We start from the raw sequence: 143,497 nt of genomic DNA, 5'->3' as shown, positions 1-143,497 counted from the left end.
TAGTTCGAATTAACTAATTCAAACTAAGTTAGTTCGAATTAGCGCTGTAGTGTAGACGTACCCTGATATATTTCATATCCCGGTATGATTGTGTCCCACAGATTTTCCACCAGGTTTCAGTGATGCCTATTATGTCAATCTCCTCCTTTAATACGAGGTACTCTAGTTCACCCATCTTATTAGTCAGACTCCTAGCATTTGTGTACAAGCACTTTAAAAATTTGCCACTGCTTATTTGTCTGCCCTTCCCTGATGCATTGGATTCATTTATATGTGGTGGTTTGTCTGCTCTGGCCCATGGTTTGCCCTCTCCCCTCTTTTCTTTCTGACTACAGCTTAGAGAATCTCTATCGATGGATTCTCCTCTAAGAGAATTCTCCCTCCGATTTATGTGCTTCTCCACACCAATCGGCTTTCCCCCATCTCTTAGTTTAAAAACTGCTCTACGGTCTTTTTAATGTTTCGTGCCAGCAGTCTGGTTCCATCCTGGTTTAGGTGGAGCCCGTCCTTCCTGTATAGGCTCCCCCTCTCCCAAAAGTGTCCCCAGTGCCTAATAAATCCAAACCCCTCTTCCCTACACCATCGTCTCATCCACGCATTGAGACTCTGAAGCTCTGCCTGCCTACCTGGCCCTGCGCGTGGAACTGGAAGCATTTCCAAGAACGCCACCATAGAGGTCCTGGATTTCAGTCTCTTTCCTAACAACCTAAATGTGGCCTCCAGGACATCTCGCCTACCCTTCCCTATGTCATTGGTACCGACATGTACCACGACCACCGGCTCCTCCCCAGCACTACACATAAGTCTATCTAGATGCCTCGAGAGATCCGCAACCTTCGCACCAGGCAGGCAAGTGACCATACAGTTCTCCCGGTCATCACAAACCCAACTATCTATGTTTCTAACGATCGAATCACCCACTACTAACACCTGCCTCTTCTTAACTGGCGTTCCCTCCCCCTCAGAGGTATCCTCAATGCGAGAGGATACCGCAACATCCTCTGGGAGGAGGGTCCCAACTACAGGATGGTTTCCCTCTGCTCCCATTGAATGCTCTGTTCCCTTGAAACTTTCATCCTCCTTAAGAGCACTGGGGCTCTCAGACTGGAGGTGGGACAGTACTACAGTGTCCCAGAAAGTCTCATCAACATAGCTCTCTGCCTCCCTTAGCTCCTCCAGTTCAGCCACCCTGGCCTCCAAAGCCCGAACTCGGTCTCTGAGGGTCAGGAGCTCCTTGCAACGGGTGCACACATACACCACCCGCCCACAGGGCAGGTAATCATACATGTTACACTAGACGCAATAAACAGGATAGCCCCCACTCTGCTGCTGGGCTTCTGTCTCCATTTTTCTAATGAATAAGTTTAAGTATAAACTGGGATTCTTATTAAATGTCTGGAATATAGATTATTATAAAAGTTATGTTTAAAGAACGTCAGAAGAAACTAGTGCCCTCTAACCTCCCTCTCAAAACTCCGTTTGCAAAGCTCCCTGGTCACTGACTCACAGCTTTATAAAGCCCTGGTAGCCCCTCCCCCTGACTAAGGCTCAGCCAATTAACAGAGGCTTCTAGATTTCAAACCTTTAGAAGCTCACAGCTTCTAAATGGATGCAGCTCAAATGGAAGGTGTTTCCAGCAGGAACCTGAGGCGTACTGATTTCTGTGTGCAGGTGAAGTGGAGCACCCAATGATAGTTCTTTCAGCAACAAAACACTTGCTTAGATAACACCAAGTCTTTTGTAACAATATAAGGCTTTGCCTACACTTGACAGCTGTGTTGCTGAAAGCTATGTCGGTAAAAGTCATGCAGTGTAAATGCTTTGTCTGCAATGTGTGCCAACAAAATACTTTCACCCCCTATGAGCAGGGTTTGCGTTTTGGACAGGACAGCACTCCTGCTGACTAAGGATGATAAAATTAAGTTATCAGGCTAATCGTATAGTCAAGGGCTACTCAACTTTGCAAGCCCCAGGGGCCACAATGATATTCACAGCACATGCCGAGGGCCGCAACTGAAGTGTGGTTGCATATATATGCAAATAGCTTCTTTCAGTGACGGGCATGAATATAAAGCACTTCCCACAATGCCCCAGCACTCCCGGCACCTCCTCCCTGGGGGCTAGAAACGCAGACACCCTGTACCAGTCTGTTCCAGCCAGCCTGTCTGCTTGCATCTTTCAGTGCTCACCCCACCTGGGAGATGCCTCGCCATTGTGGAGCGTGTTCCCAGTGGAGACCATGTTCAAAGGATCTCACCCACGGATCATGTGCTGAGCCCCACATAAACTCAAACCGCACCACGGGCCACAAACAAATGGGCCACGTGCCGCATGCAGCCCGCGGGTAGAGTAGCCCTGGTACAGTCAATACAATTTGTATCAACTATCCGATTAGTTGATAGGACCACTCTGCAGAGCCACAGTGGGGGTAGCTCCAGGAGCCACCCGCGCTGCGGTTCTGCATTTTAAATGTAGTAAGAGCCACCAGGCTCTTACTTCATTTAAAATTCAGAGGTGCAGCAATCAGCATGATTGCAGTCCCGGCTCATGCTGAGTCCAGGAGCCCCTGTTCATGGCCGACAGCCCTGTCCGCCACAAACAGGGGCTTCTGCCGGAGCAGCCTCTGTTCACAGTGGCCAGGGCTGGTCACAGGCTGGCCCCAAGTTTTCACTGCAGCGCTTCTGCTTTTGAACAGTTAACGCTTAGACATACATTGATTAGGGATGCCTAAGTGACTCTTTTTTTTTTTTGTGGATACAGATACAAATTTTGTATCCACACAGGGCTCTAATTATTCCCCCACTACCACTTTTTATATTGAACCTTTGCTGTTTCCAAAATTTTTCTTTGTGCAGAACCTAGTAACCTAAGACCTGGTTTGCATTTTGTTTTAAATGCTCTGATGAACATGCAGAGTTCAAACACAAACCACAGTTGATGACTCACTTGCTAACAATTCCTTTTAAAATTCAGTCAACATATGTGAAGCAGATTAATTCCTCCCAGCATAATGTCCACACCTGTGTTATTTTATCTAAGCACTAAAAGTTACAGCAAGCTTTAGTGAGCAACAAGGTTATTTCAAGCTTTCGTGACCTATGAGGTTATTTCAAGACTATGAAACTAACATTTAAGGCAATAAGGGTATGTCTACACATCAAAGTTAATTAGAAATAACAGCTGTTATTTTGCATTAACTTTACTAGCGTCTACACAGCCAAACCGCTATTTCGAAATAAATTCAAAATAGCAGAGTGCTTATTTCGAATTTGGTGAACCTCATTCTGGCTACGTCTAGATTGCAAGCCTCTTTCGAAAGAGGCTTTTTCAAAAGATACTTTCGAAAAAGCTTCTTTCGAAAAAGAGCATCTAGACCGCAACCTCTTCTTTCGAAAAAGTGAGCCGCTTTTTCAAAAGAAAGCACCCAGGCAGTCTGGATGCTCTTTCGAAAAAGCCCTGTTTGCATTCAAGAATGCCTTTTTTCGAAAGACCACTTTCAAAAAAAGGCATTCTTCCTCATGAAATGAGGAGTACCGCCGTCAAAAGAAAAGTCTCTCTCTATCTCTCTCTCTCGTGTCCAGGCCCCGCCCCCTGGCTGTTCCCTCTGGGTGGCGCTGTTGCCTCCTGCAGTGGCGCTTGGATCACTGATGTGGCCCCAACTGAGACTCTTCACTCCTCTGGTGCCCCAGCCTCACGGGGTGAGGGAAAAGGAAAGGGGAAACTGGGGTTCAGGGCTTCCCATAGACCAGATTTACTTTTCTGGGGTTCTGGAGTTAGTGGATTTTGTGGACCTCCTTAGGCTCTGGGGTAGTGACAAAAATGAAGGGTACAGTGCACAAGACAGGGCTGCCATCAAGTAGGATAGGGATGGGGTGCAGGATCTGGGAGGGAGCTGCAGTGCAGAAGCAGGTTGGGAGTAGGGTGTCTGGCCAGGTGGAGGGAGCAGGAACAAGGGAGGGTGACGGGATTGGCAGGGAGGGAAGTGACAGGATTGGAGGGGGAGGTCTGGGCATGAGGGGGAACCTTATCTTGCTTCGTGCCCCCTTGCAACAACAGCTGCAGCCACGCAGTCCCAGCTGCCCTGGAGGGAGGCCCCGCTGCTATGGCCACACAGTCCTGGAGGCTGGAGGCACCGTGGCTGGCCCCGGAGGCGCCTGGCCACAGTAGTGCCACCTCCGGGGCTGGCCCTTTTGAGGGGCTGTGACAGACCGGGCCATGTCTGGGCACAGCTAAGGGCGTCCGCTCAGGGCAAATTGCTCAAACCCGGGGTTCCTTACAGCCCCCGACTGGCGACCTCTCCACACAGGCCACGAACCAGTCTCACAGAGCGCTTCAGCTGCCTGCCTGAAGCCTCCCGAGCAAAACCCCTCCGACATCCCAGCAATATACGTGCCCCAGATGGCCCCGGGCCTATACACAGGTGGGGGGTCCTAGCACCCAATCCCACCTACCCCGAACAAGTCCTGTCCGGTTCCAAGAAACCAGCCACAGATCCCTGGTCAATTTACCCTCTGGATCTTACCCACAAATCACGCTGGGCCAATCCTTTAGAATCTAAAACGAAAGGTTTATCAACACAAGAAAGAAAAGCATGAGAGTAAGGTTATTAAAGTACAGTACGTTACATGCACCGAATCTCCCAGTCCTCGATGCAGGCTCTAGCAGAGATGTTGCAGCTGCTGGTTTAAAAGTTCTTATTGCACATCCTGAGATCAGGATGGGTTCACAGGTCTTCCGGGCTCTTCAATCCCTGCAGTGCTGCCTCTGGGATGAAGTGCTGAGCTGAGAACAAAATGGCATCGACCACATGGCCTCTTTATACTCCTTCCTGGCCTCTTCTTGTATGCAGCCAGTCACCTGGTCAGAGGCCAATCTCTATGTTTCCTGCTGGCTGCCCTCAGGTGACAAATCCCATTCTTTGGGTGTGTCCATAGCCTATTGAGAGTCATTGTTCCACAGGGCTTTGCTACTCAGCCTGTCCATAGCCATGCTTAACCACATTCAGAGAAATATTCAGCTTCCACACAGATTACAGATTCCTACCTACACACACAGACATTATACACTCACATAAATAGCGTACATAAGATTAACAAACAATAAGCTCCCATTCAATACCCCACATGGCTCCCCCCATATCAATTTCTGGGGCCAACACCCCCACCTAGGGGTGCAGCAGCGATCTGGCTGCTTCCCTCCAATTTGGTAATGTGACAGGGGCCTCAGCCCCAGTGCTGCCTCCTCTCCAAAGGCTGAGCTCTTTCCCTTGGGGCACACACCAGTTAGAGGGCGGGGCCAGGACATGCCTCATGGGCCGGATCAAAGCCCAAGACGGGCCAGATCTAGCCTGCTGAGAGGCTTTTGCCCTCCCCTGTTTTCAGTGCTTTTGTGTAAAGGGCTGGCGCCTTCCCTGTGCCTGTCAGGCAACCCGCTGCCTAGCAGCCGGGGAACACGAGCCCTTTGAATAGACACAGCTGAGAGGGCTCGCAGCTCTCCATGCCTCTCTCTACTGCAGTGCGGGACTGCGATCCCCTTCAGCTGTTTCTATTTAAAGGGCTTGCACCTTCCCCGCAGCTGCTAGGCAACATGCAGGGAAGACATGAGCCCTTTAAATAGAAGCAGTTTGAAGGTCTTAGGCCCCTCTCCTGCTCCAAGGCAACGAGCTAGGGGGTGGGGCCTGAAACTGCCTGGTGGGCCAAATCTAAGCCCTAGGCAGGCTGGATCTGGCCCACTAAGGCTTTTGCCCATCCCTGACCCAAACCCTCGGTAACCCCTCTCTCCAGGTTACAACTCCCTCCCAGACCCTGCACTCCCTCCTACACACCTCCCCCAGGCCAGAATCCTCTCCTGCACCCATACCCCCTCTCACAACCTGTACCCCCAAGCCCCTGCTCCAGATAATGAAAAATTTACATCCCTAGTTGTTATCTGGCTAATCAAGTAGTCAATAAGGGTGCCTTCACCTTTGAAGTGTAGCAAGAGCCCCACGGCTGTTGCTACATGTCAGGGGGTGCGCCCCTGACGGGGGTCACGGCCCCCTTCTACTGGTCCGTGCCTCGGTCCAGGCCCTCCTCTCCAACGGGTCCCAGCCCAGGGCCCTTTAGGCAGGGCCTATGGCTCCTACCCACTCAGCAGGGAATCCGGCCAATACACACCGAGCCAAACTTTGAGTCCTTTGCCCTGGGCTGCTTCCTACCACGCCCCGGTTCCCCTGGGGCCCATTCGCCTCTGAGGCTGTACCTGCTGGGGTTGTGGGTGCGCTCCTGCCGCCCTGGGTCAGCGGCTGCTTTCTCTGTGTCAGGGTCAGACACGGTCAGCGACTCCGGTCTCAGCAGCTGCAGAAACACAGGCCCAGCCTGGTCTACCCCCTCACCCTGCGGTCTCCCTGACTGCAGAGCTCCCTCTGCTTTTATACCCGGCTTCTGCTGGGAGCATGCCCATCAGGGCTGGAGGGGCAGGGCCTTCTCAGCCATCTGGGCCTGGGCTACCCCCTGTCCGTCAGTGTGGGGCCTGTTCGCCCCGTCACACTACACTTCTAAGGCAAAAGTGCTGTGAGGAGCATGGGGCCAGCGGGGGACTCAAGCAGTCCCCCGCTGGCCCCATGCTCCTCACAGTGTTTCAAAGCAGCAGCGCTGCATGGAGCCCAGGGTCTGGCCCCAGGCTCCACACGGGCTTGCCACTTTGTAGCAACCTCTCCTCTTTCCCTCCACTTGCTGCCTCTGATAGTCGACTAGCATGTCAACTATCTGATAAGCAAATGCTCAGGGCTCGACAAATAGTGTAATCTACTCGCCCGTGGTGAGTAGATTACACCCCGGAAGAGACGGCACGGAGAGATCTGCACATACGCAGAGCACAGAACCATGCGGCTGGCGAGTGGGGCTCGCTGCCGCTCGGCGAGCCCTGCCAATCCTTGTCAGATAGTTGAGTGGTTCACATCCCTAATCACAACCCCCTCCTTCACCCAAACTCATTCTCAGACCCCACACCTTCTCCTGCACTCCAGTCCTCTATCCCAAGCTCCCTTCTGCACCCAACCTCCGTCCCAGACCCCACAGCCCCTCCATAGAAGTGTAGCCTTTGACCACTTACCAAAATCTTGGAGTGCCCCCCCTTAAAATTATGATCCACCCCTGTCCTAAAATCTTTTCCTAGCTATAAATATCTGCCAGAGCACCACAACCAGCACAGGTGTTGGAAGTACATCTGGACCTTGTGGGTGTTGAAGATGCCCATTACAAGGCAGTACAAACTTCCTGGAGAGGGGCAGCAACTTCAGCGCCTCTTCTGAATTAAGAGATTTGGGCAGTATCTGGGGGAAACAATTGCTACCTCACCCTACTGATCAGGGAGCTCACCCCTTCAAGGGGGCCACACAATAGCAGAGTGGGAGAGATAGGAGTATGGAGCTACTACTAGGGCTACCTCTCCCCTGCTCCTAGGGCTTGTATAGTAGGGGAGAGCTTGTCTCAGAGCCCCCCACCCCCACGGATAAATCCTCCTGCTCATAATCTCACACTTCCTGTAGCCTCTCTCTACCAGGTCAAGACCCACGCAGCACCTCTTCACCCCCACACCCTCATCCACGTGGGCACAAATGATACTGTGAGGTGTGACACTGAGCGGAACAAGAGTGACTACAGGGCTCTGGGAGTACGGGTGAAGGGGTTTGGAGCGCAGGTGGTATTCTCTTCGATCCTTCCTGTCGAAGGTAGGGGCCCGGGCAGAGACAGGTGCATCCTGGAGGTGAATGTCTGGCTGCGAAGATGGTGTCACCAGGAGGGCTTTAGCTTCCTCGACCACGGGATGCTATTCCAGGAAGGACTGCTAAACAGGGATGGCGTCCACCTTTCGAGGAGGGGGAGGACCCTATTTGGACACAGACTGGCTAACCTAGCAAGGAGAGCTTTAAACTAGGTTCGACGGGGACAGGTGAGCAAAGCTGACGGGTAAGTGGAGAACATGGAGACCTGGGAGATGGGTCAGAAATGGGAGGGAGCGTGGGCTACAATGGCAGAGAGAAAGGAGGGTCAGGGCAAAACTGAGAGGCAAGGTCAAATCAGGATCTTAGATGCCTATATACAAATGCGAGAAGTATGGGAAATAAGCAAGAAGAACTGGAAGTGCTAATAAATAAATACAACTACGACATTGTTGGTATCACAGAAACTTGGTGGGATAATACACGATTGGAATGTTTGTATAGAAGGGTACAGCTTGCTCAGGAAGGATAGACAGGGAAAAGAGGGAGGAGGTTTTGCCTTATATATTAAAAATGAGCACACTTGGAGGGAGGTAGAGATGGACATAGGAGACGGAAGTGTTGAGAGTCTCTGGGTTAGGTTAAAAACAAAGGTGATGTCATGCTAGGAGTCTACTACAGGCCACCTACCCAGGTGGAAGAAGTGGATGAGGCTTTTTTTAAACAACTAACAAAATCATCCAAAGTGCAGGATTTGGTGGTGATGGGGGACTTCAACTATCCAGATATATGTTGGGAAAATAACACAGCAGGGCACAGACTATCCAATAAGTTCTTGGACTGCACTGGAGACAACTTTTTATTTCAGAAGGTTGAAAAAGCTACCGGGGGGGAAGCTGTTCTGGATTTGATCCTAACAAACAGGGAGGAACTGGATGAGAATTTGAAAGTGGAAGGCAGCTTGGGTGAAAGTGATCATGAAATCATAGAGTTCACAATTCTAAGGAAGGGTAGAAGGGAGAAAAGCAAAATAGAGACAATGGATTTCAGGAAGGCGGATTTTGCTAAGCTCAGAGAGCTGATAGGTAAGGTCCCATGGGAATCAAGACTGAGGGGAAAAACAACTGAGGAGAGTTGGCAGTTTTTCAAAGGGACATTCTTAAGGGCGCAAAAGGAAGCTATTCCGCTGCGTCGGAAAGATAGAAAATATGGCACAAGACCGCCTTGGCTTAACCACGAGATCTTGCATGATCTAAAAATAAAAAGGAGTCCTATAAAAAATGGAAAGTAGGACAAATTACAAAGGATGAATATAGGCAAACAGCAGAGGAATGCAGGGGCAAGAGTAGAAAGGCAAAGGCACAAAATGAGCTCAAACTAGCTACGGGAATAAAGGGAAACAAGAAGACTTTTTATAAATACATTAGAAGCAAGAGGAAGACCAAGGACAGGGTAGGCCCACTGCTCAGTGAGGAGAGAGAAACAGTAACAGGAAACTTGGAAATGGCAGAGATGCTCAATGACTTCTTTGTTTCGGTCTTCACCAAGAAGTCTGTAGGAATGCCTAACATAGTGAATGCTAGTGGGAAGGGGGTAGGTTTAGAAGATAAAATAAAAAAAGAACAAGTTAAAAATCACCTAGAAAAGTTAGATGCCTGCAAGTCACGAGGGCCTGATGAAATGCATCCTAGAATACTCAAGGAGCTGATAGAGGAGGTATCTGAGCCTCTAGCTATCATCTTTGAAAAATCATGGGAGACAGGAGAGATTCCAGAAGACTGGAAAAGGGCAAATCTAGTGCCCATCTATAAAAAGGGAAATAAGAACAACCCAGGAAACTACAGACCAGTTAGTTTAACTTCTGTCCCAGGGAAGATAATGGAGCAAGTAATTAAGGAAATCATCTGCAAACACTTGGAAGGTGGCAAGGTGATAGGGAACATCCAGCATGGATTTGTAAAGAACAAATCATGTCAAACCAATCTGATAGCTTTCTTTGATAGGATAATGAGTCTTGTGGATAAGGGAGAAGCGGTGGATGTGGTATACCTAGACTTTAGTAAGGTGTTTGATACGGTCTCACATGATATTCTTATCAATAAACTAGGGAAATACAACTTAGATGGGGCTACTATAAGGTGGGTGCATAACTGGCTGGATAACCGTACTCAGAGAGTAGTTATACCTTTCCAGCAGGATTGTGAACCATTGTGACAGGGCGCCTGCCCTGCACTGGGCCTTTAAGACCAGGGCTCATGCCCTGAGCCTTAGGGTGGCTTGAAGAACCCAGCTGAGGCTGTTAGGCTAATGAGAGCCCAGCTGCCAGATATTCAGAGAAGCCCGGGGGGGGGCTAGATGAGGACAGTCAGGGGGCACTGAGGCACGGGGGGGGGCTTGCTCCCTGACAGATGGTGGAGAATGTGGGTACTGTAACCCCACCCTGAGGTGAAAAGGGGGTTATTGTGAGCAAATGGTGGTCGGTAGGCCACAGGACTAGAACGGGGAGTTGGGGAAAGGAAAATGATAATAATAATAATAATGAATAAGTATTGGAGGGCCTGGGAGGCCCTACAGGCTCGGCCCCGGAAAAGGGGGAGCCAACCACTACAAAGGTGGGACCCGGGACTCCCTAGTAAACCAGGCTCCAAGAGTTGGGGGCAAGGGCTGAAACTGAAAACTTGTTTTGCCTGTGGGCATAGGGGACACCTGAGAAGGGAGTGCCCCTACGGGGCGGGAGCCAGGAGGCCCCACCCAGCGAATAGGGACAGAGGGAGAGCAACCCCTGTGAAGGCAACAGGGGAGGCACGGACATGTTGGGCCTGCGGGGAGCCGGGCCACATCCGGAGGCTGTGCCCTAAGAGGACCCAGGGAGCCCCGGCTAGCACGGGGGGAAGGTGGAAGCGACAAACCGCCAGGGAAAAGACTCAGGACCACCGACCCAGGATGGTAAGGGAAACCAGAGGGCGGACGGAAGGTGGTTTGGAACTGGGTGAAACCAACGCGCAAGGGAGCCCAGACTGGAGTCCTGCCCCGAAGTGTGATGGGCCGGGACAAGCAGGAGGCCAGCGAGTGGGTGACACCCATACAGAGGGTGCATATAGCCAGGTGATGGCTGCTCACCTACGGGCAAGACCGCGGGACAGGACAAAGATTACCCTGCAGGTATGGCTAGAGGGAAGGCCAGTGACCGCCCTGGTGGATTCTGGGTGCAGCCAGACAATGGTACGAACAGAGCTGGTCCCAGAGTGGGAGGCGGCCGGGGGAACCATCTCGATGCAATGCATCCATGGAGATGTTAGCGCCTACCCCACGGGGTGGGTCCGTCTGTCGGATGGGGTAGATGAGGTGATCTGCAGGGTAGTGTTAGCCCCAAAGCTTGTGTATCCAGTACTACTGGGCCGGGACTGGCCGGGTTTCAGACGCATCCTGCGTGACTGGGAGGAGCAGGGGCAACCGCCACCAGCAGGGATGGAGGACTGGAAAAGAGGAACATCCCAAGGCCCGGAGGAGGAACCGGACCCTGAGAAAACCCTCACTTTGGAGGAAATAGGAGGGGATGAGGACTTCACAAGAGACCAACGGGAAGATCCCTCCTTAACCCATGCCTGGGAACAAGGGGCAGGAGAGACTGGGGACCCCGGTGCGGGGGCAGCTGTTCGACCAACACCGCGATTCGAGGTAAGAGCCGATCGATTATATCGGATTGCACGGTCGGCCGACGGGCAGACAGAGGTTAGCCAGTTGTTGGTCCCCGCACGGTATCGTAGGCAGGTATTAGACCTGGCACATGCGAATCCCTGGGCCGGACATTTGGGGCGAGAGAAGACCCTACAGCGCATAACGCAGAGGTTCTTTTGGCCTGGGATTTATAAGGAGGTCAGAGACTTCTGTGAGTCCTGCCCTGAATGCCAGAGAACAGGTCAGGGAGGAGTGCCGAAAGCCCCTCTAGTCCCTCTCCCCGTGGTAGAGGTGCCATTCGACTGGGTGGCTTTAGATCTGGTAGGACCCCTGGAGAGGTCCCGAAGAGGACACCAGTATATAATGGTCATAATTGACTATGCCACCCGATATCCCGAGGCCATCCCACTTAAGAACACGATGGCGGCAACGCTGGCACGTGAATTGGTGCAAGTATTCTCCCGGGTGGGAATCCCGAGGGAGATACTAACTGACCAAGGGACCAATGTGACTTCTAAACTGATGGTGGAACTTTGCCGCCTCTTAAACATTAAGACCATGCGTACCTCAGTTTACCACCCGCAAACAGATGGACTTGTTGAACGCTTCAATAAGACATTAAAAGGCATGTTGCGGCAGTTTGTTGAGCTCGACCCAAAGGACTGGGACCTATTACTACCGGCACTGTTGTTTGCGGTGCGAGAGGTGCCCCAAGCCTCAACGGGATTTTCCCCATTTGAATTACTTTACGGCCGACAACCCCGGGGGATACTGGACTTATTGCGGGAGACATGGGAGGAGCAGGACTCCAGGGTGAAGGGTACAGTACTGTATATCTTGGACTTGCAACTGCGACTCCGGACAGTAGGGGAGCTGGCTAAAGAGAACCTCCTCCAGGCCCAGAATAAGCAGGCCCAATATTATAAGAGAGGGGCCAAGTCCAGGACATTCCAACCTGGAGACAGGGTACTCCTGCTATTACCGGCGCCAGACTCAAAATTATTGGCCAAATGGCAAGGGCCCTTCGAGGTCATACGACAGGTAGGACTAGTTGATTACGAGATCAAATTATCAGGAAAACGGAAAGACAAGCAGATCTATCATGTCAATTTACTAAAGAAGTGGAACGCACGGGTTTAGGAAAGCCCAGCTGTCAGCTATAAAGGGAGGAGCACAGTTTGCTTGAGGGAGATCCAGTGGAGGGCTGGATGCTGAAGAAGCTGGAGCTCCTAGGAGGGAGAGACGGGGGGGATAGCCAACAAGGGCTGGAGAGGGCCAGCCAAGACTTCCCCTGGAGCGGGGCCGGAGACAAGACCCCGGATTTGTAGCCAGATCATGATGCCGGCTCGGTAAACAAGGTCGTTGAGACAGACAATGCTGATGATGAGAAACCCATACAGACTGTAACTTGCCCTGAGAGGGGCTAGATGAGGACAGTCAGGGGGCACTGAGGCACGGGGGGGGGGGGCTTGCTCCCTGACAACCATTAATAACAAGGGGTATGTCTACACTACCACCCTAGTTCGAACTAGGGTGGTAGTGTAGACATACCCAAATAGGGTTCCGCAGGGGTCTGTTTTGGGACCGGCTCTGTTCAGTATCTTCATCAACGAGTTAGATATTGACATAGAAAGTACACTTATTAAGTTTGCAGATGATACTAAGCTGGGAGGGGTTGCGACTGCTCTGGAGAATAGGGTCATAATTCAAAATGATCTGGACAAATTGGAGAAATGGTCTGAGGTAAACAGGATGAAGTTTAATAAAGACAAATGCAAAGTGCTCCACTTAGGAAGGAATAATCCGTTTCGCACATACAAAATGGGAAGCGACTGTCTAGGAAGGAGTATGGCAGAAAGGGATCTAGGGGTTATAGTGGACCACAAGTTGAATAGGAGTCAGCAGTGTGATGCTGTGGCAAAAAAAGCAACCATGATTGTGGGATGTATTAACAGCTGTGTTGTGAGCAAGACACGTGAAGTCATTCTTCCGCTCTACTCTGCGCTGGTTAGACCTCAGTTGGAGTACTGTGTCCAGTTCTGGGCACCGCATTTCAAGGAAGATGTGGAGAAATTGGGCAGGGTCCAGAGAAGAGCAACAAGAATGATTAAAGGTCTAGAGAACATGAGCTGTGAGGGAAGGCTGAAGGAATTGGGTTTCTTTAGTTTAGAAAAGAGAAGATTGTGGGGGGACATGAGAGCCGTTTTCAGGTATCTAAAAGGGTGTCATAAGGAGGAGGGAGAAAACTTGTTCATCTTGGCCTCTGGGGATAGAACAAGAAGCAATGGGCTTAAACTGCAGCAAGGGAGGTTTAGGTTGGACATTAGGAAAAAGTTCCTAACTGTCAGGGTGGTTAAACACTGGAATAAATTGCCCACGGAGGTTGTGGAATCCCCATCTCTGGAGATATTTAAGAGTAGGTTGGATAAATGTCTATCAGGGATGGTCTAGACAGTACTGGGTCCTGCCATGAGGGCAGGGGACTGGACTCGATGACCTCTCGAGGTCCCTTCCAGTCCTAGTATTCTATGAGTCTATGATTAAACACAATGCAGACAAAGCATGGCCAGAGAAACCGAAGGGAAGTGACTTGCCCAAGGTCACACAACCGTTCAGTGATAAAACAAGGAGCAGTGCCCAGATCTTCCAAGACCCAGTCCTGCCTCTTAACTACCAGATCTGGCCATGTCTACACAAGGAAACTATTTCAAAATTAGTAAATTCGACTTAAGAACTCCCAATTTAACAATTTTGAACTAGCGTGTCCTCACTATGGGGAAGCCTTGAAATTAGTTTGGATTAGTCCGAAATAGTGTGTCCACATTGAATGGAGCCTGCCTCAGACTTAGAGCCCCCAGACACACTCTGAGGAGGGCACCAGGAGGGCAGACACTTCGTGTGGCTGCTTGGTCCAGCAAGCTGCAAGGTATGCTTTTTGCTAATTTGAACTAGCGCGTCCACACCGATTGGACACTGGGTTGCATTTAAGGGCAGCTGAAACCAGTTCCAGCAGGGCATCAGGTCAGTAGTTGCTTTGTGTGGCTGCTGTCTGAGGCTATCTGAGGCTCGTGCTTAAAGGGACCCCCCTGGACAGCCGGTTCTCAGCTTTTCCTGCTTCCTTGCCAACCTCGCCGAGGGACAGCAAAGCATTTTCCTCTCCGCCCGTCTGTGTCAGTGGTTCCCTTCGGGGGGGGGCCGCCGCAGTTGGCAACATGGAGCCAGAGCTCGCCCTGGGCTTTCTGGTGCAATTTGTGGACTTGCTGCTGCAAGCCTGCCAGCAATGGCTCGAGGCTGCCTGGCTCCACCTGGTGCACGTCAGCCCCCTGCCTCTCCCCTTGGCCTCCCTGGGGGCCGTGGAGGAGCCGCAGCAGCGCCCGGACGCCAGCGTGCCCCGCCGCATCTGGCGTCTGGACACCAGCAGCGCCTGGTGGGACCGCATCGACCTGGAGCGCTGGGGAGACAGACAGTGGACCCAGAACTTCAGGATGAGGTGGGACACCTTCCTGGAGCTCTGCGAGTGGCTCGCCCCTGCTCTGCGGCGACGGGATACTTGCATGAGGCCCGCCATCCCCCTCCAGAAGCGGGTGGCCATCGCCCGGTGGAAGCTCTCCACGCCGGACAGCTACCGATCCGTCGGGAACCAGTTCGACGTGGGGAGATCCACCGTCGGAGCGGTGCTCATGCAGGTACGGCACTCACCGGCCACTGGGCCGGGGGGGAGGGCGGCTGCAAGGAGGGGATGGGCCGCCCCAGGGAGAACGTGGGGGGAGGAGGCGAAAGTGCCCCACACCGGAGGGTTTGGTCTGTCCTGGCCGTACTACATGCCGCCCGGGGGGGGGGGGGGGGGTTGCTTCCGGGAGTGGGGCGCGGGGCAGTGCCAGGGAACAAACACTCCCAGCCACCCGGGCGCCCCACTGATTGGCGCTTTGCTGTGTTCCTCTGCAGGTGGTCAAGGCCATCAACCAGGTGCTGCTCCACAGGGTGGTCCGCCTCGCCGACCCGGACGCTGTTATCCGGGGGTTCAGCGCCCTCGGCTTCCCCAACTGCGGGGGGGCCATCGATGGGACGTACATCCCCATCCGTGCCCCGGAACACCAGGCCTCCCAGTACGTCAACCACAAGGGGTACTTCTCCGTCCTCCTGCAGGCTGTGTGTGACCACCGGGGCCAGTTCACGGACATTAATGTGGGCTGGTCCGGCAAGGCACACGACGCACAGGTGTACCGCAACTCCTCCGTGTGCCAGAGGCTGCAGGCCGGGACCTTCTTCCCTGACCGCCACATCAGGGTCGGGGACGTGGACATGCCCGTGTGCCTGGTTGGGGTTGCGGCCTACCCCCTACAGCCCTGGCTCATGAAGCCCTACACGGGGCACCTCAATGGGAAGCGGGAGGGGGAGCAGGGGTGGGAGGAGGAGCGGGAGCTGGGACGGCCGCAGGGGTCGGTGCAGGAGGAGGCAGGAACCGGTCCACCAGGGTCTGGAGCTGGCCTCTGAGGGCACGGCCCTGCTCCTCCAGCACCTCCAAAGTCCGCTGCTGCAGCCGCAGGTCCTCCCAGACCCAGTGGTCCTGGATGTAGAGCTGATGCTCCAGGAGCCACAGGTGCCACCGCTGGTACTCCTCCTGGTTCCTGGCGCGCCTGCTGGCCCAGGTGCGGGTGGCTGTTGCAGGCGGGGTGGTGCGCCCTGCAGTCCCAGGTGCTGCGGCTGTGGTGAAACAAGAGCAGCGGTCAGTTCTCCCTGGAGACACGGTGGGTGAAACCCAGCCTCCCTCTGCAATGCCAGGGCCCCTGCATGACACCCAGCTGCTGCTCCATGGTGGGCAAGGCCCAGGCGCACGGTCCCTGGGCTCCCTCTCCCCCCACCCCCCCGTACACATAAAGGGAGCATGATGGTACTCACATTTGGAGCCCTCCTCGGCCTTGGACGACACAGCCGACGTGCTCTGTGGGATGCCTCGGGGGTCCTGGGTCCTGGGCAGGCTCCCTGCAGGCTCCTGGCTCTCGGCATCCTCCTCCTCCTCGGTGTCAGGGACGGGGCCCTCTGCCCCAGGGTTGATGACCAACCAGGGGGCATGGACGGCGTGAGCCCCCAGGATGTGGTCCAGGGCCTGAAAGTGGGGGCAGGTCTCCGGGTCAGCCCCTGGCTGGGAGGCCCTGGAGTAGGCCTGCCGCAGGTCCTTGATTTTGCAGCAGACCTGCTCCCGGGTCCTCATGTGGCCAGGCTGTCAGCCATGCGACTGTAGATGGCTGCATTCCTGTGGCTAGTGCGGAGATCGTGGATGTTGGGGGCCTCCCCCCAAACCTCGATGAGGTCCACGATCTCCGCACTAGACCAGGCGGGCGCCCGTCTCTTGCGGCCCCGGGCAGGCTCCTGGGAGCCGCCAGCCTGCTCCCGGGAAGAGGCAGAGGGCTGGGTGGCAGCGGGTGGCTGGCTCATCCCGTGCCAGGTGCAGGGTCTGCTGGCTGGGTGCTGGCAGGCTTGCACCTGGCACGGGCACCGTAGCCAGCCCGTGCCCCTTTAAGGGCTCCAGGGCCGGGAGGGGGGCAGAAGAGTTTTCCTGGTTTGGCCAGAGTGGCCACCAGGGCAAGCTGGGAAGGGCTAGCCTCCCACTAGTTCGAATTAAGTGGCTACACAGCCCTTAATTCGAACTACTTAATTCGAACTAGGCATTAGCCCTCGTACAATGAGGTTTACCTAGTTCGAATTAAGCGCGCCGCTAGTTAGAATTAAGTTCCAACTAGCAGTTTGTATGTGTAGCGCCTATGGTATGTCTACACTACAAAGTTAATTCAAACTAACAGCCATTAGTTGATAGGCTCGAGCCAGCCACCCGCTGCCACCCAGCCCTCCGCCTCTTCCCGGGACCAGGCTGGCGGCTCCCAGGATCCTGCCCAGGTCTGCAAGAGGCGGGCGCCCGCCTGGTCTAATGCGGAGATCGTGGACCTCATCCACAACCTCTGCACTAGGCACAGGAAAGTGGCCGTCTAGGGCAGGAGAGCTGCCAGCCTGGCCACCCAGGAGCAGGTTTGCATGAAAATCAAGGTGGTCCACTGAGACCCCCGACCCTCAGCCCTGAGCTTAGAATGGCCGTACTGGGTCAGACCAAAGGTCCATCTTCCAACAGCGGCCAACACTAGATACCCTGGAGGGGATGGACCGAAGACAATGACCAAGCCAACACTAGGTACCCTGGAGGGGATGGACCGAAGACAATGACCAATAAACCAGAGGGAGGGCGTGGTGGCTCTCCCCATCCCCCCCCCCGCCCCCGCTCACATCCCTGCCCCTCCCTCTAGTGCCCTCCTCCTCTGCTGCAGTCTTGCAGGGAGGAGCGGTTACTAATTTCCCCCTTCCTCAGTTTCCCCATCCATGCCCTTCCTCCGTTAGCACCCTCCCTCCTTAACGAAAAACTTAGTGGTAGGGAGTGGTTGCTTCTCCTTCCCCCCCAATTGTAACCCCCCCCCCATTCCCCCACCCTTGCACCCCTGCCCCTCTCTCTCGTGCCCTCCTCCTCCACCTTCAGCCGTTGGGGAGGAGTGGCTGCCACTCCCTTCCCTCAGTCGCCCCCTTCCCCCAAGTTCGGAGCCCTCCTCCCCAGCCTCTAATTTAGTGGGGAGGAGTGGCTGACACCCCTGCCTTGACACCCCTCGCAATTGAGCACCCTCCTCCCCCACCTCTGCCTTAGCTGGGAGGAGTGGTTGGCTCACCCCCTGCCCCCACTGGTCCCTACCCCTCCTCTGCCTGCTGATTGGCGGGGAGGAGAAGTTGATTCCCAGTCCCTTCCTTACAATCCGTGCCTTCTCTAACCCCTCCCCCACAATGGAGAACGTCTCCACCCCCTCTACTGTCCCTGTATACCCCAAGGTTCCCCTGGTGCCACCGACCCCGCAGGCCACTGCGGCCAATCTTCCAACCCCCGGTCTAGGCTCCACCACTGCCATAGCCAATGCTCCCTCCCCAACTTGGGAGGGCCCACCACTTCGGCTGGCAAGAAGGGCCAGGGGCAGAAAAAGGGCAAAGGCTCAGCCCAGAAAGCCAAACCTCCCGCGACGGAGGCCACCCTGCCCGCTGCAGCCCCGCCATCCGCCGCATCCCCTCCTTCCCCTGCCATTCCCCCCACTGGATCCACCTGCAGCCCCCCCGAGCGTACGCCCAGGTGGCCGCTGCCGCATTGTCTGCCCTGACTGCTGCCTCCAGCTCCATCCCTGGTGGCCGGGGCCCCTTCCCCTCCCTGACCAGGAAGCACGGCGTCTGCTGCCTCCTGGTCCCCGACTTGCCCCATGTCGAAAGCTACGTGCGGGCGTCGGTGAGGGTGGTGGGGGCCTCGGCCGTGGTGGCGGCCTCCAAAACGTACGGGAAGGCGGTGTTCTTCCTTGCCTCGGAGGCCGCCGCCCAGGAGGCGGTGGAGAGGGGCCTGGCGGTGGGGGGCGTGCACGTGCCCCTCGAACCGCTGGAGGACCTGGACGTACGGGTGGTGCTCACCTCCGTCCCGCCCTTCCTCCCCAATGCTACCCTGCTGCCTTCCCGCTCCACTCTGGGGGGGCCCATTTACACCAACAGCCCTCTCCCACTGGGCTGTAAGGACCCCGCCCTCCGCCACGTTCTAGCCTTCCGCCGGCAGGTACAACTGCAGATGCCGCCGGCGGCGCGTGGCGCTGGAGGGGTCCTTCCTGGTGCCCTACCAGGGGGCCCTTTACTGGGTCCACTACTCCACAGGGGAGACCCGGTGTTTCCTCTGCCGGGCGATCGGGCACGTCGGGAGGGACTGCCCTCCAGCCCGGTCAGAGGAGACGTCCGGATGCCCCTGGGCCCTGGGAGGGCACTGGCCCCAACATCGCCGGCCCCCCTGGTAGTCCAGCCTCCGCAGCTACCCCTCCTCCAATCGACAGCTCTGCTCAGGCGCCAGAGGTGCCCCCCGGTACACCCGAGCGAGCAGGCGGGCCTCACCCCCATAAACTCCAACTCGGTGGGGCCCAAGGCGGAGAGGGTGGTGCAGTCACTGCCAGGTAAGGGAGAGGGCTCCCCCCAGGGGTAGGTTTACCTACCCCCCTCTCTCCCTCCCCTGCCTCCCCGACCCCCCTGAAAAACATCTGCACCTCCTGGCCTTGCCCCGCTGACCAGCCCTCCACCTTCACCTCAGAGGGGTGGACACTCGTCCAGGGGAAGCGCAGAGCCACAGCCCGTGGGCTCGATCTCCCCCCTCCGACGAGGAGGGTGGGAAGGTCGTCCTCCATAAAATACTGAGGGGGGCCAGCGCTGCCAGGAATGCCCCCAACGACCACCAGCGGGAGGCGCCAGCTGAGGAAGCCATAGCAGCAAGGAAGGACAGTGCCGTCCCCCTGTGGAGCGCACCCCCAAGGAGGCCTCAGGTGGAGCTCCCCCAGCCCCTGTACCATCCGTGCCCCCCATTGTTACCACCGAGGTAATTGTTGCCTCAGCGGCCGTGGGGATGGATTTTGAATACATCTTCACGGAGATTGAGGCCCTGGGTCTGACCCCACTCGCTCAGGGGGAGGACGACTCCCTGCCAACGGGCCTCGGTATGGGCGATGACTCTGTTGCGCCGCCCCCTCTTCCACCCTCCCCCATGCGGCCGCCTCCATCCTCGCCCTTGGGGCGCCCCTGGTGTCGCCTGTCGGCCTGGCTGTCTCTGCGCCACGTCTGAGGCCGCCGAGCCCTCAGGGGCAACGGCCAGCGCCAAGCGGCCAAATCCTGGGCTTGTGGGTGCCCCCTCCTCCACCCCTGAGGCAGGATGGTTGCCTTCCCTCCCTGTTGGGGGCCCGACAGGTAACATCCCTCCAACCGATGCCGTGGCTACAGACATATGCTCTGCCCAGCCATCGGAGCCCGGTGTTGAAGCAGGCCCTCTCCCCACCTCCGTCCCTCCGGTCCCCAACCCCATTCAGGAGGCACTGCAGTCCAGTGGCCCCCTGGGGGATTATCTCCTTGACCCCATTCAACCTCCGGTCCCCCTCAGTCCTGATCCCTTTCCTGTTCTTGCCCTCGTCCCTGATCCCATCTCCTTCGAGAACCCCATCCCCAGCCCTGCTTCTGTTCCCACCACGCCCCTTATCCCCACCTCTGCTCATGACCTATCATCCGGCCCCGACCCTACCCCCCTCCTGTCCCCACTGCGATGCCCGCTCCCCCTCAACCATCCCCCGATCCCATTGTTATTGCCACCCCCACGGTGGCCCTCAGGGTGTGGTATTTGTGTTCCCAATTTCCTAGGGGCTAGCTTGTTCCCTCTGCCGTCCCCTCCCTCACCGGGGATGGGGACGGGCAGTGCAGCGACATTGCTTCTGGCGCTGCTCCGGGGATCGGATCCCTGCTTTCCCGTCTCCGTGGCCCGCGAGGCCCATATAGGGGCCCGGGCACAGAAAAACCCAGCTGCCCCGACCCCCTTGATGCTGAGGGCCGAGCTGCGCCAGTTCCTCGCGGACACCTGCGGGGCCAAGGGTAAGGCGCAGCTCACCCTTCAGCGTTGGGGGGGACTTCTACCACATCCTTGGGGTCACAAGGGCCCTGTTGCAGGAGGGAAAAGAGACCAAGAGGCAGGACATCGCAGCCTAGGGCCGGGCCCGCAAGTTCCGTGATGCTTTCCTGGTCTTCGGGTCGGGGAGTGGCCTGTTGCGGGGCCGACGATTACCCTGCCTGCAAGGATCCGCCCAAGCCCTCATCATGATTGGTCCTGCCTTGGGCAAGGGGCTGGACTTGATGACCTCCTGAGGTCTCTTCCACTTGTATGATTCTATGAGATATATCACTATCGCCACCTTAAATGCCCGGGGCTGTAGGACGGGTCTCCGTAGGATCTGGGTGCTCTCCTTCCTCCGGGAGCCGGGGTACTCAGTGGTATTCTTTCAGGAGACCCACATGACTCCAGCCATTGAGGCTGGCTGGCAGCTGGAGTGGAGGGACGGAGTGTACTTCAGCCATCTCAGCACTCAAGCGGCTGGGGTGGTCACCCTGTTTTCCCCTGCCCTGTGGCCTGCTGCACGTCCGGGCCCGTGTAGAGGGGCTGATGCCGAACCTTCCGGGAGTTCTGGCTTGCCTGGCGAGGGGAGCGGCCCGCCTTTATCTCGGCACAGCGATGGTGGGACTTGGGGAAGGTGCGCGCCTGGCTCTTCTGCCGCAACTACTCCCGGGGCGCCAGCTGAGGAGGGATGCGGCGATAGAGCAGTTGGAGCGTGAGGTTTTGAAGCTTGAGGCGCGCCTAGTATCTGACCTTGAGAATCCACCCCTCTGCGAGATGTACCGGGAGAAGCGGGAGGAACTGCGGGCCCTCGAGGACCACCAGGTCCATGGTGCCTTTGTTTGAACCTGCATCCATCTCCTTTGGGAGATGTATAATGGTTCCTGCTTCCTCTATGCCCTGGAGAAAAGGAGGGGGGCCAAAAAGCACGTCACCTGCCTTTTGGCAGACAACGGCACCCCCTTCACGGCTCCAGAAGCGATGTGAGGAAGGGCCAGGGCCTTCTACGCCAGTTTGTTCTTCCCGGATCCGACCAAAGGCGACTCCTGCCGGGTGCTCTGGACCGAGCTCCCGACGGTCAGCGCAGGGGACCAAGACTGGCTAGAGCTGCCTCTCACTCTGGCCGAGTTCTCGGAAGCCCTCTGGCTCATGCCCACCAACAAAACCCCGAGCATGGACGGGCTGACCGTGGAGTTCTACCGCGTGTTCTGGGACATCCTCGGCCCAGACCTCATCACCGTCTGGGCTGAGTCCTTGGGGAGCAGGGTTCTCCCTCTGTTGTGCAGGCAAGCCGTGCTTGCCTTGCTACCGAAGAAGGGGGACCTCTGCAACCTTCGGAACTGGCGTCCCGTCTTGCTATTCAGCATGGACTACAAGGTTGTAGCAAAAGCCATCTTGCTGCAACTGCGGTCCGTGCTGGCGGACGTGATGCACCCCAACCAGACCTACACCATCCCGGGCCGTAGCATCTCTGTACTTGGTCTGGGATATCTTGGAGTTTGGGTGTAGGGACAGTCTGTCGTTCACCCTCCTGTCCCTGGACCAGGAGAAGGCGTTTGACAGGGTGAACCACGGGCATCTCCTGGGCACCCTGCAGGCCTTCGGCTTTGGGCCCCAGTTTGTGGGTTTTCTCTGGGTGCTGTACGCCCTCGCGGAGTGTCTGGTCAGGCTCAACTGGACCTTGACCGAGCCGGTCAGCTTCGGGCGGGGGGTACGTCAGGGGTGTCCGCTGTCGGGCCAGCTGTACGCTCTGGCGATCGAGCCCTTCCTCTGTCGCCTCTGTTGGGAGTTGACGGGGTTGGTGCTCCGAGAGCTGGAGCTGTGGCTGGTTGTCAGTGTACGCCGATGATGTGCTCCTCGTGGTCCAGGACCCGGACGACCTGGCGCAGGTGGAGGCCTACCAAGCAGTCTACTCGGTGGCCTCCTCCGTCCAGGTTAACTGGGTCAAGAGCTATAGCCTGGTGGTCGGGGACAGGTGGCAGGCAGGCTCCCTCCCACCCGCATTTCAAGCCATCAGGTGGAGCGCGGGTCCGCTGCTGTATCTGGGCGTTTTTCTATCTGCCGCACATCCCTCTCTGCCGGAGAACTGGCAGGGTTTGGAGACCAGGGTAGGTGAGCGGCCGCGGAGATGTACAGGACTGCTCTAGTGTCTCTCCCTGCGTGGGAGGGTGCTGGTGCTGAACCAACTAGTCCTGTCCATGCTCTGGCACTGGCTCAACACCCTGAGCCCGGCCCCAGAGCTCCTGGCCAGGCTGCAGAGAAAAGTCCTGGAGCTCTTCTGGCCAGGACTGCACTGGGTCTCTGCAGGGGTCTTGTGTCTCCCCCTGGGGGGCAGGAGCAGGGCCTGGTCTGCATGTGCAGCCAAGTCCAGACCTTCCACCTCCAGGCCCTGCAGAGACTCCTCTATAGTGCAGGTAGTCCGGGGTGGAGCCTTTTGGCGCACGACTTCCTCTGCTGCCTCCGATACGACCGGCAGCTCTTTTTCATCCACCCGAGGGGTCTTCCGCGAGACCTCTCAGAGCTGCCGGAATTCTACCAGGACCTCCTCCGGACCTGGAAGCTGTTCTCAGCAACCAGGACAGTTGTGGCCACCGAGGCAACAGACCTCCTCGCGGAGCCCCTGCTCCACAATCCAGCCTTGTGCGTGCAGGTGGCGGAGTCTCCCTCGGTGCGCCGGAGGCTGATCCTGGCAGAAACCACCAAGGTCGGAGACCTCCTGGACTATGACAGGGGGGACTGGGTGGATCCCCGAGCGCTCGCTCGGCGCATGGGGCTCTCCACCCCTCGAACCCCCCGTGCGTACTCTGGGAGGTGAAGGCAGCTTTGTCACAGCCCACTCTCGATTTCCTGCAGCAAGCCCTGTGAGAGGGTACACCTTGCCCCCCCTCACTGCAAGCCCTCCTCAAAGCTGTCGATGGAGCCAGTGGACGCCGCCCAGAGGAACTCTGCCCGGATTCGTGACACGAGGGAGGAGCGGAAATAGTCCCCACAGTCGCAGAGCGCCCCCTCGTCTAGCATCTTCCTCCTGCTATTGTCATAGTCCAGGAGGTCTCCGACCTTGGTGGTTTCTGCCAGGATCAGCCTCCGGCGCACCGAGGGAGACTCCGCCACCTGCACGCACATGCTCGGTCCAGAGCACCCGGCAGGAGTCGCCTTTGGTCGGATCCGGGAAGAACAAACTGGCGTAGAAGGCCCTGGCCCTTCCTCACATCGCTTCTGGAGCTGTGAAGGGGGTGCCGTTGTCTGCCAAAAGGCAGGTGACGTGCTTTTTGGCCCCCCTCCTTTTCTCCAGGGCATAGAGGAAGCAGGAACCATTATACATCTCCCAAAGGAGATGGATGCAGGTTCAAACAAAGGCACCATGGACCTGGTGGTCCTCGAGGGCCCGCAGTTCCTCCCGCTTCTCCCGGTACATCTCGCAGAGGGGTGGATTCTCAAGGTCAGATACTAGGCGCGCCTCAAGCTTCAAAACCTCACGCTCCAACTGCTCTATCGCCGCATCCCTCCTCAGCTGGCGCCCCGGGAGTAGTTGCGGCAGAAGAGCCAGGCGCGCACCTTCCCCAAGTCCCACCATCGCTGTGCCGAGATAAAGGCGGGCCGCTCCCCTCGCCAGGCAAGCCAGAACTCCCGGAAGGTTCGGCATCAGCCCCTCTACACGGGCCCGGACGTGCAGCAGGCCACAGGGCAGGGGAAAACAGGGTGACCACCCCAGCCGCTTGAGTGCTGAGATGGCTGAAGTACACTCCGTCCCTCCACTCCAGCTGCCAGCCAGCCTCAATGGCTGGAGTCATGTGGGTCTCCTGAAAGAATACCACTGAGTACCCCGGCTCCCGGAGGAAGGAGAGCACCCAGATCCTACGGAGACCCGTCCTACAGCCCCGGGCATTTAAGGTGGCGATAGTGATATATCTCATAGAATCATACAAGTGGAAGAGACCTCAGGAGGTCATCAAGTCCAGCCCCTTGCCCAAGGCAGGACCAATCATGATGAGGGCTTGGGCGGATCCTTGCAGGCAGGGTAATCGTCGGCCCCGCAACAGGCCACTCCCCGACCCGAAGACCAGGAAAGCATCACGGAACTTGCGGGCCCGGCCCTAGGCTGCGATGTCCTGCCTCTTGGTCTCTTTTCCCTCCTGCAACAGGGCCCTTGTGACCCCAAGGATGTGGTAGAAGTCCCCCCCAACGCTGAAGGGTGAGCTGCGCCTTACCCTTGGCCCCGCAGGTGTCCGCGAGGAACTGGCGCAGCTCGGCCCTCAGCATCAAGGGGGTCGGGGCAGCTGGGTTTTTCTGTGCCCGGGCCCCTATATGGGCCTCGCGGGCCACGGAGACGGGAAAGCAGGGATCCGATCCCCGGAGCAGCGCCAGAAGCAATGTCGCTGCACTGCCCGTCCCCATCCCCGGTGAGGGAGGGGACGGCAGAGGGAACAAGCTAGCCCCTAGGAAATTGGGAACACAAATACCACACCCTGAGGGCCACCGTGGGGGTGGCAATAACAATGGGATCGGGGGATGGTTGAGGGGGAGCGGGCATCGCAGTGGGGACAGGAGGGGGGTAGGGTCGGGGCCGGATGATAGGTCATGAGCAGAGGTGGGGATAAGGGGCGTGGTGGGAACAGAAGCAGGGCTGGGGATGGGGTTCTCGAAGGAGATGGGATCAGGGACGAGGGCAAGAACAGGAAAGGGATCAGGACTGAGGGGGACCGGAGGTTGAATGGGGTCAAGGAGATAATCCCCCAGGGGGCCACTGGACTGCAGTGCCTCCTGAATGGGGTTGGGGACCGGAGGGACGGAGGTGGGGAGAGGGCCTGCTTCAACACCGGGCTCCGATGGCTGGGCAGAGCATATGTCTGTAGCCACGGCATCGGTTGGAGGGATGTTACCTGTCGGGCCCCCAACAGGGAGGGAAGGCAACCATCCTGCCTCAGGGGTGGAGGAGGGGGCACCCACAAGCCCAGGATTTGGCCGCTTGGCGCTGGCCGTTGCCCCTGAGGGCTCGGCGGCCTCAGACGTGGCGCAGAGACAGCCAGGCCGACAGGCGACACCAGGGGCGCCCCAAGGGCGAGGATGGAGGCGGCCGCATGGGGGAGGGTGGAAGAGGGGGCGGCGCAACAGAGTCATCGCCCATACCGAGGCCCGTTGGCAGGGAGTCGTCCTCCCCCTGAGCGAGTGGGGTCAGACCCAGGGCCTCAATCTCCGTGAAGATGTATTCAAAATCCATCCCCACGGCCGCTGAGGCAACAATTACCTCGGTGGTAACAATGGGGGGCACGGATGGTACAGGGGCTGGGGGAGCTCCACCTGAGGCCTCCTTGGGGGTGCGCTCCACAGGGGGACGGCACTGTCCTTCCTTGCTGCTATGGCTTCCTCAGCTGGCGCCTCCCGCTGGTGGTCGTTGGGGGCATTCCTGGCAGCGCTGGCCCCCCTCAGTATTTTATGGAGGACGACCTTCCCACCCTCCTCGTCGGAGGGGGGAGATCGAGCCCACGGGCTGTGGCTCTGCGCTTCCCCTGGACGAGTGTCCACCCCTCTGAGGTGAAGGTGGAGGGCTGGTCAGCGGGGCAAGGCCAGGAGGTGCAGATGTTTTTCAGGGGGGTCGGGGAGGCAGGGGAGGGAGAGAGGGGGGTAGGTAAACCTACCCCTGGGGGGAGCCCTCTCCCTTACCTGGCAGTGACTGCACCACCCTCTCCGCCTTGGGCCCCACCGAGTTGGAGTTTATGGGGGTGAGGCCCGCCTGCTCGCTCGGGTGTACCGGGGGGCACCTCTGGCGCCTGAGCAGAGCTGTCGATTGGAGGAGGGGTAGCTGCGGAGGCTGGACTACCAGGGGGGCCGGCAATGTTGGGGCCAGTGCCCTCCCAGGGCCCAGGGGCATCCGGACGTCTCCTCTGACCGGGCTGGAGGGCAGTCCCTCCCGACGTGCCCGATCGCCCGGCAGAGGAAACACCGGGTCTCCCCTGTGGAGTAGTGGACCCAGTAAAGGGCCCCCTGGTAGGGCACCAGGAAGGACCCCTCCAGCGCCACGCGCCGCCGGCGGCATCTGCAGTTGTACCTGCCGGCGGAAGGCTAGAACGTGGCGGAGGGCGGGGTCCTTACAGCCCAGTGGGAGAGGGCTGTTGGTGTAAATGGGCCCCCCCAGAGTGGAGCGGGAAGGCAGCAGGGTAGCATTGGGGAGGAAGGGCGGGACGGAGGTGAGCACCACCCGTACGTCCAGGTCCTCCAGCGGTTCGAGGGGCACGTGCACGCCCCCCACCGCCAGGCCCCTCTCCACCGCCTCCTGGGCGGCGGCCTCCGAGGCAAGGAAGAACACCGCCTTCCCGTACGTTTTGGAGGCCGCCACCACGGCCGAGGCCCCCACCACCCTCACCGACGCCCGCACGTAGCTTTCGACATGGGGCAAGTCGGGGACCAGGAGGCAGCAGACGCCGTGCTTCCTGGTCAGGGAGGGGAAGGGGCCCCGGCCACCAGGGATGGAGCTGGAGGCAGCAGTCAGGGCAGACAATGCGGCAGCGGCCACCTGGGCGTACGCTCGGGGGGGCTGCAGGTGGATCCAGTGGGGGGAATGGCAGGGGAAGGAGGGGATGCGGCGGATGGCGGGGCTGCAGCGGGCAGGGTGGCCTCCGTCGCGGGAGGTTTGGCTTTCCGGGCTGAGCCTTTGCCCTTTTTCTGCCCCTGGCCCTTCTTGCCAGCCGAAGTGGTGGGCCCTCCCAAGTTGGGGAGGGAGCATTGGCTATGGCAGTGGTGGAGCCTAGACCGGGGGTTGGAAGATTGGCCGCAGTGGCCTGCGGGGTCGGTGGCACCAGGGGAACCTTGGGGTATACAGGGACAGTAGAGGGGGTGGAGACGTTCTCCATTGTGGGGGAGGGGTTAGAGAAGGCACGGATTGTAAGGAAGGGACTGGGAATCAACTTCTCCTCCCCGCCAATCAGCAGGCAGAGGAGGGGTAGGGACCAGTGGGGGCAGGGGGTGAGCCAACCACACCTCCCAGCTAAGGCAGAGGTGGGGGAGGAGGGTGCTCAATTGCGAGGGGTGTCAAGGCAGGGGTGTCAGCCACTCCTCCCCACTAAATTAGAGGCTGGGGAGGAGGGCTCCGAACTTGGGGGAAGGGGGCGACTGAGGGAAGGGAGTGGCAGCCACTCCTCCCCAACGGCTGAAGGTGGAGGAGGAGGGCACGAGAGAGAGGGGCAGGGGTGCAAGGGTGGGGGAATGGGGGGGGGGTTACAATTGGGGGGGAAGGAGAAGCAACCACTCCCTACCACTAAGTTTTTCGTTAAGGAGGGAGGGTGCTAACGGAGGAAGGGCATGGATGGGGAAACTGAGGAAGGGGGAAATTAGTAACCGCTCCTCCCTGCAAGACTGCAGCAGAGGAGGAGGGCACTAGAGGGAGGGGCAGGGATGTGAGCGGGGGCGGGGGGGGGGATGGGGAGAGCCACCACGCCCTCCCTCTGGACTATTTGCAGGGAGGGAGGGCACTAGCGGAGGCAGGGCATGATCGGGAGCCAGCAACTGCTCTTCCCTGCATGGCTGGAGACAGAGGAGGAGGGCGCCGGCAGGATGGGGCAGGTAGCAGGTGCAGGGCAGGGGCTGGCTCCTCGGCTGCACTGGGGTATGGGGGGAACTATGAGACCATTGGGGGGGTGCAGTGTACGGGGGGGCTAACTAAAAGGTGAGGGGAGGGACACAAGTGCTCGGGGAGGGGACCAGGGTGCACAGGGCAGTGGCAGAGGGCCAATGGGAGGCTGGGGAAAGGGACAATGGTGGGTGAGTAGAAGGCGGGGCACACCACAGCAGGCTAACCCAGGGTATGTCTACACTACAAAGATGTTAGTTCGAATTAACTTTCATAGGCGCTACACTAGCGCTCCGTTAGTTGGAACTTAATTGGAACTAACGGAGCGCTTAGTTCGAACTAGGTAAACCTCATTCTACGAGGACTAAGCCTAGTTCGAACTTACTAGTTCGAATTAAGGGCTGTGCAGCCCTTTAGTTCGAACTAGTGGGAGGCTAGCCCTCCCCAGCTTGCCCTGGTGGCCACTCTGGGCACAACCAGGCAAACTCTACTGCCCCCCTCCCGGCCCCGGACCCTTAAAGGGCCACGGGCTGGCTACACAGTTTGTGCCAGTTGCAAGGCTGCCAGCACCCAGCCAGCAGACCCTGCACCTGACACCTCATGAGCCAGCCACCCGATGCCCCCCAGCCCTCCCCCTCTTCCCAGGACCAGCCTGGCGGCTCCCAGGAGCCTGCCTGGGGCCACAAGAGGCGGGCGCCCGCGTGGTCTAGTGCGGAGATCGTGGACCTCATCCAGGTTTGGGGGGAAGCCTCCAATGTCCACGATCTCCGCACTAGCCACAGGAACGCGGCCGCCGCATGGCTGACAGCCTGGCCGCCAGGGGCCACCAGCGCAGCCGGGAGCAGGTCTGCTGCAAGATTAAGGACCTGCGGCAGTCCTACTCCCGGGCCTGCCTGCCAGGGGCCGACCCGGAGGCCTGCCCCCATTTTCTGGCTCTGGACCGCATCCTGGGGGCTCATGCCGTCCCTGCCCCCCGGGTGGTGATTGACCCTGGGGCAGAGGGACCACTCCCTGACACTGAGGAGGAGGAGGAGGAGGACGCTGAGAGCCAGGAGCCTGCCAGCAGCCTGCCCAGGACCCAGGACCCCCGAGGCACCCCACAGAGCCGCTCGCCTGTGTTGTCCGAGGATGGGGAGGCCTCCACCTGTGAGTACCATCGTGTTCCCCTTATGTGTACGGGGGGCTGGGGGGAGAGGGAGCCCAGGGACCGTGCGCCTGGGCCTTGCCCACCACGGAGCAGCAGCTGGGTGTCATGCAGGGGCCCTGGCCTTAGAATCATAGAATCATGGAATCATAGGACTGGAAGGGACCTCGAGAGGTCATCGAGTCCAGCCCCCCGCCCTCAAGGCAGGACCAAGCTCCGTCTACACCATCCCTGACAGATGTCTATCTAACCTGTTCTTAAATATCTCCAGAGAGGGAGATTCCACCACCTCCCTTGGCAATTTATTCCAATATTTGACCCACCCTGACAGTTAGGAATTTTTTCCTAATGTCCAATCTAAACCTCCCCTGCTGCACTTTAAGCCCATTACTCCTTGTCCTGTCCTCAGAAACCAAGAGGAACAAATTTTCTCCTTCCTCCTTGTGACACCCTTTTAGATATTTGAAAACCGCTATCATGTCCCCCCTTAATCTTCTTTTTTCCAAACTAAACAAGCCCAGTTCATGAAGCCTGGCTTCATAGGTCATGTTCTCTAAACCTTTAATCATTCTTGTCGCTCTTCTCTGTACCCTTTCCAATTTCTCCACATCTTTCTTGAAATGTGGTGCCCAGAACTGGACACAGTACTCTAGCCGAGGCCTAACTAGTGCAGAGTAGAGCGGCAGAATGACTTCACGAGTTTTGCTTACAACACACCTGTTGATACAACCTAGAATCATATTTGCTTTTTTTGCAACAGCATCACACTGTTGACTCATATTCAACTTGTGGTCCACTATGACCCCTAGATCCCTTTCCGCCATGCTCCTTCCTAGACAGTCGCTTCCCATCTTGTATGTATGGAACTGATTGTTCCTTCCTAAGTGGAGCACTTTGCATTTCTCTTTATTAAACCTCATCCTGTTTACCTCTGACCATTTCTCTAACTTGCTAAGGTCATTTTGAATTATGTCCCTATCCTCCAAAGAAGTCGCAACCCCACCCAGTTTGGTATCATCTGCAAACTTAATAAGCGTACTCTCTATCCCAATATCTACATCATTGATGAAGATATTGAACAGTACGGGTCCCAAAACAGACCCTTGAGGAACTCCACTTGTTATCCCTTTCCAGCAGGATTTAGCACCGTTAACAACAACTCTCTGACTACGGTTATCCAACCAATTATGCACCCACCTTATCGTGGCCCTATCTAAGTTATATTTGCCTAGTTTATCAATAAGAATATCATGCGAGACCGTATCAAATGCCTTACTAAAGTCTAGGTATATGACATCCACCGCTTCTCCCTTATCCACAAGGCTCGTTATCTTATCAAAGAAAGCTATCAGATTAGTTTGGCATGACTTGTTCTTCACAAACCCATGCTGGCTATTCCCTATCACTTTATTACCTTCCAAGTGTTTGCATATGATTTCCTTAATTACCTGCTCCATTATCTTCCCTGGGACAGACGTTAAACTGACCGGTCTGTAGTTTCCTGGGTTGTTCTTATTCCCCTTTTTATAGATGGGCACAATATTTGCCCTTTTCCAGTCTTCTGGAATCTCCCCTGTCTGCCATGATTTTTCAAAGATCATAGCTAAAGACTCAGATACCTCCTCTATCAGCTCCTTGAGTATCCTGGGATGCATTTCATCAGGACCTGGTGACTTGCTGACATCTAACTTTCCTAAGTGATTTTTAACTTGTTCTTTGTGTATCCTATCTTCTAAACTTACCCTCTCTCTGCATCCGGCCAGCCCCGTTGGCGGACCACCATCTGGTGGCCGTGAAAGCCTCTCTGAGTTCGGGGAGGCTGGGGCCGGCCTATTGGCACTTTAACAATAGCTTGCTGGAGGACGTGGGCTTCGTGGCATCCTTCCGGGAGTTCTGGCAGGCCTGGCGGGGGCAGCGGCCCGCCTTTCCCTCGACGCGGTGATGGTGGGACGTGGGGAAGGTGCGCGCCTGGCTCTTCTGCCGTGACTACTCCCGGGGCGCCAGCCGGCGGAGGGATGCGGCGATAGAGCAGCTGGAACGGGAGGTCTTGAAGCTTGAGGGGCACCTGGCGTCCGCCCCCGAGGATCCTCCCCTCCGCGAGGCGGACCGGGAGAAGCGGGAGGAGCTCCGGGCCCTGGAAGATCACAGGGCCCGGGGCGCTTTTGTTCGATCTCGCATCCACCTCCTTCGGGAGATGGATCGCGGCTCCCGCTTCTTCTGTGCCCTGGAGAAAAGGAGGGGGGCTAAAAAGCACGTCACCTGCCTTTTGGCAGAGGACGGCACCCCCCTCACGGATCCGGCGGAGATGCGCGGAAGGGCCAGGGCCTTCTACGCCAGTTTGTTCTCCCCGGATCCGACCGAAGCCGACGCCTGAAGGGTGCTCTGGACCGAGCTCCTGATGGTCAGTGCGGGCGACAGACCGGCTGGAGCTGCCTCTCACTCTGGCCGAGTTCTCGGAAGCCCTCCGTCTCATGCCCAACAATAAAACCCCGGGCATGGACGGGCTGACCGTGGAGTTCTACCACGTGTTCTGGGACGTCCTCAGCCCAGACCTCGTCACCGTCTGGGCCGAGTCCTTGGAGAGTGGGGTCCTCCCTCTGTCGTGCAGGCGAGCGGTGCTCGCCCTACTGCCGAAGGGGGATCTCCGCGACCTACGGAACTGGCGTCCCGTCTCGCTCCTCAGCACGGACTACAAGGTCGTAGCAAAAGCCATCTCGCTGCGACTGCCATCCTGACCAGACCTACACCGTCCCGGGCCGTAGCATCTTTGATAATCCGTACTTGGTCTGGGATCTCTTGGAGCTCGGGCGTAGGGATGGCTTGTCGTTCGCCCTCCTGTCCATGAACCAGGAGAAGGCGTTTGACAGGATGGATCACGGGTATCTCCTGGGCACCCTGCAGGCCTTCGGCTTCGGGCCCCGTTTTGTGGGTTTTCTCCGGGTGCTGTACGCCCTCGCGGAATGTTTGGTCAGGCTCAACTGGACCCTGACCGAGCCGGTCAGCTTCGGGCGGGGGGGTACGTCAGGGGTGTCCGCTGTCGGGCCAGCTGTACGCTCTGGCGATCGAGCCCTTCCTCTGTCTCCTCCATAGGACGTTGACGGGGTTGGTGCTTCGGGAGCCGGCGCTGCGGCTGGTCCTGTCGGCGTACGCCGATGACGTGCTCCTCGTGGTCCAGGACCCGGGCGACCTGGGTGGAGGCTGGGTGGAGCTTGCCAAGCCATCTACTTGGCAGCCTCCTCCGCCCCAGTCAGCTGGGTCAAGAGCTCCGGCCTGGTGGTCGGGGACGGGTGGCGGGCCAGCTCTCTCCCACCCGCGCTTCAGGCCATCAGGTGGAGCGCGGGTCCGCTGCTCTATCTGGGCGTCTATTTATCCGCCACGCATCCCTCTCCGTCGGAGAACTGGCAAGGTTTGGAGGCCAGGGTGGGTGAGTGGCTGCGGAGATGGGCAGGACTGCTCCGGTGTCGCTCCCTCCGCAGGAGGGCACTGGTGCTAAATCAGCTGGTCCTGTCCATGCTCTGGCACCGGCTCAACATCCTGCGCCCGCACCCGGAGGTCCTGGCCAAGCTCCAGAGGGCAGCTTTGGAGTTCTTTTGGCCAGGACTGCACTGGGTCTCTGCAGGGGTTCTGTCTCTCCCCCTGGAGGAGGGGGGGTCAGGGCCTGGTCTGCATGCGCAGCCAGGTTCGGATGTTCTGCCTCCAGGACCTGCAGAGACTCCTCTTTAGTGCAGGTAGTCCGGCATGGAGCACCTTGGCGCGCGCCTTCCTCCGCCGCCTCCGAGGGCTCCGATACGACCGGCAGCTCTTTTTTATTCACCCGAGGGGTCTTCCGCGAGACCTCTCAGAGCTGCCGGAATTCTACCAGGACCTCCTCCAGACCTGGAAGCTGTTCTCGGCGACCAGGTCCTTTGTGGCCTCCGAGGGAGCAGACCTCCTCGCGGAGCCCCTGCTCCACAATCCAGCCTTGTGCGTGCAGGTGGCCGAGTCTCCCTCGGTGCGCCGGAGGCTGATCCTGGCAGAAACCACAATGGTCGGAGACCTCCTGGACTACGACAGGGGGGATTGGGTGGATCCCCGAGCGCTCGGTCAGCTCACGGGGCTCTCCACCCCCCAAACCCCTCTGCGCCTACTCCAGGAGGTGAAGGCGGCCTTGCCGTGGCCCGCTCTCGACTTCCTGCAGTGGTCCGTGCGAGAGGGTACACCCCGCTCCTCCCTTCCTGCAAACCCTCCGTCCCTGTTTATCGGGCCCCTGTTCCGTGGGCCCCCCCCCCCCGGCCTTCTCATCCTTGGACCCCCAGCTGACTGGAAAAGCTGCAGCCGGTCTGTTTTTGAACCGTGCCTAGGGAACATCTGTACACGCTCGTGCTCCACACTCAGCATTTCCCTATCCTCGTGTCCCGCCCCGATACTTAGTGGCTGGACCACTTAAGACCCGTTGAGGGTGGGGAACCCCGATGGGCCATCATATACTCCACCTTAATCCCACGGCCCACAGGGGACATCAGTTGGCGGCTCCTGCCCGGAGCCGTGAGCACGGGCGTGTACCTGGCGCAGTTCACCCCCATCCCGGATACCTGCCCCTTTTGTGGAGTGAGGGAAAACCTGGCGCATGCCTACCTCGAATGCGCCAGGTTGCAGCCCCTATTCCGGCTCCTTCAGAACCTCTTATTCCCCCCACCTATTCATTTATGCACACCCTATCCGTGGCCCCACAAAGTCGCGAGACCTCCTCGTCAACCTCCTCTTGGCCTTAGCTTAAACCACCATCTATAACACCAGGGAGAGGATGCTAGACAAGGGGGTTCTCTGCGACTGTGGGGCCTATTTTCATTTCTCCCTAGTATCACGTATCCGGGCAGAGTTCCTCTGGGCGGCGTCCACTGGCTCCATCAACAGCTTTGAGGAGCAGTGGGCGCTGTCCGGGGTTCTCTGCTCGGTGTCCCCAACAGGTTCCCTTGTTTTGACCCTGTGACCCGCACCCCCTGACCGTGTTTTTCATTATTTGTCCCAAGTATTTAGTTGAACCCCAGGTCCAGTCGTCCCTCCTTCAAAGCTGGGGGAGGGGCTTTTAGAAGTGGGTGGGCTTTGCCCGCCCACTTCCTGGATTTCAAATAGAGGCTCACTACAGGACCAAAAATATAAACGCATAATAAAAAAATGAAAAATGAATATTTTCACTGTTTATTATTTATTCACAATAATAGTACATATTAATATAAATCTTGATATAAAATACTTAAGTGCCTAACTTATTGTTATTACCTTAATTACAATTTAACCAGTAGAATTTTAACAGTTGTAAAGTTTGTTTATTTATAATGTAATGAGTTGAATATAAAATTCATTTATTATGTGTGCACTTTATAGCTTTTAAATAACTAAAAAGAGAACTAATGGGAAGGGTGATGTTGTTTTGCATCACATAGCAACTTTATGTCAGGAGCATGTTGGGATTTTGCGGTTCCCAGAGACTCAGGTGCTGGGCAGAATCAAGGGTCTTCAATTCGATTCGATTCGATTCGATTCAATTCAATTCAATTCAATTCAATTCAATACTTTATTCAATGTGCACAAAGGGAGAGCCCCTGGTACTAAAATCAGCCAGAGCCCCTCGAGCAAGGAGCCCCTCCCCTTGCTGTTTTATAGCACATGGTTACAGGTTACATAACACAAACTTCTAAACCAATCAGATTCAACCTTTCCATATATGGCTTTGTTTGTCACATGCCCGCACCTCTCCAGTCCACATGCCGAGCTCACCCCCCTCCCCTTGGCCTCCCCCAGGCTGTTGCTAGGGTGGTGAGCCACAGCATGCCTCTCCATGCATACCCTTCAGCTCCCCCATTTGGTTTTGGGGCTAAGAACAATTCTTAGACCCCACTAACACCACTTCCTTGTATTTATTAGGAGCTATAATTGACCTTATCAACACTTAATTAATTACAGTTTTGGTAACAGAATTAAACAATACATTCAACCTTTAATACATAATGGTATCTACACTAAAAGTAAGTCCCCATATCCATTGCGAAAACACAACTGAAATCCATCCTCAGGGAATCTCTGTTCCCATAATAGCAAACTCTTCTATCCACGGAATCACTGTAATTGCCTTACCACTTCTTTCATAATATCTTCCACAATAGGAAGTACGAGATGTTCAAGCCAGGCTTACTTTCCAAAGCTAAATACCCAAATCCACACCAGGTAGTGGAGTCTTTCTTCACTGTTATATCATCCATTAAATTAAACATTACATGCACCATTAAGTCAGGTCCCAACATTTGAGATAGGGCTTGTCCTGACTCCATGTTTCTTATATGCAAAACCCATCCTCCCAGGATGGAACATTGGTCCCATGGGAAAGCTATATAGTTATCTCCAGCCATTATTACATACTCAGCTACACTGGTGTCTATGACATGAGAATGGGAGTGGGTGGAAGGGCTGAGCCTCCAATCCAGGAGACCAACCCACAGGAATTAACACCTCTCCAAAGATGGAATAATCATTCCAAAATGCCCATTATCAATAGAGACCACTCCTCTGCCATCATGCAAGGTGAAGACATTCAGTCTTTGAGAACTGCGGCTCTCACCCAACAGGGCACCTGTGACACGAGCAAGTCTCCTATCAGGGCTACGACTTTCATGTTAACACCATGCCAGTATGATAACACCATTCCAGACCAATGCTTGCTCAGACATTTTAGTAGTTTTTAATAGATGGCTGAGTACAACAGTGAGGACCTAACCAACTATGTTGCTGACTTAAGGTGATATCTAATTAATTAGACATGAGCCCTATTTTCACCACAATAAACGGTCATCCCTGCTACTAACAAATTTTCAACCCAGTCCCTATTATGAGATTTGATAGCTTGAGTAATGGCATTTACAACTGATCCAGTGGCTCCTCCCCAGGTGACTACATCAATAAAACACTTAATACTGAGAATGGCCCTCAAGGAGTCCATAGGGTAAACAGAGATTATTGTGCCCTATGTTGAGTGTCACCCTTGTATACTTTTACTCGTGACAGGTGCACCCAAACTGGAATTCCAGTGACCTGGGCCGCTGAAGGAGTTACCAGGAGAACCATGTGAGGTCCAGTCCAGGCTGGTTCAAAGGTTCGTTTTCTATAGGCTTTCACCAGTACTTGATCACCGGGCTGCACCTCACATGTGTCCTCTTCACTAGCCTTTGGGTCTGGTTCAGTTCGGGGGTCCTGTGAGACACACTGAGATAACAATTTGCAATATTCAACAAGCTGGTCACCCATGACATACAACTCCCCCGCTCCAATGCACAGATTTCCTGGCGTCCTCATCGCCCGCCCTGTCAGCATTTCAAAAGGAGATAAGGAATGTGGATTAGTAGGACTGGATCTCATAGACATGAGAACCACTGGTAAATTGGTGACCCAATCTTTCCCTGTAGCAGAAAACATCTGTTTGGTTAGTTTGTTTTTAATGGTTCGGTTAGCTCTTTCTACTAATCCCGAACTCTGGGGATGGTAGGGACAGTGGAATTTCTGTTTGATCCCCAGTGACATGCATACTGTTTTCATCACCTTCCCTGTAAAGTGGGTACCTTGGTCACTATCAATGAAGCATGGAAATCCCCATCGGGGAATTATTTCAGTCATCAATATTTTAGCTACATCAGACGCAGTGGCCTTGGCCACTGGGAAAGCTTCTACCCACTTAGTAAAGTGATCCATGATCACCAGAACATATTCTTTCCCTCTGCACCTTGACAGAGGTCCAATGAAATCTATTTGTAACTGTGTGAAGGGCTGTGTTGGTCTTGGCTGATGTTGCATTTTCATTTTCACTGTGGGAGCAGAATTACATTGAGCACATGTTACACACCTCCTCACATAATCATGCACATTTGCATTAAGCTGAGGATGCCACCAGGTGTCTGACATCCGGTGGATCACCCTCCGTGCTCCATCATGTCCCAACATGTGATATATTTGTATCATAGTTCCCATCAGCACATTTGGTAACACTAATGTGTTTCCTGGGCCTCTCCAAGTGTTATCATCACACAGTTTGCCCCCATTATCCATCCATAACCACTTTTCTGCCCTTGGTGCAGCATGTTGGATGTCCTGTAATTCAAAAAAGTTTGGGGTTTTTATGAGAGGCTGTGTTGCAGCAATCAATTGCATCTCTTTACCTTCCACTGCTGCTCGTTTAGCTAGTTCGTCTGCTCTTCGGTTCCCCTTACTAGGAGGGTCTGTCCCTTTTGTGTGGGCCCTCACTTTTATCACTGCTAATTCAGTAGGTTTCTGCATGGCTTCATGAAGTTTCTCCACTATTCCCCCATTTTGTATTGGGGATCCTGTACTCGTCAGGAATCCCCGATTTACCCACAAGTTAATATAATCATGTACAACCCCAAACGTATATCTAGAATCAGTAAATATGTTTACAGCATGACCTTTCACAGCTTCACATGCTGCAACTAATGCCTGCAGTTCTGCTACTTGTGCAGATGCCCCAGGCAAACTGCCGTGTGCCACCAGCTGTCCATCTTGAGTACAAACGGCCCATCCTGTGTGTTGCTTGCCATCCACATAGAAGGAAGAACCATCCACATATAGGCAAGGGGCACCAGGTATTTCAGTTTCTTTTACCAATGGAACATCCATGGGCTCTTCCTCAAGGCAACAATGATGTGGGTGTCCCTCATCTGGGGTAGGCATGAGGGTAGCAGGGTTTAACGATGATGCTCTTTGCAGATGTACCGAAGGCATTAGCAAGCTCGTTTCCCATCGAGTCCATCTTGCCACATGGACTGCTGAAGATTTCTTCCCTGATAAAATAGCAAGGACAGCGTGAGGTACAACAATATTTACATCCTGTGAACCAATAAGTGGTGTGGCCTGATTTAGGGCCATAGAAGCTCCTTCCACTGCCTGAAGGCATGGTGGCATTGCTTGAGCGACAGCATCTAGTTTAGAAGAGTAGTATGCTACTGGGCGCTGTTTGTCCCCATGTTTTTGCGTTAATACTGCTGCCATATGTCCCTCACTGACATGCGTGTACAATGTAAAAGGCATTAAAGGATTAGGAAGTCCCGACCCTGGGGCAGTACTTAGCCTTTTTTTCAATGTGGTAAATGCCTGTTCACAGTCAAGTGTCCATTCAATTGCCTCATGTGGTCCACCAGCACCCTTCAGGAGATTATTAAGAGGCTGGACAATCCTTGAATAATTGGGGATTTGAGTTCGGCAGAAATTGAATAGCCCCAACACTTTCCTAACTCCCCTGACCGTAGTTGGTCGTGGGCATGCATTAATAGCCTCAGTGCGGTCAACAGTTAAACGCTTGTACCCTTTGGATATTAGGTACCCCAGATATGATACTTCCCCCTTTGCAATCTGAGCCTTTCTAGCATTACATTTTACCCCACTGTCTGCCAAGTGCTGCAGGATCACTTCTAAGTCTTTCATGTGCGTTTGGCGATCTGGTGAGGAGATAAGAAGATCATCAACATACTGTACAACACAAGAAGCCATGTCTGGCAGCTTTGCCAGCACATCAGCTAATGCTCTATGAAACAAAGTAGGTGAGTTATGAAAACCCTGGCTTAGGCGAGTAAAAGTATATTGCTTCCCTTTAACAGTAAATGCAAACCAAAATTGACTGTCAGGGTGCACAGGACATTTTGCTTTTACCATGGTGAAAACATCAAAAGCATGCAGGCCTCCCACGACCATCCACTCCTGCACCTTTTCCCAGAAGGGTAGGTTTGGGTTATTAAGCTGCAAAGATGGCAATTCTTTTAACATGCTCCGCAAGTCAGATGGACTCATAGGAGTGTGCTCTAGGCGACTCACAGTAGCAGGGTCCCCTTCCCCTTGATTAGGATTAGGGACAGTGTGCACTCTCACTGGAGCCATAAAACCAGACTGATATCCCCACATACCACATGTAGGGTCCAAAGGTGCTGAGGGACAAGATCTCTCTTCCTGCAAGGCTGTTTCTTTATAGTTTTTTGCTTCTGTTTGCAGTTTTTCTACCTCTGCTTCTAACTCTCCTATCCTTCCTTTTAGCATATCACACTTTCTAACCAGCTGTTCATAATCAACAATTAAACACATGCCAGCCAATTTGTCCTTTGATAAATATTGTGGTTTATGCACAAAATCAGTATTGCCCACTTGTAATGGGGGTTTGTCATCCTTCTTTCTTTCAGTCACACAGCCAAGATATCTCAACAAGAAAACTAATAAACTTACTGCTACAATAGTGATAAAAGCACTAATTAAACACTCTTCATATTGTGGATCACTAAGTCCCTTCATCTTACCCTTTTTTGTAAACCTAAATATCCTCCAATCTCAAAATCTTTAAATACACTACCGTTTACAAACTAATAACAATTTCCAATTAGGAGATCTGGGCCAGCCAACACATTAACTAGAGGTACTTATGGCTATACCTGCCCCTACATTAACTGTTGGTCCTTATGGCCTCTTTGATTTCCCACTTCAACAACACTTAGTCAGAGGAACTTACAGCTTAACCCGCCCCCACACTAAGTACAGTGTCTTAAGACTGCAACCAAAATGTTACAAAACTGCAACAAACCCCTTAAATTCTCCAACACCCAGTTTCACTTACTACAAAAGGTGTGAGAGTCACCAGTCAGGTCAGGGACACACAACCAAATGAAAAATGAACAAAATCACCCTCCAACTTGATTGTAGGTCTTGATCCTGAAGGATATTTCTCACCCTGCTCGCTGCGCCAAGAAACTGTTGGGATTTTGCGGTTCCCAGAGACTCAGGTGCTGGGCAGAATCAAGGGTCTTCAATTCAATTCGATTCGATTCGATTCAATTCAATTCAATACTTTATTCAATGTGCACAAAGGGAGAGCCCCTGGTACTAAAATCAGCCAGAGCCCCTCGAGCAAGGAGCCCCTCCCCTTGCTGTTTTATAGCACATGGTTACAGGTTACATAACACAAACTTCTAAACCAATCAGATTCAACCTTTCCATATATGGCTTTGTTTGTCACATGCATGCACCTCTCCACTCCACATGCCGAGTCACCCCCCCTCCCCTTGGCCTCCCCCAGGCTGTTGCTAGGGTGGTGAGCCACAGCATGCCTCTCCATGCATACCCTTCAAGCACAAGAAAGTTTTATCCTCAAATCTGGTTCAACATTCAATCTATTTCTATATTTATTTTTGAAGAAAACCAAAGACGAGAAACTCGTTTCACACTTATATGTTGTGACAAAAGGCATTAAGAATTTGACTGCTTTCTCAGATGAATGTGAATATTCATTTCTACAACTCAATCAAAAATCAATCAAGGAGAGTTTATCAAAGTTCTCTTTTAAGGCAGAGTCACAGGAAAGTTCAATTAATGAATCCACTTCTGATGCACTCAATTGTAGTATTTCTTCATGTTTGGTGTCAACAGTAAATGGGTTCTTAATCCACATTTTACTAGTGTCAATTGGAGGAAAATATTCATTTAAGCTTGATGTTAGCCCCAAGAGATGTTCTTTGATTGCTGCAGAAATCGCATCTGAGATTAGTTTCAGCATATTTCTCTTGTAATTCAGTTGAAGTACAAAAAGATTTAAAGTTTCTCTTGTTAACTCGCTGTGCCCATAAACAAAGTTTTTTAATTGTTGCTTAATCTTTTTCATCAACTTTGAAAATATTAATTTTAGTGCCTTGTAAATTCAGACTTAACTCACTTAAAAGACAAAATATGTCACATAAGTAAGCCACCATTGTGAACCAATCAAATTCATGAAACCTGTCTTTAAATTTAAATATAACATCTTTTGCCGATGGAGGGTGTCGGCTCCAGGAACAATAAAACTTCATCCTTCATTTCAAAGAGTCGTTTCAAAATGTTTCCTTTCGACAGCCATCGACTCTCACAGTGTAGTAAGAGATGCTCATGTTCACTTCCTAATTCGTTGCACAAAGCAGTAAAGATTCTGGAATTCAAAGGACGAGCTTTTATATAATTTATAAACTTCACACATTCTTGAAGAGTGGAACTCAAAAGTGATGGCATAGTTTTCACAGCTAGTGCCTCTCTGTGATTACTGCAGTGCACCCATACACAGTCAGGCACTACAGCTCGAATCTGCAGAACAAGCCCAGTGCAAGACCCTGCCATTGCTCGAGCCCCATCACTGCTCAGTCCAACACACTTTTTCCAGTCAATATCGCTTTGAATAATAAAATCATTGATTAGCTTAAAAATGTCGGCAGCCGTTGTTCTTGTTGGAAGTGGTTTACAAAATAAGAGATCGTCTTGAATGGAGCTTTCATAATCATATCTAACAAAACACATCAAATTGGCAGCATCTGCTATATCAGTGATTTCATCCACTTGTAATGCAAAAAACTGACTATTCTGTAGTCGATGAATGAGCGTTTCTTCAATATTTTTTGCTATTTCTTCAATTCTACGTTTCACTGTATTGTTGGATAAAGACAGAGAACCCAACTGATTTCCCTTTTTTCCTCCATAAATACGGGATGTAATACTATTCAATGCAGGAAGTATTAACTTTTCACCAACAGTATGTGAATAACCTGTCTCGGCTATTAGTTTTGAAACTTCATATGAAGAGCCCATTGAAAGTGTACTTTTCATGCTTTTTTTTTTAGCAAAAGCTAATTCATTTCTCTTATTTATGAAAAAAATCTATGGGCTTACTCACGTATTCTGGATGTTTGCATTCCAAATGGCGTTTCAGTTTTGATGGTTTCATGCACTAGTTGGATAGTTGTGTGTGACAGATTAGGCATAATGGCAAGTGATTATCACTACCAACACTTCTAAAACCAAATTTCCAATACTCGTCGGAATAATTGCGGGTCCAAGAAGTTTTTATCTTCTTATTCTCACTTGTATTAGGCTGCACATCATTCGAACGTTTGTTAGTTGTATTTCCAGTCACATTCTTCAGCCATTTATCCATACTGAAGATGAAAACGAGAGGGTATTTAATTGAAAATAAACAAAGAAAACTTAAGCAGTTAACCTAAAAAGACGTACACGTTGTCGCACCATGCAGAAACAAACCAAGACTGCTGTGTCATGTGACACGAAAACCAATGACACAGGCTCGGCTGCACAAAAGTGCGCGTGCATCACGCAGGAAAATACTAAATGTACGAAATTAATAGGATCATGCACGATAATTTGTATATTTTCTAAGGACCAGTATTTTTTTTTCCAAGGAACGGTACTGGGCTGTGGACCACACTTTGGGAAACGCTGATCTAGAGAAAGGGGTAAACAGTGAGGTGGCAAAATTTGCAGATGATACCAAACTGCTCAAGGTAGTTAAGACCAAAGCAGACTGTGAAGAACTTCAAAAAGATCTCACCAAGCTAAGTGATTGGGTAACAAAATGGCAAATGAAATTTAATGTTTTTATATAGAGACGACAAGATAATTTTCTGTCTTATTCTCTATCCCTTTGGATATGTCTACACTACAGCATTATTTTGAAATAGTTATTTCGAAATAACGCGCCTACACACAAAATGCATTTCAAAATAGCATTTTGCTATTTCGAAATAGCACGTCCACACTGATAGGACGCTGAATCGCATTTAAGGCCGGCCGGAACCGGTTCTGGCAGGGCATCAGGTCAGGAGTTACTTTGTGTGGCTGCTGCCTGAGGCTGAGACCTGTGCTTAAAGGGGACCCCCCCCCCCGACAGCCGGTTCTAAGGTTTCCCTGCTTGCTTGCCTACCTCGCTGAGGGACAGCAAAGCATTTTTTTCCTCTGCGTGCTCTGGTTACCCTCACTCAGGACACCACAGCACTCTGCAGCATGGAGCCGGCGCCACCCCAGGGCACTCTGCTGCTTCTCCTGGACATGTTGCTGCAAGCCTGGCAGCACTTTCTGCAGGCAGTAACAGTCTCCCTGGTGTGCCCCACTGGGGGCTTGTGCCTCATTCCTCCCTCACGTCCTTCCACTTACCCCTCCCTAACCCCCCCTTCCTGCTGTACAATAAAAGACGTGTTCATTACAACAAAGCCTCTTTATTGAACAAAAATGGGGTGGGGGGAGAATGAAACTGAAGTGAGACTGGGGAAAGAAGGTGGCAGAGGGGAGGAGGGAGGGTGGTAGAGGAGAGGGGGAAATCGGGAGGAGGGAGCTGTCAGGGGGAGGCAAGGGGAGAAGCTCAGGGCTCAGGCTTGGGGGTCTCACCAGCCCAACTGTCTCCCAGCACCGCGGATGCGGGGGCCTCGGCAGCCCTGGGGGTGTGGGGAGGAAGAAGCGGGAGGGGGAGGAGGAGTGGGAGAAGGAGCGGTAGCTGGGGAGCCAGCAGGGACTGGAGCAGCAGGAGGCAGCAAGCTCTGCCCCAGGGTCTATGACCACCTGGGGAGCACAGACCATCCTGCCCCCCAAGATGCAGCCCACTGCATCAAAATAGGGGCAGGGGTTTGGGTCTGCCCTTGGTTGGGAGCTGCCCCCTGTGGCCCTGGAATACGCCTGCCGCAGCACCTTTATTTTCATGCTAACCTGCTCCTGGGTTCGCATGTGGCCTTTGGTGGCCAGGCTGGCAGCCATCCACCTGTAGACGGTTGCGTTCCTCCATTCTCCATTTACTGCGGAGATCATGGATGTTGGAGGCATCCCCCCAAACCTGAATTAGGTCCCCGATCTCCGCACTGGACCAGGCAGGCGCCCATCTTTTCTGGCTCCTGGCTGCTGGCAGACTGGTCCTGGGGAGCGGTGGAGGGCTGGCTGGCACTGGCTCCCTGGCTCATGCTGTGGCCACTGGGCCAGGGATAGCAACTGCTGGTGCTGGGCTGGCAGGCTTGAAGCTGGCACAGGCACTGTGGCCAGAGTCTACCCCTTTAAGGGCTCCGGGGAGGGAGAGGAGTTTTCTTGGTTGTGCCCAGAGTGGCCACCAGGGCACCCTGGGAAGGGCTGGAGGCCCCCTATTTTGAAATAAGCATCTACACAGCACTTCATTCGAAATAGCAATTTTGAAATTGGCGCTATTCCTCGTGGAATGAGGTTTACCAATTTCGAAATAAGCCCTCCGCTATTTTGATTTAATTTCAAAATAGCAGTTTGGCTGTGTAGACGCTGGTAAAGTTATTTCGAAATAACTTTACTGTGTAGACATACCCTTAAGTTAATAATTCCTAACATTGTTTGCTTTTTTGACTGCCGCTGCACACTGAGTGGATGTTCTCATAGAACTATCCACAATGACTCCAAGATCTCTCTTGAGTAGTTGTAGCTAAATTAGTTCCCATTATATTGTATGTATAATTGGGATTATTTTTTCCAATGTGCATTACTTTACATTTATCAACATTAAATTTCATTTGCCATTTTGTTGCCCAATCAATTAGTTTGGGGAGATCTTTTTGAAGCTCTGCACAGTCTACTTTGGTCTTAGCTGTCTTGAGCAGTTTGGTATAGGAATATGAGTTTGTGGAATTTTGATTAGTCACCAGACAATATGGTTGCCCAAGGTTAGATTAAGACACGGTCTTATGCATAGGGCCCTGGCTCCAGGAGTCACGCAATGACATTGAAAGCTAAACTGCTTTAGAGATCCCCCTTCTACTCCCAAACAGCTTGGCTACGTCTTCACTGGCGTTCTTGCGCAAGTAAATTTACAGCATCGGAAAACAGGGCTTCTTCTGGAAAAGTTATTCCTCTCCCCATGAGGAATAAGCCCTCTTGTGCAAGAGGCCAGTGTAGACAGGCAACATGAATTTCTTGCGCAAGAAACCCCTATGGCTAAAATGGCCATCAGAGCTTTCTTGCGCAAGAGAGCGTCCACACTGCCATGGATGCTCTTGCGCAAACGCACATGCTAGTGTAGACGCGCTCTCGTGGAAGACTTTTTGCACAAGAACTCTTCCGCAAAACAGTCCTGGCACAAGAAGCTGCCAGTGTAGACGTAGCCCTTGAGAATGGGAGGAGACAAATTAAGTAAAATGCAGACAGTCATCCTAGAGTGTTTTGACTACTGGAGAGAAGGTTATCAGTACATTTCAGATGAAAAAAAAATCTCAAACAGTACAGGAGAGAATGTGATCCAGGAACAAGAAGTGCCTCTAAATAGGAGACAGAGCAGAGAGGGTGAGAATATGAAGTTGTGGAGCTTTGAATGGGCACCAAATGACATAACTGCCCAGGGCTGGATTAAGACAAACTTGAGTCTAGCACTCTGGCTCCTGGAATCACAAGACAACATCAAAAGCTACACTTGAGGTAAAAAAAAAAAAAATGCTTCTCAACCACATGGCATGAGAAGGACAATTTAAGCACAAAATAAGCAGCTACCCTAACAAACATGGCAGGAAAGTGGGGAAAAAACAGAAGAGGGGTAGTGAGACTAGATTCAAGAAAGTATGGACAGTGAAGTTTCTACAAAATTTGAACTGGCACTACAAACACTTTTCTTTACACCGCTTCCAGGATCAATCACCTAATAGAAAAAGGTGTTCAGTCACTTATTTCAAAAGACTTGGTATTTCAGGAAATAAATGTACAGAAGAGATGGGTGTACATTTTTATTAAGAAAATCTCAAAGCAACAACACATTTAGGAGTTAAAATATTTTAAGAATTGATGCTTTTCAAAATAAGCTACCAAGCATTTTCTGATTGAACTGAGCGTCTGTATCACAGGCTCCGAGAACAAAGTTAGTGTATCCAGCCACCAATGTGGAGCCATGGGTTTATTTAAAAGAATGCAGTTGATTTCCCCTGCAGCTTTATGCTTAGCATTTAGATACCACGGTTACCATCCAAATACCAGCACTTACAGCACAGAAAATTCATTTGAGATATAAATAGCTCACAATTGACCATGCTTAAAATCCAGCTGCAATCAGTCCACAATAGCAAGTCAGACAAGTATGCTATTTTCCTAAAATCATTTACCATCACTGAAGTATTAAGACCATACTTATAATGCAAACAAATCCAGTGCATTGTTTCACAACTTGCCAGATTTACAAAATTCCATCACATCGCCTTCCCACAACAAATTGTTTACAGTGTCACTGATTTTCAAAACAGAAAAGAAAATGATTACATTTACTGAATGCAATTTCACAACCCCATGTTGTAGCCCGAAGTTTGTGTTCCATTGTGCAAAACACAGAGGTTTTCCACTGCCTATATTTAGTCTCTGGGGGTATGTCTACACTACAGCACTAATTCGAACTAACTTAGTTCGAATTAGTTAATTCGAACTAAGCTAATTTGAATTAGCGCATCTAGACCTAAAAACTAGTTCGAATTAGCGTTTTTCTAATTCAAACTAGCATGTTCACACTGAGTGGACCCTGAACTGAGGTTAAGGCTGGCCGGAAGCAGTGCTGGCAGGGCATCAGAGGAGGACTTAGAGCGTGGAGATGCTGTGTCAGGCTAGCCGAGGGCTGTGCTTAAAGGGACCCGACCCCCACCCCGGACAGACAGTTCTCGGGGTGTCCCGCTTGCAAAGCAGTCCTGGCTTGGAGTGCCCTGAGTGCCCACACTCGGCACATCACAGCACTCAGCCATCAGCCCGGCTGCACTTGCCACAGGCTGCCACCTGGAGGGGGGGGTCAATCAAGGGGCTTCAGGAGAGCTTCGACCCCGAGGAGCCCGCAGAGCCACCCCAGTCCTCCCCATCGGGGGCTCGTGCCCCATTCCTCCCTCACCTCCTTCCACTTACCCCTCCCTAGCCCCCCTTCCTGATGTACAAAATAAAGGACAATTGTGTTCAAAAATGGAATCTGTCTTTATTGAACAAAACTGGGGGAGACTGGGAAAAGGAGGTGGGAGAGGGGAAGAGAGAGGCTGGGAGAGGGGAGGGCAACTAAAATGATCAGGGGTTGGGAACAGGTCCCATATGAAGAGAGGCTAAAGAGACTGGGACTTCTCAGCTTAGAAAAGAGGAGACGGAGGGGGGACAGGATAGAGGTCTCTAAAAGCATGAGTGGGGTGGAGAGGGTGCATACAGAAAAGTTCTTCATTAGTTCCCATAAAGAAGGACTAGAGGACACCAAAGGAAAGGAATGGGTAGCAGGCTTCAAACTAACAACAGAAAGTTCTTCTTCACAAAGCAAATAATCAACCTGTGGAACTCCTTGCTGCAGGAGGCTGTGAAGGCTAGAACTAGAACAGAGTTTAAAGAGAAGTGAGATAAAGTCATGGAGGTTGGGTCCATGGAGTGGTATTAGCCAGGGGGTAGAAATGGTGTCCCTGGCCTCTGTTTGTGGAAGGCTGGAGATGGATGGCACGAGACAAATGGCTTGGTCATTGTCTTAGGTCCATCCCCTCCAGGGTACCTAGTGTTGGCCGCTGTCGGCAGACAGGCTACTGGGCTAGATGGACCTTTGGTCTGACCCAGTACGGCCATTCTAAGCTCAGGGCTCAGGGTTGGGGGGTCTCAGTGGACCCCCTTGATTTTCATGCAAACCTGCTCCTGGGTGGCCAGGCTGGCAGCTCTCCTGCCCTAGCCGGCCACTTTCCTGTGCCTAGTGCAGAGGTCGTGGATGAGGTCCACGATCTCCGCACTAGCCCAGGCGGGCGCCCGCCTCTTGCGGACCTGGGCAGGCTCCCGGGAGCCGCCAGCCTGGTCCCGGGAAGAGGGGGAGGGCTGGGTGGCAGCGGGTGGCTGGCTCGAGCCGTGCCAGGTGCAGGGTCTGCTGGCTGGGTGCTGGCAGGCTTGCATCTGGCACGGGCACCGTAGCCAGCCCGTGCCCCTTTAAGGGCTCCGGGGCCGGGAGGGGGGCAGAAGAGTTTCCCTGGTGGTGCCCAGAGTGGCCACCAGGGCAAGCTGGGGAGGGCTAGCCTCACACTAGTTCGAATTAAGTGGCTACACAGCCCTTAATTCGAACTACTTAATTCGAACTAGGCTTAGTCCTTGTGGAATGAGGTTTACCTAGTTCGAATTAAGCGCTCCGCTAGCTCCAATTAAGTTTGAACTAGCGGTTCGCGTGTGTAGCGCCTATCAAAGTTAATTCAAACTAACAGCTGTTAGTTCGAATTAACTTTGTAGTGTAGACATACCCTGGGAGGGGGAGATAAAAGACTCAAATGTAAGCAGTAATACATGAGTTAGGTGCACCGATGTATTCACTGTAGGATAAAGCCAGGATGTGGTGGAAGATGAGGCGGTGGTCTTTGGAGCAGTGCTGGAGGGTACTGTGATACTAACTGAGATGGGTATCCTGATTGTGGCATTTGAACTGGAGACTGAACTCCCACTCGTGGAGGGTATGGAACTCGTGGATAAGGAAGAGGTGGTCCTGAACCCATTGCTGCAGTAAATGGAGTGGGTAGGCGTCCTGCTGGGACTGATGGAGGAGATGGGAGTGGTATTTGCTGCGGCATAACTGAGGGAGGAGCGTTTGCATCTGAAGAGTAGCAAGTTTGAAGTGCTGGTGTTGTCTCAGGTACTCTTGGCCGAGGCTGCTGCTGAACCTGTGGAAGTCTCTGTCCCTTAAGCACCATCTCTTGAAGTTTCTCGATTTTTACACGTCGCAAATGAGCAAGTTTACGTTTGCTCTGGTATTCATCAATGAATGAATCCAACGATACTTCACCATCAAGAAACTTTTTTGCCATATTCTGTCAAACATTGAATAACTCTGTTAGAAAGTAATATGTTCTGAACGAAACAGAAATAGCTTATAACAGCATTGTCTCTATTTTCCTGTCATTTGTTCCAGCTTGCACAAGGAAAACAGAAGAGGGTATACTTTACAATTCTAAGACATGTTTTTCTCAGTTATTTTTTAGTTCATCTCTTTCCAGCTCTCACTTTGTGGCCATGCCATGGTAGCAAGAACATTTAAATCTGGCTCTTGCTTATGAGGGCTCTCATGTTTCCCTAAACTCTGGAAGCAGGTTCAAGAGTCTTCCAGATGGCTGGCCAAACCATTCAATTTATGATTCAACACAGCTTACATGGACCAGCACACGACTTAGAACTAGGGATGTAAAGGGTTAACTGGTTAACCCGTAAGCATGTCCCCTTACCGGTGTGCTTACCTGGGTAACCAGTTAACCAGTGGAGAATAGGGATGTGAATGGTTAACATGATCCTTAATGGGTGTGTAATGAGCCTGGGATAGTAACATGGCCACCCGCTGACCCGGAAGAGGAAGTGCCCTCTAAAACCCCTTGGCAGCCAGGCCTAGACCTAGCCCCATCCACACGAAGCCAGAGGGCGGGTCTAGGGCTATAAGAGCTATGGGCTCAGTCAGAGTCGGGCAGCCGACCGGAGCAGATGCCTGGCCCCAGCTCCTGCAGCGAAGGGCTCAGCTGCGCTGCCTCCGGCCGGAGAACTACATTGGGCCACCAGGACCCCTGCCAACCCCAGAGCCCTGGCCAGAGCTGCTAAGACCAGCCGCCAAGCCCTCTGGGACCCTTGCCAAGCACAGACGACTGGGCCGGCGCACCTGGACCCCTGCAGGAGCTGGAGCCCACGGACAACCTGCCAACCCCTCCGTTGCCTGCAGACCCCCCCGAGCAGCGCCAGAGTCTGGTAGGCCCGCAGGGGGAATGGGGAAGCATCCCAGTGATAGCCGACCTCAGGGCGGCTTAGGAGATGAAGGTTGGGTGGGCAGCGAGTTGTGGCCTGGACCCCCACTGACCCCCGACCTAGTCGGTGTGTAATGACTTGGATCCCCGCCAACCTAGTGGCTGCAAGGCTGCCACTATCAGGGCTCTGGGCCGGGACGCAGTGGAGTGGGTTGGCCTGTGTCCCCCCCTGCCACCTCTACTGTTGGGTGGCAGGTTCCCCCCTGTGTGGCCAAACCCCCTGCGCTTGTCGGCTCTCCGGGAGTGAGGAGACCCAACCCCTGCCCGGCCGGAACCTGGCCGGAATTTTAACGACTGTAACCTTTGAGCTATTGGTGTTCCCCCTTGCCTGGCACCCTGACTGAGGGCTAAGCCTAGACTGTAACCCTTGAAATATTGGTGTTCCCCTCCCGCCACCGCCTGGTGACCTGATCCTGAGCTGGGCCATAGGGGGCTGTCATTTGGCCAACAGCTAGGCTGAGGCGTGCCTCACAGACTTGTGGGCATTCTAGGGAGTCAGCGGTGCCCCACCCCGCTGACTGAGAACCCTTTACAGGGTGATTTTTACCAGTTCTGATTAACCGGGGTGGGGATGCAGCTCCAGCCCTGTGGGGCCTGCCATGGACAAGGGTGCTCCAGCCCAGCCGGAGCAGGCCCTGACCACAATGGACCCCAGTGTGCTGCATGCAGGGGTTGCTCCAGCAGGGCCCTGCCTGTGTCCTGGGGGCGGGGGGGAGAGGAGGCTCCAGCCCACGCTCACTCTCCCACTTCACTTTAAATTGGTTAACCAATCATGTTTAATTGGTTAACCAATTAAATGGGGATTTTACAACCCTAGTGGGGAGCTACTCTGGCCAGGCCAATCGCTCAGTGCTCCAGCCCAGCCAAACCATGCTGCAGGTGCTCCAGCCCGGCTGAGCTAAAGCAGCCAACCGCACCAGGCCCTGTCAGGGCCGTCTGAAGCAGCCCATGCCACGTTGGGCCTGGCCAGGCTGGAGCAGCTCCCTGCCCACGTCCCTGCTGTAGGCAGGATGTTGCTCCAACCCAGCCGGGCCCACTGCACCGCAGCATAGAGTAGTGGCTTCTCCAGCCCAGCCGGAATGGCCCCCGATGTAGTTAACTACCTAACCAGTATTTTACACCCCTACATAGAACCTTCCGTGCAAGAACTGGTGTCAGCACCAGTAAAGTAAGAGTCAGAGATCAATATTAAATCATATTGTTAGTCTACCCATGCTTAATGCTTGGACAAAGTGAGGCTTTGGTAAATGCTACTGTACTCTAAACAGGTAACCAGACATTTTAATATAATGAATTATAATTTGCCCTGAAAATGACTTTTTGGAATTATAAGAAAGCTTTAATAGGTTTGGTTATTACTCCTAACAAGCAGTGCAGTGAAAAGAAGCCAGTATCCCACAGGCTATTCACAAATATAACCAACCACATCAATGCTGCTAAAAACTTGAGCACAGCGAGAGGTAACTAGATACTAGACAGATATGAAAGAATCATAATGGAATGTTCCATGAATTTTTCACCACCTGAACCCCATAGCTGTGTGTCTGTCAATTGGGCCTGAGCATGCTTTCCACATGCAGCATAGAAGAATTATAATATATGCGTTAAAGATTTTTAACGTAAGCTTGCAATCCTTACTCATACACAATAATTACCACTGAACTCAACTAGCTGTTTGCCAAAGTTTGAAGTTATGGTTTGGACCCTATTCTTTGAAAACCATCAGAGCTATATTGTTATTTAATAGTATATTACAATTGTGTATGTTCAAAGCGTTGAGTACCAGCTGAGTAGCAGAATCTCTTATTTGTGCTATATATGTACTGCTGTTACCTCAGTGTCTTCTTCAATCTTAGCGCCCTCTGTTTGAAGAAGTGCTAATTGTGTCTCCAGAGCAGCACTGCTGGATTGTTTATCTGTAATAATATGAAAAGAACAGTGAATGGAACAGCTGCTCCAACCAATTTCTAACTGAAACTATATAGCTCCAGTGAATATAAGGCTTCTTTTAAAGGCCAAACATATTATTTGATTTATTCATTCTTTGTGCTGCTCCAGACGGAGGAGCTAGCAAACAAGAACAGCTAATAGGGGAGTTTTGCAAGGGAATTTAGAGGAAGAGTAGCTAGCCCCATTCATACACTTAATATTCTTTAAACTAAAACCAAAACCACCTGATTTAAAAAGAAAACCATCAAGAAAGAAATTAGCTCTAGGAGTAAAGAGAATGCAGGCAGAAGCCCAGCAACAGAGTGGGGGCTATCCAGTTTATTGCACCCAATGTAGCATGTATGATTACCTGCCCTGTGGACAGGTGCGGGTGTGTGAATCCTAGAGCTGGCAGAGACCTCAGGAGTCATCAAGTCCAGCCCCCTGCTCTAGGCAGGACCAATCCCAACTAAATCAACCCAGCCAGGGCTTTGTCAAGCCGAGACTTAAACACCTCTAGGGATGGAGACTCCACTACTTCCCTAGGGAACCCATCCCAGTGCTTCACCACCCGCCTAGGGAAATAGTTTTTCCTAATATCCAACCTGGACCTCTCCCACCACAACTTGAGACCATTGCTCCTTGTTCTGCCATCTGTCACTACTGAGAACAGCCTCTCTCCAGCCTCTCTGGAACCTCCCTTCAGGAAGTTGAAGGCTGCTATCAAATCCCCCCTCACTCTTCTTTTCTGCAGACTAAAGAAGCCAAATCCCTCAGCCTCTCCTCGTAGGTCATGTGCTCCAGCCCCCTAATCATTTTGGTCTCCCTCCGCTGGACCCTCTCCAATGCGTCCACATCCTTTCTGTAGTGGGGGGCCCAGAACTGGACTCAATACTCCAGATGTGGCCTCACCAAAGCCGAATAAATGGGAATAATCACTTCTCAGGAGGAGCATTGCCAGCAGATCCAAATGCACCCTAATATGCCATTAGCCTTCTTGGCTACAAGGGCACACTGTTGACTCATATCCAGCTTCTCATCCACTGGAATCCCCAGGTCCTTTTCTGCAGAACTGCTACTTAGCCAGTCGGTCCCCAGCCTGTAACAATGCTTGGGATTCTTCCCTCCCACGTGCAGGACTCTACACTTGCCCTTGTTGAACCTCGTCAGATTTCTTTTGGACCAATCCTCTAATCTAGATGCCTCGAGAGATCCGCAACCTTCGCACCAGGCAGGCAAGTGACTATACGGTTCTCCCAGTCATCGCAAACCCAACTATCTATGTTTCTAACGATCGAATCACCCACTACTAACACCTGCCTCTTCCTAACTGGCATTCCCTCCCCCTCAGAGGTATCCTCAGTGCGAGAGGATACCGCAACATCCTCTGGGAGGAGGGTCCCAACTACAGGATGGTTTCCCTCTGCTCCCATTGAATGCTCTGTTCCCTTGAGACTTTCATCCTCCTTAAGAGCACTGGGGCTCTCAGACTGGAGGTGGGACAGTACTACAGTGTCCCGGAAAGTCTCATCAACATAGCTCTCTACCTCCCTTAGCTCCTCCAGTTCAGCCACCCTGGCCTCCAAAGCCCGAACTCGGTCTCTGAGGGCCAGGAGCTCCTTGCAACGGGTGCACACATACGCCACCCGCCCACAGGGCAGGTAATCATACATGTTACACTAGACGCAATAAACAGGATAGCCCCCACTCTGCTGCTGGGCTTCTGTCTCCATTTTTCTAATGAATACGTTTAAGTATAAACTGGGATTCTTTTTAAACCTCTGGAGTATAGATTATTCTAAGAGTTATGTTTTAAAGAAGGTCAGAAGTCACTAGTGCCCTCTAGCCTCCCTCTCCAAACCCTCCTGTTAGCTGTTCCTGGTCGCAAGCTCCCTGGTCGCTGAGTCACAGGCTTATATAGCTCTGGTAGCCCCTCCCCCTGACTGAGGCTCAGCCAATTAACAGAGGCTTCTAGATTTCAAACCTTTTAGAAGCTCCTTCAAACAAAGAAACCAAACAGACAAACACAAGCTCAGCACACTTCAAATAACTCCCCCACACACAAACACACACTCCAGACAGCCACTTACCACAAGGGTCCCGTTTTTACTCCTCTTTTACCTGGAGAACTCCCTCTCCAAACTCTCCTGTTAGCTGTCCACTTTCACATACACTGACTTTCCCATGTCCACAGAGCCAGTTACCTCATCAGAGAAGCTAATCAGATTGGTCAGGCACGACTTGCCCTTGGTGAATCCATGCTGACTATTTCGGATCACTTCCCCTCTTCCAAGTGCTTCAAAATGGATTCCTTGAGGCTCCCCTCCATGATTTTTCCGGGGACTGAGGTAAGGCTGACTGGTCTGTAGTTGCCTGGATCGTCCTTCTTCCCTTTTTTGAAGATGGGCACTGCATTTGCCTTTTTCCAGTCATCCGGGATCTCTCCCGATCTCCACGAGTTTTCAAAGATAATGGCCAAAGGTGCCGCAATGAACATTTGCCAACTCCCTCAGTACCCTCGGATGCATTAAATCCGGACCCATGGATTTGTGTGTGTTTAGCTTTTCTAAATAGTTCCTAACTTGTTCTTTCCCCACCAAGGGCTGTCCACCTCCTTCCCATACTGCGTTGCCTAGTGCATTAGTCTGGGAGCTGACCTTGTCCATGAATACAGAGGCAAAGAAAGCATTGAGTACTTCAGCTTCTCCCACATCATCTGTCACTAGGTTACCTCCCTCATCCAGTAAGGGCCTTACACCCTCTCTGATCACCCTCTTGTTGCTAACATGCCTGTAGAAGCCTTTCTTGTTACCCTTCACATCCCTTGCTAGCTGCAATTCCAATTGCGCTTTCCCCTTCCTGATAACTCCCCTGCATTCTCGAGCAATATATTTATACTCCTCCCTAGTCATCTGTCCAAGTTTCCACTTCTTGTAAGCTTCCTTTTGGTGTTTAAGCTCACCAAGGATGTCCCCGGTAAGCCAATCTGGTCACCTACCATATTTGCTTTTCTTGATGCACATTGGGATGGTTTGTTCCTGTGCCTCCAATAAGGCTTCTTTAAAATACTGCCAGCTCTCCTGGACTCCTTTCTCCTTCATGTTAGCATCCCAGGGGATTCTGCCCATCAGTTCTCTGAGGGAGTCACAGTCTGCTTTTCTGAAGTCCAGGGTGTGTATTTTACTACTCTCGTTTCTTCCTTTGGTTAGGATCCATAAATCTACCATCTCATGATCACTGCTTCCCAGGTTGTCTGCCACCGCTACTTCCCCTACTAGTTCCCCCCTGTTTGTAAGCAGCAGGTCAAGCTGCGCATGGCCCCTGGTCGGTTCCTTCAGCACTTGTACCAAGAAGTTATCCCAAACATTCTCCAAAAACTTCCTGGATTGTCCGTGTACTGCTGTATTGGTCTCCCAAGGTTCTCTCAGTTGTCCGAAGAAAGCCTCGTCTACCTCATCCACCTGATCCGGCGGTCTATAGCAGACACCAACCACAACATCACCCCTGTTGCTTCCACCTCTAAACTTAACCCATAGACTCTCCACAGGCTTTTCTCCCTCTATATACTGGAGCTCCGAGCAATCATACTGCTCTTTTACATACAATGCAACTCCTCCTCCTTTTCTCCCCTGCCTGTTCTTCCTGAACAGTTTATACCCTTCCATGACAGTGCTCCAGTCATGCGAGACATCCCACCAAGTCTCCGTTATTCTAATCAAATCATAGTTCTTTGACTGGGCCAGGGCTTCTAATTCTTCCTGTTTGTTTCTCAGGCTTCTTGCATTCATGTACAAACACCTTAGATAACCAGTTGTTCACCGTACCTTCTCCATTTGAATCAGGGGTCCTAATTTTTTGCTCATTCCTCCTTGTGTTTCTTCCCCGTATCCGACTTCCCCACTTACGTCAGGGCTTTGGTCACTGTTCCCCCAACAAACCTAGTTTAAAGCTCTCCTCACTAGGTTTGCAAGCCTGTCCGCAAAGATGCGCTTTCCTCTCTTGGTTAGGTAGATCCCATCTCTTCCTAACAATCCTTGTGCCCGGAACAGAGTCCCATGGTTGAAGAAACCAAAGCCCTCTCTCCGACACCACCTGCGCAACCACGCATTTACTTCCTCAATTCGACGATCCCTACCCGGACCTTTTCCTTCAACCGGAAGGATGGATGAGAACACCACTTGCGCTTCAAATTCCTTAATCCTTCTTCCCAGCACTACATAATCTGCTGTGACCTGCTCAAGGTTATTCTTGGTTGTATCGTTAGTTCCCACATGGAGAAGCAGGAAGGGGTAGTGATCCGAAGGTTTGATCAGTTTCAGAAGACTCTTGGTCACATCCTGAATGCGAGCTCCCGGTAAGCAGCACACCTCTCAAGATTCCAGGTCTGGGTGGCAGATGGATGACTCAGTCCCTCTTAGGAGGGAGTCCCCAACCACCACCACCCGTCATCTTCTTTTGGGCGTGGTGGTTGTGGAACCCCCATCCCTAGGACTACGCATCCCATGCCTTCCGGTAGATGGTGTTCCCTTCTGATTTCTTCCCTGAGAGGTCCCTGTGAAAGCTTTCAGTGCAAGAAGCTCCTGACCCTCAAATACTGTGTTCAGGCTTTGGAGACCAGGATGACTGTAATGGAGAAGCTAAGGGAGAGAGAGAGGAGGTACACAGATGAGACTTTCCAGGACACAATAGAATGGTTTCATCTCCAGTCAGACAGCCCCTGTGCTGTTGAGGAGGGTGAAAGGCTCAGAGAAGGAGAACATCCAACTGGAGCAGAGGGAAAGCTTCCCATAGTTGGGACCCTCCTTTCAGATGATGCGGGAGTATCCTCTCGCACTGAGGTTACCTCTCCGGGGGAGGGCACTCCAATCGTTAGGAAAAGGCAGTTGTTAGTAATGGGAGATTTGATCATTAGAAACATAGACAGCTGGGTTTGTGATGACCGGGAGAACTGCATAGCGACTTGCGTGCTTGGTGCAAAAGTTGTGGATCTCTTGAGACATCTAGATAAGACTTGTGTGTGTAGTGGTAGGGAGGACTAGGGATGTTATATTTAGATTAATCATCTAATTGAATAGTTGATGGAATTTGCATCGACTATTCCATTAGTCAATGAGGGTGCCTCTGCCTTTGAAATGTCAAGAGCCCAGCCGGCTCTTGCTACATTTCAAAGGTGGAAGCGCCTTGGGGAGCACAGGGCCAGTGGGGGATTCAAGTAGTCCCCCACCGGCCCCGTGCTCCCCGCATGCTTTGCTTTTGAAATGTACAAGAGCCCCGATTTTGCTACATTTCAAAGGCGGAAGCGCCACCAGTTCCCTGCTGTGCCCCTGCCCGCCCCCCCCATGGTGATGGTGCTGGGGGGACCCTGCTTACATCCCTAGGGAGGACCCAGTGGTTGTGGTACATGTAGGTACCAATGACATAGGGATGGATAAGGTGAGAGGTCCCAGAGGCCAAATTTAGGATGCTAGGTAAACCAGGACATCCATGGTAGCATTCTCTAAAATGCTTCCAGTTCCACACGCAGGTAGACAGGCAGAGCTTCAGAGTCTCAATGCGTGGATGAGATGATAGTGTAGGGAGGAGGGGTTTAGATTTATTAGGAACTGGGGAAACTTTTGGAAAAAAGGGAGCCTATACAAAATGGAACTAGATTGCTGGCACTTCAAATTAAAAAGGTCATAGAGCATTTTTTAAACCAAGGGCTGGGGAAAGCTGACAGGTGTGGAGGATCACGTGGATCAGACAGAAACATCCCTTAGGGGAGGGTCTATTAATAGAGATTCTCTATGTTCTACTAAAGAGAAGAGAATGGAAGATAAAATATGGGTAAGATCTGATAAGAAACAGCCAAATGAAAAAGAGTCCCATTGAATCACATCATGTAATGGCAGCAGGTAAATAGTGACAAGTTTTTGAAGTGCTTATATACAAATACTAGAAGTCTAAATAATAAGATGAGTGAACTACTAGAGTGCCTCATATTAAATGAGTATATTGATGTAACAGGCATCACAGAAACTTGGTGGAATGAGGATAAGTAATAGGACAGTAATACCAGAGCACAAAGTATATCGGAAGAACAGAACAGGTTGTTCTCATGGGGGAGTGGAAATTTATGTGAAAGAAAACAGAATCAAATGAAGTAAAAATGTTAAATGAATCAAACTGTTCCATAAAATCTTTGTGGATAGTAATTCCATGCTCCAATAATAAAATATAGCCGTATATATTACAAACTACTTGGCCAGGATGGTGATAGTGACTGTGAAATGTTAAGGGAGATTAGAGAGGTTTATACAATTTTTTTAAAAAAATCTCAATAATAATGGGTGATTTCAACTATCCCCATATTGACATGTCACCTCATGACACGATGCAGAGATAAAGTTTCTTGACACCTTAAATGGCTGCTTCTTGGAGCAGCTGGTTCTGGAACCCACAAGGGGAGAGGCAATTCTTGATTTACTTCTAAGTGGAGCACAAGATCTGGTCCAAGAGGTAAATATAGCTGGACTGCTTGGAAACAGTGACCATAATATAATGAAATTTAACATCCCTGTGGTGTGGAAAACACCTCAGCAGCCCAACACTGTGGCATTTACTTTCAGAAAGGGGAACGACACAAAAATGAGCATGTTAAACAGAAATTAAAAGGTAAAAAACCCTGCAAGCTGCAAGGAAACCTTTCAAAGACACCATAGTAGAGATTGAACATAAACGTTCACCCTGAAATTAAAGAACACAGTAAAAGAACCAAACAACTGCCAAAGTGTCTTAACAAATAAGTAAAAAGCAGTAAGCTAAAAAGACATTGTTTAAAAAGTGGAAGTTAAATCTTAGTGAGAAAAATAGAAAGGAGCATAAACTCTGTCAAATGAAGTGTAAAAGTATAATTAGAAAGGCCAAAAAAGAATTTGAAGAACAGCTAGCCAAAAACTCCCAAAGTAATAGCATTTTAAAAAAAAGTACATAAAAAGAAGGAAGCCTGCTAAACAACCAGTGGGGCCACTGGACAATAGAGATGCTAAAGGAGCATTCAAAGACCATAAGGTCACTGTGGAGAAACTAAATAAATTCTTTGCATCAGGCTTCACGGCTGAGGATATTGGGGAGATTCCCAAACCTGAGCCTTCTTTTTAGGGGACAAATCTGAGGAACTCTCTGAGATTGAGGTGTCATTAGAGGAGGTTTTGGAACAAACTGATAAACTAAAGAGTAACAACTCACCGGGACCAGATGACATTCATCCAAGTTATAAAAGAACTCTAATGTGAAATTGCAGAACGACTAACTGTGGTTTATAACCTAGCCTTTAAATCAGCTTCTGTACCTAACGACTGGAAGATAGCTAATGTGATGCCAATATTTAATAAGGGCTCTAGAGGAGATCCTTACAATTACAGGCCAGTAAGTCTAACTTCAGTACCAGGAAAATTGTCTGAAACTATAGTAAAGAACAAAATTGTCAGACACATAGATGAACGTAATTTATTGGGGAAGAGTCAACGTGGCTTTTGTGAAGGGAAATCATGCCTCATCAATCTACTAGAATTCTTTAAGGTAGTCGACAAGCATGTGGACAAGGTGGATCCAGTGGATATAGTGTACTTAGATTTCCAGAAAGCATTTAACAAGGTCTCTCACCAAAGGCTCTGAAGCAAAGTAAGCTGTCATAGATAAAAGGTCCTCTCATGGATTAATAAAGTGTTAAATGATAGGAAACAAGGGTTAGAAATAAATGATCAGTTTTCAAAATGGAGAGAGGTGACTAGTGGTGTCCCCCAGCTGTCCATACTGGGACCACTCGTATTCAATATATTCATAAGTGATCTGATAAACAGTGAGGTGGCAACATTTGCAGGTGATACCAAACTGCTCAAGATAGTTAAGTCCACAGCAAACTGTGAAGAGATTCAAAATGATCTCACAAAAATAGGTGACTGGGCAACAAAATGGCAGATAAAATTTAATGTTGACAAATGCAAAGTAATGCATATTGGGAAACAATCTCAACTATACGTATAAAATGATGGGGGACTAAATTAGTTGTTACCACTTGAGAGAGAGAGATCTTTGAGTCATTGTGGATAGTTTTCTGAAAACATCCATCCATTCAATGAGCAGCGGCAATCAAAAAAAGCAAACAATGTTGGGAATCATTAAAAAAGGGATAGAGAATAAGGCAGAGAATATCTTATCGCCTCTATATAAATCCATGGTACGCCCACATCTTGAATACTGCGTGCAGATGTGGTCTCCTCACCTCAAAAAAGATCTCTTGGCACTGGAAAAAGTTCAGAAAAGGGCAACAAAATCATTAGGGGTATGGAAGGGCTGCCATATAAGCAGAGATTAATACAATAGGAACTTTTCAGCTTGGAAAAGAGGCAAACAAGGGAGGGATATGATGGAGGTCTATACAATCAGGAATGGTGTAGAGAAAGTGAATAAAGAAGAGCTATTTACTCCTTCCCATAACACAAGAACTAGAGATCATCCACACCAAATTAACAGGTAGCAGGTTTAAAACGAACAAAAAGAAGTACTTCTTCACTCAATGCACAGTCAACCTGTGGAATTCCTTGCCAGAGGATATTGTGAAGGCCAAGACTATAACAGGGTTCAAAGGAGAGCTAGATAAATTCATGGAGGTTAGGTCCATCAATGGCTACTAGCCAGGATGGGCAGGGATGGTGACCCTGGCCTCTGTTTGTCAGAAGCTGGGAATGGGCGACAGAGAATGGATCACTTGATGATTACCTGGTTTTGTTAATTCTCTTGGGGCAACTGGCATTGGCCACTATCAGAGGACTAGATGGATCTTTGGTCTGATCCAGTATGGACATTCTTATGCTCTTTATGTTAATGTGTTTTCTGATCATTTAATTAAAAAATTACTACAAGTAAACTTATAAATGAAAAAAAATCAAATGAACTTAAGTTGCTAAATGTGTAATTGATAAAATGCTTCATAACAAAGTATAAACCAAGAATATATTAAATGCAAGATTATATTCAGTCAGTCTCAATTTTCATTGGTTGGAGAATCTCAGGAAAGATTTTTTTTTAAAAAAAACAACATCAACTGAAATTTGATCACATTCAGACAAAAGATCAATAGTAATTAGATATGTATGTTCTTTCTGTCACAGAAAGGAATGTGTATTCCAATGATACATGCTTGTCTACTTAGTTCTTTCTACTAGGTGGCAGAAGATGTACTTTATAGTCTGAGGGTATGTCTACACAGCAAAGTTATTTGGAAATAACAGCCCTTATTTCAAAATAACTTTCCTAGCGTCTACACAACCAAACTGCTATTTCGAAATTAAATCAAAACAGCAGAGCGCTTATTTCGAATTTGGTAAACCTCATTCCACGAGGAGTAACGCCAAATTTGAAATAGCTAATTTGAAATAAGCACTGCATAGACACTTAATTCGAAATAGGGGGCCTCCAGCCCTTCCCAGGGAGCCCTGGTGGCCACTCTGGGAACAACCAGGAAAACTTCCTCTCCTCTCCCCCAGCCCCGGAGCCATTAAAGGGGTAGACCCTGGCCACAGTGCCTGTGCCAGCTCCAAGCCTGCCAGCCCAGAGTCAGCTGTCACTGCCCCTGACCCAGTGGCCCCACCATGAGCCAGGCAGCCAGCGCCAGCCAGCCCTCCACTGCTCCCCGGGCCCAGTCTCCCAGGGTCCGGAGAAGACGGGCACCTTCCTGGTCTAGTGCGGAGATCATGGACCTCATTGAGGTTTGTGGGGAGGCCTCCAATGTCCACGACCTCCGCACTAGGCACAGGAATGCAGCCGTCTACAGACGGATGGCTGCCAGCCTGGCCACCAAAGGCCACATGCGCAGCCAGGAGCAGGTGCACATGAAAATAAAGGAGCTGCGGCAGGCCTATGCCAGGGCCACAGAGGGCAGCTCCCAAAGAGGGGCAGACACCTGCCCCTATTTTGACGCCCTGGACCGCATCCTGGACCGACAGTCTGTGCCACCTCAGGGGTCATTGATACTGGAGCAGAGGGCCTGACCAGGGCATGGAGCAGGAGCGCCAGGAGCTGCAGGAGCCCTGAGGGAGTGTGCCACGCAGCCAGGACCCCCGAGGCATCCCAGCAGACCCGTCACCAGTGTCATCTGGGGAGGCAACAACATGTGAGTGCCATCACTGTCCCCGTATTGGGGGGCGGGGAGGGAGACCAGGGACCACGCGCATGGGCCTTGCTTACCACAGATCATGCAGCAACCTGTGCACGTGCGAGCATGTACCGTGTCACCCCGGGCATGTGGCCCCAGCTGGCTGCCACCCCGGGGCCTTGACCTGTTAGCCACACATGTGTGTGAAGAGACATGAAATGCTCCTGACCCCAGGGTGGGACACAGCAGGACACCCTCCCTCCACAAGGCCATTCTACACAGAGGCAGGGGACATCTCCCCCCCACCTCACCCACACTATACACAGCACAGGGGCATGGGTGCAGTCTCAGGGCAGCTCCCACTCCCGGGGATAGCAGGACATTCCGACCGTGGCCTCTGGGCAAGCACAATGGCTCTGATGGTGCAGGGAATGGTCATCCTCACCTTGCGGGGGGGGGCTGGGCTTCACCCACTGTCCCCCCAGGGAGAACTGACCACTTCTCTTGTTTCTTCACAGCCGCACCAGCTGCGCATGCAGGGCGCATCACCCCACCCGGGACATGCTCCCGTAGCCGAGGGCTCCACAGTACCACCTGTGCAGTGCAGGGGTACCGACAGCAGCACCTGGGGGCCCTGCGAGCCCTGCACCGCACCCTCCAGAACTGGGCGCAAGAAGACCTGGAGCTCTGGCGGGAGCAGCTTGCCCAGGGCTGTGCCATCTGCCAACACCTGCAGGCCCTGGTGCAGAGCGTGCTGCCTCCTGCTGCTCCAGCGCCTGCTGCCTCCCCACCTACCGCTCCTCCCCCCACCTCCTCCCCACCCTCCATCCCCTCCCCATTCCCCCAGGGACGCCGAGGCCCCCGCATCAGCGGTGCTAGGAGACAATTGGCTTGGCGAGACCCCTACTCCTGAGCTTGCTTCCCCCTTCCAGCTCCCTCCTTCCAGGTTTCCCCCTCCCCTCTCCCACCCTCTCTCTTCCCCTCTCCCGCCTCCTTTCCCCAGTTTCACCAGAGTTTCATTCCCCCCACCCACCCCAGTTTTGTTAAATAAAGACAGTTTGTGTTTATGAAAAAACATGTATTTTATTTGACATCATCGAGGTAGACAAGCAAGCAGGGAAACCTGAGAACTGGCTGTCCGGGGGGGCGGGGGGGGGGGGGGGGGTTAAGCACAGACCTCAGTTAGCCTCAGGCAGCAGCCACACAAGGTAAGTCCTGACCTGGTGCCCAGCCTTAAATGCGATTCACAGTCCACTCAGTGTGGACGCGCTATTTCGAAATGCATTTTGTGTGTAGGCGCGTTATTTAGAAATAACTTATTTCGAAATAATGCTGTAGTGTAGACATACCCTATGAGAACAGTGATATTTTCCAGATCTACTGCAGACTGTTTGCTTGTTGGGGCAAGGATGGTGTTTTTCTTCTGTGCTTATACAGTGCCTACAACAATGAAGTCTTGGTCTAGGACTAGGGCTCCTATGTGCTATGGTAATACAGTAAACTTCCGATAATCCGGCACCTTTAGGACCCAGGGGGTGCCAGATTATCAGATATGCCGGACTATTGGAAGGGGGGGCTATGAGGGGTCTAGGGTGGTATGGGGGGGATGCCACCCCAGACCCCTCATAGCCCCCCCTTCTGATAGTCCGGCTCTGCCCCAGGCGTCCCCGATTCAGCCGCTGCTGGTCAGTTTCAGCAGCGGCTGAATCGGGACGCCTGTGGCAGAGCAGCTGGGGTGCTGCCGGGTTGGTCCAGTAGTGCCGCCCCTTGGCGCTGCGAGATCAACCCGGCAGCACCCCAGTTGCTCTTGGGGACGCCTGGGACAGAGCAGCTGGGGTGCTGCAGGGTTAGTCCCGCAGCGCCAAGGGGCGGCGCTACCGGACCAACCCGGCAGCGCCCCAGCTGCTCTGCCCCAGGCGTCCCCAAGTCAGCTTCTGCTGAAACTGACCAGCGGCTCACTTGGGGAAGCCCGGGGCAGAGCAGCTCTGCCTCAGGCTGCCCGGAGTCAGCCGCTGGTCAGTTTCAGCGGCGGCTGAATCGGGGACAGCTGGGGTGCTGCCGGGTTGGTCCCGCAGTGCCGAGGGGCAGCGCTACGGGACCTACCCAGCAGCACTCCAGCTGCTCTGCCCCCAGCTTCCCCGATTCAGCCGCTGGTCAGTTTCAGCAGCGGCTGAATCGGGGAAGCCGGGGGCAGAGTAGCTCCAATGGTCCGGCTGCCCAGAGCACTTCTGGGTTCCTGATGGTGCCGGACCATCAGGAGTGCCGGACCATCAGATGCCGGACCAATGGAGTTTTACTGTACAAATAATAATTACTACTATAGAATGATCTATAATCTGAACATTACTGTTCTGACACTTCAGTTCTTTGAGTCAATATTTGATATGCACACAGCTAAAAATCAGGGACATGCATCAGAAAGGAGGGTATATTTATCCATATTTTAGATTAAAGAGAAAAGACGGGAAAATAGGAGATATAACACCACAAGAACATGTTACCTAGTTTGGTTTTCTTGATCTGATGTGCTTCAAAAAGAACCTGCAGCTCCTGATATTTTTGGGTCAAACTTGCTTTCAGAGAGTCCAATTTTGGTTGGTATAAAAGATTGCTTTCAGCCAAACTTCGGTTGCTGGCAAGTGTCATGTCCTTGTTCATCTGAACTTTTTGGGACTGCAAAAGAAAGGTAAGGTATAATGGGACAATGATATATTATTGATATTGATATCTATACAGACAACACAAGACTTTTTTTAAAATTCCACTGAGCAGCAAAATACAAGTTGCTTTGAGTTATCCTCATCATCACTGAATCAGATCCTAAAACAGATGCTGATATATTTGAACCATGCATAGTAAGCCAAAAAATCCTAAAGATGAGAAGGACCTAGTAGATCATCTTCTACATCCCTTATTCCAACTACTGTAGATTTGTTTCCTATCATATCTTCTGTGCTCTGTCCAGTCTAGTATGAAAATCAGTTTCAAAACCCGTGCTTTAACCTTATGATAAAAAAGGTAACAAAGCAGCTCTAGGGGTATGTCGACACTACAGCACTAATTCAAACTAACTTAATTTGAATTAGTTAATTCGAACTAAGCTAATTCGAACTAACGCATCTAGACCTAAAAACTAGTTCGAATTAGCATTTTGCTAATTCGAACTAGCATGTCCACATTAAGTGGACCCTGAACCGGGGTTAAGGCTGGCCGGAAGCAGTGCCAGGCAGGGCATCAGATTAGGACTTAGAGCGTGGAGCTGCTGTCTCAGGCTAGTGGAGGGCTGTGCTTAAAGGGACCCGACCCCCACCCCGGACAGACAGTTCTCAGGGTTCCCTGCTTGCAAAGCAGTCCTGGCTTGGAGTGCCCTGAGTGCCCACACTCGGCACATCACAGCACTCGGCCATCAGACCGGCTGCACTTGCCGCAGGCTACCATCCGGGGGGGGTCAATCGGGGGGCTGCAGGAGAGTTTCCACCCCGAGGAGCCCGCAGAGCCAGCCCAGTCCTCCCCATCGGGGGCTCGTACCCCATTCCTCCCTCACCTCCTTCCACTTACCCCTCCCTAGCCCCCCTTCCTGATGTACAAAATAAAGGACATGTGTGGTCAAAAATAGAAACTCTCTTTATAGAACAAAACTCGGGGAGACTGGGAAAAGGAGGTGGGAGAGGGGAAGACAGAGGGTGGGAGAGGGGAGGGCAACTAAAATGATCGGGGTTGGGAACAGGTCCCATATGAAGAGAGGCTAAAGAGACTGGGACTTTTCAGCTTAGAAAAGAGGAGACGGAGGGGGGATATGATAGAGGTCTATAAAAGCATGAGTGGTGTGGAGAGGGTGCATAAAGAAAAGTTCTTCATTAGTTCCCATAAAAGAAGGACTAGAGGACACCAAATGAAATGAATGGGTAGGAGCCTTCAAACTAATAAAGAAAGCTCTTCTTCACAAAGCAAATAGTCAACCTGTGGAACTCCTTGCGGCAGGAGGCTGTGAAGGCTACAACTAGAACAGAGTTTAAAGAGAATTTAGATAAATTCATGGAGGCTGGGTCCATGGAGTGGTATTAGCCAGGGGGTAGAAATGGTGTCCCTGCCCTCTGTTTGTGGAAGGCTGGAGATGGATGGCACGAGACAAATGGCTTGGTCATTGTTTCGGTCCATCCCCTCCAGGGTCCCTAGTGTTGGCCGCTGTCGGCAGACAGGCTACTGGGCTAGATGGACCTTTGGTCTGACCATTCTAAGCTCATTTTAAGCTCAGGGCTCAGGGTCGGGGGTCTCAGTGGACCCCCTTGATTTTCATGCACACCTGCTCCTGGGTGGCCAGGCTGGCAGCTCTCCTGCCCTAGACGGCCACTTTCCTGTGCCTACTGCGGACGTCGTGGATGAGGTCCACAATCTCCGCACTAGACCAGGTGGGCGCCCGCCTCTTGCGGACCTGGGCAGGCTCCTGGGAGCCGCCAGCCTGGTCCCGGGAAGAGGGGGAGGGCTGGGGGGCAGTGGGTGGCTGGCTCGAGCCGTGCCAGGTGCAGGGTCTGCTGGCTGGGTGCTGGCAGGCTTGCACCTGGCATGGGCACCATAGCCAGCCTGTGCCCCTTTAAGGGCTCCGGGGCCGGGAGGGGGGCAGAAGAGTTTCCCTGGTGGTGCCCAGAGTGGCCACCAGGGCAAGCTGGGGAGGGCTAGCCTTCCACTAGTTCGAATTAAGTGGCTACACAGCCCTTAATTCGAACTACTTAATTTGAACTAGGCGTTAGTCCTTGCGGAATGAGGATTACCTAGTTCGAATTAAGCGCTCCGCTAGCTCCAATTAAGTTCGAACTAGCGGTTTGTATGTGTAGCGCCTATCAAAGTTAATTCAAACTAACGGCTGTTAGTTTGAATTTACTTTGTAGTGTAGACATACCCTAGAAGACATAGGTAAGATGTACATGGCAAGCAGCATATTAGAAATGCATACAATAGAAAGGACCATTGTAGGAGAGGCTTGTGAATGCAGGAGATAACCTTAAAAGGAACTACACCTAAACTATGGAAATCTCTACCACAAGAAATGAGTGACTGTGGAATTAATCACTTTCAGAAAGAAACTGAAAACTAATTTCTTTGATTTTTGCTTTCATTTCTTCATATACAAGCAGAAAGCTTACGAATAGTCTATTTCCATCTGTGAATCTTTAGCACAAAGTGAAAATGAAGACAAATACAGTTTTTATTGTAAATCCTTGGGAGGCACTCCTGCTTTGGAGAAGAGAACCATAGGAGTTGCTTCCCCGCCATGGGAAGAAGGAATCATAAGAAACATAAGAACGGCCATACTGTGTCAGACCAAAGGTCCATCCAGCCCAGTAGCCTGTCTGCCGACAGTGGCCAATGCCAGATGCCCCAGAGGGAGGGAACAGAACAGGTAATCCTCATGTAATCCCTCCCGTCACCCACCTCCAGAGAAACAGAGACTAGGGACACCATTCCTACCCATCCTGGCTAATAGCCATTGATGGACCTAACCTCCATGAATCTATCTAGTTCTTTTCTGAACCCTGTTAAAGTTCTAGCCTTCACCGCATCCTCTGGCAAGGAGTTCCACAGGTCGACTGTGCGCTGAGTGAAGAGAAACTTCCTTTTGTTTGTTTTAAACCTGCTGCCTATTAATTTCATTTGGTGATCCCTAGTTCTTTTATTGTGGGAATAAGTAACTAACTTTTCCTTATTCACTTTTTCCACACCACTCATGATTTTATAGACCTCTATCATATCCCCCCTTAGTCTCCTCTTTTCCAAGCTGAAAAGTCCAAGTCTTTTTAATCTCTTTTCACATGGGACCCGTTTCAAACCCCTAATCATTTTTGTTGCACTTTTCTGAACCTTTTCCAATGCCAATATATCTTTTTTGAGATAAGGGGATTACATCTGTATGCCGTATTCAAGATGTGGGCGTACCATGGTTTTATATAGCGGCAATAAGATATTTTCTCTCTTACTCTCTATCCCTTTTTTAATGATACCTAACATTCTGTTTGCTTTTTTTTTTTTTTTGCCTGCCAGAGAACTATGAACAATGACTCCAAAATCTCTCTCAAGTAGTTGTAGACAAATTAGTCCCCATCATATTGTACGTATAGTTGGGATTATTTTTTCCAATGTGCGTTACTTTACATTTATCAACATTACATTTCATTTGCCATTTTGTTGCCTAATCACTTAGTTTGGTGAGATCTTTTTGAAGCTCTTCACGGTCTGCTTTGGTCTTCATCTTGAGCAGTTTGGTATCATCTGCAAATTTTGTCACCTCACTGTTTACCCCTTTCTCTAGATCATTTATAAATAAGTTGAATAGGATGGGTCCCAGGATAGATCCTTAGGGGACCCCACCAGTTACGTCTCTCCATTCGGAAAACTTACCATTTATTCCTACCCTTTGTCTCCTGTGTTTTAACCAGTTATCAATCCACAAAAGGACCTTCCCCTCTTATCCCATGACAACATACTTTACTTAAGAGCTGTTGGTGTGGGACCTTGTCAAAGGCTTTCTGGAAATCCAAGTATACTATATCCACTGGATCACCTTTGTCTAAATGTTTGTTGACTCCCTCAAAGTTGGTTCTGGACATCCAACACTCCGGTCATCTGAAGAAGTGGGCTGGTGCCCACGAAAGCTCATGATACCATCTACGGGTTTTGTTAGTCTTTAAAGTGCTGCCAGACTATTAGTTATTTTTTAAGTTTTTCTAGCAGATTAGTAAGGCATGATTTCCCTTTACAGAAACCATGTTGACTGTCTCCCAACAAATTATATTCATTCACGTGTCTGACAATTTTATTTTTTACTACAGTTTCAACTAATTTCCCATTTGAGTTCTTTCAGAACTCTTGGGTGAATGCCATCTGGTCCCGGTGACTTGTTACTTGTTTATCAATTTGTTCCAAAACCTCCCCTAATGACACCTCAATCTAGGACAATTCCTCAGATTTGTCACCTGTGACGGGGCGAGGCAGCCCCGCACTGAACCTGCAGGGCCCAGCTAGGGTTACCTGGCTGCAGAGGCCCCTCCCCCACAGCCCTACCGAGCATGCCCGGGCTGTAGCTGTGCTATAAAAGCCTGGGGAAGGACTCAGTCTGGGGAGACAGATGGAGGAGAAGGACTGGTGCATGGAGCTCCCACTCAGCTGTTGCCGGGGACTCCAGGAGAGGCCAGAAGGGATGCGGAGGCGAGTTGGTGCAACCCAGGGACTGCCTGCCGAGGGGACGCCAGCATGGATCTCGCAGCAAGCTGGGCGAGTACAGGGGAAGGAACCCCAGGGAACCAGGTAGGAAGTGGCCCAGGGCAGGAGTGGGAGCCGCCTCTCCCGCCCAGAGAACCTCAGCGCGTTTCGGCCGGACTGCCCTGCCGAGGGAGTGACCCGTTACCCGGTCGCTCGCTGGGACCTGGTGGAGTAGGGTGGGCCCGGGTCCTCGTACCTGGGGTGCGTCCCCGCTACAACCCTGAACTACATTGTGAACTCAGGCTGGAGGGCCTTGGCCTTGCTTAAAGGGCCAGCTACAAACTGCATTGTGACTGTGTTGGGGACTCAGGCCGGAGGGCCTTGGCCTCGCTTAAAGGGCCAGCTGTAGATGGCATTGTGGACTCGGGCCCGGGGGCCTTGGACTTAAGAGGGTAGGTGGGAGGGGCCCGCCACATCACTGAAAAAGAATGGCTCAGGTTTGGGAATCACCCCAATATCCTCAGATGTGAAGACTGAAGCAAAGAATTCATTTAGCTTCTTGACTATGACTTTGAGTGCCCCTTTAGCATCTCGATTGTCCAAGAGCCCCACTGGTTGTTTAGCCAGATTCCTGCTTCTGATGTACTTAAAAAACATTTTACTATTACTTTGAGTTTTTGGCTAGCTGTTCTTCAAACTCCTTTTTGGCTTTTCTTATTACATTTTTACACTTAATTTAACAAAGTTTATGCTCCTTTCTATTTTCCTCACTAGGATTTGACTTCCACTTTTTAAAATATGCCTTTTTATCTCTCACTGCTACTATTACCTGGTTGTTAAGCCACGGTGGCACTTTTTTGATTCTCTTACTGTGTTTTTTAATTTGGGGTATACATTTAAGTTGGACCTCTATTATGGCATCTTTGAAAAGGGCAGGGGCGGGGCCTCGGCAGAAGGGGCGGGGCCTTGGACGGAAGGGGCAGTCCATGTGCTGTAAAAAGATGCCAATATGTTTCACACAACAAAGTAATTAAATGTTAATAAAAAGTAACTGCATACAACATTATCCAAAGATTATCATAGACAGCAACACTTGTCAAATTGGTAATAATAACACTAACATTTTGAGAACATTTGTAACACCACCACCAACACTAAACTTTTAAAAGCTTCAGAGAGGTCCGAGTTAGCTGCCCTCTGAAGCTTTTGAACATGCAAGGCACTGCATTCAGCCGTATGGAGTGGAAATCCATCAACTACACAAAAACTCGCCCAGATCCAAACAGACATCAGCTTCCTTTCCAAGTGCAAACAGATGAACATCATACCTAAGAGTGAAAAACCCACTACAATCTACATATCCCATGGACTACAGCCAGAGATTATGCCACACACTTGCAAAAAACCTCAGGAATCGCCTCGTCAGCATTCTATACAACAAACAGAAACAAATCAAGGAGGAGCTCTCAACATAATGTAACCCTTCTGCCAGGCCGAGTAAATAGCAGCAAGGGCCGGGTTCAGTATCTAGGGGTTTTCTCCCAACAAGGTAATACAACACTAGCTTGAGCCCCCACCCGCTGACCTGGGAAATCTTTCTTACACCTCTGGGTGCCTCAAAAGAGGCAATTCTTCCCCTCTCACAAGCACAGAGCCTCAGTATAGTAGCAAACCTTTAATAACATGAGGTAACCGACATCTGCATTAAATTGGGGAAACACCACAACTCGGATTTACAGACCAAACACGAGCAAAGGCCCTCCTCCCAGCCACAAATTCCCCCAAAGTCCCAAAAGTCCAACACCCCAAAAGTCTCTGCCCCGGATCAGTGCCGCCCCAGGGTTCAAAAGTTCACCCGGCAGAGTTTCACCATCCCAACCTGGAGGGGTGGGGATCGATACACCTTATGTGGTCCGGTGGTGGCTCCGCTGATGGCTCCGCCTGTCGTCCAGTGAGCCGCCTTCACTGTCCGGCTCTGCCAACCGTCTCAGTCCATGCTCCTGGCTGCCAGCTGGTCGCTCCTGCCGCTGCTCCGCCGGCTGTCTGCTGCCGCTCCTACCAGCCGCAGGTCGTCCCCGTCGGCTCTCTGCCCACACTCGCAGGTCGCCCCCGCCAGCTGCATCTGCTGTCCGCCTGCACTCACCGGTCGTCCCAGCAAACCGCTCTGCTGTCCGCCTGTGCTTGCTGGTTGTCCCTTGCAAGCTGCTCTGCTAGTAGCCCAGCAGCACAGCGCAAGGCTCCCCTCAGCAACAGTGATTTCAGCTCTCGTCCTCAGCACAGCACCAGGCTCCCCTCAGCACACAGTAATTTCAGCTCATAACAGAGCCCTAGCACTAGTGCTCCACTGGCCCACAATGAAGTTAACTCCACAGCTCACAACTAGACTCCTAAAGGAATCCAAATTAACTCTGATATTCCCCAATGAAGAAAGGAGGTGCAATCAGTGTTGTTCAAGCCCTCAGACAAGACCCCACCACCAAGTACAAAGACCTATCCCCAGCCTCTCTCTCAATTTGACTGGGTTTGGAACCCATGCCCCTTGTCTAGCGAGTGCTACTTAGTTTATGGCGAATCCCTCTGTCATAAACAGTTCCACCAGTCCATTGTCCTTGATTCACATAATCAGGGTAACAACACTTTTATCCCCCCTGCCTCAATAACAGAGAGACTGGGGATCCCACAGTGGCCAAAGTGACCATTTGGGCTGCTGTGAGCACATACTAGACCGGGTGGGTGTGTCTATGCAAATTGGGCTCCGTCCCTGAAGTCTCTTTGTACCACTTGCCACAGTTCACCACCAGATGTCAGGATAGAGTTTACCCTGACCCCGCTTACAATTAGAAACCATCATACAAAACCCAGGCATCCACACACACTTCATCTTTTCCAGACTTTACTGCAGTTCAACAAACCACCTACAAAGAACCCTTCTTCTCCCTTCAGAACCTGTACAGACTAAACTTTTAGTTGCATCAGTGGTGGGCAGTATCCGACCCGCGGAGCTGACACGGCTCACCAGGGTTAGCCCCGGCAGGCCACCAGTGCTTTATTTACATGCACCTCCACTGGTACAGCCGCTTGGACCTCCCCTTCACCGTGGAGCACCATCTCCAGCCAAGGGGCACTGTGTGAATTGGGACACCACCTCCTACGTCTCACATGGGCTGGGAACAGTGATCCACAGCCAACAGGAGCTGTAAATGGCCACATCTGCAGAGCCACAGGTTAATAAGCACTGGCAGAAGCCACATCCGACTTGTTGCCCACCTGAGCTTAATGCAACTCACGTGCATTAAATTAAGTGTAAAAGAAAAAATGCAACTCAGTGTGAAGAAGCAAGTCTGTGTTGGGCATTAACAAGGGACGTGAAGTCAGGTGTCACTTCTGATGTTGCAATGCGGAGCACTACTGCAAGGTGGTCATCGGTGATCCAAGAGCTGGTCTTTGATTTACTGAATTTCATGACAGAAAATGTCTGCTCACAGCTGTAAGTTGCTCCGCACAATACAAGCATCTTTTGGGCATGAGCCTTGGCCTTCGGAAAGCTTTGTTCGTTGAGAGATGCATAAAGTTCCAGAAGTGGCGCTGATGTGAATTGCTCCGCAAGCAAGGCGTCACTCTGCAAGTCAGTAAGCTCCATTTGGAGGTCACCTGGAGCACTGTCCACCACATGTGACAGGAGAGGAGAACAAAGCCATGCCCCCCACTGCTAACCTGTTGCCTGGCAGCTGCCCGGCAGGCACAAGCCCTTTGAAGAGAAGCAGTTGAAAGGGCTCACGCCTCCGGGCAGCTCCCAGGCAACGGCCAGTGGGGCAGAGCCGCGAGCCCTTTCAATTGCTTCCGTTTCCAGGGCTTGCGCCTGCGGGTGACTGCCAGGCAATGCAGCCCCCAGCAGGCGAGCCCTTTCAATAGAAGCAGTTGAAAGGGCTCGAGTCTCTGGCTTCCTAACAACTCATTAGAGGCCGGGGGAGCTGCGAGCCCTTTTCAGTGCTTTTGTGTAAAGGGCTGGCGCCTTCCCTGTGCCTGTCAGGCAACCCGCTGCCTAGCAGCCGGGGAACACGAGCCCTTTGAATAGACACAGCTGAGAGGGCTCGCAGCTCCCCGCGCCTCTAGCGCACTGCCGGAGACGCAGGATACCTTTGAGCTGGGTCTATTTAAAGGGCTCTCCTGTTCCCCGCAGCTGCTAGGCAACGTGTCTGGGGAAGGCACGAGCCCTTTGAATAGACACAGCTGAGAGGGCTCGCAGTCCGGCAGTGCGCTAGAGGCACGGGGAGCTGCGAGCCCTTTCAGCAGTGTCTATTGAAAGGGCTGGCGCCTTTCCCCGGGGCTGCTAGGTAACATGTTGCCTAGCAGCCGGGGGGAACAGGAAAGGGCCTTCCCTGCAGCTGCTAGGCAAGGTGCGGGGAAGACGCTCTGAGCCCTTGAGATAGAAAAAGTTTGAAGGGCTCATAACAAGCTAGGGGCTTTTGCCCACCCCTGCCCCAGCCCTTAGTTTAAAAACTGCTCCACAACCTCTGTAATATTAAGTGCCAGCACTCTGGTTCCATTTTGGTTTAGGTGGAGCCCATCCTTCCTGTATAGACTCCCTAGGGTTGCCAGGTGTCCGGTATTGACCTGGACATTCCAGTATTTTCGCCTCCTGTCCGGTAAAAAGTTCAGAAAATACCTGACACTTAAAATTTCGTGATTTTTTTTTTTCCCCCCGGCAAGGAGATTAAAATACCGGGTGCTTACCTGCCCGGAGCAGAGAGACAAAATGGCAGACAACCGCTGGCAGCCTGTTAGGGCCAAAAAGCCTCAAAGGTATTTCTTAAAGGGGCCACGCTTTTTTTTTAAACTTTGGTCTCCCCCCTTTTTTTCCCCCTCAACAGAATTTTTTCCCTGGGATTTTTTTTGGGGTGTGGGGTGTGGGGGGGGGGGCGTGGTTCGGTATTTTTGGTTAAACCATCTGGCAACCCTAAGACTCCCCCTATCCAAAAAGTTTCCCCGGTTCCTAATAAATTTAAACCCCTCCTCTCTGCATCGTCTCATCTATGCATATAGGCTCTGTCTGCCTACCCAGCCCTGCACATGGAACTGGAAGCATTTCAGAGAACACTACCATAGAGGTCCTGGATTTCAATCTCTTTCCTAGCAGCCTAAATATGGTCTCCAGAACCTCTCTCCTACCCTTCCCTATGTCATTGGTACCTACATGTACCACGACCACCGGCTCCTCCCCAGCACTACACATAAGGCTATCTAGATGTCTCAAGAGATCCACAACCTTCGCACCAGGCAGGCAAGTCACCATATAGTTCTCCCGGTCATCACAAACCCAACTATCTATGTTTCTAATTATTGAATCCCCCATTACTAACACCTGCCTTTTCCTAACAACTGATGTTCCCTCCCCCGGAGATGTATCCTCAGTGTGAGAAGATACCATATCATCATCTGGAAGGAGGGTCCCAACTATGGGATCATTTCCCTCTGCTCCTGTTGACTGTTCTCCTTCCCTGAGCCTTTCATCCTCCTTAATAGCGCAGGGGCTGTCCGACCGGAGGTGGGACAGTTCTACAGTGTCCCGGAAAGCTTCATCTACGTATCTCTCTGCCTCCCTTAGCTCCTCCAATTCAGCCACCCTGGCCTCCAAAGCCCGTATACCGTCTCTGAGAGCCAGAGGGCAGATGATCATACATGCTACATTGGGTGCAATAAACAGGATAGCCCCCACTCTGCTGCTGGGCTTCTGCCTGCATTCTTCCCTACAGCTACTTAGGTTATTGATAGGGTCTTTATTTAAATCAGGACGTTTTGTTGTTAGTTTAGATGAAAAGTTTTAAGGAATGGCAAGTGTAACTCACCCCTTTCCAACTCCCTCTCGAAACTCCCTGTTAGTTGCCCCTGTTCACAAAACTCCCTGGTCACTTACTCACAGGCTTTATAAAGCCCTGGCCTTCCTGATAGAGCACCCCCGGCTAAGGCTTGACCAATGAACAGAGGGTTCTAGATTTCAAATCCTCATTAAGAAGCTCACAGTTTCCAACTGCTGGCCACAGCACACGGCCCTTCAAACAAAACGTCACTCGACTTTGGCAGTAACTAACTGCCTCTTCTTCAAAAGAGATGTCCCTGGGGGTGCTCCACAGGAGGGGACTGCAAAGCAATATGTCCTATAGAGATAGGGACTTCAGATCAGGCAGGTAAGCCATTGTCAGGACAGCCTTCGCCACCCTGGTGGAGTGAAGAGGGCCATCGGGTAGTACGTAATGTTTAGTGAAGGTTTGGACAGATGTCTATGTAGCAGCAGCACATATGTCTCCAATACGGACCCTGCGCAGGTAAGTGACTGATGTGGCTACTGCTCTGGTGGAAAGGGCATGGATTGAGGTAGGTGGTGGTAAGTGATTTAGGTGATAACCCATTTTGATGCAGTCTGAGATCCAGTGGGACAGTCTTTGGGATGATATCTGGTGTCCCTTGTTGCATTCTGCGATGGAGATGAAGAGTTTAGGGGATGCCCTGAAGGGCCTCGTTCTATGGTGGTAGAAGGAAAGTGCCCTACATACATCGAGGGTATGCATTTGTGCTTCAAAGGTATTGGCATGAGGTCTGGGAAAGAATACAGGTAAGAGAATAGTTTGATGTGGAACGCGGAGCATACCTTCAGTTAAAATTTTGGGATGGGTCCGTAGAGAGATCTTATCCTTAAAGAAGGTAGCGTATGGTGGATCTGCCATTAAAGCAGCCATCTCTCCTACTTGACAGGCTGATACTATCATCACGAGGAATGACATTTTTAGGGATAGGTGAAGAAGGGAGCATGTGGCCATAGGTTCAAATGTAGGTTTTGTGAGTGTGTTTAGCACCAAGTGTAGGTCCCACGGTGTCTGTGGGGTAGCTACGTCAGGGTATAATGCTTATAGGCCTTTTAGGAAGCGTTTGGTCATGGGATGTGTGAAGACCATGGTGTCATTAATCCTCGTATGGAATGTTGCGATGGCTGCTAAGTGTACCTTAATTGAGCTGATGGAGAGATGGGATCGTTTAAGGTGTAATAAGTAGTCCAGTATTGCAGGTAGTGGGGCTGTCTCCGGAGCCACTTTGCAGGGAGTAACCCAGCAAACGAAATGGGATCATTTGTCGCTATATGTCTTGCGTGTTGAAGGGGCTCTGCTGTGGAGGAGCACATTTTGTACCTGGACTAAGCATTGTAGCTCTATCCCTGAGAACCATCCAGGTACCAAGCTTTCAGGTGCAGTGTTAGAAACTGTGGGTGCAGAACTTGGGTTCCCGGTTGGAACAGGATCCTTGGGTTCCATGGAGTGCGATTGGGCAACAGAGATAATTGTTCTGTTGAGGAGGGGAATTGGAGGGAATGCATAGAGTAGGTGATGATCCCACTTGAGGATGAGGGCATCTCCCAGTGAGTCTTTTCCCATGCTCGCCCTGGAACAATAGAGGGGGCACTTTTTGTTTGCCCTAGTGGCAAAGAGGTCTATCTGGGGATATCCCCGTTGTGCAAATATTGTTGCGAGGACTGAATAATCAATCTGCCACTCATGGTCAGTGTTCCCTCTAAGCTGTGCAGCAGCAGAGCTTCACAGATGATAAATCACCCCACACAGTCAGAGGCTCAGGGCTCTGTGCATGGAGCTGACTGACTGGGTGGGCTGATTAATCACCTGTGAAGCTGGGCTGCTGCGCAGCTTAGAGGAAACACTGCTCATGGTAGGGCTCTGCTTAGCGCATGAGCGGTGGTGTTTAAGGTGTCAGGGAGGTAGCATGCGCTTATGGAGACAGCGTGGCTAAGTCACCAGTTCCACAGAGTGATAGCTTCTGTGAATAAGACATGGGATTGTGCCACACCTTGTCTGTTTATACAAAACACACAGGCAGTGTTCATAGACTCATAGACTTTAAGGTCAGAAGGGACCATTATGATCATCTAGTCTGACCCCCTGCACAGTGCAGGCCACAGAATCTCACCCACCCACTGCTAGAATAATCCTCTCACCTAGATCTCAGATATTGAAGCCTTCAAATACTTTGAAGACCCCAAGATGCGGAAAATCCTCCAGCTGTGATCCGTGCCCCATGCTACAGAGGAAGGCGAAAAACCTCCAGGGCCTCTGCCAATCTACCCTGGAGGAAAATTCCTTCCCGACCCCAAATATGGCGATAAGCTAAACCCTGAGCATGTGGGCAAGACTCACCAGCCAGACACCCAGAAATTCTCTATAGTAACTCCTATCATCCCTCCATTGACCTATTTCCCACTGATAATGAATGGTCAATTAGTTACCAAGATCATGTTATCTCATTAAACCATTCCCTTCATAAACCCATCTAGTTTAATCTTGAAACCAGATAGATCTTTTGCCCCCACTACTTCCCTTGGAAGGCCGTTCCAGAACCTCACTCCTCTAATGGTTAGAAACCTTCGTCTAATCTCAAGTCTAAACTTCCTACTAGCCAGCTTATATCCATTTGTTCTTGTGTCCACATTAGTATTAAGCTTAAATAATTCCTCTCCCTCCCTGGTATTTATCCCTCTAATATATTTAAAGAGTGCAATCATGTCCCCCCTCAGCCTTCTTTTGGTTAAGGTAAACAAGCCAAGCTCCTTGAGTCTCCTTTCATAAGGCAGGTTTTCCATTCCTCGAATCATCCTAGTGGCCCTTCTTTGTACTTGTTCCAGTTTGAATTCATCCTTCTTAAACATGGGAGACCAGAACTGCACACAGTATTCCAAATGGGGTCTCACCAATGCCTTGTATAATGGCACTAACACCTCCTTATCCCTACTGGAAATACCTCGCCTAATACATCCCAAGACCGTATTAGCCTTTTTCACGGCCATGTCACAATGGCGGCTCATAGTCATTCTATAATCAACCAGGACTCCGAGGTCCTTCTCCTCCTCCGTTACTTCCAACTGATGTGTCCCCAGCTTATAACTAAAATTCTTGTTATTAATCCCTAAATGCATAACCTTACACTTCTCACTATTAAATTTCATCCTATTGCTATCACTCCAATTTACAAGATCATCCAGATCTTCCTGTATGATATCCCGATCCTTTTCTGAATTGGCAATAGCTCCCAACTTTGTGTCATCCGCAAATTTTATCAGGACACTTCCACTTTTGGTGCCAAGGTCAGCGATTAAAACGATTAAATAAAATTGGCCCCAAAACTGATCCCTGAGGAACTCCGCTATTAACCTTCCTCCAACCTGACAGTTCACCTTTCAATATGACCTGCTGTAGTCTCCCCTTTAACCAGTTGCTTATCCACCTCTCAACTTTCATATTAATCCCTATCTTTTCCAATTTAACCAATAATTCCCCATGTGGTACTGTATCAAATGCCTTACTAAAGTCGAGGTAGATTAGATCCACTGCATTTCCTTTATCTAAAAAATGTGTTACTTTCTCAAAAAAGGAGATCAGGTTGGTTTGGCACGATCTACCTTTTGCAAAACCATGTTGTAATTTGTCCCAATTGCCATTAGCCTCAATGTCTCTAACTACTTTCTCCTTCAACATTTTTTCCAAGATCTTGCATAGTACAGATGTCAAACTAACAGGCCTATAGTTACCCGGGTCACTTTTTTTCCCCTTTCTTAAAAATAGGAACTATATTAGCAATTCTCCAGTCAAATGGTACAACCCCTGAGTTTAGAGATTTATTAAAAAATTTTGCTAATGGACTTGCAATTTCATGTGCCAGTTCCCTTAATATTCTTGGATGAAGATTATCTGGGCCCCCCGATTTACTCCCATTAAGCTGTTCGAGTTTGGCTTTTACCTCGGATATGGTAATATCTACCTCCACATCCTTAGTCCCATTTATGTTACCATTATCCCTAAACTCCTCATTAGCCTCATTAAAGACGGAAGCAAAGTATTTGTTTAGATACTGGGCCATTCCTAGATTATCCTTAACCTCCACTCCATCCTTAGTAATTAGCGGTCCTACTTCTTCTTTTTTTGTTTCCTATTTATACAGCTATAATGGTTTGAAGTCCCTTTGCAAGGTCCAACTCTACGGGTATGTCTACACTACAAAGTTAATTCGAACTAACAGACGTTAGTTCGAATTAACTTTAATAGGCGCTACACATACAAACCGCTAGTTCGAACTTAATTGGAACTAGCGGAGCGCTTAATTCGAACTAGGTAAACCTCATCCTACAAGGACTAACGCCTAGTTCAAATTAAGTAGTTCAAATTAAGGGCTGTGTAGCCACTTAATTCGAACTAGTGGGAGGCTAGCCCTCCCCAGCTTGCCCTGGTGGCCACTCTGGGCACCACCAGGGAAACTTGTCTGCCCCCCTCCCGGAGCCCTTAAAGGGGCACGGTCTGGCAACGGTGCCCGTGCCAGGTGCAAGCCTGCCAGCACCCACCCAGCAGACCCTGCACTTGGCACGGCACGAGCCAGCCACCCGCTGCCACCCAGCCCTCTGCCTCTTCCTGCGACCAGGCTGGCGGCTCCCAGGAGCCTGCCCGGGGCCGCAAGAGGCGGGCGCCCGCCTGGTCTAGTGCGGAGATCGTGGACCTCATCCAGGTTTGGGGGGGGAAGCCTCCAACGTCCACGACCTCCGCACTAGGCACAGGAAAGTGGTCATCTAGGGCAGGATAGCTGCCAGCCTGGCCACACAGGAGCAGGTTTGCATGAAAATCAAGGTGGCCCAGTGAGACCCCCGACCCTGAGCCCTGAGCTTAGAACATAAAAACATGAGAACGGCCGTACTGGGTCAAACCAAAGGTCCAATATAGCCCAGTAGCCTGTCTGCCGACAGCGGCCCACACTAGGTACCCTGGAGGGGATGGACCGAAGACAGTGACCAAGCCATTTGTCTCATGCCATCCATCTCCAGCCTTCCACAAACAGAGGCCAGGGACACCATTTCTACCCCCTGGCTAATACCACTCCATGGACCCAGCCTCCATGAATTTATCTAAATTCTCTTTAAACTCTGTTCTAGTTGTAGCCTTCACAGCCTCCTGCAGCAAGGAGTTCCACAGGTTGACTCTTTGCTTTGTGAAGAAGAACTTTCTGTTATTAGTTTGAAGCCTGCTACCCATTCATTTCATTTGGTGTCCTCTAGTCCTTCTATTATGGGAACTAATGAAGAACTTTTCTTTATGCACCCTCACCACACCACTCATGCTTTTATAGACCTCTATCATATCCCCCCTCAGTCTCCTCTTTTCTAAGCTGAAAAGTCCCAGTCTCCTTAGCCTCTCTTCATATGTGACCTATTCCAAACCCCTGATCATTTTAGGTGCCCTCTCCTCTCCCACCCTCTCTCTTCCCCTCTCCCACCTCTTTTTCCCAGTCTCCCCGAGTTTTGTTCAATAAAGAGAGTTTCTATTTTTGAACACGTGTCCTTTATTTTGTACATCAAGAAGAGGGGCTAGGGAAGGGTAAGTGGAAGGAGGTGAGGGAGGAATGGGGTACGTGCCCCCGATGGGGAGGACTGGGCTGGCTCTGCGGGCTTCTGGGTGTGGAAGCTCTCCTGCAGCCCCCCAATTGCCCCCTCTCCCCAGATGGCAGCCTGTAGCAAGTGCAGCCGGGCTGATGGCCGAGTGCTGTGATGTGCCCAGTGTGGGTACTCCGGGCACTCCAAGTCAGGACTGCTTTGGATGTCCCTCATCGAGGTAGACAAGCGAGCAGGGAACCCCTGAGAACTATCTGTCCGGGGTGGGGGTCGGGTCCCTTTAAGCACAGCCCTCGGCTAGCTTGAGACAGCAGCTCCATGCTCTAAATCCTAATCTGATGCCCTGCTGGCACTGCTTCCGGCCATCCTTAACCTCGGTTCAGGGTCCACTCAATGTGGACATGCTAGTTCGAATTAGTAAAATGCTAATTTGAACTAGTTTTTTGGTCTAGATGCACTAGTTCAAATTAGCTTAGTTCGAATTAACTAATTCAAATTAAGTTAGTTCGAATTAGTGTTGTAGTGTAGACATACCCTACCTGACTTTTAGCCTCTCTCACTTTGTCCCTACATGCTCTAACCTCAATAAGGTAGCTTTCTTTACTGATCCTTCCCATCTTCCACTCCTTATATGCTTTCTGCTTTTTCTTAATCACCTCTCTGAGATGCTTGCTCATCCAGCTTGGTCTAACACACCTGCCTATAATTTTTTTCCCTTTTCTAGGGATACAGGCTTCTGACAGCTTCCGCAACTTTAACTTAAAATAATCCCAGGCCTCCTCCACCTCAAGATCCATAATTTCTTTAGTCCAATCCACTTCCCTAACTAAAAGTGGCGAGGAGTCCTGTGGCACCTTATAGACTAACTGAAGTGTTGGAGCATAAGCTTTCATGGGCAAAGACCCACTTCGTCAGATGCACGTAGTGGAAATTTCCAGAGGCAGGTATAAATATGCAGGCCAGGATCAGGCTGGAGATAATGCTTTTGCAGATTCAGACTAACACGGCTACCCCTCTGATACTTGTTCCCTAATTTCCTTAATTTATTAAAGTTAGCCATTTTGAAATCAAAAACCCTAGTCTCAGATTTATTTTTGTTTATCCTTCCATTTAATTTGAACTGAATTAGCTCATGATCACTCGAGCCAAGGTTGTCCCCTACAACCATTTCATCTATGAGGTCCTCGCTACTCACCAAAACCAAATCTAAAATAGCATCCCCCCTTGTTGGTTCAGCAACTACTTGATGAAGGAATTCATCAGCTATCACATCTAGGAAAATCTGAGTCCTATTATTATTACTAGCACTTGTTCTCCAATCTATATTTGGAAAGTTGAACTCTCCCATGATTACGCAGTTTCCATGAGTATTTACTTCAGTAAAGAGGTCTCTATCCATATCCAAATTGGATCCTGGTGGTCTATAACACACCCCAAGCACTATCCCAGGGGAGGATCTGATAGTTTTCTTCCCCAATGTGATTTTTGCCCAAACAGACTCCGTCTTCTCCATTCCATCACTTTTTATTTCTTTACAATCTACCTCATCTTTGATATACAATGCGACTCCACCACCTTTACCCTTATTTCTGTCTTTCCTAAACAGCACATACCCTTCAATACCTGTACTCCAGTCATGCCTAGTATTCCACCATGTTTCTGTTATTCCTATAATATCTGGTTTCACTTCCTGGACCAATAGCTCTAGTTCCTCCATTTTGTTACCTAGGCTCCTCGCATTGGTGTACAAACATCTTAATTTTTCCTGTTTGTCCTCACTCACATTCTTTACCCAATTTGGCACGGACGTTGTACCTCCAATATGACTTATTAGATCAGTATCCACCCTAGTCTATATTCTGATATGTCTTCTGGAGATGTGAGGCAGGAAGTGTTGACATGCAAGCTGTACGGCCCTGAGCTCGAGGACATTGACGTGTAGGGTCCTCTCTGTTGGAGTCCATAAGCCCTGGGTCATGGAATCTTTCATGTGCACTCTCCAGCACGTAAGGGAGGCATCCGTGGTGCTGACTACCATGGGTACTGGGGTTTGGAAAGGTATGCCATTGCAAAAGTTCTCTGGCTTGTCCATCATAATATTGTACTTTTTTACTGTGTGGGGAATGGATGGGTTTTGGTTAGAGGGTGTAGTTTGGGCTCGTAGCTTGATCTGAGCCATCCCTGAAGGCATCTCATGAAGAGACGTGCGTTCAGGACAACAGGATTGCAGGACACCATGTGGCCCAGAAATTGGAGACAGTCGTGAGCTGTGACACCTGGTATTAGGCACAGCACTTGGACTAGCTCGTGAATCTTTAAGAATCTGTCGTGAGGTAGGGAAACTATGGCCGAAGTGGAGTCGAGCTGTGCTCCAATGAATTGTATGGATTGGGTCAGTGTCAGTACTGATTTCTCCTCGTTCGCTAGTAGCGCCAAAGATTGGAAGCACTGTTGTACGAGGTAGGTGCAACGACAGGAGTCGTCCTTGGTTCTTGCCTTGATAAGGCAGTCATCGAGGTAAGGGTATTTAATGATGTCCTGTTTTCTGAGGTGGGCTGTAACCATCGCCAGTATCTTGGAAAAAACCCTTGGTGCAGTGGAAAGTCCGAAAGGTAGGACTTTGTGTTGGTAGTGTTGCATACCCAAGGTAAAACGTAAAAACCTTCTATGAGCAGGGTGAATAGTCACATGAAAATATGCGTCTTGTAAGTCAAGAGACTAAAACCAATCATCTGGCTCCAGAGAAGGGATGATGGTAGACAATGTCACCATTTTGAACTTCTGTCTCTTCATGAATTTGTTAAGGCCCTGTGACGGGGTGAGCAGGCCCCGCACTGCCGGGCTGGGAGTAGCCCAGGCCCAGCTGGCTGAGAGGGCCCCGCCCTTCCAGCCCTGCGGGGCATGCTCCCAGCAGAGACAGCATATAAAGACTGAGGGAGTACGGCAAGAGGGGAGGCAGCCTGAGAGTAGAAGGGTCCAGGCTGCAGCCCTGGTGTTCCTGCAGCAGCTGAAGCCAGAGCCCGCATCGGCCCCCGGGAGGGAGGCCAACAACCAACCACGCCTGAAGTACCGGAACGCCTGCCCCGCCACCCCCGGCCTCGGTAAGGACCACCACCACAGCCGACAGACTAGAGACGGGCCAGAGTGGTAGGAAGCAGCCCAGGGGAAGGGATCGCAAACTCTGCTTGGTGTGTATCGGCTGGCTTCCCCACTGAGCAGGCAGGAGCAAGAGCCCCTGCCTACAGGGCCCTGGGCTGGGACCCGGTGGAGAGGGAGGGCCCGGGTCCCCCTATCACCCCTTTCTGCAACCGGGGCAAACATGCCGGCCAGGAGAGGCTTTTTCCAGAGCTAGGCCGCAAAGACCGTATATACCCTGATAGAGGGGCCTGGACTTGGTGCTAGTTCGGGTAGTACCACATATGCCCGGATAGAGGGGCCCGGACTTGGGGGAGAGCCCACTAATCTAGTAGGGACCATGTAAGGGGGATGCCCCCCCCCCCGTCAGCGGCGCACCCCTGACAGGCCCCTAAGGTCCAAAATTGGATGCCATTCTCCATTTTTTTTTCCTGTGTAAGGAAGTAATGGGAGTAAAAACCAGTCCTTTGGTATTCTGGGGGGGACAGTTTCTATATCCTAATAAAATTTGCGGATGACACAAAGTTGAGAGCAATTGCCAATTCAGAAAAGGATCAGGATATCATACAGGAAGATCTGGATGATCTTGTAAATTGGAGTGATAGCAATAGGATGAAATTTAATAGTGAGAAGTGTAAGGTTATGCATTTAGGGATTAATAACAAGAATTTTAGTTATAAACTGGGGACACATCAGTTGGAAGTAACGGAGGAGGAGAAGGACCTCGGAGTCCTGGTTGATTATAGGATGACTATGAGCTGCCATTGTGACATGGCCATGAAAAAGGCTAATACGATCTTGGGGTGTATTAGGCGAGGTATTTCCAGTAGGGATAAGGAGGTGTTAGTGCCATTATACAAGGCATTGGTGAGACCCCATTTGGAATACTGTGTGCAGTTCTGGTCTCCCATGTTTAAGAAAGATTAATTCAAACCGGAACAGGTACAAAGAAGGGCCACTAGGATGATCAGAGGAATGGAAAACCTGTCTTATGAAAGGAGACTCAAGGAGCTCGGCTTGTTTACCTTAACCAAAAGAAGGCTGAGGCGGGACATGATTGCACTCTTTAAATATATTAGAGGGATAAATACCAGGGAGGGAGAGGAATTATTTAAGCTTAATACCAATGTAGACACAAGAACAAATGGATATAAGCTGGCTAGTAGGAAGTTTAGACTTGAGATTAGACGAAGGTTTCTAACCATTAGAGGAGTGAGGTTCTGGAACGGCCTTCCAAGGGAAGTAGTGGGGGCAAAAGATCTATCTGGTTTCAAGATTAAACTAGATGGGTTTATGAAGGGGATGGTTTAATGAGATAACATGATCTTGGTAACTAATTGTCCATTCATTATCAGTGGGAATAGGTCAATGGACGGATGACAGGAGTTACTATAGAGAACTTTCTGGGTGTCTGGCTGATGAGTCTTGCCCACATGCTCAGGGTTTAGCTGATCGCCATACTTGGGGTCGGGAAGGAATTTTCCTCCAGGGTAGATTGGCAGAGGCCCTGGAGGTTTTTCGCCTTCCTCTGTAGCATGGGGCGCAGATCACAGCTAGAGGATTCTCTGCATCTTGGGGTCTTCAAAGTATTTGAAGGCTTCAATATCTGAGATATAAGTGAGAGGATTATTCTGGGAGGGGTGGGTGAGATTCTGTGGCCTGCACTGTGCAGGGGGTCAGACTAGATGATCATAATGGTCCCTTCTGACCTTAAAGTCTATGGCTACATCTAGACTGGCCACAAATTCTGGAAAAGGGATGCAAATCAGGTAAGTCAGCATAGGGAAATCCGCGGGGGATTTAAATATCCCCCGCGGATTTAAATAAACATGTCCGCCACTTTTTTTCCGGTTTGGGGAAAAGCCGGAAAAAAAGCATCTAGACTGGCGCGATCCTCCGGAATAAAGCCCTTTTCCGGAGGATCTCTTATTCCTACTTGAATGACCTTCTGCAATAACCACCCTGAATTGTTGTTTTGCCTCGGGTATGTTGTCAATAAAGCTATTAAATTTTGTATAGTTGTGGAAATCGTATTTACTGAGGAGTGCAGCATAATTCGCCACTCTAAGCTGTAGTGTAGATGATGTGTAAACGTTCCTGCCAAACATGTTGAGTCTTTTGTTGTCTCCATCTCTTGGTGTGTGTCGGGGGGCTCGCCCCTGTCTTGGGGTTGCCACCCCCATCTGGGGCCTAACTCGGCCCGTCTGGGCCTGGCCCTCAAAGTACACTGCCCCTCTCGTAGGGGAAATACGGCCCACCGGCCTAGTCCTCAGTTTGCAGGCCCGGAGGCCTAGTCCACAGTTTGCAGGCCCGGAGGCCTAGTCCACAGTTTGTTACCCTGCTCCCACGTGCCAGGGTCTCAGGCAGCAGGGGTAGGGGGGTCCGGGCCCTCCCTCTCCACCGGACCCCGACCCAGGGCCCTAGTAGTGGCGGGCGGTTCCCACCACTGGCTCGGCGGGAGCTCCTCCCCGCAACGCCCCGAGCCCTCAGGGGCTTCTACAGCTCCCTGCCCTGGGTCGCTTCCTACCCCCTGCTCGCAGCCTGCCGCGGTCCCACCTGTCGGCGTCGGTCGACGGGCTGTAGTGGTCCTCCCCCTGGCAGCTGCCGAGTTGGCGGAGTCCGGTCCAGCACTCGGGTCGCGGGTGGTCGGTCGGCGGCTCCGGCGTTGGGGCCGAGCCCGGCAGAGGCCCGGCAGCAGCACGCTCAGCTCCCCCGGCAACTCCCTCTCTGTCCAGTGGCCGCTAGCTCCTGCTCGGGTCGTAGTCTGCCTTTTCTGAGCAGGCCAGCAGCCTTTTATACCTTGGCTCCCTTTGGAGCATGCCCAGTAGGGCTGTGTGGGTGGGGCCCTCTCCGCCCCTGGCCCCAGGTGGTTTCCCTGGGCTTGAGTGCGGGGCGGGGCCGCCCCGTCACACTGGGCTTGAGTGCGGGGCGGGGCCGCCCCGTCACAGTGTGGAACGGGTTTGTTGTTGCTCATTCCTCTGATGGGCAGTGTCCACCACCAAGGAGTTTGGGGGTGGGGGTGTGAATAGGAATTCCGAACCCTTTTGGGGAACGTATTTTCTATTCACCTCTTTACAAGTCGGGGGAATAGTAGCAGGGGTCTGCCAGACAGTTTTGACAGGTTCCATGATAGCTGAATTAATGTATATCAACGCATTGATACTCCTGCTGCCCCCCCCCCCCCCCGAATGGTAGCTGGAATGCTTGGCTTGCAATTTGCAAGAGCGCCCTTAACACCCTTTCTCTCTCTTACCTACTGTAAATAGACTTGTAATTAGTTGAGTATTTGTGGTTCCTGTTAAAGTTAGTGTAGTTCGTTTAGGTAGTTCTTACTTCTTTCCCCTCCAGGGGGGAATGATGGGGCCCCAAGGCCTGAAGCCTATGCCCTGTGGGGACCCTTACAAAGAGTGCTTGAAGTGTCTAGGTGAGGGCCACTTAACTGACTCATCTGTAAACACCTGGAAGGTGGCAAGGTGATAGGGAACAGCCAGCATGGATTTGTAAAGAACAAATCATGTCAAACCAATCTTTCTTTGATAGGATAACGAGTCTTCTGGATAAGGGAGAAGCGGTGGATGTGGTATACCTAGACTTTAGTAAGGTGTTTGATACGGTCTCGCATGATATGTGAGGCAGGTCTATGTGATTGGGGACGCCTTATTGAGAAGAATAGATAGGCCTGTAACCAGAGCTGATCCAGAGAATAGAAGGGTGTGCTGTCTGCCAGGTGCTAAGATACGGGATGTGGAACTGAGGTTGAAGAGGATTATTAAGGGAGCAGGAAGGAATCCATTCATCATCCTTCATGTAGGAACAAATGATACGGCTAGATTCTCGCTGGAACGAATTAAGGGAGACTATGCTAGGCTGGGGAGGATGCTCAAGGAAATTGAGGCTCAGGTGATCTTTAGTGGGATTCTGCCTGTTCCTAGAGAAGGGCAACTAAGATGTGACAGGATTATGATGATCAATAGATGGCTCAGGCAGTGGTGCTATAAGGAGGGCTTTGGGATGTATGGTCACTGGGAGGCATTTATGGACAGAGGACTGTTCTCTAGAGATGGACTTCACCTAAGTAGGGAGGGAAATAGACTTCTAGGATGGAGGCTGGGTCAACTTATTAAGAGAGCTTTAAACTAGGAATTTGGGGGAGACGGTTGGGAGATGTCCAGGTAATCTCTACGCCAGATTTTAACACTGAGAGGGAGGAAAACAAAGTAAGAAAGGATATAGCTGGGGGTAGGAGGATATAGCTGGGGGTAGGAGAATGAACATGAGGAAGGGTGGGGTGGATACTAGTCTAATAGGTCATATTGGAGGTATAACATCTGTGCCAAATTGGGTAAAGAATGTGAATGAGGCCAAACAGCAAAAATTAAGATGTTTGTACACCAATGCGAGGAGCCTAGGTAACAAAAAGGAGGAACTAGAGCTATTGGTCCAGGAAGTGAAACCAGATATTATAGGAATAACAGAAACATGGTAGAATACTAGGCATGACTGGAGTACAGGTATTGAAGGGTATGTGCTGTTTAGGAAAGACAGAAATAAGGGTAAAGGTGGTGGAGTCGCATTGTATATTAAAGATGAGGTAGATTGTAAAGAAATAAAAAGTGATGGAATGGAGAAGACAGAGTCTGTTTGGGCAAAAATCACATTGGGGAAGAAAACTATTAGATCCTCCCCTGGAATAGTGCTTGAGGTGTGTTATAGACCACCAGGATCCAATTTGGATATGGATAGAGACCTCTTTAATGTTTTTAATGAAGTAAATACTCATGGAAACTGCGTAATCATGGGAGATTTCAACTTTCCAGATATAGACTGGAGAACAAGTGCTAGTAATAGGGCTCAGATTTTCCTAGATGTGATAGCTGATGAATTCCTTCATCAAGTAGTTGCTGAACCAACAAGGGGGGATGCTATTTTAGATTTGGTTTTGGTGAGTAGCAAAGACCTCATAGATGAAATGGTTGTAGGGGACAACCTTGGCTCGAGTAATCATGAGCTAATTCAGTTTAAATTAAATGGAAGGATAAACAAATAAATCTGAGACTAGGGTTTTTGATTTCAAAAGGGCTAACTTTAGTAAATTAAGGAAATTAGTTAGGGAAGTTGATTGGACTAAAGAAATTATGGACCTTAAAGTGGAGGAGGCCTGGAATTATTTTAAGTTAAAGTTGTGGAAGCTGTCAGAAGCCTGTATCCCTAGAAAAGGGAAAAAAATTATAGGCAGGTGTGTTAGACCAAGCTGGATGAGCAAACATCTCAGAGAGGTGATTAAGAAAAAGCAGAAAGCATATAAGGAGTGGAAAATGGGAGGGATCAGTAAAGAAAGCTACCTTATTGAGGTTAGAGCATGTAGGGACAAAGTGAGAGAGGCTAAAAGTCAGGTAGTGTTGGACCTTGCAAAGGGAATTAAAACCAATAGTAAAAGGTTTTATAGCCATATAAATAAGAAAAAAACAAAAAAAGAAGAAGTAGGACCATTAATTACTAAGGATGGAGTGGAGGTTAAGGATAACCTAGGAATGGCCCAATATTTGAACAAATACTTTGCTTCAGTCTTTAATGAGGCTAATGAAGATCTTGGGGATAATGGTAAGTTAACAAATGGGACTAAGGATGTGGAGGTAGATATTACCATATCCGAGGTAAAAGCCAAACTTGAACAACTTAATGGGAGTAAATCGGGGGGCCCAGATAATCTTCATCCAAGAATATTAAAGGAACTGGCACATGAACTTGCAAGTCCATTAGCAAAATTTTTTAATAAATCTCTAAACTCAGGGGTTGTACCATTTGACTGGAGAATTGCTAATATAGTTCTGATTTTTAAGAAAGGGAAAAAAAGCGACCCGGGTAACTATAGGCCTGTTAGTTTGACATCTGTAGTATGTAAGATCCTGGAAAAAATTTTGAAGGAGAAAGTAGTTAGAGACATTGAGGCTAATGGCAATTGGGACAAATTACAACATGGTTTTACAAAAGGTAGATCGTGCCAAACCAACCTGATCTCCTTTTTTGAGAAAGTAACAGATTTTTTAGATAAAGGAAATGCAGTGGATCTAATCTACCTCGACTTTAGTAAGGCATTTGATACAGTACCACATGGGGAATTATTGGTTAAATTGGAAAAGATAGGGATTAATATGAAAGTTGAGAGGTGGATAAGCAACTGGTTAAAGGGGAGACTACAGCGGGTCATATTGAAAGGTGAACTGTCAGGTTGGAGGAAGGTTAATAGCGGAGTTCCTCAAGGATCAGTTTTGGGGCCAATTTCATTTAATCTTTTTATTGCTGATCTTGGCACCAGAAGTGGAAGTGTTCTAATAAAATTTGCTGATGACACAAAGTTGGGAGCTATTGCCAATTCAGAAAAGGATTGGGATATCATACAGGAAGATCTGGATGACCTTGTAAATTGGAGTGATAGCAATAGGATGAAATTTAATAGTGAGAAGTGTAAGGTTATGCATTTAGGGATTAATAACAAGAATTTTAGTTATAAGCTGGGGACACATCAGTTGGAAGTAACGGAGGAGGAGAAGGACCTCGGAGTCCTGGTTGATTATAGAATGACTATGAGCCGCCATTGTGACATGGCAGTGAAAAAGGAATCTCTCGACCAGTAAAAAAATGTCTAGTACACACAATTTAGTTATCTCTCTTGCAAGTATAAATTAACTTGAAACTTGCTTGTAAGAACTGGCGCCACAAAACGGACCAGTACAATTCGGAATCTTAAATAAGAAAGAGGATACGGGCCCCCAGGGGTATAAACATGAGTCCAGCAGCACACTGACTTTGAGTGTCAATCTACCACCTATCTGCTGGTCGGGTTTGGTGTTTGATCTCCCGAGGTTCCAGAGGGGATGCCCACCTCGTATTCGTCTTTCCTAGGAATTGAGAGACCGGCCCTGGCCTGACACGCTGGAGTCGAGAGGCACAGAAAGGGGTAAAAATTGTACCTGGATGTGGTCCTTTGTTTAAGTATATATATACATAGTGTTCGAGCTCTTTAAAGATTAAGCTGTCATTTGGTACCATTATTTCTATTTTCTATCTTTACCTTTTTCCTGTAACCACTTTTTAAGATCTATATATATATTTGTTAACAGTTAAGAAATAGAGCAATAGCCATTGTAACCATATGCTTTTATAAGTCTTTTAATAAACCTGTAACTGTTTAAGCTTTAACCTGACTCCTTCAGTTGCTGTAACAGAACCAAGCACAATTTAAAAGAACCTCAGCTGGTCATAAAGGGACAGGCATAGGAAGAGCTTGGGTGTTTGGATCTGTGTCACTCCTAGGTGACAGATCCGTTGGGGCACTTTTCAGCCTTCCCCAGGCTGCCCGCTGCGAAGGAACTTTGTGTTCTAGCAGCTAAAATCTAAGGTGTAATAAGCTCTTCCTATAACGGGGCGTCTGTTGGCCCACTGGCCACCCTCTGCGATGGGACCCTGGTCCTAGCAGTAAAGACATGGACGTTAAACCTTTTCTCGGAAACACACACACTGCCCTGACCGTCGGCTGACACCGTCTCCAGCCATGCCCGCCATGGATATGAGCACCCACCAGGACCTTCTCAGGAGATTGGCCCAAAACCTGGGGGTGCAGGCCAAAGAGGTAGCGGAGGAATCCGACCCTATGATGGACATCCTGACGGCAGATGCCCCAGCCAGAATTACCCTCCCTCTTAAGACGGTGGCCAAAATTACGAAAATTCTCTGGGAGACATGGGTGTCTATTCCTCTGACGCAGAAGGGTGTTGAAAGGAGGTATTTTGTGCCACAGTCGGGGCATGAACACTTGTTTGCCCACCTGCCCCCAGGCTCTGTTGTGGTACAGGCTGCATGCCAAAGGGAGAGGCAGGGGTAGCCTGGACCCACTCCCAAGAGTGAGGAGCCTAAAAGCTCAACCTCTTGGGAAGGAAGGCCTACAACTGAGGATTGCAAACCAGCAAGTAATGCTCAGCAGATATGCCTATAACTCTTGGGTGGAAGTAGATAAGTTCAAGGCCCAACTCCCTAGGGAATCGCAACAAGAGTTCGGGGCCTTGACGGAAGAGGGCAAGTGGTGTCCCACGCTGCCCTTCAGGCTGCGTTGGACACTGCAGATTCGGCGGCATGCTCAATGGCCACAGGCACAGTTATGAGAAAGAACTCACGGCTCTGGGTCTTAGGCATCCCACCTAAGTTCCAGACCACCCTGCAGGACCTGCCCTTGGGGGGGTCGGGGCTCTTAGAGCAGACTGATAATAAACTGCAGTCTGAAGGATTTGGGCAACCTTGAAGTCCTTAGGTATACACACCCCTGCCCCACAGTGCTGTCCACTGAACTCCAGGTTGCAGAGGCTGTACCAACAGGTCCCCAGACAGGACGCTAATAGGCAGAGGAATAGGGCTAACAACAGCAGGGCCAACAGGAGGTGCTCCTGTTCAGCCTTGGATCAGGCTCCAGGGCCCTCAAATAAGACCCAGGGCCCGAGGTCAGGATTTTGAAGGTCTGCCCGAGGGCAGATTACCAGTTCCAGTCCTAGGTCGTCTCAAACAGACTGTGTCCTTTCCACCATTCTTGGTGCTCTATCACCTCAGACCGGTGGGTCCTCGAGATGGTGGCAGGGGGATACTCTATCCCCTTCCTATCCTCCCTGCCCTCCCACCCACCCCCTTCCCTGTCCCTCTTCAGGGACCCCTCTCCTGAGCACCTTCTTCGTCAGGAGGTCTCCTTGCTTCTGTCATTAGGGGCAGTGGAAGAGGTTCCCCTCACATTTCAGGGGAAGGGATTTTATTCCCGGTACTTCCTCATTCCAAAGTGGGTCTTCGCCCCATCCTAGACCTCAAAGGGCTCAATGCCTTCATAAGGAAGTCAAGGTTCAGGATGGTGACGCTAGCCTCTATCATCCCCTCACTCGATCTAGGGGACTGGTATATCACCCTCAATTTGAAGGACACGTACTTCCACATTTCAATTGCCCTCCACCCCCACAGAAAGTTCCTAAGTTTCATGGTGGGCAGGGATGCGGTCCCTGCCATTTGGCCTTTCCACTGCCCCCAGGATATTTACCAAATGTATGGCTGTGGTGGCTGCCTTCCTAAGGAAGAGAGGGATCAGTGTTTTCCCCCACCTGGATGACTGGTTCATCAGGGGCCACTCCAGGGGTCAGGTGCTATCCCACATAGTCTTGACACGGGAAATCTTCTCTCAATTGGGGCTCATGCTGAACAAGGTGAAATCAACCCTTGTTCCCACGCAAATAATAGAGTTTGTGGGGGCAAGGCTGGACACCACGTCAGGGCGAGCATCCCTTCCGAGCTCCAGGTTTGCGGTTATGAGGGACATCATTCTGCAGCTCTAGGCTACACCTCGGACCACAGCAAGGCACTGTATGAGGCTATTGGGTCACATGATGGCATGCACTTACACAGTACAATACACCAGGCTGTGCCTACGGCCCCTGCAGGCCTGGTTCGCAAGGGTCTCCAAGCCGGTTCACAACCACATCAACATGGTGGTTGTAGGGTAAACTGAGGCAGTCCATGGTATTTCGCTAAGAACACCCATTCAATCCTAAAACTTGAGACAGGCCTGTGAACTTACCACCACAGCACAGGCAGTTAAAATGACCCTGGTCGCCCTGGCAACCACATTCCAAGGGGCCTCACCAGATAAGGCCATCTGGTACCAAAGCAACCTTGTTAATGTTAGTGAGCATGATATGTTCTTACTGTTTTCCTTTAATCCTAGATAATGGCCCAGGACCCAAGGATCACGCCAGCTCGAGGCGGCATCATCCTCCTGTAGATGCATCATAACTTATATAGACAAAAGTTGCCATTGAATGGTCTGTTTTGTTTATATTGGCTTATTTAGCTTGTTAGGAATAACTACCTGCATTAAGAGATAAGATGTTTAATTGGCGATGGGCGGAGATGCTGTGTAACCTTTGTAGTTTATTGGCTTACATGCTCATTTCGTCTTGCTGCTAGAACCTATTGAATTGCTTCCCCGCCATCCATCGGCCCCCTATATAATTTATTGTAATGTTTTGCTTAACCAGTGTTAACCAGCTTAACCCCTGGTAGCACTCCACCAGCGCTGTATGTAATAAATCTCTTGCCTGTTTTCACCGCATCCAGAGTGTCCAAACTTATTTCCAACAGTGGTGACCGTCCCATCGGACATCCTGTCCACGCTGGACTGGTGGCTGCAGGAGAGCGAAGTGTGCCGGGGCGTCCCCTATGCCCAGCAGCCCCTTTTGATACAGCTGGTGGCAGATGCCTCCAATATAGGGTGGAGAGCCCACCTAGCTGACCTACAGACACAAGGTATGTGGTCTTGGGCGGAGTGGTTGCTGCACATCAATGTCAGAGAACAGAGGGCAGTACGCTTAGTGTGCCAGATGTTCCTGCCTCAACTGAGGGGCAATTGTGTCTCCATCTTGACGGACAACACAACAGCAACGTTTCATATCAATCGATGGTGGTGCTCGATCCTGTCTCCTCTGTTAGGAAGCCCTAGCTCTCTAGGACCCCTGCATTGCTCAGGGAATCCATCCGCAGGCCACATACCTTCCAGGGGCCCACAACACCCTGGCAGACTGGCTCAGCAGGGCATTCTCGGCCCACTAATGGTTTCTCAAGGAGGAGGTGGTGCACCATCTTTTCCGCAGGTGGGGAACTCTCCTCCTCGACCTGTTCACCTCACAGATCAACAGGAAACATGCCCAGTTCCGCTCATATGGAGGCCAGTGCCCCAGGTCGGTGGGAGATGCCATGGTGATGCGCTGGCCCCCAGGTCTTCTGTACGCCTTCCCACTCTTTCCCCTCATACACGAGGTCCTCCTGAGGGTGTGGAGGTACAGGGCGTTGAAGGGTATGCCTGTGTTCATTTTAAACAAAATGTGATTTAGAAGGTGTGTATGCATAAAGACGCATGCTGTGGCTCACCACCCTAGGAACATTCTAGAAAAAGGCCAAGGGGGTGGGGGGGTGAGCTCAACATGTGGAGTGGAGAAGTATCAGCATGTGATGAACAAATCCATATATGGACATGTTAAATACGATTGGCTAGAGATTTGTTATGTAACTGCCATGTGCTATAAAATAGCAAGGGGACGGGCTCCTTGCTTGAGGGACTCTGGCTGATTTCTGTACTAGGGGCTCTCCCTTTGTGCACACTGAATAAAGTCCTGTTGAATTGAATGAAGTATTGAAGACCCGTTTATTCCACCCGGCCTCTGACTCATTTGGTTATTATTGGGTAACACAAAATCCCAACAGTGTCAATGATTCTGGTGGCCCCGGCCTGGCCACACCAGCACTGCTATACTACCTGGATGTCGCTATCAGTGGAGAACCCCACTGCTCTCCCACTTGTGCTGGACCTCTTTACTCAGGAGCTGGATCAGGGTCACCTGTGCCACCTGAATCTGCAATCCCTCCACCTCACGGCCTGGAAGATCCATGGTTGAGGGGTGGGGAGCTTCTCTGTTCAGATCCAGTCAGGCAGGTACTGATGGGAAGTAGGAAGCCCTCCACCAGGGTGACCTATCAGGCCAAATGGAGGAGTTTCTCAATTTGGGTTGCTCAGAACGGGGGGGATCCCCTACAAACCCCCATCCCTCTGATCCTGGACTGTCTCCTCAACCTTAAGCAGCAGGAGCTGTTTACCGCCTCAGTGAGAGTACACCTTGCGGCCTTTCACCCAGGGGAAGGGGGAGGCTCTGTGTTCACCCATGTGATGGTTAAGTGCTTTCTGAAGGGCCTGGACAGACTCTACCCCCAGGTCAGGCAGCCTGTCCCCCAGTGGGACATGATTTTAGTGCTCCAGGGCCTCATGCACCCCCTCCCCCCAGCATTTAAGCCAATAGCTACGTGCTCCCTCTCTCATGGAAAGTGGCCTTCCTTGTGGCTATCACCTCAGCCAGAAGAGTATCCAAGTTGAGGGCCCTCTTATCGGAACCACCGTACACTGTATTTTCTAGGGACAAGGTGACATTGCATCCACACCCTGCGTTTCTGCCCAAAGTGGTGTCCCCAGTCCACACGTCCCAGGATATTTTCCTGATGGTCTTCTACCCTAAGCCACATGCAGACCAGAAGGAACAGGTGCTACACTTGTTAGATATAAGTAGAGCTCTCGCTTTTTAATTAGCTAGGACAAAGCAGTTTCGTAGGTCCACGCAGCTTTTCATTTCTATAGCAGAGAGGATGAAGGGCCTTCCAGTGCTGGCTGTGTCGGTCCTCATGGATCACGGCATGTATTAAGGCGTGCTATGACCAAAGGGGGTAACTAGCCCCTTCTATCACAGCCCATTCTACCAGAGCCCAGGCCTCCTTTATGGCCTTTCTAACGCAGGTGCTGATCCTAGACATCTGTAGAGCAGCTACATGGTCATCGATCCATACTTTTACTAACCACTATGCAATCATGCAGCAGGCTAGACAAGACGCAGCCGTTGGCAGAGTGGTGTTGCAGTCTATTTTCTCCTAGATTCCGACCCTGTAGACAGAGCTTGGGAATCACCTAAGTGGAATGGACATGAGCAAGCACTCAAAGAAGAAAAAAAGCTACTGTGGAGGCAGGAAAAGGGAATAAGGGAATTTGTGTGCAGCCATCTTGGTCTTGTTAACAAGAGAGCAAGAGTCAGGCTAAGTCTGTGGCTTGACAACGCGAGATCTGTAATTAGACGCTGCCTTCGCCTCTCGCCTCCATACGGAGATAAGGGTAGAACGCTGACTCTGGTAGGGACCTTGAGATAAGGAGCATCTGGGTGGAACTAAATAACTGTTAGCCATTGGTGTTTGTAATGGGAAGGAGGCTAATTGTTATTGTTATTATATCTAATGGACAGTATATAAACTGCTTCATAATTGTTTGTATTCAAAGATCTGCCTCGGAGGGGGGGGGCTTCCCCCCTGTCCGAACCAGTTTTTCCCTTGCTGCAGCTCATAATAAAACTGCCTCTGGCTACTTGTTGCTTACAAACTCAGAGTGAGGACAATGTTTTCTTCCACACTACTTACCTCATAACTGTTGTTCTTCGAGATGCTGCTTATGTCCATTCCAATCCCACCCACCTCCCCTTCGTCAGAACATCCAGCAAGAAGGAACTGAGGGGATAGGGAGCCAGCAGGGGTATATATGTGCCGATAATACTGGTGCCACTCCAGGGGGCTCCCTGGCTGGCCCAACGGGTACTGCTAAGGGGAAAAAGCTTCTGGAATTCGTGCACGCAGCACGCGCGCACACACCTAAGCGGAGTGGACATAAGCAACACGTCTCAAAGAACAATGGTTATGAGGTAACCAACCATTTTTTCTGTTCTCTACTGGTCTAAATAGATTAGTTCCCATTAGCATCTTGTAAAGAGTCTCCCGTCAGCGAGTGGGGCACCGCTGACTCTCTAGGGTGCCCACAAGTCAGTGTGGCACGCCTTGGCCTTGCAGTTGGCCGAGTGACAGCCCCCTATGACCCAGGCCGGTGTCAGGGTGCCAGGCGGAGGGGGAAGCACAGAGGGTTTATGAACACAGTTTATGACGCGGCCCTGGGTCAGGGCGACAAGCAATGGGGGAAAACAGTAGCTGAATCTCTGGCCACGTTCCAGCCGGGCAGGGGTTGGGTCTCCTCTCTCTGGAAGAGCCGACAAGCGCAGGGGGTTTTGCCCCACAGGGGGAACCTGCCACAAAATGGGAGGGGCGGCAGGGGGGGGAACACAGGCCCACTCACTCCACTGCGTCCCAGCCCAGGGCCCTGATAGCGGCTGCCAGGCCGCCACTAGGTCGGCAGGGATCTGGGCCGTTACATGCCGACAAGGTCGAGGGTCAGTGGGGGTCCTGGCTGCAACGCGCTGCCCACCCGATCTCCATATCCTCAGCTAGCCCGAGGTCAGCTATCCCTGGGCCACTTTCGAACTCCCCCTGCAGGCCTACCAGACTCCGGCGCTGCTCCAGGTGTCCTCAGGCAACCAAGGGGCTGGCAAGGTGTCCATGGGCTCTGGCTCAGGCAGGGGTCCCGGAGGGCCAGCCCAGTCATCGGTGCCCAGTGAGGGTCCCGGTGGGATCAGCGTGGGTTCAGGCAGCCCAACCGAGGTCTCCACTGCAGGATCTGGGGCCAGGTGTCCACTTGGCTCGGCTGCCTGGCTTTGACTAAGCCTGGGGCTCTTATAGTCCTAGACCTGCCCTCTGGCTTTCTGTGGGCAGGGCTAGGTGTGGCTGGACCCGCCCACCAAGGGGGGTCACAGCAGGTGCTTCCTCTTCCGGGTCACTGGGTGGCCATGTTGCTGTCCTGGGCTCATTACACATCTGCATTCCTAAAATGTTTGGTTAAGTACAAAAAAAATCTCTGCATATATGACTTATAGCAGGGGTGGGCAACCTGCGGCGCTTCACCCCTGAAAGTGCGGCTCATGAAGCCACCGCCCCATGTGCCCCTACAAACGGTCCCCGGCTCCCTGTGCTCACCGGGTACAGGGGAGCCGTCTGCCGCGACAAAATGGCAGTGGCAAGATGGCGGCAGCTGGCGGGAGCCTGATGTGGCCAAAAAGCCTAACCTGTGTCCTTTTCCCCCCCCCCCCCCCCCTCAACAATTCTGGTGCTGCTCTTCGCATTTTTTCCTCCGCTGTTTCGGCTCTCTTCGTTTAATGGGCTGGCCACCCCGACATGGTTTTCCCTTCTCCTTTTCCTTAATTAAACTCAATTGTAAATCACTGTCCCCAGAGTGACCTTATTATTGGTTTGTTTTTCTTAAATTATGCATGTTTTTCAGTTAACTTTGCTCATTGTTCTCTCCCTAATCCTCCCCATGTTATCAGTTTTACTCTATTATTTCCAGTGTCCTCCCATCCGTTTATTTTAGCTGCTTCTTCCTTCCTCTCATCTGTCTTTTGTATAGCCTCTTTATGTCTGCCCATTTCCTAGTTTAACATTTAGTTCTCCAATATGCCAGTGTGTGTACAGACAAACTTATTGATTAAATAGTGTTGGTAGAGTGACTAACTCCTTCAAGGCCAACAGACACAATGTGTATTTTTATAAGGTGCTGTAGACACACATATAGTATTTTGTACAGTCATGTTATGGTAGACAGATACTTTTAATAGTCAGGTCAAAGGGATCATTCCAGTACAGAATGCCAACGGCTACTAAGAATACATGATGCCCAGCACCAAGACTAGAACTATCTTTTATATAAAAGAAAAAACAAAACACAGATTTTACCAATATTATTTACTGATAACAGTGCCTTAAGAATTCCATTTAGTTCAGTAGGGATGCTTGTGGATTGCAATACTATTGAACATGAGAAAGGATGGAAAAATCTGGCTTACTGTACTTTGCATGTATACACCACTTTCTATCTTCAAAGCATTGTCTGTACAAGGGGTGGGCAATAATTTTTGATAGGGAACCACTCCAAGAGTTTGGAAAGTGATCAAGAGTTACACTTTCATATGCAGGGTCTGGGATGGAAGTTGGGTGCAAAAAGGAGCTCGGGTAGGAGATAGGAGTGCAGGACAGGGTGTGGTGTCTGAGAAGCAGTTTGGGGGAGAAGGAATGGGGTTGTCACCTGGGGCAGGGAGTTGGGGTGCAGGATGGGGTCGAGTACCACAGGCAGGCTCTGGCCAAGAGGTGCTTACCTAGACAGCTCCTGGCCAGCAGCCCAGCAGGATCTTGAGGCAGGCTCCCTGCCTGCCCCTGCCCCAGCCCCAGCCCCCACAGCACTGCACTGTGGCAGGGAGGTTTCATGCATTGCCCCCACCCCCAGCACAATCTCTCAGATCCCATTGTCTGGTTCCCATTGTGCTGGGGGCAGGTGCAGATGGCCATCCCATCAGGTGCAGAGACACAGATGGAGCATCCAGCCACTCTGAGCACTGAGGCTGCTCCATAACCTGAGGGTCCCAGCGGGGCGACCAGAGGCTGGATTAAAAGGCTTAGCAGGCTGGATCTTGCTTGCCCCTGGTCTATAGGTTAATGAATCCTCAAATATCTCCAAAGGTGACATGCGTGTACAAGATTCCCTATTTCTGAGATGGAAAAGCTAGGAGTTAAGGTAACCTGTTCCATGCCACAGAGGGAGCTAGGATCAGAAGCCAAATATTCTTAGCTTGCAGTCCTGTGCTCAGATTGGACCAAAATTAAACAAAAGTTTATTTTCCAAGTGGTAAGGGCATTGTTTCAATGTCTTCAGAAGTAATTATTTCCTTTAGAGCATCTCAACTGTGAGCAATGTTTTAATCTATTAACTTCAAATACTGCTTAATACTGTATTTAAAATGCATATCTTTTAGTATTTGAGGTAGTGGAAGAGCTATCTCTCTCCCTTGTTTTTTGACCTCCACCAGCTGACCCACCTCATACACTCAGTACACCAGTAAGTCAATGGTGATATGGACCCTAAACGCAAGTAATTTCTTTTAATTTAAGACAAACTGAATTAGCTATTGTGTTCTCTTTCCACTGAATTTTCCCCAGAATAAGGGGCAGCAAAGTCCCAAAAACATTTTCAGCCTCATTCACTCCCTGTCCTGGAAAAAAAAAATCACTCCTACCAAATCCATTGCCTAAAACGGGTTAAACAATCTAATATTTTGTTTTGTTAATCCTCATCTTGGCACCTAAAGCAGGGGTGGGGAACCTTTTTTGTGTCGGGGGCTGCTGACCCACAGAAAAGTCAGTTAGGATCACACAAGTGAAAAACAAAAAACAAAAAACCACCACACCCCCCCCTCACTGATAGGCCGTTAGAGATAAGTAACAGCATAGAACACTGAGAGCCAGGACTGGTGGCTGTAAACACATTTTATGGGACCGCAGGAAACTTGGCCTCGACCACGATAAGTGGACATATGGTTAACTAAAATCATGCCACGCAGACCAGAGACGTTTAACCTGTACCTGAAAGTGTAAACTAGAGATGTTAAAATGTGTTTGAGGTAAATGTGTAATCACTGAAAATTTCAGCAGTTATACATTTATTGGGGGGGGTGAGAGAACAGCTCCTGTGGAGCTGCCTGCCTGCCTCCCCCCCATATCAGAGTGGGGAGAAGGGGGCAGGTGGGAGCTGGTGCTCGTAGGGAGCTTTTAAGCCTGCTCCCTGCGCATACTGGCGCCCATGGAACCACGGTGGGGCGCTGCGTGTAACCATTTACACTAGCACATCCCTAGCGTAAACACCAGGAGGAAAGAAATTTAGTGCAATGAAGTGTAAATTAGGAACAAAATGAAGAAAATAAGTGTCATGGCTCTTTCCCCACTCTGGCATGATAAATGCAGAAGTGGGGGCCAGCAAGTGTACCCCAAAGCCTTATCTACCAGGCTTTGGTATAAAACTTACCCCAAAATCTTAAAAACCTAGATTTTGGGAATAAAACTTCCGCTGCCACCACCCAAATTAATAACGAGATTAGGGGGAAGATCATTTGGGAAATCTCACCCCATTATAAAAATCAGGACACACAAGTAACCAATGCCAGGTTAATAAAAAGAAAACAGAAAACTTTTATTATTACAACAATATTCCTGTTGCAAGCATAAGGATCAGATGGAAAGGTAACAAAATATACTCATGGAGGAATTACACCATGGGCTAGAACTTAGTTAAAAAGAAAAGCCAAACATCTCTTAAGCAGTGCCAGATACCAGATCCCATACCCAACCCTTAAAACAATAAAGCCTAACGAAACTACCTAAACTTTACCCTACTTACAGAAAATGAAGAATGGTGTCTTGGAGAGAGAGACAGAGAGAGAGAGAGAGAGAGAGACATGCTTGTCCCTCCCTGTAGCTGCAGAGGACTCACCCAGAGACACAAAGGAGGAAAAAACCCAAATTCCTTTGTCCCAGTTTGAAAGTCCTACCTACATTCCTATTGGCCACTTCACCTGGCTAGGTGTAGTTAACCCCTTAATCCCCAGGCTGCTGGCTAACCCTCATAATCATGACAATAAGGAAGGGATGATTTAGGCCGAATAGCAAGTAGGGATGTAAGCGACTAGTCGACTATTCGATAAGCAAAACTTATCGGATAGTTGAGGGACTATCAGAGGCAGGAAGGGGGGGTGGGGGAAGAGAAGAAGAGCAGGAGCCAAAGCCAGAAAAGGCTCCCACCCCTACCATAAATAAAGAAAACACAGAAACTTTGTGTTGGACATATTTTAATTTAAAATGAAGTGAATCAAACTAACATGAGAAAGTTAAAATGCTTAATCTGTTTAATAAATTTAAATTACCGGTAAACCATTCTTCCTAGCTGCAGCACTAGCAAAATGGCTCGGGTGTAACTAACAGTGAGTTTCCATTAGCAACTGGTAGTCGATGGAAAGGTTTGCACTGGCCACAGTATCATAACAGTTATCAATCCACGAAAGGACCTTCCCTCTTATTCCAGGACAACTTACTTTACTTAAGAGCCTTTGACAAGGTCCCTCACGAAAGGCTTCATGGAAATCTAAACCTCTCCAACGCATCATTAGTGATCTTCAACCCATCCTGGACAATGATCCCTCGCTTTCACAGGCCTTGGGAGGTAGGCCGGTCCTTGCCCACAGACAACCCGCCAACCTGAAGCATATTCTCACCAGCAACTACACACCGCACCATAATAACTCGAACTCAGGAACCAATCCTTGCAACAAACCTCGGTGCCAACTCTGCCCACATATATACACCAGCAACACCATCACAGGACCTAACCAGATCAGCCATACTGTCACTGGTACATTCTCCTGCACATCCACCAACGTAATATATGCCATCATGTGCCAACAATGCCCCACTGCTATATACATCGGCCAAACAGGACAGTCCCTACGTAAAAGAATCAATGGACACAAATCTGATATTAGGAATGGCAACATACAAAAACCTGTAGGGGAACACTTCAATCTTCCTGGACACACAATTGCAGATCTAAAAGTAGCCATCCTGCAGCAAAAAAACTTCAGGACCAGACTTCAAAGAGAAACTGCTGAGCTACAGTTCATCTTTAAGTTTGACACAATCAACTCTGGATTAAACAAAGACTGTGAATGGCTCGCTAACTACAAAAGCAGCTTCTGCTCTCTTGGAATTCACACCTCCAGATCAGCTACTAGAAGTGGGCCTCATCCTCCTTGATTGGATCCACCTCGTCATCTCCAGCCTAATCCTGGCCTGCATATTTATTCCTGCCTCTGGAAATTTCCACTACATGCATCTGACGAAGTGGGTCTTTGCCCACGAAAGCTTATGCTCCTACACTTCAGTTAGTCTATAAGGTGCCACAGGACTCCTCGTCGCTTATGGAAATCTAAGTACACTATATCCACTGGATCCCCCTTGTCCAAATGTTTGATGACTCCCTCAAAGAACTCTAGCAGATTAGTAAGGCACGATTTCCCTTTACAGAAACTAAAGGCCAAAAGGGATTAAAAACAAAGGTGATGTCATGCTAGGAGTCTACTACAGGCCACCTACCCAGGTGGAAGAAGTGGATGAGGCTTTTTTTAAACAACTAACAAAATCATCCAAAACCCAAGATTTGGTGGTTATGAGGGACTTCAACTATCCAGATATATGTTGGGAAAATAACACTGCGGGGCACAGACTATCCAATAAGTTCTTGGACTGCATTGGAGACAACTTTTTATTTCAGAAGGTTGAAAAAGCTACCAGGGAGAAAGCTGTTCTAGATTTGATCCTAACAAATAGGGAGGAACTGATTGAGAATTTGAAAGTGGAAGGCAGGTTGGGTGAAAGTGATCATGAAATCATAGAGTTCACAATTCTAAGGAAGGGTAGAAGGGAGAACAGCAAAATAGAGACAATGGATTTCGGGAAGGCGGATTTTGGTAAGCACAGAGAGCTGATAGGTAAGGTCCCATGGGAATCGAGACTGAGAGGAAAAACACCTGAGGAGAGTTGGCAGTTTTTCAAAGGGACATTGTTAAGGGCCCAAAAGCAAGCTATTCCGATGTGTCGGAAAGAAAGAAAATATGGCAAAAGACCGCCTTGGCTTAACCACGAGATCTTGCATGATCTAAAAATAAAAAAGGAGTCATAAAAAATGGAAAGTAGGACAAATTACAAAGGACGAATATAGGCAAACAGCACAGGAATGCAGGGGCAAGATTAGAAAGGCAAAGGCACAGAATGAGCTCAAACTAGCTATGGGAATAAAGGGAAACAGGAAGACATCTTATAAATACACTAGAAGCAAGAGGAAGACCAAGAAGAGGGTAGGCCCACTGGTCAGCGAGGAGGGAGAAACAGTAAGAGGAAACTTGGAAATGGCAGAGATGCTCAATGACTTCTTTGTTTCAGTCTTTACCGAGAAGTCTGTAGGAATGCCTAACATAGTGAATGCTAGTGGAAAGGGGGTAATTTTAGAAGTTAAAAATCACCTAGAAAAGTTAGATGCCTGCAAGTCACCTGGGCCTGATGAAATGCATCCTAGAATACTCAAAGAGCTGATAGAGGAGGTGTCTGAGCCTTTAGCTATCATCTTTGGAAAATCATGGCAGACAGGAGAGATTCCAGAAGACTGGAAAAGGGCAAATATAGTGCCCATCTATGAAAAGGGAAATAAGAACAACCCAGGAAACTACAGACCAGTTAGTTTAACTTCTGTGCCAGGAAAGATAATGGAGCAAGTAATTAAGGAAATCATCTGGAAACACTTGGAAAGTGGCAAGGTGATAGGTAACAGCCAGCATGGATTTGTAAAGAAGAAATCATGTCAAACCAATCTGATAGCTTTCTTTAATAGGATAACAAGTCTTGTGGATAAGGGAGAAGCGGTGGATGTGGTATACCTAGACTTTAGTAAGGCATTTGACACGGTCTCGCATGATATTCTTATCAATAAACTAGGTAAATACAACTTAGATGGGGCTACTATGAGGTGGGTGCATAACTGGCTGGATAACCGGACTCAGAGAGTAGTTATTAATGGTTCACAATCCTGCTAGAAAGGCATAACAAGTGGGGTTCCGCAGGGGTCTGTTTTGGGACCGGCTCTGTTCAATATCTTCATCAACGTTTTATATATTGCTATAGAAAGTACGCTTATTAAGTTTGCAGATGATACCAAGCTGGGAGGGATTGCGACTAATCTGGAGGATAGGGTCATAATTCAAAATGACCTGGACAAATTGGAGAAATGGTCTGAGATAAATAGGATGAAGTTTAATAAAGACAAATGCAAAGTGCTCCACTTAGGAAGGAACAATCAGTTTCACACATACAGAATGGGAAGCGACGGTCTGGGAAGGAGTACGGCAGAAAGGGATCTAGGGGTTATAGTGGACCACAAGTTAAATATGTGTCAGCAGTGTGATGCTGTTGCAGAGAAAGCAAACATGATTGTGGGATGTATTAACAGCTGTGTTGTGAGCAAGACACGAGAAGTCATTCTTCCGCTCTACTCTGCGCTGGTTAGGCCTCAATTGGAGTATTGTGTCCAGTTCTGGGCACCGCATTTCAAGAAAGATGTGGAAAAATTGGAGAGAGTCCAGAGAAGAGCAACGAGAACGATTAAAGGTCTAGAGAACATGACCTATGAGGGAAGGCTGAAGGAATTGGGTTTGTTTAGTTTAGAAAAGAGAAGACTAAGGGGGGACATGATAGCAGTTTTCAGGTATCTAAAAGGGTATCATAAGGAGGAGGGAGAAAACTTGTTCATCTTGGCCTCTGAGGATAGAACAAGCAGCAATGAGCTTAAACTGCAGCAAGGGAGGTTTAGGTTGGACATTAGGAAAAAGTTCCTAACTGTCAGGGTGGTCAAACACTGGAATAAATTGCCCAGGGAGGTTGTGAAATCCCCATCTCTGGAGATAGACATTTATCTAACCTACTCTTAACTATCAGGGATGGTCTAGACAGTATTTGGTCCTGCCATGAGGGCAGGGGACTGGATTCGATGACCTCTCGAGGTCCCTTCCAGTCCTAGTATTCTATGACTCTATGAAACCATGTTGACTTTCCCCCAACAAATTATATTCATCCACGTGTCTGACAATTTTATTTTTTACTACAGTTTCAACTAATTTGCCTCGTACTGACGTCAGAATTACTGGTCTGTAATTGCCAGGATCACCTCTAGAGCCCTTTTTAAATATCGGCGTCACGTTAGCTATCTTCCAGTTGTTAGGTACAGAAGCTGACTTAAAGGATAGGTTACGAACCACAGTTAATAGTTCCGCAATTTCCCATTTGAGTTCTTTCAGAACTCTTGGGTGAATGCCATCTGGTCCCAGTGACTTGTTACTGTTACTTGTTCCAAAACCTCCTCTAATCACACCTCAATCTGGGACAATTCCTCAGATTTGTCCCCTAAAAAGAATGGCTCAGGTTTAGGAATCTCCCCAATATCCTCAGATGTGAAGACTGAAGCAAAGAATTCATTTAGCTTCTCCTCTATGATTTTATCATCTTTGAGTGCCCCTTTAGCATCTCGATTGCCCAAGGGCCCCACTGGTTGTTTAGCCGGATTCCTGCTTCTGATGAACTTAAAAAACATTTTACTATTTGAGTTTTTGGCTAGCTGTTCTTCAAACTCCTTTTTGGCTTTCCTTATTATATTTTTACACTTAATTTAGCAAAGTTTATAGTCCTTTCTATTTTCCGCACTAAGATTTGACTTCCACTTTTTAAAAGATGTCTTTTTATCTCTCACTGCTTCTTTTACCTGATTAAGCCACGGTAGCACTTTTTTGGTTTCTCTTACTGTGTTTTTAATTTGGGGTATACATTTAAGTTGGGCCTCTATTATGGTGTCTTTGAAAAGTTTCCATGCATCTTGCAGAGATTTTACTTTTGTCACTGTACCTTTTCGTTTCTGTTTAACTAACTTCCTCATTTTTGTGTAATTCCCCTTTCTGAAATTAAATGCCACAGTGTTGGGCTGCTGAGGTGTTTTTCCCACCACAGGAACGTTAAATTTTATTAGATTACTAGCCAATTAGCCCATCATAAGACAGGATTTTCAGGTCTCTCCTCCACGTCGGTCTTCTCTCCTGAGCCTCCAGTCTCTCACTCCGTTTCTCTCTCTCCTCCTCCTACTGCCTCCCCCCCGTCTCTCTCAGCTCTCCTCCGCCTTCCACCTTTAGTACTGATTTATATTATATGAAACTATCCCAAAAATATACCAATTTGAGTTTAAACATTAATACATCTCTCTCCAAACTTGTAAATATTAGTTGTTAAAAGAAACAGCGGGGTCATCTGCATCCTGTTTTTCAGGGTGGTATATTAAGGCCCAAGTTCTCCTGAAAGAGCAGCCTGAAAATAAGGACAGGGAGAATAGAGTTGGTTAAGGCACCAGACTACAACTCAAGAGAGACAGACTGAATTCTTAGGCTCTGTCACTGACATGGATCACCAACAAATTATGTAAACCCATCATTCCTTATGTACAGAATGAGGATAACTACCTCACTGGAGTAAAGTATTAGCATATGCAAGAAAATATTACAGAGATGAGCAACGTAAAGCAGACTATAAATAAGTGCAAAGGCATGCCAGTCTTCCTTCCTGGCAGTGTTTCAATGATCTAGAAGATAACGGTAAAAATATCTGCTGCCAGTCTTCACTAGTGCTCCCCCTGACACAACAGCACTAATGAAGAGCAATACAAAGTCTTTGGGGCAAGTACAATCTTATTTATCTGTAATGCACCCAGCACATTTTTGGGCACACTATATATGAGAAGTCATTCTTCCGCTGTACTCTGAGCTGATTAGGCCTCAATTGGAGTATTGTATCCAGTTCTGGGCACCACATTTCAAGTAAGATGTGGAGAAGGTCCAGAGAAGAGCAACAAGAATGATTAAAGGTCTAGAGAACATGACCTATGAGAGAAGACTGAAATAATTGGGCTTGTTTAGTTTGGAAAGGAGAAGACTGAAAGGGGACATGATAGCGGTCTTCAGGTATCTAAAAGGGTGTCACAAGGAGGAGGGAGAAAAATTGTCCTTAGAGGCCAAGGAGAACAAGAAGCAATGGGCTTAAACTGCAGCAAGGGAGGTTTAGGTGGACATTAGGAAAAACTTCCTAACTGTCAGGGTGGTTATTATACTGGAATAAATTGCCTAAAGAGGTTGTGGAATCTCGGTCTCTGGAGATATTTAAGAGTAGGTTAGATAGACATCTATCAGAGATGGTCTAGACAGTACTGGGTCCTGCCGTGAGGGCAGGGGACTGGACTCGATGACCTCTCGAGGTCCTTTTCAGTTCTAATGTTCTAGGATTCTATACCAGAGTAAGAAAATGTATAAACTGCCTTTTACAAAAAAAAAAAAAAAAAAAAAAAAAAAAAAAGGAGAAAATGGCACATGGTGAACAAAACCTGAAACAAAAGATAGAAAACTATTACACTTAGCAACTGATAAATACATTAACAGAAGCTGAAACAGTTATCGTCTTTGTAGATATTTTAATCCACTTTGATGGAGCTATTTGGGAGATTAACTTGTGAACTGCAGCGGGGCGGAAAGCGTTATAAAGTTATGGGAATTGGAACAGATTCATATATAATGTATATTTTAAAATTGGGAACAAAATGGTATTTTTGCAGTGTTGCTATACATCATCAAAGCAATGGTCAACAAACTTGGAGGGATGGGTTAATCCTGGAACAGTAAGGGAGAGAACTAGAACAGAGGAGGAAAGAGATCAGCCTTCTTATGTTAGAGCCTGGTATAACAGTCTATCAGTGTTAGTAAGTCATGTGCACACTATAAAACTGGATGCTTTATAAAACATGTATTTATAACCTCTAACTCACCTTTCAAAATTACACCTTTAATAAAGTGTAAATAATTTATTTTCTTGTAGTGACTATAATTAAAGATGACAATATACAGGGCAGCAGATATAGTATAAACTAGGGATGTGATCGTGTAAACGTGTACACAGCCTTATCAGTTAACCTTCAGTTACACGCAGGCAACAATGCGGGAGGGCAGGCGGGAGTCAGTGCGTGCGGGTACAGAAGCATCAGCACAGGGGGAGGAGCAGGAGCCGGTTCTCGTGGGGAGCTGGCTTCCCACACGTACTGCCTCCCACAGAGCCACCTTCCCTCCCCTCGGCGTGTGAACGTGTAACCGCTGAATTTTTCAGCAGTTACACATTTACCTAAACTCATTTTAAAATCACTAGTAAAAATGCTTGGTTTGTGCTTTCTCCCTGATGTATAAACAGAAAACAGTTTGTGCTTGATAGATGTAGGCAATTTATTAATGTGACACTTAAGAAAAAACATCTGTACTGACAGGCATATTTAATTGCTAACTTTGTATCATATTAGCCAAACAGTATATAACCACATACACACCATGGCTGTGTCTAGACTGGCCAGTTTTTCCGGAAAATCAGCCGCTTTTCCGGAAAAACTTGCCAGCTGTCTACACTGGCCGCTTGAATTTCCGCAAAAGCACTGACGATCTACTGTAAGATTGTCACTGCTTTTGCGGAAATACTATGCTGCTCCCGTTCGGGCAAAAGTCTTTTTCCGAAAAACTTTTGTGCAAAAGGGCCAGTGTAGACAGCAGAGATTTATTTTCCGCAAAAAAGCCGCGAAAATGGCGATCGGGGCTTTTTTTGTGGAAAAGCGCGTCTAGATTGGCCACGGACACTTTTCCACAAAAAGTGCTTTTGCGAAAAAGCGTCCTGCCAATCTAGACGCGCTTTTCCGAAAATGCTTTTAATGGAAAACTTTTCCATTAAAAGCATTTCCGGAAAATCATGCCAGTGTAGACGTAGCCCATGGTTTTAAAGAAAGTTTAGAGATCCAAGAAAGCTGGGCATCTATTTACTTAGTTTAAGCTTTAGCTTTATCACAAATTCTTTTCAAGCAGCTTTTGAGAAAAAAAAGACTCGACCTGAAAACTTTCCCGTGGTTACTGCTGTACTTTGGAATCATAGGGGTTAGGGGGAAATTATGTTTTTGGCTTCTTGATTTTACATAATTAAATTCATAGCCAATGATAGGGATGTAAGCGACTAATCGACTACTTGCCTCCCCCCCCCCCCCGATGTCTATCAGAAAGAGGCAACAAGGGGAGGGGGGAGGAGGGTGCTGGGGGGAGCCGGCTTAAAAGCCGGTTCCCTCCAGCTCTGTGGGAAGGGGCGGGGCGGAGCGGCAGCATACCACATTTGAAATATACAAGAGTCCCTGCTGGGGCTCTTGAGCATTTCAAAGCAGAAGCACCACATGGAGCCTGGGGCCAGTGGGGAACTCAGAACCCCCCCTGCTGGCCCCAGGTTCCATGTCACATTTTAATCTTTGAAATGCACAAGAGCCCCTGTTGGGGATCTTGTACATTTCAGAGGCGGAACACCACGCAGCACTTCCACCTTCGAAACGTAGCAACAGCCCAGCAGGCTCTTGCTACATTTCGAAGCAGAAGTGCCCTTATCAACTAGTCAAATAGTCGATAGAATTATCTAATTTTAACATCCCTAGACAGTGTATGATTTTGCCAGTTGTACTTTGTAACTCTTTAAAGAACTACAGAACTCAATATCATGATGGCTCATGGTTACTAATGTACACTTCCAAACCACGTACCAAGGGAAAAATCCATATTCACAAGAAATCTGAGAAGGTTGCTGGATCTTCTATCACTCAGATCACACATACACTATCATTAGCTGCTAAACTCAGTTCAGAATCCATCACATTGAGATTCTCTGATTACCTGTAATGTAAACATAGTACTGCTATTCCATGAATATTTGTTCTGTAGTACAAGATTAAATCTAAAGAATTATAAAATTCAGAAGAACCTTGACAGATTAGGAGCACAAAATGAGGAAGAAAGCCACTTTTCTAACAGATAAGATGTTCTCTGTTCAACTGTTAAAAGCCTACAGGCTTCAAAAGCCACCTTATCAGAAAGAGTAGGTTAAACTCTTCAGTGCCACATTCTCACATATACCTTGAGCTATGGCATTAAGGACATTTTCATGGAGTGGTCATGTATATACAGGTGACAACATAAAAATCCCTCCAAAATGCACCTAAGAAATACATTACCCTTAATATAGAGGCTAGTAAATTTTAAGCTTTCAGAAAAAAAATATTGGTTTCCCAAATCTTTCTCCTTGTTGTGAGCACAGTAAGTATTGTTCTACAAGCTGGGTTCTTCTTACAATAAAATTAAGGATTTGTCAACTGTGGAGTAATTAGCTTCAATCAACTTGGACAGGAAAAAAACAAGTGATCTCAAAAAAAAAAAAGGGGGGGGGGGGAGGTCCCAGGAAGCATGACTTATGGACATGCTCAATTAAATTATTCCTTTTAGGGACTTGGGGCCTAAACCAGCAGCATAATGCATTTCAATGGATCCCCAAGCCTGTGTGGACACCCATTAAAGACACCTGGTCTCCTCATGGGTACAGAGGCCCCACCTACGTACACAACATTGCTGGATCCGGCCTCTGTATTGCAAACCCAATGACAGTCAAAAAAAGTTAAAATAAATAACAGGAGGAAGATACATTTCACCAGAACTTTAGAAAACTTTAAGCAAAACAAAGTGATAGCTGGCACACACTCCAATCCAAGTTATTAAAATTTGTGGTTTTGCCATTTTAGGACTGCACTGGGAATGGAGAAGGGACATTTGACAGTACTCATTAGGGAGAGAGAACCACTCCAGATTTGGACAAATATGTTTTTAATTAAATAGACTATGGTAAAGCCTTTATACACAATAAAAAGGACTATACTGTAGTAGACAGTAACATACCTGTGTTTTGGCCCAACACTAAATGCTTTCAAACCTAGCCACATATGCCTGAGGAAATATTTTCTGGTATATGATCTGAGGAACTTTACAATTTAAAACATTCCTCTTGCTAACTCGAGAGAACTATAGGATCAATTTGAGAATAGGGATGTAAGCAACTAATCGACTATCCAATAAGCAAATGGTTATCAGATAGTCGACTAGTCGCCCCTCCCCCTTGCTGCCTCTATCAGAGAGAGGCAATGGGGGGGGGGGGAGAGCAGGATCCAGTGCACGAGTGAGCTGGCTTAAAAACCAGTTCACCCCAGCACTGTCTCCATGGAGAGAAGGGGCAGGGGCGCAGCAGGGATCTGGCGACACTTCTGCCTTTGAAATGTAGCAAGAACAGTGCTCTTGTACATTTCAAAAGCAAAGCACCACAGGGAGTGCAAGGCCAGCAGGGGACTGCTTGAATCCACTGCTGGCTGTGCTCCCCACGGCGCTTCCGCCTTTGAAATGTAGCAAGAGCCCTACCAGCTACAGAGGCAGATGCATCCTTATCGACTAATCAAATACTCAATGCAAATTACATTGACTATTTGATTAGTTGACTAATCTAATTTAACATCCTTATTTGAGAATACCATTTTGTTCTACAGATTGAAAAGGGTTTCTACCATTTTTATCCCATGCTAGTCTCCTACGAAGTGCATGCTAGTCTCCTACGAAGGGGGTGGGGGTGGGCCAGATCCTCAACTGATCCACACTATAGGACACATCCTCAACTGGAATAAATTGTCAGATTCCACGGTAAAGTGCAACTCCAATTTATAGCAACTGAGAATCTGGCCCATTATCCTCACACTAAAAGATAACCTGTTCAAGTCACTTCACATTTAGCCAGTAACAGGATTTCATTACACTGTAACAGAGCATATGAGAACATGGACATCCTCAAAGTCAACTCTGCACACTCAAGTTATGACAGCAATAAAGCTAACAAAAAATAAATACTATTTCTTTAACATTGTTGGTAGTCCGTTGTGTCTGACGATGACGTCTTGAGCTTGCACAGGCTCATCAGTTGTGGACTCGCATGTGGCTGAGGAGTCTAAGCCTTGAACGGCATGGGTGTTCACAGTGGGGGCAAAGGAATAGTCCTAGCTCAGTCGATGTAGCTGCTACTGTTGCTTTTCTCCTCTCACGAGCATCAACCAGGCGTATGCGTTGCTGCTCTTCGAAGTGTCATACGTGTGTCGTACAAGAGCATGCCAGCCTGTTCAGTCTTCTGCATGCTGCTCCAGCTGCTTTGGCTTTAATCCAGCATGAGCAATGTTGGCCTTTACACACTCTTTATACCTCTTGCGAGGCCTACCTTGATTCCTTTTGAGCTGGGAGAGTTCACCATAGAGGAATTGCTTAGGAATGACGTGCCCTGTCCAACGAAGCTGGGCTTTCAGAATCATGGCTTCAGTGCTTGTGGTTCCTGCTCTGTCAAGGACTTCCAAGTTTGTAACTGTCCTGCCATCGAACGTGCAGTAATGACCTCAGACTGCGTGTGTGGAAGCACTCCAGTAGTTTCACATGTTTTCTGTACAAGGTCCAGGCTTCACATCCATACAGGAGGCTGGTCAAGACTACAGCCCTGTACACTTTCAATTTAGTGGACTGTCAAATATTGTGCTGATTCAACACTCGCACTCTCAGATGTCCTAATGCCTGATTGGCTTTGCAGATGCTGGCATTGATTTCTTTGTCAAGGGAGCCATCACTGGCTACCACACTGCCGAGGTATTTAAACTTGTCCACTGTTTTTAACTCTGTTCCTTCAATAGAGATTGAAGGGGGGAGAGCAGCAGATCCTGGAGCAGGCTGAAACAGTACCTCGGTCTTTCCCAGGCTGATGGTCAAACCAAAGAGGCGAGTGGCTTCAGCAAACTTGTTGATGATAAGCTGGAGATCAGATTCCTCGTGTGCCATAAGTGCACAGTCCTCAGCAAAAAGGCCTTCAAGAATGAGCCTCTCAAGCATCTTGGTTCTAGCATTCAAACGACAGTCAAAAAGTGACCCATCAAGCCTGTACTTTATATAGACTCCATGGTCCAGGTCCCTGACTGCGTGGCTGAGGACGCACATAAAAAAAGAGGTTGAATAGCACTGGGGCCAGCATGCACCCTTGCTTTACGCCACTAGATATCTCAAATGGATCTGAAGACTCGCCATTCGAAAAAACGAAGCCAGTCATGTCATCATGGAACAGGCGTATGAGGTTGACAAATCTTCTCAGGGCAGCCAAATTTTAACAGGATAATCCACAGGGCTTCTCTGTTGACGGTGTCAAATGCCGTGGAGAGGTCTATAAAGATGGCGTATAGATCCAAGTTCTGCTCTATGCGCTTTTCCTGGTCCTGACAAACAGCAAAGATCATGTCAATAGTGCTGCGGCCTGGACGAAAACCACACTGTGCCTCTGGTAGGTTCTTCTCTGAGATGCTGGTGATCAGACGGTTAAGGATGACTCGAGCCAAGATCTTCCCAGCAGTAGAGAGAAGGGAGATGTCCTGGTAATTTCCACAGTCAGTTTTATTGCCCTTGTTCTTAAAGAGCAAGATGATTATAGCATCCCTAAAGTCTTTGGGCATGTCGTCTTCTTCCCAGATGCTGGTCAAAATGCCATGAAAGGCTTCGAGTGACACCGGTCCTGCTGCGTTGAAAATTTCAGCAAGAATACCATCCATCCCAGGAGCTTTGCCAGAGCTAGTCTGGCTGATTGCCTTTTTGACCTCATCCATTGTAGGGGGCAGGTCAAGACTGTCTATCGTGGGTTTCTGAGGGATCTGATCTAGGGCTGCAGGGTTGACAATGGAGGGCCTATTGAGAAGGTTGCTGAAGTGCTCTCTCCACCTATCATTGATGCTGCTCTTCTCCCTCAGGAGGGTCATGCCATCTGCAGACAGGAATGGTACAGTACTTGCCTTTGAAGGTCCATATACAGCTTTGATAGCACTGAAGAACATCTTGGAGATCTTGGTATCAGCATAATGTTGGACTTCATCAGCTTCTCTCCCCCACCACTCATCTTGCATTTTGCAAAATGCAGTCTGCGCCTGACTCTGAAGGTGCTTGAAACGGTCATGTTTGGAGATTGAGGACTGGTCATTTTGCCCTACCAAAAATGCATTCTGTTTTTCCTCTAAGATCTTCATGATGGTCTCGTCATTTTTGTCAAACCAGTCTTGGTGAACTCTCTTTTTTAGTCCTAGTGTCGACTTAGCTGACTCCGTCACCAGGGTTTTGAACTGGTCCCATTTTTGTGTTGGGTCTCCAGTCAAGGGTCCATGGGACGTCAGCGTGCCGTCAAGGCAGGCTGCGAATTGCTCACAATGACCAATATGCTGCAGCTTCCCGATGTGGGAAACCCACAGGAGAAAAGAATTTCACTCATGTCTGATACTCCAGAAATCACCTACTTATTTCCATATTTCACATTTTGTGGTATGGGATGCAACGGGTAACCACAGCAGGGTGCACTACAATAGTTATTTCAGACTCAGCTTTGAACATAGAATACTAGAAGTGGAAGGGACCTCAAGAGATCAGTAAGTCCAGTCCCCTGCACTCATGGCAGGACCAAGCATGGTCTATATCATCCCTGACAGGTGTCTGTCTAACCTGCTTTTAAATATCTCCAGAGATGAGATTCCACAACCTCCCTGGGCAATTTTATTCCAGTGTTTAACCACCCTGACAGTTAGGAACTTTTTCCTAATGTCCAACCTAAACCTCCCTAGCTGCAGTTTAAGCCCATTGCTTCTTGTCCTGTCATCAGAGGCCAAGGAGAACAATTTCCCCACCTCCTCCTTGTGACACCCTTTTAGATATCTGAAAACTGCTATCATGTCCCCTCTCAGTCTTCTTTTTTCTAAACTAAAGCAGACCAATTCCTTCAGCCTGAACATGTTAAATCATTTCATTAAGGAAATAACACAAAATAAAACAAGACCCAGCAGTAGCCCCTTATGACTGCATAAGGGTAAGTACACAAAGATATGCATGCATGCAGATAAACTAAGAAAACTTAAGTTGCTTTCTTTAAAGCAGAACTCCCAATTGCCAGCCACCAGCTTTCCTCCCAGGGCTTTATAGTGCACAGCTGGGATCTTTCAAAACAGCAGTATCCTAAACCTAGTGAGGAACACAAGAACACATACTCTAGCTCTTCTATGGCCATGTGTCTTCAATGATTTTAAATATGAAGAGATTTCATCTCATGTTATGCACATAAACATCTGTGGAATTTTGTGGGAAGACCTGTGATCTTGTACAACTGAATTAGCCTTGTATCAAACTACAGCATACAGTACTGCAACAATTAACAGGCACTAGGTTCTAAGAATGCATGTAGTTCAAATTTCCTGAGGATCTAATACACTAACAAAACAAATATCTAAAAAGCAGCACCAAAACTCTCTCAAAAATTTTCTCTTCCACATTTAAGATGCACATGGCACCAAATGCAATTCTCTTTCACCTTAGCTTGAAAAACCAGTTGTTTTTAGACTGAGACCATAAACATGTTTTATTCTGGAGCCCCCCCTTTTGGGGGGGGGGGATCAAGACAGAAAAACCATGGAAACAAGAGGTGTATTAATGAAAAGACTGATTCAATTTCAGCTACAGTGGTGTGTCTATAGTTGAGTACAATGATCTGTTGAATACTTCCAGCATTTCAAACCTGTAGCCTAGGCTGGCTTTGTGCTTTTGTACGATCAGCTACTGAACAGAGCAGAAATGCTCCCTGACAGACTACCAACAAACAAAAAGAAAATAGAGAACAGTCAACACCCAGGGGTTCCTTATTTGATCAGCTTTTTTATTACCAAACCTGAAGCAGTAAGGAAACTCAAATAAAGACAAGTGAAAATGAGGGGGGGGGGGGGAAGAAGAATTACACCCAAGACTGAAAGCGGTGACCCCAGGAACTCATCATATTTAGCAAGTTAGAATGGAGAGCACTAAACGCAAGGGAAGGTGGAGCCCCACAATCCCCGGGCAGGGCAGGGCAGAGGGCCAGCGTGTTTCCTGTCCCATCAATCCCTCTCTCCTTGGTGGAGGGGCCTCCGCCTCCCGCCACCTCAACTCTGCCAGAGCAAGCTCAGGCAGCTCCGAGGCCGTCACTAGCACACAGCCAGACAAGGGGTGCCAAAGACTCTTCTCCTCAGTTGCAGGGAGACGCCCCCCCCCCATGCGGGTTTTCCTGACGACAGAACGAGAAGCAGCTCGACGAGGGGCTCGGTCAGGAGCTTCCACAGTCCGCCCCCACCCCCCGACATCTGCCTCCCTCGCATGACGTCCCTTGCCCCCGGTATCAGCCCCCTCTCAGCCCGGCTCGCGCTCGCTGCCCCGGGCCCGTCACCTGAGCTCCAGCCCCTCGCCCCGCTCACCTCCTCTATCTCCCGGGCCATGCCCTGCAGCTGCTCCTCGTCCTCCAGCAGCTCGTTGAGCTGGTGCAGGGTTAGAGCCTCCAGGCGCCGCGCGTCCACCGCCATCCCGACCTCTCAGCTCCTCCGAGCAGCCGCTGCCGCCCACGACAAAGCGGAAGTGTCGCTGCGGCTACTCCGTGCGGGTGGGCAGAGAGTGACGCCCTGCTTCCCGCAGCGCCCCCTTACAGGAGACACACAGTTGGGTCGCGGGTTAGGGAGAATCTGGGGCTCATTGAGGGGAGACACTAGTAAGGAGGGGGGGCAGAGGGTGGCACTGATGGGAAATGGGAGGAGGGTGAAAAAACTAAGGGAGGGTATGTCTACACTACAAAGTTAATTCGAACTAACGGACATTAGTTCGAACTAACTTTGATAGGTGCTACACTAGCGCTCCGTTAGTTCGAACTTAATTGGAACTCAGGGTATGTCTACACTACCCTCCTAGTTCGAACTAGGAGGGTAATGTATGCATACCGCACTTGCTAATGAAGCCCGGGATTTGAATTTCCCGGGCTTCATTAGCATAAGCGGGGAGCCGCCATTTTTAAATCCCCGCTGCTTCGAACCCCGTGTAGCGCGGCTACACGGGGCTCGAACTAGGTAGTTCGGACTAGGGTGCCTATTCCGAACTACCGGTACACCTCGTTTCACGAGGAGTAACGGTAGTTCGGAATAGGACCCTAGTCCGAACTACCTAGTTCGAGCCCCGTGTAGCCGCGCTACACGGGGTTCGAAGCAGCGGGGATTTAAAAATGGCGGCTCCCCGCTTATGCTAATGAAGCCCGGGAAATTCAAATCCCGGGCTTCATTAGCAAGTGCGGTATGCATACATTACCCCGCTAGTTCGAACTAGCGGGGTAGTGTAGACATACCCTAACGGAGCGCTTAGTTCGAACTAGGTAAACCTCATTCCACGAGGATTAAGCCTAGTTCGAACTAGCTAGTTCAAATTAAGGGCTGTGTAGCCCCTTAATGCGAACTAGTGTGAGGCTAGCCCTCCCCAGCTTTCCCTGGTGGCCACTCTGGCCAACACCAGGGAAACTCTTCTGCCCCCCTCCCAGCCCCGGACCCCTTAAAGGGGCACGGGCTGGCTACGGTGCCCGTGCCAGGTGCAAGCCTGCCAGCACCCAGCCAGCAGACCCTACCCCTGGCACGGATCGAGCCAGCCACCCGCTGCCACCCAGCCCTCCCCCTCTTCCCGGGACCAGGCTGGCGGCTCCCGGGAGCTTGCCCAGGACCACAAGAGGCGGGCACCCGCCTGGGTTAGTGTGGACATCGTGGACCTCGTCCACGACCTCCGCACTAGGCACAGGAAAGTGGCCGTCTAGGGCAGGAGAGCTGCCAGCCTGGCCACCCAGGAGCAGGTGTGCATGAAAATCAAGGTGGTCCACTGAGACCCCCGACCCTGAGCCCTGAGCTTACAATGGCCATCCTGGGTCAGACCAAAGGTCCATCTAGCCCAGTAGCCTGTCTGCCAACAGCGGCCAACCCTAGGGACCCTGGAGGGGATGGACCGAAGACAGTGACCAAGCCATTTGTCTCGTGCCATCCCTCTCCAGCCTTCCACAAACCTTGGGCAGGGACACCACTCCTACCCCCTGGCTAATAGCACTCCATGGACCCAGCCTCCATGACTTGATCTCACTTCCCTTTAAACTCTGTTCTAGTTGTAGCCTTCACAGCCTCCTGCAGCAAGGAGTTCCACAGGTTGACTCTTTGCTTTGTGAAGAACAACTTTCTGTTACTAGTTTGAAGCCTGTTACCCATTCCTTTCCTTTGGTGTCCTCTAGTCCTTCTTTATGGGAACTCATGAAGAACTTTTCTGTATGCACCCTCTCCACCCAACTCCTGCTTTTAGAGACCTCTATCCTGTCCCCCCTCCGTCTCCTCTTTTCTAAGCTGAAAAGTCCCAGTCTCTTTAGCCTCTCTTCATATGGGACCTGTTCCCAACCCCTGATCATTTTAGTTGCCCTCCCCTCTCCCAGCCTCTCTCTTCCCCTCTCCTTTTCCCAGTCTCCCCCAGTTTTGTTCAATAAAGACAGATTCCATTTTTGAACACAATTGTCCTTTATTTTGTACATCAAGAAGAGGGGCTAGGGAAGGGTAAGTGGAAGGAGGTGAGGGAGGAATGGGGTACGCACCCCCGATGGGGAGGACTGGGGTGGCTCTGAGGGCTTCTGGGGGTGGAAGCTCTCCTGCAGCCCCCCAATTGCCCCCTCTCCCCAGATGGCAGCCTGCGGCAAGTGCAGCCGGGCTGATGGCCGAGTGCTGTGATGTGCCCAGTGTGGGCACTCAGGGCACTCCAAGCCAGGACTGCTTTGCAAGCGGGGCACCCCTGAGAACTGTCTGTCCGGGGTGGGGGTCGGGTCCCTTTAAGCACAGCCCTCGGCTAGCCTGACACAGCATCTCCACGCTCTAAGTCCTCCTCTGATGCCCTGCCAGCACTACTTCCGGCCATCCTTAAGCCTGGTTCAGGGTCCACTTAATGTGGACATGCTAGTTCGAATTAGCAAAACGCTAATTCGAACTAGTTTTCTAGTCTGGATCCGTTAGTTCGAATTAGCTCAGTTCGAATTAACTAATTCAAACTAAGTTAGTTCGAATTAACGTTGTAGTGTAGACGTACCCTGAGAGGGTTGATGAGGGGTGGACTCAGGGCAGCGGTGAATGCTTTTAGGGAGCATGCAGTCTGAGGAAAGCAGAGTGACTGGAGTATTGAGCACACAAGGGGGGTAAGCGGGGAGGTTGGATAGACTGGACCACCAGCTTTGGGATACACTAGAGCAGAGGTTCCCAAATTTTTCAGCATCACACCACCTTTTTGATTTTTGAGAGACCCTCACGTCCCGTCCCCCCAAAATAGCAGCAAAACTTGGGGTGGGATTGACAGGGGGTGGTGGCTGGGTCACCTTCACAATGGAGTGTCGCTTCCCTTTCTCGTCCACCTGCATTAGCACTGCACCCAGCCCAGTGTCTGAGGCATCGGTGAACACCACGAAGGGCTTGTCAACGTCTGAGTTTACCAGCACTGGGGCTCTGACCAGGGCATCCTTCAGCACACAGAGAGCCCTCTGGCACTGCTCAGTCCAGACCACCTTGTCTGGCTTCCCCTTCTCACACAGCTCGGTGATAGGGGTGGCGATGGAGCTAAAGTGGAGCACAAACCTCCAGTAGTACCCCGCCATCCCAATGAAAGCCTGGACCTGCTTCTTGATCTGGGGAACCAGACAATCTCTAAGGGCCTCCACCTTGGTTGGCTCAGGCTTTAAGTAGCCGCTCCCCACCTTATGGCCCAAGAAAGATACCTCTGCCATCCCCACCTTGCACTTCCCAGCCTTTACAGTCAGCCTGGCCCCCTGCAGCCAGTCCAGCACTTGGCTGACCTGGGACACATGATCCTCCCAAGTCTGGCTAAAGATGAAAATATCATCCATGTAAGCCAAGACAAAAATCTCCATCCCCCTCAGCAGCTGGTCCACCAGGTGCTGGAAGGTGGCAGGTGCCCAGTTGGACAGTTCCACCACATAGTTCACCTCATTCAGCTGCTTGACAACCTTGAAGAGGCCATCCCAGGCTGCTTGCAGCTTGTTCTTCTGCATGGGAATGAGACCCATCCCCTGGTCCCCAGTGGTATAGGCATGTACCCATGCATTGCAGTTGTACCAGACCTTCTGCTTCCCTTGGGGTACCTCCCTGTATGCAAACAGCAGGTGGGGTAAAGTACTTGTCCCGGTCCTGCAGGTGCTGGTGCATAAAGGTCTTTAGCATCTGCTTTAGTGTCCCATTGAACCTCCCCACCAGCCTGTTGGACTGTGAGTGATATGCTGAGGCTCAGGTATGCTAGACCCCGCACTTCTCCCACAAGCACTGGAGCAGAGCTGACATGAAGTTGGACCCCTGGTCTGTGAGGACCTCCTTGGGGAACCCCACCCTGCTGAAAATGACCAGCAGCGCATCTGCCATGGTGTCTGCCTCAACAGAGGGCAGAGCCACGGCCTTGGGGTGGCGAGTAGCGAACTTCACCACTACCAGGATGTATTTCTTCTGCGTCTGGGTCGCCTTGCCGAGGGGCCCCACTAGATTCATTGCCACCTTCTGGAAAGGCTCCTCTAGGATGGGCAGGGACCCCCAGGCATCTTTCTTCCTACCTTGGGCTTTTCCCACACATTGACAGGAGGCGCAGGACCAGCAGTACCGCTGCACAGCTGCAAAGATCCCTGGCCAGTAAAAATTCTGGAGCAGCCTCTGCCTGGTGCGTTGGATCCCCTGGTGCCCCGAGAGTGAGATGTCATGGGCCAATCACAGCAGCCTGCGGTGATACTTTTGGGGACCCACCAGTTGCTGCCGGATCCCCCATGACTCCACTTTCCCTGGGGGGAGCCATTCCCGGTAGAGGAATCCCCTCTCCCACAGGAACCTCTCCTGGCAGCCTCCCCCAAGGGCTGAGCTGCACTGAGGCCAGCCCAGTCCCTCAGCTTCTGCAAGGAGGGAGCTGTCTGAAACTCTGTCTGGAATTCAGCGGCCACGGAAGGGATGAGGACCTGCTCCCTCTCACTGCCTGTGTTCGGGGTCCTGGCCCTGCTGAGCCTGGCCCCCTGGGGCTCCCTATCTGCCAGGTTAGGACCCTGCACCCCCTGCAGGGTGCCCTCCTCAGGGTCAAGGCTGAGCACCCCTCATCGGCTCTGGCTACAGGTAATGACCAGGGCACTGTGGGGGCCTTCTAGCCAATCCTCTAGGTCCCTGCCCATCAGCCCCCAAACAGGCAGGGGGGAGGGATAGCTCAGTGGTTTGTGCATTGGCTTGCTAAACCTAGACTTATGAGTTCAACCCTTAAAGGGGATCTTAGGCAAATCTGTCAGGGATGGTACTTTGCTCTGCTGGGAGAGCAGGGGATTGGGGTAAGTGTGGGGTAAATGTAACTCGGGAGGGACTGGGGAAAGAACCTGGGAGGGGGGAAGGAGGGATGTGGAAGGGGCAGGAGGGGCTCAGGGATAGGGCTGGGACTGGTGCCTGCCTCGGGTGGTCCCACCACCTCGTGTGCGCAGCTGTCAGCTGTCAGCAGCCACAGAAGGTGGGGCTAGGGGGAGGAGCAAGAGTGGGTTCGGGGAGGGGACTTGGGAAGGAGTGGGTGCAGGAGAATGGCTGCTGGACCGCTCAATTGTGGCAACCAGCTGGTTGACAGCAGTGCTGTATGCCGCGCACATGCTCCGGGCCTCCTGAGACAGCTCTTGCTATGGGGGAGGGGGCTAGGGGGAGAAGCCAGAGGGGTGGGGGCAGGAGCGGGGACGGGAGCGGCAGGAGCTGGAGCGGGGACGGGAGCGGCAGCAGGAGAGCGGGTATGGCTGCTGGTCTGCTCAATGCCAGCTACCAGGTGGTCGATGCTGGCGGTGTATGCCACGCGCATACTCTGGGCCTGCTGCGACAGCTCCTGCCATGGGGTGCGGCACAGCTCCAGGTTGGCGTTCAACCTCCAGTCCTGATGCTCCAGAGACCACTGCAGGGCACATAGTCAGGCAATGTTTTTCCGCTTGCGGTCTTCCTGGGGTTGCCGGCGTCTGTGGGTCTCATGGGGTTGGGAGGCTGGTGTGGGAGTTGTGGCTCATGCCTCACTCACAGCTGGTCCAGCTGTAAAGAAAAGTGAGAAGGGCAGTGTGACAGGGCGCTTGCCCTGCACTGGGCCTTTAAGGGCAAAACCCCAGCCTGGAGCAGGGGCTAGGAGCAAAGCCCCAGCTGAGGCAGTTCTAGCTGTTGAGGACCCAGCTGGGAGCTATATAAGGGGAACCGACAGGTACTCCAGGTAGAAAGCAGTGAGAGCCTGGCTGCTAGGGAAGCAGGAGGCTGGCTCGGGCTCCTAAGGAGGAGACCAGGGTGCTCTGAGAAAGAGAGGACCCTGGGTTGTGAGCAGAGTGGACAACAACGTCCCCCGGAAGGGGGGCTCTGACACTGGTGTGGGCGCTGCCAGAGGGCAGTGTCTGGAAGAGGATGCCGAGGAGAAACATGCGGTGACACTGCCTAGAGAAAGGCATCCAGAAAGGCAAGAAGAGCTAACTCCCAGGACAGCCAGCTGATGGTGCCGTAGCAGTGAGTCGGCCCCTCACAGGCAGTCATTCCAGGAGACACTGTGCCTGAAGCCTAGCCCTAATGTGTGAGCGGACACTGAAAGGTCTTGGTTCAGACGATGGTGATGTGTTTTGAGCAAGGCCACCTGTGGCCTAGACAGTGAGAACTTTTCTGTAGGGGCATGGACATCCCAGGGGGGCTTCACTACCCCCGCATCCTGGGGACAAGCAGGCATGGGAAGGTACTAGCCAGGCCAGGAGCCTGAGGGTGGGACGGGGTGGCTCGGCTTCCCTCTGTGCCACACACGTTACGCTTAAACAAAGCACACGAGATCTTTTATAGGGGAAAAGGCAATACGCTGCATTTATTGAGAATACAACAGTTAGCATATGCTTTTCAGTCACACACACACACACACACACATGCACACAGTCCTGCCAGTCGATGTCGTAGTTACCAGTCCAGAGTCTGGATCAATCTAGTGGCCAGTTAGATTGATCCAGAGGGGAGCCGGGCCTTTGTCAGTTGTGATCCAATGCTCCTCTGGAGTTGGTGGCAAGATGAACCCAAAGTTCCATGGCAAAGCACCTTGCTCTTATAATCCTCTTTTCTCTGTTGAAGTCTATGGATTCTGCTGTGCCAGTCTGTGACCAGTGTGTTATCTTTTGTTGTCAATCATTCCCAAAACATCTCCAAGAGGCTCATCCTGTAATCAATCGTCTCTTAGGGGTGCCAGCTTCACTTTAGGGTCATCAATTTGCCCAATTCTTGACCATGGACATGCACTGATGGTCCCTCTGATGCCAATAAGTCTGTCTTCACCCATGCTTCGCCCCTCCTTTCCTGGCCATCTGGCTCTGAGGATGACCTTCGCACCTTTATCTCGACACATACATACCACTTTCTCACGCAAACAATCTTTACAAGGACCTTCAAAGAAAAGCATAAACAGTGTCTCATTGGGCAAAGCAAAAGACATTGTAAATCAAACAATTAAAACTCCAGCCTTCAACATCCCTCTAATCTTATTAACATAGACACAATACCAAAACTGTCTCTTTACTTACTAAATTAACTGAACTTTAAAACAAAGAAATGTATATTTAACTAAACTTAATAAATAAAATGTTAAATGTATTAATATGTTACCTTACATTGCTACGTTATTAAACCTAAAATACAAATATAAAAAGAATAAAGCTTTCAGCTCCAACACACACACTGGGTCTGGAAGTGGTGGCATCCCAGAGGGAGAGGACTTCTATCCCTGCTTGCTGGAAGAGAAGTGGGGGAGGTGTGTGTGTGTGTGTGTGTGTGTGTGTGTGTGTGTGTGTGTGCATCATGCACCACTTGCTGGGGAGAGTGCCACGGGGTCCCCTCCTTCCTCCCCCCCCAGCAGGCTCCCCTGGCAGGGTCTTGGTGTCTTCTGCTTCACTAAGCTTGCCTGGGAGCACATGAGTGTGGGTATGAGCCTGTGCTGTGTGTGTGTCCCTGACCCCATTCTCTTCAGTGGTGGCTTGTGGTGGGAGGGTGTCCCACCACGGAGTCAGGAGTAAGGCAGGCCTGTGCAGGAACCCTGTGAACAGGAGTTCAAGGTTCCTGTGTGGCAACCTCATTGCAGCTGTGTGCTCTGGACTAGTGCTACACGTGCACAGGCTGCAGTGTGATGCCCTGGCCGAGAAGGCCGGGCAAGGAGAGCGCAGCCCCTCACCACCCACCACCTCCCCTCTTCATGTGTCTAGGGAAAGTAATGGAACTTACCTCATAGGTCTTCCCCAGCCTCATCCGAGCCCTGGGTGACGTCCTGGGAGGGGGGTACTGGCTCCAGCAACAGGCTAACCTTGTGGCTGGTGGGCATGGTGTCAGCGTTGGCCTCCTCCTAGCCCATGGGCCCATCCTCTGGGAGGCTGACAATGAATGAGCATCTCCAGCCCAGAATCCACAACAAGGCAAGGGGGAAGGGATTGACCCCCGCCCTGTCCTAGGATGCAGTGGAGCTGTTCATAATAGGGGCATGATTGGGGTGCCACCCCTGAGCGGGAGCTCTGCTCCCTGGCCTTCGTGTATGTCTGCCTCAGCTCCTTGACTTTCATGCACACCTGCTCCTGGGTGCAGCTGTGGCCCTTCTGCCCCAGGCTGTTGGCCATCCAGTCGTAGATGTCTGCATTCCTGCGCCTGGTGCAGAGATCCTGGAGGTTCGCCTCCTCTCCCCAGACCTCAGTGAGATTCAGGATCTCCGCACCAGACCAGGATGGGGCCCTCCTCTTCTGCCCCGGGCAGGGGCTTGGGAGCTGGCTGCAGCTGTGCTGGCAGCCATGGGAGGCTCAGATGGAGCGCTGGGCTCTGTCATGTCATCAGGGAAGGCAGAGCAGGGTGCTGCTGTGTGGCATGGTGCTAGTAGGGCTCACGTGGTGCCACAAACTTTCCCCTGTGGCTGCACCTTTAAGGGCTGCAGGGGAAGGGGAACTATAGAGTTCTGATGAGTGTGAACAGAGGGTATGTCTACACGACAGCGTTAATTCAAGTTAACTAACCAGTGCCGGCATGGCATCAGCTTAGGACTTAGTGTGTGGAGCTGCTGCCTGAGGCTAACTGAGCTCTGTGCTTAAAGGGACCCTACCCCCACCCCGGACAGACAGTTCTCAGGGTTCCCCGCTTGCTTGTCTACCTCGATGAGGGACAGCAAAGCAGTCCTGGCTTGGAGTGCCCTGAGTGCCCGCACTTGGGACACCACAGCACTCGGCCACATGGAGCCAGAGCTGCCCCGGGCACGCTGGTGCAGCTTGTGGGGTTGTTGCCATCAGCCCGGCTGCACTTGCTGCAGGCTGCCATAAGGGGGTCCATCGGGGGGCTGTCAGGATCCAGGAGGCCCTGCGGGAGAGTGTCCACCCCGAGGAGCCCTCAGAGCCTCCCCGGTCCTCCCCACCAGGGGCTTGTGCCCCATTCCTCCCTCACATCCTTCCACTTACCCCTCCCTAGCCCCCCTTCCTGATGTCAATCAAAAGACACGTATGTTCAAAAATAGAAACTGGGTTTATTGAACAAAACTGGGGGGGGGGGGATGAACCTCTGGGGAGACTGGGAAAAGGAGGTGGGAGAGGGGAAGAGAGAGGGTGGAAGAGGGAAGGGGGAAACCTGGGAGGAGGGAGCTGGAAGGGGGAAGCAAGGGGAACAAGGGGCAGGGGAAGCTCAGGGCCCAGGGTTGGGGGTCTCGCCGGACCAACTTGATTTTTATGTGAACCTGCTCCTGGGTTCGCATGTGGCCTTTGGTGGCCAGGCTGGCAGCTATCCTGCCATAAACGACCGCGTTCCTCCATCTAGTGTGGAGATCATGGACGTTGGGGGCATCCCCCCCAAACCTGAATAAGGTCCATGATCTCCACCCTGGACCAGGAAGGCGCCCGCCTTCTCCAGCCCGTCAGGCTCCTGGGAGCTGGCAGACTGCTCCTGGGGAGCGGTGGAGGGCTGGCTGCCAGTGGCTTGCTGGCTTATGTTTTGGGGCCACTGGGTCAGGGGCCCTGGTGGCCACTGCTGGCTCTGGGCTGGCAGGCTTGGAGCTGGCACAGGCACTGTGGCCAGGGTCTACCCCTTTAATGTCTCTGGGCTGGAGGAGAGGAGAGTAAGTTTTCCTGGTTGTGCCCAGAGTGGCCACCAGGGCTCCCTGGGAAGGGCTGGAGGCCCCCTATTTCGAATTAAGTGTCTACACAGCACTTCATTCGAAATAGCTATTTTGAATTTGGCGTTACTCCTCGTGGAATGAGGTTTACCAAATTCGAAATAAGCGCTCTGCTATTGGGAATTAATTTTGAAATAGCGTCTACACAGGCAAACTGCTATTAAAGTTAATTCGAAATAATGGCTGTTATTTCGAATTAACTTTGCAGTGGAGACATATCCAGAGTGGCTGTCATATAAGAAGCAATATGTGGGGCCTGCAGCTCAGCAGGCTGGGATGGAAGTTTCTATCCTTGCTGTACACAGCTTAGCACAGCCTTGAAGTCTGTAAACGCAAACAGCAGCTGGCCCTTATCAACTCTAACCCATGCACTTGACCTAGGAAACTACTGAGCAGTAAACAAGTTTAACCTCGGTCTCAGCTCATAAGAGTGATAAGAATGGCATTGAGCCAGTACACTGATTCAGGGTGTGGCATCAAACACACACAGGTTTGGGGGTCTCCTTGCTCAGGATTGTCTCAGGCAGTTCACCTGCAGCAGCGGTGAGTGGGAGACTGCCACCCGGTAGGTGGGGGGCATGGGTGCGCAGGCCCGCCCACTCCACTGCACCCCGGCCCAAGGACTTTACCAGCCCTTGCTAACCCCTGGGCTACTTCCTCTGTTCCCCATAGCGGGTACCTGGATCTCCAGCAGGTCACATAGGGAGTCAAGGATGGTCTCCTCTGGCTGGCATCCTGGCAGTCCGATCCAGTCCGTAGCTGCTTCCAGGTCCCGTGGCTCCAGCTGGTAGGCCAACCACAGCAGGCAGGGTTGCGTGTCGTGGCCCCCGCAAGTGCTCGTGGGCGTGCTCCCTCCCCGCTCCCCTGGACTTGGCCCCCCTCCCTCAGCTACATTTGGCTGGGGGGGCCTCCCTCACCCCTGCTTGCCCTGTCCTGCCCCACCACCACAGAAGTTTGCCTCCTTCCCTGCTGCCTGCCCACCCTGTTAGCCAGTTTTGTTTTTTCCTTCCCTCCCTGAGTTTGCTCACCTGCCCCGCCCAGCCCCAGAGGGTTTGTTGTTTGCCCCACCTCTGCCCCAGGTTAGCCTGCTGTGGTGTGCCCCCCCCCTCCCAGCAACAGCTTTTTCTGTGCCCCACCCTGCTCACCCAGTATTACCCCTTCCCCCAGCCTCTTGCTAGCCCCCTGCCGCTGCCCTATATGCCCTGGTCCCCTCCTCAAGCACTTGTGTCCCTCCCCTCCCTTTTCAGTTAGCCCCCAGTACACTGCACACCCTTAATGGTCCCATAGTGTCCCCCCCTGTACCCTAGTGCAGCTGGAGGAGCCGGCCCCTGTCCTGCACCTGCTACCTCATCCCCTGCCCCATCCTGCCAGCGCCCTCCTCCTCTGTCTCCAGCCTTACAGGGAGGAGCTGTTGCTGGCTCCTCAGTTTCCCCTCGGTTCCCCATTTGTCTCCCACCTCGCCTAGCGCCCTCCCTCCCTGCAGTCAGTCCAGTGGGAGGGAGTGGTTGCTTTTCCCTTCCCCTCCCTCCCCAATTGCGAATCCCCTTACCTCATGTCCCTACTCCTCCTCTGCTGTAGCCTCACAGGGAGGAGTGGCTGCTAGTTCCCCCCTTCTTCAGTTTCCCCACAAGCGCCCTTCCTCCGCTAGTGCCCTCCCTCCCTGCCAACAACTTAGTGGGAGGTAGTGGTAGCTTCCCCCCCTTTTTTTTCCTCCAGTTCCCCCTATCCTCCCCCCCACTCCTCGCTTTCATGCCCTCCTCCTCCGCCTTCACCTGGGGGGGAGGAGTGGCTGCCCCTCCCTTCCCTCAGTTGCCCCCTTTCCCCCAAGTTCGGTGCCCTCCTCCCCAGCCTCTATTGTAGCGGGCAGGAGTGGCTGACACCCCTCCCTGGACCACGTCCCCGTTGAATGCCCTCCTCCTCTGCCTTTGCCTCAGCGAGGAGGAGTGGTTGGTTTGTCCTCCCTACCCCACCCCACTAATCCCCACCCCTCCCCTGCCAGCTGATTTGCAGGGAGGAGAAGTTGATCCCCTAGCCCCTTCCCCACAATCTCTACCTCCTCCAACTTCCCCCCCCCCACTGTGATGGAGGAGGGCCCCGCCCCCTCTCCTGTCCCCAAAGGTCCCCCATTGACACCGACCCTGAAGATCACTGCGGCCGACCTCCCAACCCCAGTCCGCCGCTGCTACAGCCGCTGCTCCCCCCCCCCCCCCCCCCGATGTGGGTGAGCCTTCCACCTTGGCCGGCAAAAAGGACCAGGGGAGGAAGAAGGGCAAAGGCCCAGCCTGGAAGGCCAAACCTCCTGTGGCCAAGGCTGCCCCGCCATCTGCCTAACCCCCTCCTTCCCCTGCTGTTCCCCCCCCCCCACCAGCTCTGGGGGTGATCCACCCGTGGGCCCCAGAGCGTATGCCCAGGTTGCTGCCGCCGCCTCCCTGCATGCCGCTGCATCATCCGCCCCAACCACCGCCATCCCGGGTGGCCGGGGCCCCTTTCCTACCATGACCAGGAAGCACGGCGTCCGCTGCCTCCTGGTCGCCGCCTTACCCCACGTCAAAACGTATGTGCGGGTGTTGGTGGGGGCCTTGGCCATGGTGGCGGCCTCCAAGATGTACGGTCGTGTTCTTCCTCACCTCGGAGGGCGCCGCCCAGGAGGCGGTGGAGAGGGGCCTGGTGGTGGGGGGGCGTGCACGTGCCCCTCGAACCGCTAGAGGACCTGGGCGTACGGGTGGTGCTCACCTCCATCCCACCCTGCTGCCTGCCCTCTCCACCCTGGGGCAGCCCATCTCCACCATAAGCCCTCTCCCGCTGGGCTGCAAGGACCCTGCCCTCTGTCACGTCCTGTCCTTCCGCTGGCAGGTGCAGTTCCAGATGCCACCAGCAGTGCGTGACGGGGTGGTGCTAGAGGGGTACTTCCTGGTGCCCTACCAGGGGGCCCTCTACCAGCTCCACTATTCTTCGGGGGAGACCCAGTGCTTCCTCTGCCGGGCGATGGAGCACATCCGGAGGGACTGCCCTTTGGCCTGGTCGGAGGAGGTGTCCGGGCCCCCCGGGGCCTTGGAAGATGCCAGCCCCCCTGGTAGTCCAGCCTCCGCGGCTGCCCCTCCTCCAACTGATGGCTCTGCTCAGGAGCCTGAGGCACTCCCTCTGGCGTGTCCTTGCGAGCAGGCAGGCCCTGCCTCAGCTCAACCTGTCTCTGCGGGGCCCGAGGAGGAGAGGGTGGCGCGGTCGCTGCTGGGCGAGGGCGAGGGCTCCCCCCAGAGGGAGGTTTCCCTCTCTCCCTCCCTTGCCTTCCCCCCTGCCACAAGCAACATCTGCGCCCCATGGCCTCACCCCTGCTGACCAGCCCCACATCTCCACTTGGGAGGGCTGGACGCTCATCTGGGAGAAGCGCCGAGCCCACAGTTGGCGAGCTCAATTTCCACCCTACAACGAGGTGGGTGGGAAGGTCCCCCTCCAAAAAATACCGAGGGGGGCCAGCGTTGCCGAGAATGTCCCCGACGAGCACCATCAGGAGGCACCGGCCGAGGAAACCGTGGCAGCGAGGGGGGACAGTGCTGCCCCCCCCGAGGAGCCCATCCCTGAGAAGGCCTCGGGTGGAGCTCCCCTGGCCCCGGCACCATCCGTGCCCCCTGTTCTCACCACCGATGTAATTGTTGCCTCGGCAGCTGGCAAGGAGGGCTCTGGGGCCGTGGGGATGGAGCTTAGCTCCATCTTTGAGGAGATCGAGGCCCTGGGTCTGACCCCGCTCACCCAGGGGGAGGGCAACCCTTTGCCAGCGGGCCTTGGTATAGGCGGGGCCAGAGCTGTGCTGCCCCCTCCTCCCCGTTCCCCTATGCCCCAAGCGGCCGACCCCGTCCTCACTCTCAGGGTGCCCCGGTGTTGCCCTGCCGACTCGGGCGCTGTGTCTGAGGCCACCGAGCCCTCAGGGGAGACAGCTGGCACCAAGCGGCCGGGTCTCAGGCTTGAGGGTGCCCCCTCCTCCACCCTTGAGGCGGGGCAGTCACCTTCCCTCCCTGTTGGGGGCCCAACGATGAACACCCCTCTAGCCGATTCCGAGGCTGCAGCCATGTGTTCTGCTCATCCACCTGAGCCCGGCGTCGGCGCGGGCCCCCTCCCTGCTCCTGCCTCCCCGGTCCCCACTCAGAAGGCGCCACAGCCCAATGGCGCAGACCCCAGGGGACCTTCCCCATGCCCCCACCCAAAACTCTGGTCCCATTCCCTGTCCCGACCGCCCCCTCGGCCCCTTTCCTTGGTCCCAATCCCACCCTCTATGAACCTATTTCTAGCCCTGAGTCCTCTCCCTTTCCTGACCCCTCTCCTAGCATTACCATTCCCCTCCCCTCTGCTCCTGCCCTACTGTCTGGCCTTGAGCCCACCCCTCCTCCCGCCCTTACCACAATCAGGGGCAGCCCGTGCCTATAGGCAAACTAGGCCCTGGGGGAGGAGGAACACGGGGGGGGGGGGGTTCCCCTGCCCCGCGGGAGGGGGGGGGTCGGCCCTGGGGAGGCAGGCGCCAGCTTCCCCTACACTGTGGGGGGGGGGGGGTCACCCCAGGAGAGGCGCATGCCGGCTTCTCTCTGGGGGGGTGGGATCTTGGGAGGAGGTGGGTGCAGGGGACTGTCTCCCCGGCCTGGCACCCTGTTACCTTTCCCCATCCCCCAGTCCCAGAACTCCGCCCCCAGCCCCCCTCTCCCCAGCACAGAACCAAAACCCTCCGTCGATATCTGCCCTTGGGGTTGGGGGAGGGGATGCCGATTGCATGGTTCGCCTAGGGCACCAGTTGCTGGCAGCTAGTCTAGGGCCGCCCCTGGCTGCGATACCTGCTCCTCCGCTACCATCCCCCCATCTTACCCCCCCTCCTGCCCCCACTGTGATGCCTGCTTCCTCTCCAGAGTCCCCACACCCAGCTATTATTGCCCCTCCCCGCGTGGGGGCCATCTCATTCCCACTAGCTGCGGGTGGCCCTCAGTGGGTGGTATTTGTTTCCCCCATTCCCAATTCCCTTGGGGCTCCCTTGTTCCCTCCGCTGCCCCCTCCCTTGCCGGGGTCGGGGATGGGCAGCACGGCGCCGTTGCTGTTGGCACCATGCCGGGGATCGGACCCCTTTTTTCCCGTCTCTGAGGCCCGCAAGGTCCATCCAGGGGCCCAGACGGAGGAAAAGTCTGGTGCCCGCTCAGCGCTAGGAGCTGAGCTTCGTCAATTCCTCGCGGACACCCGCGGGGCTAAGGGAAAGGTGGAGCTGGCCCTTCAGCGCTGGGGGGGCTTCCACTCCATCCTCGGGGCCACGAGGGCCCTTTTGCAGGCGGGGAGAGGGATCAAGAGGCAAGACATCACAGCCTACCGCTGGACCTGCAATTTCCGTGACCCTCTCCTTGCCTTTGGGTCGGGGAGTGGCCTGTTGCAGGGCCTGTAGGAGGCCGACAATCACCCTGCCCACGAGGATCCACCCCAGCTCTCACTATGAAATTTACAACCTTCGCCACCTTAAATGTCCGAGGCTGTAGGGCGGGTCTCCGCAGGAGCCGGGTGCTCTCCTTCGTTCGGAGTACTTGGTACTTGGTGGTTTTCCTGCAGGACACTCACACGACTCCAGCCGTCGAGGCTGGCTGGCAGCTGGAGTGAGGGGACAGGGTGTATTTTAGCCACCTCAGCACCTGCTTGGCCGGGGTGGCCACCCTGTTCTCCCCTGCCCTATGGCCCAAGGTGCTCAGGGTTGCTGAGGTCATCCCGGGCCGCCTGCTGCACGTTTGGGCCCGCGTGAAGGGGCTCACGTTGAACCTGGTGAAAGTCTATGCCCCAAATGTGGGCCCAGACCAGGTCACCTTTTACCTTCCTTGACACCCTGGATCGTCGCAAGTGTCTGGTCCTGGGCAGGGATTTCAATACCACTCTCGAGGACCGGGACTGCTCAGGACTCAAGAACTGCCAGGCCTCAGCAGGCGTCCCCATGGAGATCATAGACCATCATTCCCTGGTGGACGTCTTGCGTGACCACCACCCAGACGACTACACCACCTTCCGGGAGGCGTACAGATAGTTCGGAATGGCTTGCTAGTCCGAACTATCTAGCCCGTGCCGCGTGTAGCCGCGCGGCACGGGGTTCGAACAAGCCGGCATTTAAAAATGGCGCCGGCCGGCTTATGCAAATAAAGCCCGGGAAATTCAAATCCCGGGCTTCATTTGCACGTTCGGTATGCATACATTACCCCGCTAGTTCGCACTAGCGGGGTAGTGTAGACATACCCATATTGAGGTTCTGGCTGCACTTTTCCCCACATCTTTTTATTTTTTGCCCACCCCATCCGTGGCCCCACAAAGTTGCGAGACCTCCTTGTCAACCTCCTCCTGGCCCTGGCAAAGGCTGCTGTATATTGTACCAGGAGGAGGATGCTGGATGAGGGGGTTCTCTGCGACTGTGGGGCCTATTTCTCTTCCTCCCTTGTTTCACATATCCGGGCAGAGTTCCTCTGGGCGGCGTCCACTTGCTCCATCGACAGCTTTGAGGAGCAGTGGGCGCTGTCCGGGGTTCTCTGCTTGGTGTCCCCGTCCAGTTCCCTTGTTTTAAACCTTTGACCTGCACCCCTTGACCCTGTTTTTTATTAGTTGTCCCAAGTAATCAGTTGAACCCCAGGTCCAGTTGTCCCTCCCACAAAAGGCTGGGGGAAGGGCTTTTAGAAGTGGGTGGGCGTCATATAGGAATTTCAAATAGTGCCCCACTACACCCAGGGCTAGAATGACAATTAGGCCCTACTGGGTACCAGCTGCCAAAAGAGAAGAAATACAAGTGGAAGTGGAAAAGATGCTGAAGATGGGGATCATCGAGGAGTCCCACAGTCAGTGGTCCAGTTCTATAGTGCTGGTGCCCAAACCTAATGGCACCACAAGATTTTGCAATGACTTCCAGTGGCTAAGTGAGACATCCCAGTTTGATGCATGTCCCATCCTTCCTCGCATAGACAAACTAGTGGACCGTCTGGGTGATGCCCGATACTCGACAACCCTAGACCTGACAAAGGGATACTGGCAGATTCCCCTAGCCGAAGATGCCAAGGAGAAGATGGCATTCTCGACACCGGAAGGTCTATTTCAATATGCAGTCCTCCCTTTTAGTCTCCATGGGGCCCCAGCTATGTTTCAGAGGCTAATGGATAAGCTACCTGTGATGGATAGGAGGAGTGCTGGCCAGCACTCGGTAACTAAGGGGTTAAACTCAGGTAGCTAGCAAGGGTGTTGGCAGGGGGCCAGAAGAACCAATGGGGATACAGTGCTGAAATTTGACTTGGATATAGATGCCTGGTCTACTCTTCTTTTGTGTCTTCTAAGCTAAGGGCTGGAGGGAGCAGATGCAGTAATCAGAATTACCATGCCTATATGAAATATTGGGCATGGGAGTGAACTGGGACCCGGAAATACGGATCAGCACGGATTGTGAGTAGAGGGGAAAGTGGATCTAGTCGTGATCAGGGTATTTCTCTTTATTTTGTTTTTTTGGTTAAACTTCTCTGTGTGAATCCATGCCTTCCCTCCTCCATTCACTATCTAAGAGATGTTCTCTGTGTTTTAATTTGTTTTACTCAGTTGCTCTGTAACACCTAGCAACCAAGTATATACTTGATAAAGCTTATCTTTTTGTTTTGTTAATAAAATAACCTTTTTTTTAAGGTGATGAGTTGATTCTTGTGTCCTGGGAGGAAACAGGAGGTCTGTGTTTGTCTGCATGCCTAAGACTGAGGGGTCAGCTACCAGAGACTGCAGCTTGTTTTATCTTTTCTTTTTTCAAGCTCTCCTGGGGCAAAAGAGCTTGGGATACCCCTGGGGGAGGAATTCACATGTTCCGTCCTGTTTTTTCAGGGTTAAATCACTTGATGGTGGCAGCTTTTTTTTTTTTTCCTCAAAGTCAGTAAATCTGTGACTCTGGGGAGTTTTTGTAAGCAGAGCCTATAGAGGCAAGGTATTTAAGGTCTCTTGTAGGCCCCCACTTTCTGCACGCAGAGTGCCAGAGTGGGGAACAGCCCTGACACCCCCTTAACAAGTACACGGCTGCCTACCTAGATGATGTGGTCATCCATACCCCAGACTGGGAAACCCACCTGAAGAAGGTAGAGGTGGTCATGGATACTTTTAGACAAGCTGGCCTTACTGCAAACCCTGCCAAGTGTGCTGTGGGGTTCACAGAGGCCAAGTATCTTGGGGTACGTCTACACTACAGCGCTAGTTCGAACTAACTTAGTTCGAATTAGTTAATTCGAACTAAGCTAGTTCGAACTAGCGCATCTAGAACTAAAAACTAGTTCGAACTAGCGTTTTGCTAGTTCGAACTAGCGCGTCCACACTGATTGGACGCAGGGGGGCATTTAAGGGCAGCTGAAACCGGTTCTGGCAGGGCATCAGGTCAGCAGTTGCTTTGTGTGGCTGCTGTCTGAGGCTATCTGAGGCTCGTGCTTAAAGGGACCCCCCCCTGGACAGCCGGTTCTCAGCTTTTCCTGCTTGCTTGCCAACCTTTCCGAGGGACAGCAAAGCGTCGGTCTCTGTGCCCGTCTGTGTCGGTGCTTCCCTTCGGGGGGGACTGCCGCAGGTGGCAACATGGAGCCACGGCTCGCCCTGCACCTTCTGGTGCACGTTCTGGACTTGCTACTGCAAGCCTGCCAGCAATGGCTCGAGGCTGCCTGGCACCACCTGGGGAACGTCAGCCCCCTGCCTCTCCGCCTGGCCGCCCTGGGGGCCATGGAGGAGCCGCGGCGGCGCCCCGGCACCGGCGTGCCCCGCCGCATCTGGCGTCTGGACACCAGCAGCGACTGGTGGGACCGCATCGTCCTGGAGCGCTGGGACGACCGACAGTGGACCCAGAACTTTAGGATGAGGAGGGACACCTTCCTGGAGCTCTGCGAGTGGCTCGCCCCTGCCCTGCAAAGAAGGGACACTCGCATGAGGCCCGCCATCCCCCTCCAGAAGCGGGTGGCCATCGCCCTCTGGAAGCTCTCCACGCCGGACAGCTACCGATCCGTCGGGAACCAGTTCGGCGTGGGGAGATCCACTGTCGGAGCAGTGCTCATGCAGGTACGGCGCTCGTCGGCCACCGACCCGGGGGGGAGGGGGGCTGCGAGGAGGGGATGGGCCGCCCCAGGGACAAAGGGGGGGGCGGGAGGAGGCGAAGGCGCCCCGCACCGGAGGGGTCGGGCTGTCCCGGCCGTACTACACGCCGCCAGGGGGGTTGCTTCCGGGAGTGGGGCGCGGGGCACTGCCAGGGCATGAATGCTCCCAGCCACCCGGGCGCCCCACTGATTGACGCTTTGCTGTGTCTCTCTCCGCAGGTGGTCAAGGCCATCAACCGGGTGCTGCTCCGCAGGGTGGTCCGCCTCGCCGACCCGGATGCCGTCATCCGGGGATTCGGCGCCCTCGGCTTCCCCAACTGCGGGGGGGCCATCGACGGGACGCACATCCCCATCCGTGCCCCGGAACACCAGGCGTCCCGGTACGTGAACCGCAAGGGGTACTTCTCCGTCATCCTGCAGGCCGTGTGTGACCACCGGGGACAGTTCACGGACATAAATGTGGGCTGGTCCGGCAAAGCACACGACGCCCGGGTGTACCGGAACTCCTCCGTGTGCCAGCGGCTGCAGGACGGGACCTTCTTCCCCGACCGCCACATCAGGGTCGGGGACGTGGACATGCCCGTCTGCCTGGTGGGGGATGCCGCCTACCCACTGCAGCCCTGGCTCATGAAGCCCTACACGGGGCACCTCAATCCCTCCCGCCAGGCCTTCAATAACAGGCTGAGCAGGGCCCGCATCGTGGTGGAGGGGGCCTTCGGGCGACTGAAAGCCCGCTTTCGATGCCTCCTCACCCGTCTGGACCTGGCCGAGCACAACATCCCTCCCGTGGTGGCGGCATGTTGTGTGCTCCACAATTTGTGTGAGCGGAAGGGGGAGGCTTTCTTGCCAGCCTGGATGGCTGAGGCTGACCGCATGGCTGGACACTACGGTCAGCCCCGCACCACCGCCGTCCGGGAAGCCCAGCGGGGGGCCATCCGGATCCGGGAAGCCCTGCGGGAGAGCTTCCAGGTGGAGGAGGAGGAGGACTGACCTCTCCCTGCATGCCCCACCGGGGCCTTCTTCCACCCTACCCCCCCCCCCCTTCCCCTTTCCCCTCCCTATCTACTGTACAATAAAGACACCTGTTTTTCAAACAAAAACGTCTGTTTATTTCACAGAACTGGGGTGGGGGAGGGAGGAATGAAGGTGGGAGAAGGGAGGGGGAAACCTGGGACGAGGGAGCTGGAAGGGGAGGGGAGGGAAGGGAGGAAGGGAAAGGAAAGCTCAGGGGTGGGAGTCTGGGTGCCTCTCCCGTCTCGCCACACTGCGGGTCCGGGGGCGTCGGTGGGGAATGGTTGTGGAGGGGGGGGCAGAGAGGACAGGGGGTGTGGATGAAGCAGGAGCGGAAGCAGGAGCGGAAGCAGGAGGAACAGGAGGAGCAGGGGGAGCAGGGGGAGCAAGAGGGGGATCAAGAGGGGGAGCAGGGGGAGCAAGAGGGGGAGCAAGAGGGGGAGCAGGGGGAGGAGGAAATGGAAAGCGGTCTAGCAGGCTCTGGAGGTGGCCTCGCAGGGCACGGCCCTGCTCCTCCAGGGCCTCCAGACTCCTCTGGCGCAGCCTGAGGTCCTCCTGGACCCAGTGGTCCTGGAGACGGAGCTGTCGGTCCAGGAACCGGAGATGTCGCCTCTGGTAGTCCTCCTGGTTCCTGGCTGTCCTGCTTGCCCGGGCGCGGGCGGCTGCTGCAGGCGGTGTGGTGCGCCCTGCAGTCCCCGGTGCTGCAGCTGTGGTGCAAGAAGACCAGCGGTCAATTACCCCAGGGGCCCAGGTGTGTGAAACCCAGCTCCCCTCTGCAAGGCCAGGGCCCCTGCAGGATCCCCAGCTGCTGCTCCGTAGTGGGCAAGGCCCAGGCGCACGGTCCCGGGGCTCCCTCTCGCCCCAGCCCCCCGTACACATAAGGGGAACACGAGGGTACTCACAGGTGGACGCCTCCCCGGCCTCTGATGATGCAGGCGAGCGGCTCTGTGGCGTGCCTCGGGGGTCCCGGGTCCTGGGAAGGCTGGCGGCAGGCTCCTGGCTCTCAGAGCCCTCTTCCTCCTCCTCGGTGTCCAGGAGCGGTCCCTCTGCCCCGGGGTCAATCACGTCCCGGGGGGCAGGGACGGCATGAGGCCCCAGGATGCGGTCCAGGGCATGGAAGTGGGGGCAGGCCTCCGGGTCAGCCTCTGGCAGGCAGGCCCGGGAGTAGGACTGCCGCAAGTCTTTAATCTTGCAGCGCACCTGCTCCCGGCTGCGCTGGTGGCCCCTGGCAGCCAGGCTGGCAGCCATGCGTCCATAGACGGCCGCGTTCCGGTGGCTAGTGCGGAGATCGTGGACATTTGAGGCTTCCCCCCAAACCTCGATGAGGTCCACGATCTCCGCACTTGACCAGGCGGGCGCCCGCCTTTTGCGCCCCCGGGCAGGCTCCCGGGAGCCGCCAGGCTGGTCGTGGGGAGCAGTGGAGGGCTGGGAGCCCTCGGATGGCTGGCTCATCCTGTGGCAGGTGCAGGCTGTGCAGGCACGGGTGCTGGCAGCCTTGCAACTGGCACAAAGTGAGTAGCCAGCCCATGGCCCTTTAAGGGCTCCGGGGCCGGGAGGGGGGCAATAGAGTTTCCCTGGTGTTGGCCAGAGTGGCCACCAGGGAAACCTGGGAAGCCTTAGCCTCCCACTAGTTCGAACTAAAGGGCTACACAGCCCTTAGTTCGAACTAGCTAGTTCGAACTAGGCGTTAGTCCTCGTAAAATGAGGTTTACCTAGTTCGAACTAAGCGCTCCGTTAGTTCGAATTAAGTTCGAACTAACGGAGCGCTAGTGTAGCGCATAGGAAAGTTAGTTCGAACTAACGTCCGTTAGTTCGAACTAACTTTCTAGTGTAGACATACCCTTGGATATGTAGTGGGGAAAGGGCTGGTAAAACTGCAACTGAATACATTAGAGGCCATCCAACAATGGCCCCATCCAAACTGCAAGAAGCAGGTTTGATCATTTCTAGGAATCGTGGGGTCCTATTGACAATTTATTCCCCACTTTGCAACATGGGCAAGTCTTGGTGAAGGCTCATGGTCTGGACCTGGTTAAGTGGTCTGACAGCAGAGATATTCATGGACCTATGGACTGCCCTCTGCAGCAACCCAGTGTTGTTAGCCTCAGATTTCTCCAAAGAGTTCATCCTGCAGACGGATGCATCAGAGGTTGGGTTGAGGAAAGTTCTATCACAAATGGTTGGGGAAGAGGAGCATCCCGTACTCTATCTCAGCAGGAAACTCCTCCCGAGGAAAAGTAAATATGCCATGGTTGAGAGAGAGTGCCTTGCTGTAAAATGGGCCATGGAAGCACTGCAGTACTATCTGCTTTGGCGCTGATTTGTCCTCGTGATGGACCATGCCCCCCTCCGATGGATGCAGTGGAACAAGGAAAAAATGCAAGAGTGACCCGGTGGTTTGTGTCCTTCCAATGATTCCAGTGCCATGTGCAACACAGGGCAGGGAGCCATTATGGCAATGCTGATGGCCTGTCACATATGTACTGCTTAACGTCCCAAGTTGCCCAACCCCTGGGTGTTGAGTGGGGGGCGGATGTGTGAAAGACCTATACCAGCTGGCTGCTGCACACTAATGGAGGGAAGACATGATGGTGTAACCACCACCAGGCGGATTTGAACCTGGGACCTCTACCCTCTGAGCTAAAAGCCAGCTGGCTCCTAGCCCATCCTGTAGAGGTTTCTTGATCTTAACTGTTGCTGTGGTCTAGGTACCACTTGCATTGCTCCATAACCACACTAGCTGTGTGGGTTACACTGGGTCTTGAGTATCAGAGGGGTAGCCGTGTTAGTCTGAATCTGCAAAAGCGATGAGGAGTCCTGTGGCACCTTATAGACTAACTGAAGTGTAGGAGCATAAGCTTTGACATGCATCTGACGAAGTGGGTCTTTGCCCACGAAAGCTTATGCTCCTACACTTCAGTTAGTCTATAAGGTGCCACAGGACTCCTCATCGCTTTTACTGGGTCTTGAGTAAACTGTTTTCTCTTCCCTGAGTAAAAAAAAGGCCAAGCCTAAGTGCAGCATAATCAGGCAGGCACCTGGGGTCAATTAGAGCTTGCTAGAAGCTACAGGCTAATTAGAAACCTGCAGCCAATTAAGGCCTGTGGAGCTGTATAAATGTCGTCATCCCCACCCCCCAGGCAAGGAAGGGGGGGGAGAAAAAGAGTGAAGGACTGGAAGGAGGAAGTGCAGTGTGGAAAAGGTGACCATATTTCCCTATGCCAAATACAGGACACCTGGTAAGACTGTTCTGATTTAAGTGAGTTCAATGGCAATCAATCAGAACTATGTTTGAACTATGTTTGAACTACAAACGTTCAAAGTACCATTAAGTTGACTGAGCACCCATTAAAAGACACACTGCATTGTTATCTCTATTTTAGAAACGTGCATCTGTTTGTCTGTTCATCCATGAGTTAAACCTAATTGCAGGGGGAATAAAAGGTACTTCGAAACAGAGCTTTATTTCGAACGCCTGTTTCACTGCCGCGTGTAGACACAGGCAGTTATTCTGGGCTTGTAAATTTCAAAAATGGCGCCCGGCCGGGAAGATGCAAATCAAGTGCGGAATATTTAAATCCCGGGCTTGATTTGCAATTCCAAATTCCTACATTTGCAGCCCTATTCCGAAATTGGCTGCAAGTGTAGACATACCCTCTCACATCTGTTGGGAGACCAATACAGCAGTACACAGACAATCCAGGAAGTTTTTGGAGAATGTTGGTGATAACTTATTGGTACAAGTGCTGAAGGAACCGACCAGGGGCCATGCACAGCTTGACCTGCTGCTCACAACCAGGGAGGAACTAGTAGGGGAAGTAGAGGTGGGTGACAACCTGGGAAGCAGTGATCGTGAGATGGTAGATGGAAGAAAGGTGCGTAGCAAAACACACACCCTGGACTTCAGAAAAGCAGACTTTGACTCCCTCAGAGAACTGATGGGAAGGATTACCTGGGATGCTAACATGAAGGGGAAAGGAGTCCAGGAGAGCTGGCAGTATTTTAAAGAGGCCTTATTGTGGGCACAGGAAGAAACCATCCCAATGCGCAGCAAGAAAAGTAAATACAGTAGGCGACCAGATCAGCTTACCGGGGACATCCTTGGTGAGCTTACACACAAAAAGGAAGCTTACAATAAGTGGAAACTTGGACAGATGACTAGGGAGGGAGTATAAATATATTGCTCGAGAATGCAGGGGAGTTATCAGGAAGGCGAAAGCGCAATTGGAATTGCAGCTAGCAAGGGATGTGAAGGGTAACAAGAAAGGTTTCTACAGGCATGTTAGCAATAAGAGGGTGCTCAGAGAGGGTGTGGAGCCCTTACTGGATGAGAGAAGTAACCTAGTGACAGATGATGTGGGAGAAGCTGAAGTACTCAATGCTTTCTTTCCCTCTGTATTCATGGACAAGGTCAGCTCCCAGACTAATGCACTAGGCAACGCAGTATGGGAAGGAGGTGGACAGCCCTTGGTGGGGAAAGAACAAGTTAGGAACTATTTAAAAAAGCTAAACGTACACAAATCCATGGGTCCGGATTTAACGCATCCGAGGGTACTGAGGGAGTTGGCAAATGTCATTCCGGAGCCTTTGGCCATTATCTTTGAAAAGTCGTGGAGATCAGGAGAAATCCCGGATGACTAGAAAAAGGCAAATGTAGTGCCCATCTTCAAAAAAGGGAAGAAGGATGATCCAGGGAACTACAGGCCAGTCAGCCTTACCTCAGTCCCCGGAAAAATCATGGAGGGGATCCTCAAGGAATCCATTTTGAGGCACTTGGAAGAGGGGAAAGTGATCAGGAATAGCCAACATGGATTCACCAAGGGCAAGTCGTGCCTGACCAACCTAATTAGCTTCTATGATGAGGTAACTGGCTCTGTGGACGTGGGGAAGTCAGCAAAGCTTTTGATACGGTCTCCCACAATATTCTTGCCAGCAAGTTAAGGAAGTATGGACTGGATAAATGGACTGTAAGATGGATAGAAAGCTGGCTAGACTGTCGGGCCCAATGGGTAGTGATCAACGGCTCGATGTCAGGTTGGCAGTCGAGTTCTAGCAGAGTGGCCGAAGGATCTGTTCTAGGACCGATTTTCTTCAACATCTTTATTAATGACCAGGATGAGGGGATGGATTGCACCCTCAGCAAGTTCGCAGATGACACTAAGCTAGGGGGAGAGGTAGATATGCTGGAGGGCAGGGACAGGGTCCAGAGTGATTTCGACAAATTGGAGGATTGGGCCACAAGAAATCTGATGAGGTTCAACAAGGACAAGTGTAGTGTCCTGCTCTTGGGACGGAAGAATCCCAAGCATAGTTACAAGCTGGGGACCGACTGGCTAAGTAGCAGTTCTGCAGAAAAGCACCTGGGGATTCCAGTGGATGAGAAGCTGGATATGTCAACAGTGTGCCCTTGTAGCCAAGAAGGCTAATGGCATATTAGGTTGCATTAAGAGGAGCATTGCCAGCAGATCCAGAGATGTCATTATTCCTCTTTACTTGGCTCTGGTGAGGCCACATCTGGAGTATTGTGTCCAGTTCTGGGCCCCCCACTACAAAAAGGATGTGGACGCATTGGAGAGGGTCCAGCTGAGGGCAACCAAAATGATTAGGGGGCTGGAGCATATGACCTATGAGGAGAGACTGAGGGATTTGGGCTTATTTAGTCTGCAGAAGCGAAGAGTGAGGGGGGATTTGATAGCAGCCTTCAACTTCCTGAAGGGAGGTTCCAGAGAGGATGGAGAAAGGTTTTCCTAATATCCAACCTAGACCTCTCCCACTGTAACTTGAGACCATTGCTCCTCCTTCTGCCATCCATCACTACTGTGAACAGCCTATTTCCCTAGGAGGGTGGTGAAGCACTGGAATGGGTTACCTGGGGGGTGGGGGGGTGGAATCTCCATCCCTAGAGGTGTTTAAGTCTCGGCTTGACAAAGCCCTGGCCAGGTTGATTTAGCTGGGATTGGTCCTGCCTAGGGAAGGGGCTGTACCTGATGACCTCCTGAGGTCTCTTACAGCTCTATGGTTCTGAGATTGATTCTATGATTGTCCTGAGCGTCGGGTAGGATCCGGTCCTGCAGTGTTGTCTCCGACTCAGCTTCTGTCCCTCTGGCACAGATGTCAGCGCAGCTCTCAGCACAGTTGCATTCAGTATCGCTGGTGTTGTCACAATGTTTAAGTATTGCAAAGTTTAGGTAGCCCGTCAGGTTTTAGTGTTTTCTGGTTTGGGAATCTGGAATTGAGGTCTGTGCTGTTAAAAGTGTTTTTTCTTTCTTTAGAAGTGTGTTTTTTTTCTCTGTTTTTGTAATTAAGCTTTCTAACTCAGGGAATTTTCTCTGAGTATACCAATTGGTGGCTTTTACCATCTAGCCACCTCAACTATGCTTGCAATGGTAGTTTTGTTTTGATAATAAAAGTTTGTTTTTTCTTTTTCAAATTAACTGGTATTTATTCATTTTTGTGTCCTGAGAGGTCTGTCTGTCTGACTTGGAGTCAGCTACCA

The 143,497-nt window shown here is 51.4% G+C and overlaps 1 protein-coding gene across 1 annotated transcript; it reads right to left on the bottom strand.

The window, feature by feature from the left end:
- Positions 1–45,486: 45,486 nt before the first annotated feature.
- LOC102448546 (vacuolar protein sorting-associated protein 37B-like) lies at positions 45,487–117,265 on the bottom strand. The gene is made up of 4 exons (XM_075918560.1): positions 117,127–117,265; positions 64,705–64,876; positions 51,973–52,055; positions 45,487–49,164 (listed from the first exon to the last, which is right to left on the bottom strand). Exons 1-4 carry the CDS (start codon positions 117,229–117,231, stop codon positions 48,670–48,672), a joined length of 855 nt encoding a protein of 284 aa, XP_075774675.1. The 5' UTR covers positions 117,232–117,265; the 3' UTR covers positions 45,487–48,669.
- Positions 117,266–143,497: the final 26,232 nt, after the last annotated feature.

Source organism: Pelodiscus sinensis, unplaced genomic scaffold (genome assembly GCF_049634645.1).
Source record: "Pelodiscus sinensis isolate JC-2024 unplaced genomic scaffold, ASM4963464v1 ctg42, whole genome shotgun sequence".
Classification (NCBI taxonomy): Eukaryota; Metazoa; Chordata; order Testudines; family Trionychidae; genus Pelodiscus; species Pelodiscus sinensis.
The sequence above is the reverse complement of the archived record's forward strand: the minus strand, read 5'-3'. Positions and strand labels throughout refer to the sequence as shown.

Coding starts and splice junctions, on each gene's coding strand:
- LOC102448546 (XM_075918560.1), bottom strand. CDS start 117,231: ATGGCGGTGGACGCGCGGCGCCTGGAGGCTCTAACCCTGCACCAGCTC. Junction 64,877..117,126: donor TGGCCCGGGAGATAGAGGAG/GTGAGCGGGGCG, acceptor TTTCTTTTGCAG/TCCCAAAAAGTTCAGATGAA. Junction 52,056..64,704: donor GATCAAGAAAACCAAACTAG/GTAACATGTTCT, acceptor ATATTATTACAG/ATAAACAATCCAGCAGTGCT.